Source organism: Melozone crissalis, unplaced genomic scaffold, assembly GCF_028551555.1.
Source record: "Melozone crissalis strain CALT ecotype California unplaced genomic scaffold, PUWL_Pcris_2 ptg000002l_1, whole genome shotgun sequence".
In the NCBI taxonomy this organism is placed as follows: Eukaryota; Metazoa; Chordata; class Aves; order Passeriformes; family Passerellidae; genus Melozone; species Melozone crissalis.
In genome coordinates, this window is record NW_026535780.1 from 7,555,208 (window position 1) to 7,658,724 (window position 103,517).

Below are 103,517 nucleotides of genomic sequence, written 5' to 3' on the forward strand. Positions count from 1 at the left end.
GAAACCCAGACATCAGTTTGTTTATTTTGCCATTTGTTTTTTCTTGTGGGCGATTGGGTTAGGTCATGAAAGAACCACTTTAAATGTCAGATATTGCAATTGTGAGGTGACAGTCAATAGAATAAAACTTTAGTGTTGTTTACCCTTATTATAATAGAGAGGTATATTTAAAATTACTGCTGGTGCTTGTATTCAAATGGTGTCTGCACAGCCTCAGTCTGGCAAATGTGCAGCAGCACCTCTGCCCTGCTCTATCCATCTGCACAGGCAGCTTGCATGTGGCCTGGCTCTGTTCTGTCATCATCTGTCCTTCTCCTGCCACTTCCTTGGTCTATTTTGGCTCCATATCTGACATCAAGCTGTTATGGCCCTCTCTTCAGTTTCTCTGCCCTTCTTCTTTCATCCCAGAAACTCCCTCCTCTCCAGAAATTCCTCCCTCCTTCTGTGAAGATTTCCATTATCTCACCGAACACTTCTCTTTCCCTTTTAAAGTCCTAAATTTTCCAGATGCTGGGAAATACCCTAAAGTGAATGAGTTTTGAAGCATCTGGCCTTGTATGAAAAAAGAAAGTCACTAACAGCCATTGCCATGGACACCATACAAAATAGTAACCCTGTGGGTTTGGGACATCAACCCCATCTTTTTCTAGTTTTGAAAGACAGAGAAACTGGACATTTTTTACTGAGTTGCTCACTGGTTCTTTGCAAAATGCCTTTAATTCTGTCAGTGGTTTCTCTCAGAGAACTGCCTGTTTGCCCACAGGTGCTGTGTTTCACTGCATTGCTGGAGAGGTGGCATGAAGCTGGAAAGCAGAAGTAAGGCTCCCTACTGGATTAAAATTCTGCAGTATTTTAAGAGTGAAGTACAGTAAGGTGAGAGTGCTAAGGAGTGAGACCTGGTAAATCCAGGTGGGGAATGAAATTTGCATTTAGCAGGTGGTTCTGACATTACTGAAAGGGTCCCAAATCCACACAAAGAAAGAGAAGAAAGAGCAAACATTGGCATTTGATGGGGTTAGAGGAAAGCCTTGAGGGAGAAGTTGCTGCCCACCAGAGTGGTACCTCCTGATGCTCTGCACGGCTGGGAGGGAGCAGCTCCCTGTTTTGGATGCAGGCAGCTCTGCTGTGTCATGCTACAGCCTCACTAAACCACTTTCTCAGTATCATTTGATATTTATTGGGGGCACAAGGAACATTCACCACACTATGAATATTGTTTTGCAGTGAATGTTAGACCTCTTGAGATGTAATTGTGCTTTTGTCTCAGAAATAGTCCTGTCCAATGCATCACTTACTTCTACCTTTCATATTGCAGCCATAAGTCTTGGATAGTGTTTTGGTTTTAGATTCTGTAGATTGGACTACATTAGTAAATATATTACTGAATTTTCCTTTCAAGCCTTGATGAGAGTAGTGTTAAACAAAAGCTGTAGTAATGATACCTGCTCTATGCCCTGATTTCCTAGATTATTTCCATATGAGACTGAAATGCAGCATACACTTTCTGGTGGATCAATAGAGCACTTGACTAACAAACATATCCCAGTGGGAAGATTTTCATGGTGTGCATTTCTAAGAGCTGACCTCTGGGTGAACAGAATTTGAAACTTGTGCTGAAGGAAAACAGAATTCCAAACATCACATGTCCAACCTGGTGGAGCCTACGAGTGAGAATGAAAAATACACATCACTTCTGTCAGCAGGCAATACCAATCACTTTGTAAAACTAGTGTGATATTTTCCTGTCCCCAGTTTACATGTGGTCCCATGTAAACTGGGGTGTCCTCAGGAGTTGAAGGATAGTTGTTGATTGTGAGATTAGCCCTTTGTGCCCAGCCCTGCCTGTAAAATGCCTGTAATGCATTTGTTCACAGGAGCACGAGCTCTTGGTAGGAGTCACTTGTTTCTTGGTACTTGGCCATTGGGTCTGTGCTGGTGTCACATGGGCAGTTCCTGGAAGGCTATCAGAGTTCTGCTCTCTGTCCTTAATTGCCTTGTAGGCCACATTCAGATCCTTGATGTTTATGCAATGCTGGGTAATATTCAGGCTGTAAAACCACTCTGCCTCTTGTGTGCATGGTTTTTCACTGGATACTGAGGCTGCCTGTGCTGTTGCCTCTCCCTAGCCATTGAAGTAGTCCAGGACATACTTTGGATCAAGCTGGAAATGTGAGTTGGGCATGGGCAAGGCTGGAAAAATTGCAAACAATACCAGAAAGGCCTGTGGACTCTCAGTATAAGCCTCACAAATTTAGACTTTGCTTAAATACTGGTATACAGGCAGAAAGGGACTCAGTCAGTGTCAGACTACAGAGAGACAAGTGATAAGGTTGCTGTGTAAAGACAAGCATTTTAAAGAACATTATTAGAGTATCACTTCAGTTGTTACTGGTCCTCATTTATCCCTCACTCAGTAATTTATTACAGAAATTAACATGATACCAGAATGATCAGTATTTTCCCCCTACTGTTGTCTCAGGAACCAGTGGGACTAACATCTTTCAGCTACAGATTTTCAGTATATATAAAGCATGTTATGATTCTTTACAATCATTTGTTGGCTAAAAGTCTTCACTGTACATCAGTACAATGTACTGTTGTACTGTTATTCCTGGGTTGGTCACATAGTGATGGGTTTTAACACTTAGAGTGTCCCCACACTGTCCTACCTGCTTTAGTCCCTGTCCTTTCCCTCTCAGTCTGTGTGTCCTAAAATGTAGATGTGTGCTGGAGTGTGATGGCCTGTGAGCTTAGGAACCATGGGTGTACACCACTCCTACATCACCTCAAACCTGTTCCCACTCATGCTCTGCTCAGGCCCATGATCTGTGCATTAATATTTCTATTATCTGCAAATCAGATGCTGCTGGAGCACAACTGGCCAACAGCTGACTCTGCCCTGGCTGCTTGTAGTCACAGCAGACACTGCAGTGTGCTGACTCATGAACTTTTGTCATCCTTTATAAAATCGAGCCAGACAGCTTTTAGCATAGATCTGTGTGTTTGTTGCTTTTTTTTTAGTATTCCTACCTTCTTGTTCAGTAACAGTCAGATCTTCTCATGAGGAAATTTATGGAGGCCTCCAATAAGGACTCACCTATGTTTTATTAGAAACCTTGGCTAAATTCTGCTTTGGATTTTCTAAATTCGGCTGATGGATTTGAATCTCTTCCTTTTGTTTTCTTTTTCTGATAAAATGGGTTTTAAAGCAGTATTTTCAGATGCAGGGTGGGGGAGTTACAGATTCTAATGGAAGCACTTCTTGTATTTTTCCCATGCCTATTTTTACACTGCTCTTGTATCATGATGTGGCATTTTCCCATGTCTACATCAGGTTCTGATACCAAGGAAATTTCTCCATGGTACCATATAATCAAGAAGCAAGGAGATACAACATAGCCTGGTCATGGCTTTGCACAGAGAAATCTCACATTTCACTTTGTGCATCACAGGCTGACTTGATTCAGATCCTTTTTAAACAGTTTTTGTCTATCTGGACTGTGTCTTGTATAATACAGAGGTAGCTGATGTTGCATTATTGGAGGTAAGCTCTTGAGATCTAAGTAGTATGGGTGTATCAGCAAGCTCAGAGCTAATTCCAAATTTTACAGGTCTATTCATTATACTCCACCATGCAAATGCCAAGAAATGCCCTTTTTCAAATTTTACAAAAATTTTTAAAAATGCCTTTTACAAATGCCAAGAAATGCCCTTTTACTCCACCAAGAAATGTCCTTTTTTGCCTGTTTTGCAGAACAACTAAGCTAAAATAATGAATCTGGGGGCAAAAATCAATCCTGAAACTCAGAAAGTCTCTGATAGAGTGTGACGGGATTTCCATGTGATAACATTAAAAATGGATTTGTTTCCACTTCAAGGCAAATTAATCTTTGTTCAGGCTAATTAATCTTTGTTCATACAGCTGACCTGATAAGGTTATTAAAATCATATATGATGTGACAATTCTGTAACCTGCACCAAAATTCTAACTAAATGCAGGATTAGCCTTTTCTTAAAATTGAAATAAAATGTCTAGTTTTGTGAGATTTTTTTTTCTTAATTACTAGAGCCCCTCAAATATTGCTGTGTTTCTGCTGCATAAAGGAATGCACTTAGTTTAAAACATTATCATTCACAAAGGTGAATGAAAATGGGTCCTAGTTTGCCCTGCAGCAAGACTGCAGGCAAGGAGAGTTTCATAGACCTTCATTTTGACCCAGAGATGCTGGGTCCTTCATTTTGCTCAGAGATGCTCATGACCAGCCTTTCCCCTGCTGGATTTTTAAATTTTTTTCAATTATTTTTCAGATATCAAGAATTTTTTTTTTTTTTTTTTACTGTTGAGTACTATATAAACAATATTGACACAGACCTGTGATAGAGGAAAATGGCCTGATTTGATGGTTACTGAAGCTGGTGGACAATTAAAGGTTGTCAGGTTTCCAGGAGGTTCAAAGGGAGTTACAGGAGCATCACATTACTCTCAGTTACATTCAATCAATAAGCAATCCACTCTCTCCACCATGGCCACTCAATTCACTCTACCAGAAAATATCCTTCCTGAAAACTGTGTGTTTAGCAGAACAGTACTCTGCATTGAGTTGCAGTTGGCTGTTGAGATGGCAAAGTTATGGTGCAATATGAGCTAAAAACTCATCTGCACACTCACAGGGGATCTCAGAGTGGGGGGAGTGGGAGCACAGCAGTGGGGGAAGGAGCCCAAAGAATTCCCTGCATTCCAGGAGGCATCAGCCCATCAAAAACCTTTCTGATCAGCCAGAGGAGCCTGGGAGCACAAAGGCAGGTGGGAATATTTCAGAGTAAGGGACACTTTGTCTGCTGGGCCTTTCCCAGGACTATCCCAGAGGAGTCTCAGCCCTCGTGGCCAGGCATGGAACCTACCCAGATGATTTAATCCCAGAGCACCTCAGGATTGCTGCCTGGGGCATGGGACACCCATGGGCTGGGGTGTCTCCCTGTGGGCTGCTGAGGCCCTGGGCAATCCCAGCCAGCTGTACCTGTGTGTGTGATGGTCTGCACCACCAGCTGGGCTGTGGGCTGAGAGCTCAAATGTCCAGGTGGGTGCAACTGGTGAGACTGGGATCCAGGGACAGCTGTTGGGCAGAGTTCCTGAGCCCAGCTGCTGGAGGGGCATGTGCAGATGTGTGTATCCTCACTAGAGGATCCCTGCACTGTTCAGCCAGAGGGGTGAGAAGAATGAGGCTCTTGGTGCTGTGGGAGTGCTCTCTGTGCCTGTTGCCTGTGTTGCCAGCCATGTGTGTAACATGTGGTTATAAATGCACTCTGTGTGTCCCTCCCAGGTGTGAGAGACAACTGCTCACTTGGAAAATTTAAAAAGGTTTATTAAACCTTTACAAAAATATAACAAAGGATTACTAAGGAAAAAACTGCAGCGCTGGGAACTGCCTCTCATGCATACCACGTGGCCAGTTAATCTTCAAGATGGCTGCTCAGTCTTTTATACCCCAGGGAGTTGCATCAACCAGCCCTGGCCCCTCCCAAAGTCTGTCAGTCAGCTCTTCTTTGCCATTTATCAGTGGAAACTCCTTTCTTGTAACTGGATTGGAGGTCAAGTGTTGCCACGCCACCCCCCTAGGCACCAAGCTTTTCCATTCCCAACTGTCCCATGCAAAGGACACCTGTGCAGCTTCTTTGTACCTGTCCTAGACAACCCCGGCTGTCTGATGGCAACAATACGGGGGGGAGAACAGAGGACATCTAAACCACAATAACATAACTATACATCACTAAAGCTTTTATTAATATTCACACAATAGTTATCTTTTAACTGCGAGAGCAATCATCACATTATCCATCTATAACACTGGCTCAATGCTGGTGGGACCTCAGGCATGGAGCTGCCCCAGCCCCACCTCTCTTGGTCTGTCAGGCCCTGCACAATCTGTTGCATCAAAAGCAGAGTGAGCCTGGGAGAAGAGTACAAATATGGGTGGTATTTAGTATCGTAATTTCTAATTTCCTTCCTTTTGTGGGTTGAATGGTAATGTGTGCCACAGGCATAAAACTACTGCCAGTCAGTTGTTGGTGTACTCATTTTGTAAAATTTGAAACCTGCTTATTGTTGAGATAGGGTGTGTTGGTGGAATGGGAAATTTGAGGAGCTACAGAGTGAAGAATAAAAAAGCTGTATATAAACCATTGTGTGTGTGTGTGTGTGTGTATTAACTATAGTCGAGCACTCACCTATAAAATATTCACCAATGCATGAGATTTATGCATCAAAGGCTTGTGGAACAGTGAGTTTCAGATACAAATAGCAGTGATTAAAAAAGAAAACACCTCCAAGCCTGAATATGATGATATAGACACAATATATTTTAACTATATAGACAAACATGAAATGCCAATGTCCTTCAGAAAAGCAGTTCAAGCTTGGAATTAACTTCTTCCTGTTGAGAATAATAAGAAAAGAAACAAAAAATATGCCCAAGGAGTAAATTCCTGTGTGTACAGAAATTCTTCTGTAAGTGACCTAGTTTTAAAGATCATTGGGAATTTATATTCATTGCCTGTAGAAAGGCAGGGTGGCCAGGGAAATGTTGCTGTGATGAAGCCCATGCATCCATGGAAATAGTGCTGGACTAAATTCCCTCATTGACATAATTCCACTAAATTAAAAGAACTGATGTGAAGATGGACTATGTCCCTATTTTCATGTTTGACCAAAAGGATCATAAAATGTTCATTTTAGTTTAACTCACAAACAGAAGATCTTTTGCAACATCCCAATTGCTTAATTCCTATTTTTGTTTCCTTTTCTGGGAGGTGAGCTTTTTACATTCTTTTTATCAGTGGAAGTATTTTTCCTTCTCCAAGGGGAAAGAAACCCACAAACTATCACAAAATTAATCACATTTTACTAGATTTATGGTTTCATTTTTTTGTCAGTGATACATACAGACATCAGGAAAGAAAACTACTAGACCATTTTGTCTATTTGGAGATGAAGTGTTACCCCCTAAGGCTGTACAATTCAGTGTCAAGCAGCTGATTTATATTACTTTTGCATGTAATAGTTCTGTAGCCAAGTCCTTTGATTGCCAGGATATCTTACTCAGGCTCCATTTCTCTTATGTGGATTTGACTTTATTTTTTATACTTTAAAGTATGATGAATAGGTACCTTACAGAGTATGAAACATTTAGCATGCACCCATGACTATGTTTACAAATGGCTTTATTCCTTCCTCCTTTCTATGGAATTTATATTGACATTGCATGGCATATATTTGCAGTAATGTTTTCAGTGTGAAACGTAGCTCTGAACGCTGCCCAAATGTATCTTCTGTACAGTAGTGCTTTTGCAAAATGTATTGTTATAATTTTTTTTTTAACTGGATCATTTTCTTACATCAAAACCTGCCAGGCTCACAAGTACTTCAACAAATGGAATTATTTGTATACACAACTTGAAAGGTTTCTGTGTGAGGTGGAAAAGCAAATCTGAAACAAAATTCAGTGTCACTGATGAGAAAATGTTCTGTCTTTGTTCTCTGCACGGTCATTGGGGCGAGACGTTATTTGTAGTGGTTCTTCTCTTTCGCAACAGCCGGCAGGAGCATTCCTGGGCTAATCTTTATCTTCGCTTTGCTCTTCTGAACAAATGCCTGTGATGTGAGGCGACTTTACAGGAAACGTGACCTCACTGGGGCTCTGTGCCGCTGATTGCACGGGCTGTTTTCGAAAGGAAACAGGGACTTGCTAGAGCTGCCCTTGCAGAGCCGGGGCTGAGCTCTCCCAGGAAGCCGCTCCAGAACAGCCCCCACCAGCCGTCCCACGGGCTCTCCCGCTGATGAAGAGAAAATTTTTGCACGCATGTGTTAATTGTGAAATGGATTTTCCAGGTTTGAAGGATTTTAGACTTATTTATCTGTTAATATATTTGCCAGCTGAGGAATAGCTAAGCTTTGGGTTCATTTCTATGCTGCTCTTCAGGAAGTTTCGCGGTTTTGTGAATGTTGCTACCATTACCTGCAGGGGGAAAAGCCAAAGCTGCTCTTCAAAAACAACTGATATGTGTGAACAAATAAAACTCTTTGTAGACTCTTGTGTTTGGTAGATAAAATAGAATAAAACTGTTTGAATAGTTAGCACAATATTTTGGTAGAAGCTAATGTAAATATTTAGATTGTACGCTGAAGGCATCATTGGCTTAAACACTAATTTGACTTTTGGAGGGAAAGGTAGTTAAAACTGACTGGTTTGCACAATGACTTTTTGTTTATATTACAACATGAACTTTTCTGTGTTTTGAAATCCAAGGGGGGTTGCTGGCTTAATTTTTTATTTGGATGCATGACATAAAATGTTGCCACATTCACCTCAGATTGGCTTTTAGTGCGATTTCATAGAGCTGTTGGCTTTTCCTCATGCCATGGTTTAGATGTGCTGTGTTGATGGCTCGTTTCATGGAGTACAGACACAGCACCACTCTCCATTGTATCGTGGTGGTCAAGAAGCTTTGTTTTGTTATGTCATTACTATGGCTTCTCACGCTATTAATAGTACAGAAATAGGACTGAATATTAAATGAAAGCAGAACACTGTGCAGCATTGTCTACAACATAATATTTCCATGTTTTCTACATCATTGATTGAATTATTTTCAAGAACTCTCTTCATTATGCGTGAGCCAAAAATTTTCCTGATCACAGGCAGCAAAAAAATCTGTTGGACTGCCTGTTCCATGACTGTTGACAGAAGCCAGATATTATCGTTACTTAAAATAGTTTAAAAGCAAGTTACAGCTGCTTATTAACTGTTCTCAAAAAGAGAGAAATGCCTTGCCTCCCCAGTAGTATATCTGCATATGTATATTGCTCACTTTCCTTTATAGAGATAAATATATTTTATCTTAAATTTTATTTCTCTGGAGGGTGGCAAATAAACATCCTGCAGAGACATACCTTGCAAAGTTATGAGAGAATTCAAATGAGGAACAGAAGGACTGTGGTTTGTTCTGCCACTGCGATCAGCATGTGTCAACACTTTCTAGTGAAAGCACCACCCCACAGGAAAGCTGCCACTCCTAAAAGTTATTCTTTTTTAGACATTGCAACTTTTTATTTTCATAACTGAAAGAATTGTGTGCAATACAGCTGTGTTGTGGGTTTCAGTTGCTGGAAAGTTTCACTCTCAGTTTATTAAAGAGTTGTGATAGATATAACTGATCCTGACATCTACTTCTATGTATCCTTTACAAACAAATTTGCCCTAGAATCAGTTACTTTTGCCTAAGTGAGAATACATTATAACTAATATTGTGATCGATATTGCTGATACTATCTTACACATCCTGATTTTTAAACAAGACAAAAAAAAACATGCTTCCAGTTCTTTTAAAACTCTTTTAAAGATAATCTATATTCCCTGTTACCCTAGGGTGTATGAAACAGTCATTTTCAAGATGTATGGAACATCACATATTGCATCAACTCCAGGAGCAAATACATTTGGATACATTTGTCAGAGTTTTAATAAAAATAAATACCTTTTGGAGGGAATCTTTTTGACTGATAAGACTTAGCATTTTGCTGGTTTTGGTTTATATCCAGATCTACAAACTGCTTGTTGAGTCCTTCCTGTATCTTCTTCTAGAGTTTGAATGCATTTCTTGGTTTTGAATATAAGATTTTTTACACATTTAAGAATCATAATTTTGTCTAAAATAAGAGAAATTATTTCAGGAGGTAGTTGTATGTTAAAAATAGCTCTAATACATGTCAAACTATGAAATACACCCCTGGTCCCACTGTTTGTACAACTTGCTCTGTGGTGTTCTGACTGATGCTTCTTGATCTCTCTGTACCTTCCCCCAAATTCTGTCTATCTTCTCCTTCTCAAGTTATTTTTGCAGCCATTACAGCATAATTCATTCATGGTAAAGCGATTTTTTTTTTCCCAAAGGGTAGGAGAAGCAGTATGTATGGGACCAAGGTAATGGGACTGATTTGTGAAAAATATCCTGAAGGTTTTACTTCTTTCATCACCTTGCCTGGTCCCAAGGCTGAGTCAGCCTTCACACCCAGTCTGTGACTGACAACTGAGCTCCCAAGGAAGTTAAACAAGATTACCAAAGTGGAAACCCTGACCTTCATGTCTTTTCTTTGCCTCAGCTCATAACTGAACACAAAACTAAAAAATTCTCCTCTCAGAGGTGAATGATAGGCATGTACTAACAGTGTTGTAAGTCTGAAGCTCTAAAGATTCAGGAGAGACAAGGTAATATAGAGAAAGATCATAAATTTTATCTTTTTATGGAATAATAGACATAAATTCTCCCTATGCATAGGCCTTGCTCATATTTTGTAAGATTGATTCTGTCAGGTGCAGAACATCCAGCAGCACTTTGCACACTTAAGCCATGGTAATCCAGACAAATCCTATTTCCTTAATCTCCTGCCACAATATTACTGTCAAATATTTGTCACTGTAGCAATCCCTGTGCTCATTGTTCTATGTCTGCAATTTTCATCTGAAAAATATAATGTAGTGGTAATGGTGGCCTTTCCATTCTACTCTGTATCTAGTGCCAGTTCAGGTTCTAGTTTTGGCATGAAGAAGATTTCTGGTAAAACATCTTAAAATTACTGCAGTTATTTTATTTGTGTCCATAATTATTTCTCTCAAGTCTGTTATTTGGGCAGAGTACAAATATCTGATTTCGGTTGGCTCTGATTCTGTGTTGTCCTGGTTGAGATGAGTTTCCTATAAACAATAAGTCTTTCCCCAATTCCTTCATATGTTTTGTCTCCTCTCCTCTAATTCTTCCCCTAATTTTCTTTTCATTTTTAGCACTTTTTAAATTATCTTCCTGGTATGCAAAAGCTATCTGACAGTGAATATGATAAAAATTCCTTCTTATTTCACCTTTGCCTCTGCAGGTTCAACACCATTTAATGAAGAGCACAGACACAGCCTCTCAAGACATATTTTTCCAAGGTATTAGGAAAAGTTACACTTGCTTAATTTTTTTTTTTGTGTTTTGACATAGATTTTGTAAAAGTCCTTTTTGGGCCGCTGAGAAATGTAGTGCTGATAATAATTTAATTACTGCCCTAAATGGAAGTTCAGAAGTACTGCTGTGGAGGTTGGAAACACTGGCTTTGCAATTATAGGGTTTTGGAGTATCTCTCTTCCATCTGCTTTTCCCTACACTGAAATTATGGTATCTCTCTGTGACATGCCATATGGGGTAGTTAAACCTCTTACTGAAACACAGGTCAGACACTAAATCAATCTGGTGTCTTCCCTTCTTTCCATGATGTCACTACATGGCAGTTTGGAACTCAGAGGTGTTAAGGGGAAAGGTATAACCATAAATTAAATTTTAGTCTAACTAAGTAAAATGTCTACAACTTTTAGATCCTTTCACCTCTGTCATTACTCCCTTCTACTTTAAACACCAGAGAATATATTTTTCTGTGCTGTATTTAATCCCAAAGTCAATTGTGTTTCAGTGCTGGATGTAGCTGTCACAATGTGTGGGCTTTATCCCATGTTTTTCCAGCTGCATGGCATTCTAGGATTTGTGAGAATTAAAAGTCATGCATCCTCAAATCTTCACCAAGTATGGCTAGTTTATAAAAAAGCACGTAAATCCTGCCTGGCTCGGGGCACCCAGATTGTGCCATGCAGAGGAACTCAGAGAAGCCAAATACTGGGATGCCTCTGATGGCTCAGGTCGGTGTAGGTCCAGCAGGACTCCTTGGCCAAGAGCACTGCCACAGAAACACACTGAGCACTTCTGAGCTCAAGCTGGCTCCATGCTTCAGGAAATGCTCCCCTGGCATGTATCCCTCCTGAAATCTGAAGCTCTGGAACATGTGATGCACACGTCAGCTGGCTGAAACCCCCAGTACAGAGTAATATCATTAGATCTATGTATTTTAAATCTATGTCACTACCAGTCTCCATCAGCTTGAAATGTAAATTCATTACTATTAAATCATGGGTTTGCCCTGTCCAGACCTTCCCTAAATTAGAGGCTTTCATTTCTCCTTTTCAGTTGTGCTTGTGCCTTTTTGGATGATGACCCTGCCTATGAGTGCTCCACAAACCCTCTGACAGGCTCCATTCCTGCGTGCCGCCGCAGCCCTCGACTGCTTTCCAATGGTTATTATGTTTTGACAGAGGACAGTTTTCTGTCTGATGGAGAGGGCAACATAACACTGACACCATCCCACACCAGTGTTACATATAAAGAGAATTTAGTTCGGTAAGTGAATTATGTGCAGATTTTACTCCATGTTGGCGATTGCCTCCACGTCTCTGGCCTTACCTAGAGGTCTATCTGTGCCTGTCTACATTTTGCTCGGCATAAAACCAGCATTACTTCTGATTGGGAACATCCAATTGCTTTAGAGAATGCAGTGAATGAAATGACCTGATTTTCAGTCACATCTTACTACCTAAAAACTCTTTAGTGCAGAGTTGTATAAATATCTTTGTCTAAAACACACACACACACATATATATAAAATAAAAAGGTCTGGTCCTAGAATTCTTACTCAAGGAAAAACATCTCATGATTCAGAAGAGCAACAATTTAGAAAGGTATGTAAAATGTAGTTCAAAAAACCTGGAATTCAATGGATTTAGACTACCCCAAATCAGATACAGCAGTGAAAATCACAGGTAGCACTCACAGTACTATCAGAGAGCAGTAGCTGTGATATCATTTGGTACCACAGTGCCCAGCATCACAAGAGCATGATCAGCCCTGCTGTTAATACATTCCCTGACACATTGTGGTGTGCAGCAGACACTCCTGGTGACGTGCCCAGGGTCAAGATCAGCGCCAGGAGCAGCACCCAGAACTTGGTTCTTTCATGTCATTCCTGCAAGCTTTAGAGCTTTGTCCCTGCTCAACAAGAATAATTAACTCTATTCCTTGGCAACATCTTTTCTTTCTAGGGTATTCAGGCGAAGGAAGAAAATCCGTCGCTCTCTTGACAGCTTGTTCAACCTCAGTGCTTCCAGCTCGTGGCTCAGCTCCACCACTCCCAGCAGGATGGATTTCTCCCATGTAGAGGATCCTTGGCCTGATGGATGCAGTAAACTAGAAGCCAGTCACAGTGATGTTGGTAAGCCCTGATCAGGCACCTGGTAATCAGCGCATACAACATTGCAGTCTGTGTTTAGCATGAATTGGGCATCTCTTTCTGGAAGTTATGCAGGTGCTGTCTGCCAAGGTGTGCAGGTAAAGGACAGAATGAGCTACAGAATTCTAAGGGATAAACAGAGCTCCTGGCATTACAACTGAGTATGAGTCTGCAAAGACCTCTGTGCCAAAAAGTCATTTTTTGACTGAATTTGAATGCAAAGTCATCACCAGAAATGTTTATTCTGGTGTAATTAATACCTGGCACTGTCTGCTTTCACCTGGCTCTTTCAATAACTTCATCTGTTATGCCCTATGCAATTTTTTCTTTACTCTGCATATTTCCTCCTGCATACATTTGAACCCACCAATTCCCTACCCATAACAATTTGCAACCTCTCCTGTGATCCAGTAATTAATTCCTAAATTCATTATTACAAAGTCTCAGTGCTCTTCTTCTGTGCAATCTCAGTTATACATGCATTTCTTGTAGGTGATTCAGACTTTTCTTCTGAATATAATAACCATGTGTCACAAAGGCAAATTCCAGCATCTAATGGAGCATTTCTCACCAAAGATGATGAGTTTCTTCATTTTGAGGAACCATTTTGTGCTTCAAAATCCTGCTCTTCATTTATGATAAATGCAAATGAAGAGAATTGGAGCAATGCAGGTATGTTATGTTCTTATTCTGGCATGCCTCATTTTTAGAGTGAAGTGAAAATACATTAAAAATATGGATCTGGCCCTTTGCAGAATAGAATTTATTTACTAAAACATATATTTTAAATAAATTATTAAAAATAACAAAATCCTAAAAATTATATTCAATTACTACCCCCTATTCACATCTTTCCCTCACCCATTTTTCAGAAAAAAAAAAAAAGAAAAGAGGAGTGAAAAGGAAAATGGAGGAAAGGGCATGGGAGCAAAAACTAAAACAGGCAATTATGCAGAAAGGCTTGTTTTCTGAGAGCATGGAGGGCACAGTGTTTCTGTAGTTGTGGGGGGAAAAGACTCCTGAGAGACACCCAGAGCATGAAAATTAGGTTTCTGCTTTGAATCACTCCAGGCAAGTTCTCTTTAGAAGCAGCTGAAGAGCCTGGTCTCACAGGCTGCAGGTAGCCTTTGCAAACACCTCCTGTAAAATATTTACTTTCATTAAAACCCTTTATTTTCCTGATTTTTATTTTAGAATCCAGGACAGTGCAAAATGTCATTTCTCAGATGGTTGCACTGATCATGTGTTTAATCATTTCAGTATGTACAAGGTAATTTTTATTTCTTTTATTTTCTGTTTCTGACATGAGTGCTTGCTTCATTTCAACTGGTGAATAAAACTTAAATTAAGGGTCACATTTTCAAAGTTATATGTATCTTACTGTGAAAATGTATTTTCACATGATAGTCAATGCAGGCAAATATCTGAGCTATATAGATATGCACAAAAATAAGAAGTATGTATGCAGAAATGAAAGCTACTTTGCCAAGTGTGCTTTGACAGGGGTTTTGGCAGGCTGAGAAGAATCAGAATGGATCCGTGTCTTTCTAAGTGGATTTTTCTCTCAGTCTGAATGCTGAGGTCTTTCTTGCCAGGAGATTATCTTCAATAGTTTACGTAATTTAAAGTTTCAAATTACAGTTCACCTACCAGAGTTCAGAGGGTTCATCTGCAAGAACCCTTCCTCCTCCTCCCACTCAGGTTTCACCTCTTTTAACCCACTATGCATCCCTTGGCTTTTTTTAACCTTTCTGGGTATTGTTATGTTCTCAGATATTTTATGGGAGGACTGTTTGCCACTTTGTTGCTGATGACTTTAGTTTGTAAGTATAGAATTTCTTTATTTCCAACATAATTTTTTTTAAAAAGTCACACCTGAAGAACAAATTCTTTCCTTGAATGTATATCCATGGGTCTTACTGATCCTAATAAGAGTAGTATATGGTCAAATGGGGACAAATGTAGCCTTCAATCCATTACAGCATTTTGCATTTTAATTTCACAGTTCTTTTGTCCCAAGATACTGCTGTGTCCGCTTTCTTCTCAATACATTTTTCAAAACAACTAAATTTTGGTAAGTGGTTCCAGTGCCATGTGATGAATAGAGAAATTTAGAAATTTTATATTAAGAAGAGGAAGGAGATTCCTCCTGTTCTTTTCAAGTCAGAAGACAGAAGGTGGGGTCTGAAGTTACTGATGAGCTTTTGGCTTTTCCAGTTACTGATCTGTATTCATAGAAACTCTCTGTTAATTCAAAAACCTGCCTTTTCATAAAGTGCAATAAATGTTGTAGCAGAAAAGGGAGGTAAACCTAATCTGCCATGACATGATGCAGACACAGTCCAAGCAGTGGAATTTAAGATTCCAGAGATGCACTTTCAAGCCTTGCACTGAAGTCCACTCCAAGGCCACCAGACTTAGCCTTTTTTTTTCAACTTGAAAAAACCCCAAAACCAGCTAATTGTGATGCTTGCCACATCACCAGCTTCCAGGGGCTACAGAATTGATATAATTTGGCCTTTCTAACCCAATGCACCATTAGCTCATGCATTGGCCTTCATGCTGAAAGCAAGTATGGATGTGCTGGATTTGTGAATTACCATTCTTTCACCTTTTTTTGCACCACAAAATTCTAAATGTTTAAAACACAAAATGTTTCTAAGGCTAAAAAGTTTGGGCTCATCTGAATTTTTATGGGCTGAAAGTTAAACTCAAGAGGATCTTTTTTGTTTCTGAAGCTGTCAGGGTTCAGGACATCAGTGTATGCCTAGGGCACCAAGACAATCTGGCAGACCTCAGCCTTTGAATTGGGTACACTGGAAGTCACAAACAGAAGGCACAACCTGGACAGCCCCAGTGCAATGACAGCCCCACTTTCTGACAGATGATGTATCTGTTGTTGCTATGTCTCTAGTCCCTAAAACTTTGGTTCTACCAAAGCCACCAGGTGAGGACCAGTGTGTTGCAAGCACATGCCCCAAAGTGCTGCTTTCCCTCTTCCTGAATAGCTCAGCCCTGAGTCATAACAAAGCTGTTCTTCTCAAGAGAAAAACATACTTCAGCAGCAGGTATACAGAGAATGCCTCTCTTATGCTCATCACAAGTGAGAAGTTATCTGCTCAGACAAGTAGTCCTGCAGCTTAGCTGAATTTGTCAAACAGGACCTACTGATAATATAAAAACTTACAAGACACTGTGATTTAAATCAAGACATTCTTTTTTTTCCTCCACAGACAATAATAAGAAATAAAGAACAATTGGTGAGTACATGTTTAAGTTTAGAAAGAATTCCATATTTTTTTGGGAATGAATCCTATTATGGAACAGGGTCCAAACATATCAGAAAGGTTCCATGGACTTTTCATTAAAAGAAAGTTTCGCTACAGGACCCTTGCCAGTTTTCACTGCAAATTATTCCACTTTGATGTCTACAATTCCTTTTGGATTGTGTATTTTCCTTCTGTTGTCTGGCAGCAGTGTCTAAATAGTATAAGCTGTTAACAATTGCTGTGCTTCAGCCCAGAGAAAACATGTTTCTCAGTAACAGGCAAAACAAGTCTTCCTTTTCCCAAGTGTGAACTGAACAGCAGGACCAGGTGCTGTGCTGCTCTGAGCTGGTTGCATTCCACTGAAGCAGTGAAGCAGCATCAACAGGAATTGGTCCAGAATATCTGAAAAACACTTAGAGATTCTTCTATTCCCTATTCTTTTTCCTCATCCTCACACTCCAGTTTCTGTTTATCAAGCATTTCTAAGCCTCGCTGCAGCTCAAACCCTTAAAAGAAGAGCACTGATTTATTTGTACTTGGAGTTGGTCATCCCAGTCCTGGCTCTGTTATTTCCTTTGTGTCTTTACTTTGTAGTTAAAAGTTTCAGTTAAAAATGAAAAGAAGGAACCAAGTGGAGCTGTGCCCAGTTTGTGTTCCTTATAGTGTGGCTAGAAAAGCCTTCTTCATCAGTTTCCTTGTTGAGTGCAGTTCAGCTTCTGAGATCTAAAGGCATCAGCACAGCTGCAGACACAACCTGGAAAACCTTTCTTTCAGCTCTTAGAAGAAGGGTGTTAATTCTGAGAACAAGGCATTTTAGAAAGGAGTTCAGGCATTTGATCACTTTGCCTATGGTGACAAAATGTCCTACTCGCAGCGTGCCATGCTGGGGATGCCACATGTGGCACTCCTTAAAGGCAGTGGAACTGTTTATGTAAGGCTGAAACACCAGAGCTTGAAAGCTCACTCTGGTTTTGAAAGCCATTTTCAGTGTTAACCAAAGCAGGGGCAACAAGATGGAGCAGAGAACTTGGCACTTGTTGCGTGGCAGGACTAAACTAAACACAGGCTGACACAGGGTACTGCACGACAGGACCTTCCACAGTTCAAAACATGCTTGTCTCTTGCACTCTTTTAATTAAAAACTTAAAAGCAGAGTTGTTACTTCTGTTCATTTTGAAATAAATTCAATAACACTTTTCATTTTTCCTCTTCCTCCAATTTATTTTCATTAGCTCTTCAGCACTGAACTCCTGGATACCTCCTTATGGCCATGGTTACACACTCCTGTGGGGAAAAAATATAACAGATTTGATAGTATTCTTCCTCCAAAATACAGTGAATTTTAGCTTTATTTTTCTTCTTATCAAATGTGAGTGAGGCCTTACTTCTTGGTGACTACTTGAAAGAAATCACACAAAGAAATGCTATATCTGTAGTATCTTATCTCAATAATGAAAAATGTTCTGCAATTCCTGTGAATTTTTTTTATATAAAAATGATGTAATCTCATATTTTATGTATTAATTTCTTCTTACAACATGCTATCAAAGATAATGGATTTGGATAGTGGCTGAGTACCTGTGATAACTGATTTACTATGCAACTAAAACAGTATTTATTATACTCATCCTCATATTTACTTGTAGTTAATGCACTTGAATAGTATTGTAAGTGTCAAATAATTCCTCTTTATTTAAAGTACAGAGACAACTGAGAGTAAATATCAATCTGCAAAACATGTAAATATTTTGTTATCTATTTTTGCCTAATATAAAAGGTCCATTACTAAAATAATGATAAAAGTAAAGGATTATAAAGATTTTTAGTGTTTAAATAATCTCTTAAAATAATAATCTGGAAATTTAAATCCCATCCTGAGAGAAAAGACTAAGAGTGTAATTATCCTGCAGTCATCAAAGCAATTATGCTGAAAACTAGAAAAGAAGAGTTCACTGTAAACTCATTAGTTCACTGTAAACTATCAAAGCAAAATCTGATTGAGATTGAAAGAAAAAAAGGTGTACAATTAATTCCTATAATCTGTCTAGTAATAAATACAAACTATAAATTAGAATTGTTCTGATCTGGAGGGAGGGAACTCCTGGGACAATTTCTCAATTGGAGTTCAAGGACTAAAAATAAAATGCTCGGGATCTATTAAGATCTGATTTCCTTGATATTTGTGGATGTTGAATTAACAAAGTTCTAGTCAATTACCAGAATGGTTGGCTTTGGCAGTTCCCTTCTGTATATTCCTATGGACATAAAAACAGGCCTCATCTTTTTTCTCTGAAAAGAGGAACACTCATATGTTTCTTCCTGTTGGATAAAAAATTGAAGCCAGGATTTTTATGATGAAAAACTGAAAAAAAAATTTCCAACCTAAATGTGTAAATTCAGAGTTTCAGAGGTAATGAGAATTTGCAGCTTCTGGTAACTACAGTGTCAAGGCTAGGATAACTGTGGAATATAATTCTCTCACAGTAAAGGCACTTATTAATTAGTGATTAACTGACACATATACTAACAGAGAAAACAAATAGAATTTTATGGGATTTTTGTCCCCAGTGATTAAACATTTACTCCTCTTTAATATAGCACCTTATATTACCATCTTTTATTTAAGTTATATGGAATAAACCGCACGGTACAGAATACAGGTTATGACCACTTAGTCCAGTTCTGCAAAATCTGCTTTTTGATGTACATTTTTATGTATTGGCTGCACTATTTTGTAAAGCTCTTTGCACAGTTCTATATACACTGAGCAAAACTGGTACTTCATTTATATTGTTTTCTTTTTTATGGATTCTCATGCTGCTTCTTTCCCCCCATCTCTGGCATTTCTGTATCAGTAAAGTGGTTTCTGTTCTCATTTCTTCTTGTATTTGAGAGTGTGCTTCAGTAATGAACATTGTTACTATTAGAAATTGCATATATTTCAGTGAATTTCTTATTTGTGAGTTCATGTCCTGCCCTGCAGATTGTGTGCTCTTTGGGGGAGGGTTTTTTTAGTACTTTAGTGCAAACATAAAGCCTTGTTTTGTACTGATGACTACATTACCTAGCACCACAGAAAAATAAAATAAAAAAGAATATTTGAAAAAACAGTAATTCAATAGGAAATAAATAAAAATACATAGTTTAAATTCTGAGTGGGTATTAATCAGCTGATTTACACCAGCTGAGACTCTAAGCTGCAGCATTTCAACAGCTTTGTCCATGGATATCAATTTTCTGGGATTGGAACACCTTACATGATATGGACAAAGTCAAGAATGTTGAAAAAACTTCTGTATTAGTAATGCTATAAATGCTAGCATTGTAATAATAATGTTATAAAGCTTGTTTTTGTCATTACATAGAAATACATATTGTGTTGTTTTACACATGTAAAAAATAAAGTTGTTATATATTAAAACAGTAAACTGAATTTCTTCAGGACAGGCATGCCAGAGGTGACTTTTTCTTCCTTCTCATCTCCAATGTCCTGTTTGTAATATGGTTCTTTACATTATCTCTGGCATGTACATTGCATCATGCTAGGATTTCAGGCTTGTGCTGCTGAAAACTCTTGGCACATAATTTAAATAAGGAAAAAAAAAAAACAACTGCGTGAAAATAAAGAACTCAACATACTTCAGCACCTAGCTTTGTCCTGTGTGTGCCAGACCACCAGGTGAGGACCAGTGTGTTGCAAACATGCTCCAAAGTGCTGCTTACTGTCTTCTTGAATAATTTAGCCCTGATTCACAAAAAACCCTGTTCTTCACACGAGAAAATCAAACACATTCTGAGAGCTTTTCAGTCACTGGTGTACAGAGAATTCTACTTTTGGGCTCATCACAAGTGAGAAGTTACCTGCTTGAAGAAGAAGTACTGCAGCTGAAATAGATTTGTCAAACAGCACCCATGTATGTACTGATTAAAACAAACTGTGGCTTAACTCAGAACATTGAGGTACAAGGGTTTGGAGTGAAGTTGAGCTGGGGAGAAGGGAAAAATAAAAGGAGGGTGGATTTAGAGTTGTCATTATGTCTCTCTATCTTACTCTGTTTAATTGGCAAAAAGTTAAATTAATTTCCCCAAACTGAATCTGTTTTGCCCATGATGGTAACTGTTGTTTGATGTCCCTGCCCTTATCTCAATCCATGAGCTTCTTATCATATTTTCTCCCCATCTTCTGTTGAGGCTGGGAAGTGAGGAAAAAAAAAAAAACTGGTGGGCACCTGGCATCCTGCCAAGTCAACCCACTCATCAAGTCAACTCACTTATTTGGTAATTTAATTAATTGCAGATTTTTTATTCCTTTCTCCAGAATTATCATCCAGGACACCTGAAAAAAGGAAGAACACTTTCACCCCTTGATTTTAGCTTAACCAAATAACATAGGCATTTCAGTGTAATACAATGTAAACACAGGGTTTAAAATACTGTACACAGTGAAAACAAGATTTTTTTCCTTGTTTGAAATGAATAATTTCATTGTGAATTCTGCTCCCAAGTAAAAAAAAAAATAATATTACTAGCAAATAATTATTATTTGAAGAGGCCTGCAATTTGACATAAATGTGTAGGTAGGAGGATTAGTGGTCTTTCTTTAATGTCTGTGATTCTGTGCAGGGTCCCTGGGCCACATCCAACCATCCGTGTAAACCTCGCTGTCGTCTGAGAGGAGTTATTACTTATCCAGTCAGATAGGCCAGGACAAATACTATGGAAAAAAAAGTGCATAAACTACTCCTGCTCCTTTGTGTCTCATCATCTCCACAAATCTCAGGAGCCTTAACTCAATGGCACCTTCATATTCCTCAATATAAACAGAAACCAGCAGAGTGGCTGTGGGGAGCTGCATTTACATCAGAGGGATATGGCTGAATAAATGAATTTGATCATTGTGAAAATTCCTACAGCCTTATTTAAATTTATAGGTGAATTTCCTGTTAGTAGAGGATGACCCTTCAGTTTGATGAGACCTTTAGGTTAATGAAGAAGGTAGGAAATACAGACTGACTTTCCTGATGTCACCACTTTGATCTGAGGCTGGTTGTGATCCCGAATTGAACAGGCTGGGCAGGGAAGTGGTGGAGTCGCCATCCCTGGAAAAATCTGGAAGAGGTGTAGCCCTGGCACTGGGGGACATGGTTTAGTAGTGTGAAAAATGCATATTTTATGATTGGCTTTTCACAAATATTAAAATTAATATTATATGTGTTGTGTTAGAAAGTAATGCTGTATCAATTCTCTTAAGTAATGTGTTAAATATAGTTTTAAGTTATAAAAAATGTTAAAATGGAAACTATGCTTTGTAGGATACTTTTTTAAAAGAAAGGACTTGCAGCGAAATGGCAGCCACAGGACACCTAAATCTTTCAGAAAAAAATAATTTATTGTCCTCTTATCAGAAGAAATGAACTTCTTCCCGCCTCGAAGGCGCTGGTAGGATTAAGAGGAAGAAGTTGACGATGACCAGACAGAATCCTGGATTTGAATAGAATTTATGCATCATGGATGAAGTGTATGAATATGCAACAAGGTATTATTTTTAAGGGTTAATCCTATGTTAAAGGCGGTCCTTTTTCAGGCTTGTGCTGCCTCGAAAAAGGTACTCGGACATCCGTAACTCTTTGGTTCTATTGTCTCATATTGTCCTAATTCAAATTATTTTTACTCTAATTGTATTACTATTTTTATAACCATTTTATTACTATTAAACTTTTAAAATTTTAAAAAAACAAGTGTTTGGCGTTTTTCACAGTGACTTGGCAGTGTCAGATTAAAGGGTGGACTTGGTGATCTTACAGGTGTTTTCCAACCTAAACTGTTCTACGATGCTAAAATTGTACAGGACCGTGAATCACTGGAACAGGCTGCTTTCACAAACAACGGAAAACAAGCTTTCAGCCCAAAATGTGCGAGGCAAACTAGCTGACGGATACGCAGGAGGAGGACAGAAGTGTCATGCAAAGGACGAGACGCGAGATTTATGCCCGAGGAAAAGAACTCCCTGATCTCGGCCTGCCGAGGGAGGGCAGGGCCGGGATCCGCCTCAGCGCCGCCGCCCGGGGCCGTTGCTGTGGCAGCGCTGAGGCGCGGCCGGGAATGGCGGCGGTGCCTGAGGGCGGCCATGGTGCGCAGTGAGTGTCGGAGAGCGCCGCTTCCCTCCCCTCCCCGGGCCCTGCCCTCCTCCCCAGGACGGGCCCCGCGCCCTGCGCGCCTCTTTCGTGTCCGGAGAAGGGCGACAAAGCTGGGAAGGGGCTGGAGCACAAGTCTGATGAGGAGCGGCTGAGGGAGATGGGGGTGCTCAGCCTGGGGGCTCAGGGGAGACCTCATGGCTCCCTACAACTCCCTGAAGGGAGGCTGTGGCCAGGGGGCTGCCGCCTTCTTCTCCCGTGTGCCAGGGCAAGAGGTGGCCTCAAGCTGTGCCAGAGGAGGTCTAGCTTAGATGTTTGGAAAAAATTGTTCATGGAAGGGGTTTTCAAGCACTGGAAGAGGCTGAGCGGGGAGCTGGTGGAGTCAATACGCCTGGAGTTATTTAAAACTCATGTAGATGTGACATTTAGGGACATGGCTTCGTGGTGGATTTGGCAGTGCTGGGTTGTACTAGATGATCTTAAAGGTGTTTCCCAAACTAAACATTTCTCTGGTTCCCTCTCACCACAGTTGCCTCCCTTCCCCACAGTCCCCTGGCAGCTCCCTGCCCTCCTTGGATAATTGTCAGATTTTCCTCCTCCCTGGCAATAGCTGCCATTTTATCTCAGCATGAGAAGCACAGGGGTTCCTTGCATCCCAAAGCAGCCCTGAGAGAGGGCCAGCAGTGGGGACTGGGGTGGCCCTACTGGGGACCCCTCCTTGGTGGGGCAGCCTCTGCAAGGGGATATGTAAAAATATGTAAAAACCCCAAATGAGGTAAAACACCCTATTCTGTTACTTATGAATTGATCATCTTTTACAGGTACAGCAATATGGCCCAAAAGACTGAGTGCTCACACCTTTTACTCATGAAAAAGGAGTTCCCTTCCTCTGTGATTTTTCTTGTAATCTGTTTTGATGGTATATTATCGCTGGACTGCCAGTCCCATGCTGGGCTGACACAGTGCTTTGGACAGGAGCTCCTTCTCCCTGCAGGAAGCTGGCAGATGCCCTCTTGGAGCAGGCACTGCTTGAAGGAGAATGACTTTATCTCCTGAACAGCACAGCATGAATTTGAATCCAAAAGTAATGGTGGCATACTTCACTTTTCTGAAATGCAGCTTCCCCCACCATCTCCTGCTACACCTGCAGCTGTCCATCTGCTTATTCTTTCAATTTTTTTACTGTTTCCCTTCATTTCTGCTTCTTTTCTTGAGTAAAACATGTCATTTTTGGAAGCCCAGGCATCAGAACTTCAAGATCTGTTCTCTCCAATTGATTGATGCCATCCCAGATGCCAACCTGGGAGTAGCTGTGATCTCTCAGGTCACTGCTCCAGTCTCCTATTACTGCACACACCACCAAAAAATCTGGTTAATGAACGTCTTACTGAGTTCAGTGTGTTTGTCAATGTCCTGGAGATGTTGTTATTTAAAATTTTATGTAATATTTGTTTTCTCTTGCAAGCTTGTTTCCCTCATTCCTTTTCAGAGAGCTAGATCTTACACAAAATGTCAAATATTCAGGCAGTTCCCTACAACAAGATGTCAAATTAGGTTTCTAAATCTTCACTCTAGTTTCTCTTGTGAAAGACTGTCTCTGCTTTGCAACTCATCTGGTAATGAAAGTGGACATTTTTGCAGAATTGCTGCAAAAATAATTTCAATTTTCATCAGCAAATGGAAATTGGGCTGTAATTAAGCTTTCAGGAATAGTTTGTATGACTTTTTTTTCTATAAAGGGTATGGAGCATAATATTGCCACCTGTGAAAAATGCCAATCACTTGTTTTTAAAATTTTTAAGTTTAATAGTAATAAAATGGTTATAAAATTAGTAATATAATTAGAGTAATAATAATTTGGACAGTTTGGATTAGGACATTATGATACAATAGAGACAAAGAGTTACAGATGCATTTTCTGGGCAAAATAAGCCCGAAAAAGGACACACATTAACGGAGGATTAACCCTTAAAAGCAATAGTCTGTTGCATATTCATACACCTCATGCATGGTGCATAAATTCCATTCAAACACAGGATTCTGTCTGGTCAGTGACACCTTCTTCCTCTGAATCCTGACGGCGTCTCCAGGGCTGAGCAAGGCAGGAAGAAGTTAGTTTCTTCTGATAATGGGGCAATAAATTCTTTTTCTCTTAAAGATTAAGGTGTCCTCCTGTGGCTGCTATCTCAGTGCGAGTTTTCTCTTTAGAAAAAGTATCTTACATACATAGTTTCTATTTTAACATTATGTTATAACCTAAACCTATATTTAACACGCTACTTAAGAAAATTAATACAGGATTACTTTCTAACATAACACATATAAAATTCATTTTAATATTTGTGAAAAGCCAATCATAAAATATGCATTTTTCACACCACCAGTGTGTATGTATGCAGACTGGGGAGTATTGTTGTCCTGCTCAAAATGACCTGGTAATAGTGCCACTGAAAAATCTGCAGCCAAACACAGTAGTAAGCAGACTTTTTTTTTCTTTCAATTTCCAGCAGATTTGCCAAGTAGCTTAATAGAAATGTCAGTGTTTTTTCATATTTACTGTGAAGACTGAAGTATTTAGTCATGATTATTGACTTTTTTTTTCTCTTTTCTCTGTTACTTTAATCAAGTTCAAGTGGAAGGGAAGATGATTGTTCAGATGCAATAAACCTGCCCAACGTGGTTAGAAGAGACAAAGACACCTTTCCCAAAATGATTTATGTGCAGATAGGTTCCCCCTTCAACCAATATCTGTATCTCACATTTAATTCTGTAAATTTATTCTGTCAGGTGAAACTCTTTTGAGCAGAAGGGAGATTTAAGCCTGGACATTTATAACTAATATAATATAAATACAACCAGTTTCACCCTTTCCTGAATTCTGCAGATAGAGGAGCTGTACAGACACATGAGAGTCTGGGCTGTACTGGTACACAGTTTGCTGGTCCATGGGAATGTGTGCAGCCATTCCAGGACCTCTAATAAAGCCGGATGATTTCACAAAACCTCCCTGAGACAAAGTAAAGACTACTTTTAATTAATGCATGGTAGGAAGTTTGTTTTCACAGCTCTTTATATATTTTTTCTTTTTACTTGCTGTTCTTCATATCCTTTTTGTAAAGCTTTTTTGTCTTTTTTTTTCAGTATTAAAAATCATGAAAATACCTGTGCTAACTTGATAAAACCTTATGGTTTTCCTCAGTACTTCACTATGGCCCAGTGCTTGTCAAGGAGAGGAAAATGCTGGCACTTTTTGGTGCTGGAAACAAAGTTCTGTTATCTAGCTCAGGAGTGAGCACTGGTTCTTGTAGGATTTCTTTACCTTCATGATACAGAGCCTTTTCACTGTTTGAGAGACTGCCTGGCATTAAATATTACAACATGATAACTGAACCCAGGGCTCTGGTGCTTTTCAGCCACTGAAACTCCTCTGCTGGCTCTGCTGAGCTGGTAGTGCCTAAGAAATACCAGGTATACATTTCATTCTAACATAAACATTCATAAGCATGAGTTAGCTATGGAATAAAAAATATCTGCCCACTTTCAGCATTTATCCTGCTTATTTCTGTGCACCCTGTGCTGCTGGAAGAATGTGATGACACACTGTGGTTTGCTTCCCCCCCACCCCCTGCTGCTGTCTGGGATGTGAACATCTGGCATCTGGAAATAAAACAGCATAAAACACTCCACTGCTTGTCTACATGAATCAATCTGCAACCCAAGCTATGCTGAAAATAGTGGCTGCTGGGTTAATTTCTGCAAGGGTTGTATCACATTCTTATGGAAGACTCAGCAGTTTTCAAATGGATCTTTCCAAATGTTCCAGGTGACGTGATTGTGTTTCACAAAAGATGTTTACTGGGGCAGAGTGGGTCAAAGCTATCTAGTACTTGATATCTTGATATCATTTCTGCCAGATTTTATTTTTGATGTCATTCCTACTGGGCTATTTGGTATGGTGGAACAAAATATTTTAATGATTTTATAATTTGCTCATAAGTCAGATGGCAGAAAATGATTAAAGGGAAATATGACATCCAATGTTTCTTTCAGTCACTGAAGATCTCGTTAGAAGACGTGCAGAGCATAATAACTGTGAAATTTTTTCACTGGAAGAAATCTCTTTACATCAGCAGGAAATAGAAAAGCTAGAGCATCTTGACAAATGGTGTCGAGATTTAAAAATTCTCTATCTTCAGAATAACCTAATTCCAAAAATTGGTAAGTCTGTTGTCAGTATGATTCTTTTAAAATGTATTCACATGTATAATTTTGAAATCAGAAAAAAAAAAGTTATTCTGTTATTCTTAAGGGAATGTGCTCCTAACAAGAGTTCATTTCCTCGTTTCTTTATTAAATTTCTAAGAAGTTTAGAAATTTTCAAGGGAAGTTTAAAATTCAAAATATGCTGCTGAGATACAAGTCACTAGAATATGAGTGTGAAACACCTTTCATGGATTTAAATTTCAAATATCAGGCTATAGTTTAAATATCCCATCTTGTTAGAGCAGAGTCAAAGAGTTTACCATATACCATGGGCTCTGATACCATAGGCTTAGCTCTTTCAGGCTCTTTTCAAAATTTCATTTTCATGCAAATCATATTTTTTGTTAACATTGAAATAATTTTTATTCAGATAAAATACTTTCTTGTGTGCTTGAACCAAACTTTCTGCAACAAAGCCTTAATGGTCTTTCTGCACCACAGAACAAGATATAATTTCATACCTTGGTTTTTTTCCATATTGGAAGATGTGACATCAAGCCTTGGGCTGGAAAAGCTTAGATTCTACACATATTGTCTAGATGAACAATGACAGGTTGGAAGTGGTCAGAAATTATGTTAGAATATCTCTTAGAAGTTCCTCAAGAGGAAAACAAAAATCCTAAGGTTTTAGGAGGAAGTTCTGTGCTCAGAAATTGTAGGCAAATCCTTTAAGTTTTCTCAAGGGACTCATCAGGAAACTCTATCTCTAAAGTGAGAGATTTAGAATTTTCTAAAGTGGAGGAATCTTTTCCCAGAGAAAACCAGTTTTTTAAACTGCTTTGTGCTTCTTTGCCCCATCTAAAGAAGGACTAAAATAAGTTGGTTTTCTCTCTGTTACTGAGTTCTTAATAAGGCACAAGATTTCATCTTGTGGTTTTTCTGTCAACACTCAGGCCTCCTTCAGGTTAGCACAGGATACCACATTCAGACTGTTGCTTTTTGAACCCAAAATTTTTTCAGCAGTTTCATTTTTGAGACTAGCAGTTTTTATGTTACCATTATCTAACTGTAGGAGTTTAAAGAGTATGCAACTTGCTGATTCATATATTCTTGTATAACATGACAGCTTTCTGAGGTAATACTTTAATAACAAATGAAAAAAAAAAAAAACCCGAATCAAAAAACAACCAAAACAAGCAGAACCAACCCCTCCCCACACTATAGTGGTGACCAAAAACATTGTCAATAGGGGCTGTGTTGCAAAGTATTGAAGTTGAGAAGTTTTTCTTCCCACTGGATACCAGCAACTCCTTTCAAAGGACACAGCAGTTCCAAGCACTCTTCTGAATATCACAGAGAAATGGTTTATATTGGCTCTGTTGGGCTTTGTCTTTTCTCTTCTTAAAGCAAACCTTGATGCAGCTCTCATGAGCAGGCAGGGGCTTCTCAGGCATCCCCTGTGAGTGTGAGTGGTGCCACTGCCTTCAACACAGCTCTCCCATCATACAGAAATACAGAAATGTTCATTTCATTACAGAAATATTGCAAAAACAAACATCCAAACTAAGCTGCACAAGTTCTTGCTGAGAAATCGATGTCATCGTTTGTTTGTGAATTCTGTAGAAAATACCTCTTCAAGTTCTTTGTAAACTGTGGTAGGATTCATGTCACTGAATTTGTAGATATCTCACATTTCCCAAGATGGAATGTCTCACTATGCTTTTTCAGCCATTCCTCTTGAATTAGATATGTGTTTTATGGATTTGTGATTAAAATGTGTTTATAACTTTCCTTGTTTCTTTTTGCTTTTTTATTTTGTGTTTTCAGAAAACTTTTTTGTTTTGTCTTTTTATTAACATTAAAATATTAATGTCCAGTAATGTGGTACATATTCTGATTTGTCCTTTGCTGTTTTTCTGCTTCATTGTTGCTTTAAGGTAAGCAGGTGAAATCATCATACTTTCCAATGCTGGAAACTGAAGTAATCCATCTATGTTTTGTTACAGAAAATGTGAGCAAACTAAAGAAGCTGGAATATTTGAATGTAGCTTTGAACAACATTGAAAGAATTGAAAATCTGGAAGGTCAGATTTTGAAAAAAGCCATTTTGCCTTTTCATATTAGAACACTGAAATTGTGACTTGGTGTAAAAGAGGGTGGAAGCCATTAAGGATGCCCACCTGTGGGGGTATTTTGTGGATGTGTAAATGATCCTTGGGTGCAGGGTTTCAGTAGGTTCTTCTTTGTGGCAAGCACTTCCTACTGCTGAATTTTTCTCTTTGAACTTTCCTAAATGTCTCTGGGTCATGTTTCATCTTCAGGAATCAAATGTCACACACAAGAAGGTTCTGTGCTCAGCACAGGTTGCATTGAGGGTCTGAGTTTTTTAAAAGAGGTTTTCAGAGGATTTTTTTTCTCTTCATTGCTTGAAATCCTGTCTGTTTTATGTGTGTTTAATCCTTTATCCTGTCACTTTTGCACATTTCATGTGCAAAATATGGTGCTTTCCAAGATTAAAATCTAAGACTTGGAGCAAGCCATAAACACATTCCATATTACTTGAATAATTTATGACTTGATTGTTTTCAGTTTCTTAGTTCGGATGAGGCCAGCTGCTGAACCTTTATATCCAACTTGACAAAGGAACAGTTAAAAAAAACCAAAACAAACAAACTGATTGGTTGGTTGGTTATTTGTATGTGTGTTTTGGTTTCATTTTGTTTTTCTTTTGTTGGTTTAGTTGAGTGCTTGGTTGGTTTACTTTGTGTTTTTAAGTCTGCAAGCTGATTCAAGGGGATGGCTTAAATAAGAAAACAAGCAAATAGACTAAACACAAATTTGAAAATAGTGACGAAGTAGGTAGTGTAGTACATATTTGGGAATTTGCTGAGAAAGTTGCATTTATTTTCATGCCACTAAATTTTAAGCTCAGCTATCAGGCTGTATTATTTATTACTGTGATTTGTCATTTACTTAGGAGTTACAACCTTTGGGATTGGCCCTTGCATAAATTTGGGTTCTTTAAATCCCCTAATAAATTGTTCTATGTTGTTTACTCTCTTACAGCCCAACTGTGCATAAAACTTAGCAGATAGACCAGGAAAGGAACGTGATTACAGTGATGTGAATCAAAATAGAGCTTGCTCTCAGCTAAAGTTTTTACTCTTAGAGTCAAGTTTATGATTCATGGACACATTATGATAACAGGAAAAGCTAATAAATTTAAAAATCAGACTTTCCAGAGCATCTTGTTATCGAATTTATAGTTTCTGTTTGTAATGAATTGTTTTAGTACAAACACTTTCTCACCAGTTTTTGCAATTTAACCAATGATAAAGTGTTTACAATGACAGCTGAGTCCACAGAATGGAAAATATAACTTGCAGTGAGTTTTTGGGAAGTCTTATCTTTGTACTTGAATAATATTACCAGAGATTAACCATACTCAGAACTGAAACTCATAATTGATTCTGCTGTCTTTAAACAATTGGATTGGATTTTAGCCATATGATTGAGACTTAGCTGAGAAAGGGTATCATGGCAATCAGACTGTTAAAAAGGAAATCCAGCTTATCTGAAAATTAAATATTTAATAGCTCATCCATGAATGTCCACAAAGTTTTGATACTGATAAAGCCAATAATGTTATGGTATTTTGTATTTTATTGAGTTTGTTTTATTCCTGTAAATATTGTAAGCTCATAAACTTTAGCTGTGAGTCACTCTCACTCAGAAAGAGTCTTGGAAAAGATGAGTTCTGATAGAATGAAATCAGTTTACAGAACACAAATGGAGACAGTTTTATATCCAGTTCTGTACATGTGTGTGTATGTATATCGTGTACAGTTATGTTATGGACAAATTGAATTAAGGCTTCTTTCAAACAGGCTGTGAAGAATTGAAGAAACTTGACCTGACAGCAAATTTCATTGGTGAACTCTCCAGCATTGAATCCCTAAAATGCAATATTCATCTGAAGGAGTTGTTTCTAATGGGTAACCCATGTACTGAATTTGAAGGTTATAGACAATTTGTAGTGGCAACTCTTCAGCAATTAAAAGTAAGATTTTAAAACTTAAATCCAAATAAAACATGAGTACTACTGTTGACTGAACATACTTAGCCTAAACAAAAAAACCCTGTACTTGGAAAACTAATAGACTTTTTCTTAATGTTCACAGGAAATTAAATTCTATTCCAAAGAAGAAATTACTACAATAAATAATATGATAATAATTGGTTCCATTCTGATGGAACTGCAATTATTCATTAACTTTTCTGTCATCTTTATTGGAGATTCTTAAACAAAAGTTTTTCAGGTTTTTTTTTTTTTTTTTCAAATAAATGTGTTTTACAGTTCTGGCAGTTTTTTCCTCATGGTTGTTATATACAATGTATTTTTAAATTATTAGCATGATTGCAGAGAGTTAGTGGGTTGTTGGTACCATTCCAGCAATATGTACTAAACCTGCAGTGTGAGACAGAAAAAAATACAAGTTGGTGTAAAATTGCATTACATTGCCTTGGCTGGAAATAGACACTCTGAGATTGTGGTTTTGTGCTGTGACTGAGCTGATGTAATGATTTCCTGCCAATGAAGCAGTCTCAGGCCTGAAAGATGTTCTCACAATTTTCCTCAGAGAAGCACAGGCACTGCTTAACTTACTAAGAGTAGATTCAACTTACTCAGTTGGCAATAAGCTTAGACATCAAAAGAAATCATTTTGGGTTGAATCAAAATCAGACAAAGACCAGAAATGGCTGAAGGGACTGTCTCTACTGTATAGTCTAGTAAGACTAATTAAAATTTCTGGAAAATGCGAAAAGCAGATCTTAGAAACACAAAACCATTTTCAGATCTGAATAGCAAGTAATTGTTAATTCTTTGTAATAAAGTATAATCACATAGTGCTTTTGATATGTGAAAGATGCATTTCTAATTATAGACAGAACTTCATTATCCAAATAAAACTACAATTGAATAGATTTATTGATTTGAATATATTTATACTTTCTCACATATTTATATTGACTTTTTCCCCTTTGGGAAGTATTTGGATAGTAAAGAAATAGAACGTTCAGAGAGGATTAAAGCTCTTCAAGACTATCCAGAAGTGCAGTGGAAAATCAGAGAACAGGAAGCAGCTTACCTTCTCAAAAGGGCCAGAGAAAAGGAAGAGGCTCAAAGAAGGATGCAAGAAAAAAAGGATGAGAAACAGAAACAGATGGACTCTAAGCTTGGATGTGACAGGTAACAGTGAACAACAGTTTGTGAGTAAACATTATTCTTTCTTTATTCACAAGTTTGGCTTTTTCCATTAAAGAGTTTATATAATTCCACTTAAATATTTTTGTTCATCATTATTGTTGATTCAAGCAGAGTTATTTCTCCTCATGCATGTTACCTCTAATGAAAAATATAATTAGTTACAAACATAATTTATTATTGACCTGCAGACACAGTTCAATAGAATTTTTTCTCTCAAAACTCCAAGCTAAGTTGTCTGGGTGTCGAAATTGTGTAATTATTAGTTTCTTTCAGGAGAACAGCTGGAAATTGTTGTTTAAGGTAAAGCAGGGGTTCCAGAGAAAGCAGCTGTTCATCTATAATTGCTTTTGCCTTAGCATCATCTTCAGCATCTGAAGACTGAAATGGAATATTGCAGGCCTTTGGTGTTGATTTTCCCACTTCTGCCACTTCATGTCACTGACATTACCTGGGCAGCAGCAGGATTTTTGTCTGGTGTCATCCTCTATTGCACTTGCTGCCTATTTTATTTTTAATCCCATAGAAACTGTTCCATGAAGCTGCCTGCAGAACTTGTCCTCATAATCACACCTGTATCATAAATTTAGTTGTCTCTCTCTATTGATAGAGATTTATAGAAGCTTACAGCTAGGGAGAAAAAAAGTTATTCAGGTGTTAAGATTGCATTTGAGGAGATGCTCATTACTACCATATAAATTTCTAATCTAATGTTGGGAATTCTTAAACAACACATGGACTGAAGTTTTGTTCTCACCTGAAAGTTGTGAGGGTATATGAAAATTATTTTCTGAAATTATATCTGTTGAACTATCTCTCAGGGTTTTCAGGGGATTATGTATTACCATACTATCACTTCATAGTAAAGTAAATGAAAAAACGTTATGTCAAAAAGTGCTTTATTGATTGGCAAAAGAAGCGGAGCAGAGAATGTTCTCCAAATATATAAGATACCAATCTTGATAGGAATTGTGCAGTTATTATTGGGTTAAAAAATATTATCGAAGTAATTTATTAGCAAGTTACTTTTCCTTCACTTCATTGGGGTAATATTTCAGTGATCTTGTGTAGCCCAGACTCCCCACGGGAAAAACCCAATCGGGCAGAAGCAGATGGAAAAGAAGAAAGATGCAGAACTGCTGAAAATGATGATGATGATGAAGACAGAAAATTTTGGGAGGAGCCTACACCATACACTCCAGAATCTAGATTAGAAATTCACAGATACATGGAGGAAAAACGGAGAGCTAAAGACAATGTAAGGTACTTCTTTGTTTTAATATCTTGATGAATTGGAGGAGAAATTTTCAAAGGTACAGAAAGCAGGCAGATGATTGCCTGACATTAAATATTACGGAGAACTGACAACTTAAATGCCTGTTGATTGTTAAAATAGGCTTATACAGTCTAAACTAAATATTCAGATTGTTGATTTTGTTTTCTTTCATTTTCTAAACTTCATTTTAGTACTCCTTATTTTATTTTTCCTTGGAGTTTTTAAATATATTTTTTTCAACTTCTTTTTATGGAGTTTAGAAGCTCCACTTTTCTGTCAGTTAACTGTTTTGTGTAGTTCAACATTCAACTTTCTACTAAAAACATTTATCCATACTGCAGATTGCATTATGTAATGCAGGCCATGCTACAAGTTTTTTGCCCAAGTGGCATTTCAGGCACTTTTTCCATGTAACTGAGACATTTTTTTTCTCATACTTTATCAAAGATGTTTGTCACAAGTCATAAGATTCTTTTATCTATGCTATTTGGCATGGTGAATCTGAAGAAGTCTGGTCCCTGAAAAGCCTTTAAAACTTTGTAAATTTGTTATTTGTTTTGCTGAACATACAAAATATATGCAGATACTAGCAAAACCCCCAGTATTTTATTGCTTCTGGCTTATCAGTTCCACAGACATTGTAAACAGTGTCTTGTTGTTTACAGTGTCTTTTTCTTTTTTTTTCCTCTCTCTCTTCTACTTATATAACATACTTTGTGCTGGAGATTTTTTTAGCTATTATTTTTAAGGGCCTGCTTTTTAAAATTTTTGTCAAGGCTAAGTATTGAAAAAGTCAGTCCTAGGGAATTCTCCAGGAAATCTGGAAATGTGCATAACTAATTGCTGTTATTAATTCAAGTTCTAGCACTTTCCTGGAAGAACTTCTGTGAAACTCAGTTTCTAACCAGTTTGAGTTTTGCTGTGTTTGGAAATGCCTTGCTCTAGTCAAAAGCAAATGCGTTCCAAATGCTTCCCTCTAAAAATTCAAGGACAGTCCAAACAGTGTTATAATAAAGATAGAATAATTAATTTCTGAATTTTTCTAAATTCCCAAGGCATTGAAAGAGTTAAAAAATCGTTTTATGGGTAATTTGATTTGGTGTTGAGAAAGTTTCACAGCATCGCCGTAAAATGGTTCACATGAATAGACAATTTCATCTGGGAACAGATTGTTAAAAGCTAAGAGGTGGTAGGCTCTAATTTGTGAGGTGTTTCTGAGAACATCCTTTGAACAGAGTGGTGGTTCGTTCACTTTGCATTTTTGTGTCAAGTCTAGGAATTCAGGTGTGGAGACTGGCAGCCCACAAATCCCACACAAAAGCTGATTTATGTTATAAATAGTGTTTAACACTTGGATAGTTGCCTTTCTTAAACAGAAATTGGTTTTATGTAGTTGTTCCAGTAGGTTTATATAAGTGTTTTTATTTCTTCTTCAAATCTGTTGTATTTATAGACCAAGTCTATTTTTTTTTGGCTTTTTCCCCCAAGGTGTTCTAAATCTATAATATTTTATATCTATCATTAGTGATTTACCTTTAACATGCTCTTAATCTTGAACTTATCATAAGAAATAGGTTCAGGAACAGAAAAGAAGCAATGTATTGTTGTTGATTTTTTTTTTGAGGAATGTTTTCCCTTTTAATATTGTGACTAATGTGGTCATACCCGTTATATTGACCAGCTGAAGAGTGGATGAATGCAATGTGACAGTGCTATATTTTTAAAGAAAACTCCATATTTTTACTTAGGTGTGATCAGAATTTTCTTTTTCATGTTGCTAAGATTCTTTGCTCTTCCTTCCCTTGCTCATAATCTAAACATTTATACAGGAAACTACCAGTATTACAAGTATTAATGTATGAACACCAGTATTACCAGTATTACAAGTCTTAATGATCTTACTGTGATCTACTTTGTTTGGGCAGATACATTCATCATAGCTGGTTTATTGTACTAAATGAAAGTCAGTTTAGTTTAATTGCTCATAGCTGGAAATGGGTAGTAAATGTTAAAGTAATATATCAGTACATCATGAGTAAATCTGGAATATGTATTGCATTTTTTGAACAAAGAACACAACAAAAAATGTAATATATGCATAAACAAATAATCTATATGTCTGCTCTTTGGTCCTACTGTATCCTATTTAATGCTGCTTTTAATCTTTTGACCATTAAAATTCCTTTAGCTAGAGCAAAATTAGTGATTGAGAGACAGATGCTGTTTGAAGGCAGGCCAGGCATTTGTTCAGTAGGAGTAATCAAGTGAGCATGAATAAAAACTCTTTAGAAATGCTTGCCCATACATCAAACCAGTTATCAGTGGCAACACCTCATGATGAGTTTCACCATTCCTATCTAGAAAAATGAAATAGAAAAATGTCCCATTTCATACATTTAAGCCATCCATGGTTTTCTTGTGGTATACCAGATTATTTGATATATTTCTGTTGGATAATGGACATGATGACATGCAGAAGAAGTCACTGTCCATGTAAGTCATGACATTATAAATTATTTGCTCATCTTTAGACATCCTCTTTATTTTTGCTACTTTACATAATAATGCAACTTTTGAATGATCAACCATAAACAATTTTTCTTTCTGCTTTTTTAAGGGAATCAAAAAAGAGAGAGAAGACTGCTTGGACATTGGTCACTGCAGAAGGAAAAGTTCTGAATGTGAATGTGCCTAAGTATGTAAGGTTAAGAGGTTAAGCAGTCTAATCTCTCTGTAGTTGATTTGGGCAGCTATTTCAATATATGTGACAGTCCAAAAATAAGAGGGCTGAGAAATTCTTGTTGCAGTATTATATTCCTTGTGGGAAAAATGGATTCTAAATTTATATTCTGATGCTGGAAGAAGAATCAGTTGTCATTGCGTTAAGTGTTGAGGATTGTTTAATTTAACAACTTCCTCTTTAAAGATTGAAGAACTTGTTTTTCTGTAAAATATATAAGATATTTTAGTCTTTTCCCTTCTATAGTAAGGCTCTTTCTTGGAGCATCTTGCTAATAGTGTAAAAAGTTTAACTGTTGAAGATAAATGTGTATGGCAAGCCACTTTAAATGTGAAAAGATACATCCTGTAATATTTCTGGGCAGAATCATCCTGTCCTCTGATGGCAGGTGTAAGGATAATCAGCTTCTGGCAAGGGGCCCTGTGGCCCTGAGTGAGGTCTCCAGCAACAGAGGATGGAGATACGGAGGAGTGTCTTGTGTTTTACCATTGACAAAGGCACTTGGATTTTCAGGTGTTTTGGAATGAGTTTCCAGGGATATCAGCCATTGATTTTACTTGAACCAAACCTTCATTTTCTAAGGGAAATCTGGGGACTGAGTGCAAATATTATTCCTTATAAACAGCTTCCCATAGGGTCTCCTGCAGCAGAGTGGGATGAGAAAGTGGCCACTGACTTCTGCAAAACCAAATCTATGAACATGCCTATCATTAGCATGAAGACTGCTTTCTAAATCTTGGAAATCTAGAAATCCTTGCAAATTCAAGGAATTATACGCAGTGCAGACTTTTCAGCAGAACAGAGAGAATTAAAGGCAGTGCAGGAGTTGTGTCATGTAGAGCCATGTTTAGTCTGTCTGTACCAGGAGATACTTTCCATTGTATTGATGTACTTTTTCCAGTAAAAATGTGTTGATTAAAAAAAATAATTGTGTCATTTTCTAATCCAAAAAGACAAACTTAAAATAATTTAAATCTTGTGTTAATAGAAGTTGCTTGTGCCTCTAAAAAGCAGGGACATTTAGACTAAATCTCTAGCTATCTTTTTTAGAAGAAACAGAGTTCACTGTTAGTAGCATCCTTGTTTTTGTCACCTGAGTTTTCTGAATTTAGTCTGTGGATGTGCCCACGTAAAGCCAGACCAATGAGCATTTTTTGTCATGACTTCAACAAGAATGTCACAGCTGTTCAGTGCAATCTGGCAGGGTATTGGAGAGACATAAAGAAAGAGATACAAATAAGCAGATGGTGTTCTCCAAAGTTTTTGCTTCAACGTGGAAGTCTCATGTCCATAAAAATGTCCAAACTCCTCTGATGTTCTTTTGGAAAGTTAGCAAGAGGAATGGCTGCTTGCTGCTGAGGACAGACTGTTTCTGTACTTCAGTTCTAATTAAGATTCCTCCTGGAAAATTTTATAATTCTGTCCTCTTGTTCACCCTTCATGTTTTAGTGGATTCTCAAGATCAGTGATGCAGTAAGACAGGAAATAAAACTGTTCTGTATTCTTTGCACTTTTCCAATAAAAAAGTACTCGTAAACTACAACCTGTAAACTTTCTTGCAAATTGACTGTCCCAGAATATAGGAGATCCAGGAGTGAAAAGCATATCTGGGAAATATTTTTATTGCTGAAAAAATTTATCTTCTAATCTGTTAACATTCGAGCATCTTTCTATTACCAGAACCCATCTTTTTTTAAGTATTTTAATGTCACTGAAATAGCCCAGATAAATTATATTAAGCAAAATCCCTTCATATAATACTAATAACTAATTTATCAAAAGCTTCTCTTTTGTAGGTAATTTCATTCTTTTCCCCCCCTGCTTTCATGCATGGGAAATGTTTGAGCATATGAGCAGAACTTGTAAGTCTAGACTAGATCTCCTTACAGTTGTAGTAATAGATGGCATCAATTTATAACTGATAAGATTCATTCCCAATTTTAAGAACACAGCCAACAAATCACAAAAATACAGCTAATACAATCTACAGGCTCATTTTCAGCAAATATAAAGCTTATAGAATCAAGGATATTATGCAGATCATGTTTTACTTGGAAATACACAGACAGATTTTTATACTTGGGACAAATTAATTACTATGAAAAAAGTGCATGTCTTTTGAACATACAATAAGGTTAGAATTACAAAGATCTGTGTTTTTCATGCATTTTGGAACTGTTTTTTTCTGTGAAGATGTAATAGAGCAGACAGGTTTCACCAGCAGATGTCTCTCGTTCTGCATTGTCAAAATAAGCTTAATTTTAACCGACCTTCAGCAGGGGATTTTTTTCTCTTTCTTGTGGTTTGAGCAGGGAGAACAGAAAATAAATATCAGAATGACCTTGGCTGAAATGCCAGTACTGGAGCAAATGGCAACTGTTTCTAAATTATCACATGACATATTGTCTAAATGGTGTTTGTATTCATCTAAAATTGCTGACATTTGAACTATGCTGTAATGTTTGCTTATTCACTCCAGCAGTATTTATCCTGGAGCTGTTTCTTGTCATTGTGTTTAGGCTTCATTTCTCTCTGAAAGATGATGAAGAAAACAACCAGATCATCTTGGATCTTGCTGTTTACAGGTCAGATCTTTTTTCCCAATAATTTTTGCCACTCATAAAATGTAATACACAGTTTTTCAATTATACTGCTCTCTGTAATGGGGACTTTTCAAGAAGAAAACAAATAACGTAGTTGATAGTGGAACCAATCTCAAAACCTGGAAGGAAGTAAAGCTGAATAAGCCAAAGGCCCTTCACACTGTTCCGTTAATCCTGAATGGACACTGTGTCTAATAATCCTTTTGGGAGCTGATGTTTTTCTGCCCACAGGCAGGTGTCTTCCACACCTGTTCTCTTATACATATGTAAAATCTTTTCCATTCTTCCTTTGCAGATAAGGGCTGTAGGGAGTGGGGTTTTTGCTCATGCTTTGTCCCTAGAAGTGCTTCATTACTGTTCATGTGCTTCTAGTTAAATTCTTCTTCTCCCTGAGACAGACAGAGTAGGGTGGACTTGTCTTATTTTCCTTGATTAGTGAGAAGAGTCCATGGCTCATGCCTATTCTTGAAATGTACTAGAGCATTACTTGGAAGAAATTTGGTTGAGTCAGGCAAAATCTGACGAGGAGGTAGTACATACACTGCTAAGCATTTCAATGACCTTTTCCATTCTTCAGGAAGGGGCTGGAAACCCAAAAGTTTATCTGTCCATAATAGAAACTTGTTACATAAAACTTGTACTAGTTTTATAGCACAAAAATATTATTCATGCCAGGTGTGCTTCCCTTGAAAGTCATTAATTTCCCTCAAAAGAGGTTTGCTCCGTGTTTCTGACAAGATACAGATCTCTTTCTGGAACCTCAGAAAATCTATTCAGGTTCAATAAACTGCTGGATGTACTACAGAATCACAGAATCATTTAGGTTGGAAAATACCTTCAAGGTCATTAAGTCCAGCCTTTGACTCATCATGACTTAGCCAACTACCCCACAGCACTAAGTGCCATGTGCAGTCATTTCTTGAACACTTTGGAACCCTGGGTAGTCCAGATTTTAATAATCTGTGCTCACCTGTAAGAAATGCAGACTAAAACATTTGAAAAATTCACCTGTTAAGTAATGTTGTAAAAGAAAAGAAATAGGAAATACATGCTTGTGCATTCCCATGAGTCACATCAGGTGTCACATAGGGAAGAGCAGATATAAAACTGGAGCTTTTACAGGCCACAAATTTTGTTTCAAAGATTTAAAATGACTGTGTTTTCTGGGAATAGAAAGTATATCTGTTCATTGTTTTCCAGCAAGTTCTGTACATAAAAGGGGAATTTTGGGGGGAATCTGTTATAATTTTAGTAGTAAAACCTTCAGAAGGAAAAGTAGCAAATAATTTTCACAATTTAAAATAGTATGTAGATTAATTTTCATATAATGTAAAGAACTGAACTAACAGATGAAAGACCTTTTTTGTTTTCATCAAGGATTTTGAATTCTTGCAGTTATACAATAGCAAATGTCATGGACTTGATAGAATTTAGACATTATTATAAGTGACATTCACAAGAAGATTATGGGGTGTTTTTCCCAAAAACTTTAAACCCTAGTAGTATTTTGGAAAATCTAATAACTGAAATTTAAGCTTGTGCTTTATAAATTGTGAAACTTTGAAAGAGCTATATGCTCTGATGTAGATTGATTCATTTATTTCTATTTCATTCTGAAGACATTTGGACACTTCTTTACTTGATGTTGATGTGCAGCCAACTTACGTACGAGTACTGGTGAAGGGAAAGGTTTGTGATTTCTTATACATTCATTTTTAAATCAAGAGTTAATGTTTGCCATAGTTATTCAGTGGACTCTGGATCTGACTTCTCTAAGTTCCCAATCATTTGCATCTATGCAGAGAGAATGTTCTTTCAATACCAGCATTATTTTGAAACACACATAAACTGTGGAAGTCCTAACCAGAAGATGTACAAAGCCTGAAATAAAATTTCACTTTCCTTCTCTCCTCTCTTCTTATTCTCCCCACACAGTGTACCATAATTCACTTTAGAAGAGAGCTTCCTAGTTGCCCTAGGCTAGAACTTAGCAATTTCACAATCTGGAATTTATAGCTGACAGAAACCAATGGATGTATATTCTTTTGGAAGGGCATTTAAAATGTCATTCCAGTTTTCTCTCTTCTTGGTGGTTTTAATTTTATCATCATTTTAGAAAAAAAAATTCCAAGTACTTCCACAGTAAACCAAAATCCCTATTTTTAACTGAGCCAACTGCGTAAACAAAACTTGAGAATTGATTTATGTTGAAATAGACTGGATAATCTTTCTCATTTAATTGCTAATATAAGTCAAGCATCATTTGTAACCTTCTTTAGAAATGCCACTTCAGGAATGGCAGCAGTTCAGGAACATACATCTGACTCTACTTGTAAGCAAAAGCGATTTAGCCTAATTTATTAGGTTTAGTAATACCATACATAAAGTGAAAGCATTTACACCTGCAGTGTCCTTACAACCAAAGGATGTGATAGTGGTGGCCTTGTATTTGTTTTGTCCATGTAAAAGAAAGAAAAAAATATTTTAGCATGATATACTTGAATTCCATTTTGTTTGGTAGCCTTTTCAGCTTGTGCTCCCTGAGGAAGTGAAGCCAGACAGCAGCTGTGCTAAAAGATCACAAACAACTGGCCATTTAGTTGTCACCATGCCAAAGGTATGTAAAACAGGAGGCATCACACAAAGGTCCTTAAATGTTTGAGTACTTTGGGAATGTCTCTGAGTTACAGGTAACATCTGGCTTGCTAAAGATATGCAGTCTTGCCTTTCCCATCAGGGCATATTTCCCAAGAAAAGGAACATTGCATAAAGACAATTTAATTGCAGAGCCAAGCCTTAGTATTTAAAAACCCTCTAAAGGAACATAATGAAAGTCAGTATTAATAGAAATTTGTATTTCCTTTACTTTAAACAGGATCAGCTTTTTATGTGCTAAAAGAGACTATGCAATACATGCAGTATTATGCAAATATCTAAGAAGATAGGATTTTTTAAATAAGGAAAATAAACACATACCTACTTCCTTTTTCCACTTGTGAAATAATAAGAACAAATCATTTTATCACAACTTGTGTGGCACACATATATATGAAGGTTACATATTTGTCCAAATAAAGGGATGATGCACTACTCTCATTTCTCATGTGTTTGGAAAAAGAGTTGCTTTATGAATGAAGAGATCATTTTCCATTCATGCTCTGCCTGGCTGGAAAGGATTCCCTGACCAGCTGTACAAACTACTGTGACCATTGAGCAGGAAGGTTGTGGCATTATGGTGTTTCAACTGAAACTGCTTGGATCCGGCAAGGAGCTGGAAGTTCTGGGGAGGTGGAGTTCCAGAGATGAGAATGGGTTGTATGGTGGGGTTCTGGATGCTGAGGGAGAAGTTAATCAACTGCAGCATCTTCTGCTGTTGCCTTGGGAGCATTGGGTTGCTTTTAAGGCCTCTGTAGGACATCTTATACTTCTGGCTTTTGGAATATGGTAATCCTGCCCAGGGATAGTTACAGTGAAAAAACAATCTCTTGGTGCTCTAGCTCTTCTGGACTTTAGGAAATTTCTCTGTTGTGTAAGGGCAGGGGATATGTGTGGGTCCACCGGAGTATATCAAATGCATTTCCTTCTGAAGGAGGAAGCTATTTAGCTGAAATAGCTTCCCCTGCTATATGGGGTTATTTTTTTTCTCTTTGTGCTCTGATTTAATTCTAAGACTATGCATCTAGTAGCTCTAACTTTTGTGGGTATTGCCTTTTATGTTCCCTTCTATAATCCAATCCCATACCATCTGTCTGTCCCTATGAGGACAGCCCCTCATGGAATCACAAACTGTCACTCTAGAGTCAAACACGCATTTTTGCCAAAAACTGTAAGAATACTGAAAATTGTACTTATTTAGTTAAGGTTTTCTGTATGTTCAAAATTCACTCAAATGAGAATTTATGTTTCCATAAATTTGTTTGAAAATGAGGCCTTGAAATTTGTCATTTTGAGTAGTGTAATTTTCAAATGTATATGATTTATTTTTGCTTAATAGTTACTTGTCTTTGCAGTTTTCTGTCCCATACCCTGCTTTTATTACTCATACATCTTGCTAGTCCCTTTGTGGATGATCAATGCCTTAGAAAATGTAAATATTTCCAAGTGTTTCTGGGTATCTATTAACTCTGCTGCTTACCCATAAAATCCTACCTAAATCAGCAAAATGAATATTCTCTCTTCATACTGTGATTGAGAACTGTCTTTATTCCATTATTAACTTTATATTTAACCTACCTTGATATTTTAGCTACACCTACGTATTTTGCCTAGCCTGAGGCTCTGGAGCATACTTCCTCTCAGAATATGTGATTCTCAGATATTTGTAAAACATGAGGAGAGAGAAGCACTATGGAATAACTGGGTAGATGTCCTCAGCTTGGCCTTGGTTTGGTTAAAACTGCTTGAGTAGCTTGGGGATGCATGAATGGAATGCTGCATGTTGTCAGTGGATTCTGGGAAGCAGCTTTGCAGAAAAGCAAAGTCTTGGTTGCCACATAGCTGAACGTGAGTCAGCAATATCCTCTTCTGTCAAAGAACACCAGCTGTGTCCTGAGCAGCTTAGGAGCATGGCCAGCAGGTGGAGGGAGGCCATCCTCCCCCTTGTTCAGCCTTGGTGGGAGACACATGGAGTGGTGGGCTCCCCAGTGCAAGAGAGACATGGACCTGCTGGAGAGAACCCAGCAAAGGGCCACAAGGATGATCAAGGAATTGGGGCACCTCTCCTGTGAGGAAAGGCTGAGAGAGCTGGGACTGTCCAGCCTGAGAGGAGAGAAGGCTCGAGGGGATCTCATCAATACACAGAAATACCCTAAAGGAAAGGTGCAAAGAGTCAGAGCCAGGCTCTTCTCAGTGGTGCCCAGTGACAGCCCCAGAGACAGTGGGCACAGACTCTAATGCAGGAGTTCCCCCTGAAGACCAGGAGACTCTGACTGTGAGGGTGACCAGGTGTCTGCACAGGTCATCCAGGGAGGCTGTGAATCCTCCATCCCTGGAGATGTTCTAAAGCCATCTGGACGTGGTCCTGAGCAACTGGCTCAAGTGGCTTGACCAGGGGGCTTGGATTAGATGATCTCCACAGGTCCTTGCCAATATCCAGCATTCTGTGGTCCTGTGAACTTCATGGATTTACTGACCAAAGATGAATCTGTGTTACTTCACTGCAATTGCATGTAAAGGATACTAATCTATTGTTCACTTTTTAATTGACTTTTTACATTCACAGAATCTGTTCTCTTCTCCTAGGACTGAAATAGAGTGCTCATTTGAAATTTTTGGGGCGTAGTTCCTCTTCAGATGATCTCAAACCATACAAATTTTATCATTATGATTAATGGGATGTAATATAGGAAGAAAGGTAAATGAATAATGATTGACAACAGGAAAGCCAATAGATATTTTTCTTGCAGAATATTGTGGCTGATTTTATCAATGCTTGAGAATACTGGTTCAAGATCAGCAACTTAATGGGAATTCCTCTTAGTAAAGTTAATAGGAAGACCAGAATACATTCCATTTATTTCAGGCTGTGTCAGTGACAAGACAAGCTTAATGACTATATTACACTGTATTTTATCCTTTTTGTTTCTAAAAAACAGTTATCAAAATATTTTTTTTTTTGCAGCTAGATAAATGGCCTAACACATTCCTTACATAAGTGAAATGTCCACTAATCTAAAAATAGTCTCCTATAATAAGCTTCATGCAATAGTGTCCTAAAAATATCTCTCTCTTCTCAGTAATACAATAGAAATCTATCTGAATTCTAAGTGTTTTTCACTTGTTTTACTGAGATCCTGATCAGGTTAATAAACCTTTCACCATTCATCTTCTAGCCTGTTTATAGTTCCCTAGTCTTTAAAAGCAAAACCAAAACTTCTCTCCTTGCCTCTCTGATGATCTTGTCACATCACAGATGTTGGAGATAGTAAATTCCACATGAAGTAAAAGAAAGGAATAATTTTCACACTCATTTCTGGGAACATATTTTTAACCATATTACATGCTACACAACAAATCACCACAGAATGGGTGCCTTTCTAAGGCAGTGTTTACCAACATTTTTTGGAAGGTCATCAAAAGAAACTGAAGGACACAATGTTCAGTGAAATAATATAGTGATACCTTTAAAGTGTAGTGTTTATACTTCAATAATCCTTTGTATGGAGATTTTACATGAGCAAGGTGTGGACAGTGACTACATTGTACATGCCTTGTGTTCTGGGAAAAATATTTGTGACATGAAACTTCTCCAATTTTGAACCTCTGTGCTTTGGCAGCATCATATTTGCAGATGATGCAGGCAAATAAAAAAATGGAAGATTCTTTAATAGAATTTGACTAAAATTGGCATATTAAATAAATTATTTCATAAAATGTCATCAGTAGATTACACCAGCATTTTAATTGCTGCCTCAGTAAAAGCATCAAACCCCAGTGTTATTAACAAGCAGGTTTTATTTAGGGTTTTGAGACATTCTCTGTCATGTTTGAAAACTTTCTTAGTTTAGTGAGTCAGAGAGTAAAATTTGGACTTTTGATCAATTCTTTATTATATTACCAGCCTCAAATGAATGCTGACAGCTTTTTATTGCCTGGGATTTCAAAAGAGATTAGAAATTTAAAGATCAATGAGAGTTAGATTGCTTAATTAATCTAAAAATAGGAGTAGTGTGTATTATGCATGTCAGTTTTATTTGATAGAATTACTTCATATAATTCTTACTTATCTAGGTATGGTAAATGTGGTAATATTTCATTACCATCAAAGGCATGTGGAGACACAGCTCTGGAACCCTAGAAATCTAATAATCTTTCAGCATAAATGTGTTTCAGGGAAAATCTGTTTCCTCAAATTCCCATTGTAGAATAAGAAAGCCATTGTAGGAAAAAAAAAGATGGACTGAAGCTATGAATAAAAATATGGCTTTTGCATATTCCTTCTGTTTTCTCAAATATACTCCGGAGTTTTTTTAAAACATCTCTATCTAGAATCCTTTGATAATGATCTCAAAAGGGGTCATTTTCTGTTTTCTAATTAATCATAGAATCATAGGATATGCTGGGTTGGATGGAACCCATCAGGATCATCAAATCCAACTCTTGGCCCTGCACAGGACACCCCAAGAGTCATACCATGTGCCTGAGAGCATTAGTAAAGTGCTTCTTGAACTCTTTCAGGTGTGGTGCCGTGACCACTTCCCTGGGGAGCCTGTTCCAGGGCCCAAACACCTTCTAGGTAAAGAACCTTTTCCTAATATCCAATCTTAACCTCCTCTGGCACAACTCCAGGCATTCCCTTGGGTCCTGTCACTGGTCACCTGAGAGAAGAGATCAGTGCCTGCCTGTCCTCTTCCTCTCATGAGGATGCTGAAGACCTCAATGAAGCCTCCCCTCCATCTCCTCCAGGCTGAAGAGACCAAATGACCTCAGCCACTCCTCATACAGCTTCTCCTCCACACCCTTCACCATCCTCATGGCCTCCTTTGGATGCTCTCTCATATCTTCATGTCTTTTTTATATTGTGCTGCCCAAAACTGTACACTAAAATGTAAATATGAGAAATCATAGTATTAGTATCATAAATATTAGTATCATAGAATAACTTTCAGAAAGCTTCATTATATTAATTTAGTCCATTTTTTTATATACCACAGGCTTCAAATTTCACATTGTTATCTTACTACTGAGGCCAAAGTAGGCAAATCCTAACCCTTCCATAAGTTCCAAGGTCAGTTCTTGTCAGGGATATATTTTCTTAGGAGTGCAGAACCAGCATGTTTCTCCACCATCCTTGATGGTGTGCTCTAAGGACAAAGGAAGAAGCACAAGTCTCAAGGGGATCAGCAGAATGAATTTCTGTTAAAAAAAAAAGAATATTTGAAAAGCGGGAAGGTAGAAAGAAACAAGGCTTTCTTTCTGTCATCAAAGCATATACAGAACCGGAGGGATTCAGCCTCTTCACACTGATTCCCAGAAACAGATGACTGAAGCTACAGATTGTCTTTATATAATTTGGGGTTCAGAGTGGAGACTAAATTCACAGTGAAGGGCTTCTGGAACAGACTGCTCTCAAATCAGTTGGACTAGGAAACAGTGAATAACATGAACTGCTTGATGTAGTTCCTGTTCTTCTTCCTTTCAGATGTTTCAGGGATGTCTGTCCCATGCTGTTGTTATGAAGGGAAAGAGATCCTTTTACAATGAGATACCCTTTTGTCAATAACACATCTTTCAAAAAATCATGGTGGATGTGTTTTCTTTGAGAAGGGGAATTCCTCTGGACTTTGAACCTAAGTTTCTGTTTTAGCAAAGGAGCTGAAGGAGTTTGTGGTCACTTGTCATTTGAGTGAGGAGAAGTCCAGATTGCAGCTGATTTTAAAAAAAAAATTTCAGAACAAGTACTTGGGCACCAGAACCAAAATGAAATCAGTAATGTGCATTATTAACATGGTGCTAAACAAGATGGTATATATTTAAACACAAGTAGATGGATATATTTAAAGACTCTTTTATGTATAATTATATAAATGTTTGACTATATTTCCATTCAGATAATTTGGTTTAACTTGCCTTATGTCTATGTTTCATGCTAAATGAAGAGTGGTAAAATGTAACAGAAAGAGTAAATGTCACAAGAGAAAATTTATGCAGACACTCACAATTTTCTATTTTTGAAAGATTATTTAAATGCTTGCAAGCAAAAGTGTCAACTTTTATGAGAATTATGTTTTGTCTATTTTTATTTTAGGCTAAAGAAATAATCCTGGCTAAGCAAAAAGTTTCATCTTCAATTAAACATTCTGACTGCAATACACAGCAAAAAGCCACAAGAAGGTAATTCCTTTTTATCTTCTATGTCAGTTTTTTTTTTATCAGTGTGTTATTCTCATGCCAGAATATGTACTTCTTTTATGTTATTGTTGAAAATATGAAAATATTGATTAGTGTAGAGTAAAAGGATGTCTAAAAGTTTTAGATTAATAACCTGTCTGGTGCTCTTTATTAAAAAGTGATCTCCTTCAATAGCAGAGCCAAACATCCACTTATTTTTGCCTATCAGTTTTTTTCCATCACCTCATTCAGGTTGTTAACTAGTATATGCTAAAACAAAATCACCTACTGAGAATGGCCTCTTCAGAGCTCCTTGCTATGGAACTCAACTCTGGAAACCTTGTAGAAAACAATTATTTTGAATATGTCTCATGAATGTACTTTTTTACTGTTATACAGGTTAATCTACTGCTTTTGTAAATAGCTTCTAAAAACAATTCTGTAAGGTATTGTAACCCAGATCCATCCTATTAAATGTGATGTCAACTTGAAATCTTGTAATTGATGACTCCCCAAAGCAAGTGAATATCAGTGATGCACTATTTTCTGTTTTTACCCTTAGCAAATGATACTGTAGATAGACAGTGGGTTCATGAACACTTGGCCTAAGTACAAACACCATGATATATGTTTTAATCTTTCCTTTTCCTTTTGCTATAGCCAATGGTATTCATACCAGAATAAGATATTGTAACAACAAAGTCCCTTAAGCTGTTTATCCATTTATATTTGAAGTGTTGCACTTGTTTCCTTGTTTGATTTCATTGCGTTGAATCTTGTTAAAAAGGCTAAGCAGTTAGTTAAAAATGGCATTTTGGATCTTGGCTGTTCTTGGTTTCAATATTTAGGACACTAGCAAAATGGTTCTGCAAGAGTCAGTTGTTATTAATTCTACTTTTAGTTTTTTATTTCTAGGAAAAATCAGTCCTTAACTTCTTTTCTTGATGATCTGCCTTATGAGAAGATGAGAGGGCACCTGCAAGAATTTGTTGAGGTGTCTGGTGAGCCCCAAGGACTGTACCCTTTCCTTGGGCAGCAGTCATTACAATAGTGCATTACTCTGATTACAGAGTATTTAAAATATTTTAGAAGGTCTAGGTCAAGTGGAGGATACTGACTCTCCATTATACTTGCAAAGTCATGGAAGGACTCAGGTGAAGTCCCTGGTGAGTGGAAAAATGGAAATATTGTACCCATTTTTAAAAAGAGTAGAAAGAAGGATGCTAGGAATTTGTTAGCTGACAGAATATCATCCTCACCTTTGGGGTTTCTACTCTGCCTGGGAATCATGGAACAGATCCCCCTAGAAGCTATGTTGAGGCACACAGAGGACTGAGGGGAGGTTCAGGACAGCAAGCACAGCTCCACCAAGGGAAAGGCCAGCTTAGTGACCTTCTGTGGTCAAATGGCTGTGTCAGTGAACAAGAAAACAGCTACAGCTGTCATCTGTCTGGACTTCTGTAAGGCCTTGGTCATGGTCCCCCTCAACATCCTTCCCTCAAACTTGGTAAGATGTGGATGTGGTGGGTGGATGGTTCAGTGGATCAGGAATTGGTGGGATGGTTGTGTCCAGAGGGGAGCAGACAATGTCTCAGTCTCTGGATGGAGATCACTGACAAGTGGTGTCCCTCAGGACACCACTTACTCAATGTCAAAGCCATGTAAAGGCATGGCATGCCATCTAGTGCAGGGACATGCACCAAAGATTCCTCTATTGGTCCCCATTGAAACCGCAAGATTCCATTTCATTTCCTTTCAGGAAGGGAAATGGAATCTTGCGAACCCGAAAAGAAAGGCTAACAAACACTCTGGAAAGGAGATAGGAGCAAATGAAATGTAATTGAAAAAAACCCAGAAAATCGGGAGATTTAGTGTCTTCAAAAAATCGTTTGTGAGGAAGTGAGCTGCAGTGCAAAGGACCAAAACATGCCCAAACTATGCTCACAGATGTTGCAAAAACAAGGGAAAAAGTCAAACAGGAAGACACAACTTGGAGGGGAAGATATGAGGGACATGCCATGGATACTTTGGGGGGAAAAAAAAATCAAAAAAATCTTGCCCAAAGTCAAAGCCATCAAAAGCATATGCGATCAAGTGCAGGCGCATGGAGCAAAGCCTGCCAAAATCGATCCCCTGCTGAAGGCCAAAGCAAATAAGAATGATATACAAACACTCTGGAATGGAGATTCCATCCAAGCAATTGCAATTGGAGGAGAAAAAAAAACAAATGTGGGAAATTTGGGGTATTTAGTGACTACAAGAAAATGGACCGGGATTCTATCAGGTGCAGTGCAAAGGACCAAAACATGCCCAAACTATGCTCACAGAAGTTTCAAAAGCAGGGGAAAAATGAAGGAGGAAGACACAACTTGGAGGGGAAGATATTATGGACATGCCATGGATATTTTGGGAAAAAAAATAAATCAAAAAAATCTTGGTTAAAATCAAAGCCATCAAAACAATATGCGATCAAGTGCAGGCACATGCAGCAAAGCCTGCCTAAATCGATCCCCGCTGAAGGCCAAAGCAAATAAGAAGGACTTACAAACACTCTGGAATGGAGATTCCATCCAAGCAATTGCAATTGGAGGAGAAAAAGAAACAAATGTGGGAAATTTGGGAAATTTAGTGACTACAAGAAAATGGACCGGGATTCTATCAGGTGCAGTGCAAAGGCCCAAAACATGCCAAAATTAGGCTCACAGATGTAGCGAAAGCAGGGGAAATAGTCAAGAAGGAAGACACAACTTGGAGGGGATGATATGAGGGACATGCCATGGCTACATAGGAAAAAAAGAAAAAATCATAATATCTTGCTCAAAGTCAAAGCCATGAAAAGGCATGGCATGCCATCTAGGGCAGGGACATGCATCAAAGATTCCTCTATTGGTCCCCATTGAAACCGCAGGTTTCCATTTCCCTTCCCGAAAGGAAATGAAATTTTCTTTCCATGTCAAGCACACTCTCAGCATGTTTGTGGGTGCCTCCAGGTTGGGTGGTGCAGTTCACATTCCATAAGGGGGGATGCCATCCAAAGGGATGTGGACGAGCTTGAGGAGTAGGCTCATGTGAATGTCATGGGGTTTAACAAGGTCAAATATTGTTAATCAGCTCTGCTCTGGTTAATGGAGTATAAAAACATAAACTGCTTTTGCAATATGTCCCAATGCACGATAAATGCAAGGTGGTGTATATGGGCTAGGACAGCTCCTGGTATAAATAAAGGCTGAGAACAGAAGGGATTGAGAAGAACTTGAGGATACTGGTGAGTGAAAACCTGGACATGAGCAGGCAGTGTGCCTTTGCAGGCCAGAAATCCAGCCATGTCCTGGGTGGCATCAAAAGCAGCATGGATAGCAGGCTGAGGGAGGGGATTCTCCCTCTCTGTTCTGCTTTCCCAGACCCCACCTGGAGTTCTGCATCCAGCTCTGGGATCCTTGGTAAAGACATGGTTCTGCTGGAGCCAGTCTAGGGAAGGCCACAAAAATTATCAGAGGACTGGAGCACCTCTCATATGAGGAAAGGCTGAGAGTCTGTGTTCTTCAGTCTGGAAGATAAGGCTTCAGGGAGACCTTCTAGGAGCCTTTCACACTAAAAAGAATCTTATGGAGAATATGGGGACAGATTTCAAGGCATAATTGTCTTAAAGTAAAAGAGGGAAAATGTATAAGAAATAATTATGTTATGAGGGGGGTGAAACATTGGCACCAGCTGTTCAGAGAGGTGATGGAGGCCCTATAAACATTCAAGGTCAGGTTGAATGGGATTTACTTGAGGATGTGCCTTGCTCATTGCAGAGGGGTTGGACTGGATAACCTGTGAATTTCCCTTCAAACCCAAACCATTCTGTGAGTCTATTTTATGATTCTTCTTTGCAAAAAGAATGGTGTTTTTCTACAGAAATGCAGCTAAATCTTTAAATGCATTACAAGAAAATAAGTTAAAGAAGCAATTTGTGGACTAGGAAATTGGTTCTAGGGTTGTAGGTTCCTTAGAACTCTCTGCCTTTAGTTTTGGCTGCATAGTAAACATTTCAATAATAATGGGAGCATGGAGGTAATTATGTGAAATGGTGCCCTTTCCTGCCAGCTGATGAACTAGAGATATTCTGTGGCATAGTGAAATTCCAGAAATTTGTGTTTGATTTCTGTGCAGTTTTAATAATATCCTTTCTGCAGATTTTGAGGGCTAAAATATTACAGGAATATATACCACAAAAGTAGAAGTAGGAAAAGAGTCTTTGAATTAGAGTTCTTTCTAAAAATAGCATGTTTTGACCTCTTTAGCTGAAAAGTTGCTGACTAGCCAGATGTTAAAAATTTGCTGAATTGTTGTCTCTTAGATTACAGAAGAACATTCATTGCAGTGATTATACTTGACAGCTACAGATGTCTTAGCTAAATGCTGTCAGACATATAATCTGCCAAACTGTAATGCAGTGCTTTAAATCTCTTTAACTCTTGTTAGCTAGATTACATGATGATACTGTCATTACTTCTGCAGTGTATGAGAGATTTCTTCTGTGACTGTGTACAAAACTGTGTGTGGAACCTTCAAAGAGGCAAGTTTCTGTAAAAGGAATTATGCTGATCTATAATATTCAGACTAATATAAAAATAATAGACTGATCTGCTCTATTTACAAAGCCTCCATTAATGCAGTAGCTGGGTGTGCCATTCCTTACTGGAACTGGCCTCCCAGTTCACCTGTATGATACCAAAGCTGAGATCTCCATAGCTGCATAGAGGAAATTCAGAGTTAGGTAGAAACTGACTTTTCTGAAATTGTACTGGAAATCTTAAGAGTAACAGTTACATAAAGTCAACAATCCTTGTCTCATACCTTCAGCTTTAGACTATTCTTCCTTTAGCATGTTGGAGAAGAAAAAAATTAAACACAAAATGTCTCTAAATGTAAATATACACACATTTGAGTTCCTCCAGTAATTAAATATTCTTAGGAATACAACTTTTTTTCTTTAATTTTTTGAGTTTTCTTCTTTTGCTTTTATTTTGTTTTTTATTACTGTAGATCTTTATATACAGAAAGGTTGAGAAATGTAGCCAGAGAATGGTTTAATTTGGAGAGGCAGAGGAATGGAGTGGCAACTTCTGCAGAGTTAAAAACCAATCAGCAAGTTCTGATCTATACACATCTTTTTTACTGAAATAAGGAATATAAGGTAGAGGTGATTCCTATCTTAGTAGTTCAGGCATTGCAAATCTGACTGCCCTAAGTGTCTTTTCCCCTCTTAGCTATGCAGGAGTGCACTGGGTGACCAAGCCAGCACATGCTCTAGAGAATACCATGTAATATATTAGGCTGGAAATCTGACTTACATTCTACTGGAATTAGTTCTTAGTGGCAGTTAATAATGTTTGGCTTTTGGCAATTTTTTGTTAGTTTAGTTTTGTTTTGTTTAGTTGGGTTTGGGTTTTTTTTAATCTGAATTCTTAAGGAGGAAAAAAAAGAAAAATATGCTGCTGGGTTGTCCACCTCTGTCTGCTGGTGAGCCCATAAATGCCTCTGAACAGTTTCAGACGAATTTCACTAATTGTGAGAGACGTAAAATATATAAAATTACCTGTCATTTGTATTGAACTTGAGACTGAGAAAACTTGAATGGTTTTAATTACTATATTGGATTTTAATTCCAATCTTTTTCTAGCAAACATGCCATGGTAAGACTCATTAACAGAACTTCTTTTATGGTTTGCAGTTTCAGTGATAAACAAGCATTACTTTACTTTTCTTGGAGAAGTAAAGTCTTGGAGAAGGTTTTAGTTGAGCTTTCTTTGCTTATTACCAAATAAAGAATAAAAGACTGATTATTTCAAAAATTCTCTACAGCCATCTCACTTAAAATATAAGTGTTGGTGAGTATGAAACATACTGCAAAGCTCTGTCTTACTGGATGACCCTGATTTAGCTTGGTTCATTTTGGTGGAGAAGAGGTAAAGAAAAAATTTGTGGGAAAAAATTGTAGATTGAAGAGTAAGAATCTTTCTTTGGGAGTGAGAAGTTTGAATTCTTGAAGCAGTCCTTGTGAAGTGTCAGAATAATGCCTTTCCACAGAATAAATGGCTGAAAATCTCTCCCAGTCTTAAATTCCTACAGCTTACACAGAGGGATGGGATGGGTTGGAAGGGAGAGAACTCTGTGTTGTGAAGAGAAATACAGTAGAACAAAATTAGTCATTTCCTCAGGATTGGGAAGGGAGGTAAGATGAGGTCAGAAACTGATTGGTGTTGCAAACTGATGTGAAAGAGCTGCAAGAGGACTTATGGGATCTTTCAGAACCCAAATTCTCAGTGTCTATATCAAACACAAACATTTCAATGTGAAGAAAGACAAGTGCATCTCAAGAGTGGCCTGAATGACAGATAAGTAAATGTGTACAAAGATCACAAATGGCAAGTCAATTATCAGTTCTATTGAGATATAATGCCTTTGATAAATATCTGGGATTAGATCACAAATCTTGAGAGCAGAACAGTTTGCAGAATTAATATTTTCAGGTAATGAAATTTGCTATCTGTCGTGAAGACATTGAGAACTTTTAGAATGCAAGTAATATTGTATGAGAAAGAGGAATCATAGGAACTGTAATTCATTTGGCTTCTTAACCAGAAACTGTAGTCAGATATGACTAAGCAACATGTTAAAATGTTTTTTACTCAAATTAATCTCGAAGGATGGAGTCATTTGCATTCTCATAGAGGCCTGGAGCTAATCAAAGTAGAGGGTGTACATCTCTATCATTTGACTAATTAGGAGAACAAAAGGTGGGGTTCCTCAAAAGTGATTTGAAAAATAATTTGCACACTGGCATCTGACAATCCTTAACTATAATAAAGGTGAGAAGGCTTCAGAAATGTGCCCTTCTGGAGGGAGCATTCTCGAGAGAACACTTCTGTTAGTTCCTGATCACTGCACTCTGAAGTTATCTTTGGTTGTGCAGATTGGACAAGGACAAAAGTCTGAGGACAGAGATGGATAAAGTGTGATTTCAGTATATGTTTCCCAAATGTTTAAGGATTTCAAGTTTGTCTGACAAATATAACAATGAAAGGAGAGAAAATAAAATGATATTATAGTCACATATAGAAATTCAGAGTCAATTTGCATATTGCAGCTATTGGAGCATTTTTCTTGCTTGCAGACAAGAGCAGTTTAAAATTTAATATCTTGAAGTGATTATTCAAAAGAAGGAAAGGGATGGAACAGTAAAGTTGAAAATGTCACAACGGCTATAATTTTCTGTCTAACTTTCAAAAACATGGACATTAGTAATATACATATTCTCATATGTAAACAATATTCTGGGTAAACGATATTCTCAGTCTGATGAATCCTATTCATGAAATATATTTGTCTTTTAGAACAGAATGGTCTAGATATCATCAGCCTTTTCTTTATCAGAACATTTACCACTGTTTTATTAGTTATTCTTCACTGTTGTTTTGTCCCTGAGAAATGCATTTGATTCTACCAGTATTCATGTCTTCTCACTGATTCTGAAGGCTCCAGTGACAGCTTCATTTCAGATTACACACATATACAGAGATTTAAAAGGTCTCTTAAACAATGAAAGAGGAATTGATTTTTCAGTTACTTAAAAAACTATAATTATTTGCTTTGATTACCTAGTAGATTTTTTCTAAGCTTATAATTTCAAAAATTAAGAGCAGAGTATGACAAGTGTCCTATGTTCACCATCAGTTTTTAACACACCTAAATAAAGAATTGTCTTTCTCTAAGCTCTCAAATAAGATGTCATTCCATATACTGGAATCACTCTATTTTTTTATTCAAGAAAAGCATTTATTTGTACTTTGTCTAGGATGATAATGATTTTTTGTCCTGTTTCATTCACAGTGTTAAAAGATTTGAAAAAGTGCCTCTTCAAAGCAGTTGGTTGTGACTCCTAAATATCTTTATATTTATGTCCTGATACCAGAAAGGAAACTTTCAGTCACATGTCACTAACCATATATTCTGGATCAAAGATATGAGAAATCTCTAGCAATCTAAATTTTATTGAAATTCAGAAGTTGACACAGGGAAATATAACTGTCAAGTAATTTAAATATCAAGTATGGGGATTAAAGACTGTGTAAATAAAAGTGTAAATTATCAAGAAATACCAAATTATCAGATATGCCGTATGTCACACACCAGATTGTTCAGCAGGCTGCTATAGATGCAAAACTTTCTTTTTTGTGGAGTCTTCTAATTTTAATTTATTAAAAGCCTAATCAAACTGTATGGAGGTAGAAGTAGCCTTTCAAAGGGAAAAAATATCAGGAGGAAATAAAGGATTTAATTTATTTTTGTGTGGAGCTCTAGTGTTTGAACATAATTTTTTAGGTAGAGAACACTCAGCAGCAGGTAGCAGTGCCAAAAACTGTGAACTTCATCTATTTTTAGACCTGAAATTGAAATAGTTTGAAAACACTGAGATTTTCAGGTATGTTCTCTAGCTGGTCCTTCAAGGAGTATTTTTGTTTCCATAACAGCTGTTTTACCATTGCTCATGGAAGAGCTTCAGCAACAAGATTATTTTTATTCTGTTAATTACATGGAAAAACTTGTTCTTCAAAAAATGTTCAGGTGGTTACCCTTGACCTCCTCAATCCCCAGCCTCTTTTGCATGATTGCATGATGAGAGCAGCAGATCTGTGCTGTAGCTGCACTGGTTTCAGCCTGGCAGAGTCTTGCTGTCAGCCAATTGTTGTATTGTGGTAGCTGGGATAGCACTGGAGAGCTTTACTAAACACGTATAGAGTGTTTGATCATGTTCATGTAAGTACATGAAAACCACCTCCTTTCTGGAAAAATTCACTGTTCTTGATTCTCAGTCTTACCTGTTGCTGACATACTTTAAGATTACATGTGTTGCTGCAATTTTGAGAATGGCTGATGCCACCTTGTCATAGCTTATTGATGTGGATTGTTACTTATGACACTCACTGTGAATTCAATTCTGGAATGCTGAAGTTTATTCTGCTACTAAGCAATAAGATATTCAAACTCCATTATTGTGTTTTCATGAATGACAATTTGTACAATTTTAGAGTTGTTGAACAAATGTGAGCTACCACTGCTAATTGAAATACTTCAATTTAAGGAAGTTCTTTTCTAGCATGTGATGGAGGCACAAGCTGAGCCTAATTTATTCTCATGTTTATGCTTTTTAGCTTTTTCTGAGGTGCCTCAGATTAGTGGAAAATGATTAGTTTAAGGGTCTGCTCTCTTTGTGATCTCACCAACAGCTAATGATAAAGTGATTCCAGGTCACAGCACATTTTGTAAATTACACAGGAAACTAAAATGCCCTTTACTTTTGGGAAGATGAACATTTTTCAGCATGTTGCCACAAATGAACACTTTTTTGTTTCATTTAATAGTATAGTGCAATATCAGAAAAAAAAATCTAGCTTTTTAAATTGAAGAATTTTTAGGGTAAAGAAATAAAACTTTTCTTGTATTTGTTTTCATTACCCATAAAATTCTACTTGGAGTAATTTTTGCTTATGCTGCTATTTGGAAAAGATTTATGCAGGTTATTAAAGCATCTAGCTTCTCTGGCTGTTTTCTGCTCAGAAAAAGTGATCAAATTATTCTTTTAGTACAAGAAAAACCTAGTGGCATAGAGCTGAAGGAGATGGTTGGGCTGGTGACTGCCTCTTGTGGAGCTCCTGCTTTCCTCAGCATGGCACAGAGGAGGAGGAGCCCTCCCGTGAGCCCCTCTGCATCTCTGCTTCAGTGGGACAGTGGGACAGAGACCCTGCCCTAGTGAGGGCTGGGATGTCTGCTCACATCTCCCACAGCCTTGATGGAGAAGCACTGGCACAATCTGGAAGCTGCCCTGCAAAACTCTCCCTGTTTTAACAACTAAAGATGGTGTATTTTCAGTTTAAAATCTTTTACTGTGCTTTATATTCGAATTTTCATTTTCTGTGTTGTCATCCATAAAATGCATTCTGTCACGCAGTGACTTTGCCTCCCCCTTGTTTGTTCTATTTCTAAGGAGCCTTTCTGATCTCCTGGGTAAACAATTTTCTCACATCTCTGAAGGATGAGGCACTGTCTTTTCTAATGCTGAGCTGGGAGCTGTGATTCAGTATAAAATGGAGTACAAAGATGTACAAATCATGTTCTAATTTGAAGAAATTAAGCATAATTGTACAATTAAATTTCCATTTTGCCATTTTTTCATGTAAACAGTTACAAATTGCATGAAAGCAGGTTAGATTTTTTCCATTTAATGACTGAGCTCCTCTCTTAGAAATAAACAGTGAGATTAAATGCTGCAAGACTGAGAATATGTTTCAAATCTTTGATCATCTTGTGATGTGGATAGGTTGCCTTAATGAGTGGCCAGTACACATTTCTAAGTGTCATCTGAAAGAGTATCCTTAATAGGAATCGAATATGAAAATTGTGTTAAAACTCTGACTTTTCTTATAATTTAATTTATTTTTTAATAATAAAAACATGGTGAGGAGTCATGTTGCCAAAATACAAAAATTAGCTGATCAAGGCAGATAAGTTCCTAAAATTGTATTTTCTCTATAAATGCAAGTATTTCTGTTTTCCAAAGATGGACCTGTCACCTGGAAATTAATAGACAGTAAGTGGGAAGGAACTGTGCAAAAAGGAACAGAAAAAAAAAAAAGAATAAAAAAACCAGTTGGATTTTAAAAAATCTTACATCAAAAGCCAGCGATTTGTACTGTGATACCAGCAGTCACCATGTTCTGATATAAAGGGAATTACAGCTATCTAAAATTAACTTTTGAAGTTGGAGACTAGAGATTCTTCTGTACAAAATCTTAGAGATTTTGTATTACTTTCATGTGTTTGCACTTAGGGTTTTTATTTAGCAATTAATTCTCAAGTTAGAAGAACTCTTAACCCTGGTTTAATTGGACTCAGTAACAACCCTCATACCATGTGTTTATAGGCAGGCACCCAAAATAGCACCATAGAATCACATAATAAATTCAAACAGTTCTCCTATATTTGACACTCAAATTATGTTTTTTCCATTTATTTCCCTCTTGTCTCAGGAGTGGACAAGTTGAGAAGTTGGAAGTGGATCCTAGTAAATATTCATTCCCTGATGTGACAAAGATAGTCCAAGAAAAGGAACGAACTGGACAGGGACCTATAAAGCTCCAACCACAGAAGGTTACTGAGGCTAAGAGCTCCTATGATTTTGAAAATAATGAAGATGTTCCTCCCTTAATTTGAAACATTGTAAAATATCCCCTCTATAAGTAATGTGAATGCTTGTGTTGAATTCATGACCCCATGTATAAATAAAATAGAGCAGAAGTTGGGAATAACATTACATTTCAGTAACATTTTATGCTGGTGTTTTCTGTTAGTTAGTTTTCTGTTAGTATATTGCTATATAAATTGTTTTTTCTAGATTGTTTACTTAGTAGCTCTGAAATTAGAATTGGGGCCTTATATCAGAGATTGTCATTTCTTCAAGCAATTTACTGTCTGTGTTGAGAGATGACCCAATACTGTAGAAAAAGAGAAAAGGAAGGAATAAAGCACTTGTATCAAGAGTTATCATTTTTCTCATTAAACTAAGATGGGAAAAATCTCTGTGTACTCCTTCAGTGTTTTCATTTTCATAACAGACAACAGTAGAAGAAAAGGGTATGGTTGGAGTGAGAGATATTGCTGTAATCTACCATTCATGACTCAATCTTCAGCATAATGCACAGCTCCTGGATTCTGGAGCTTTCCTAATAATCCCACTTCTTGAAGATTTTGGGAAAAAATAAAGAGAAACTTCAAGAAAAAAAGTAAGTTGAGCGACCTACATTACCTTGCTTATGCATTTGTAATTGTTTATAATGGAAGACTTCATTTGCAAGAAAAAACACTTCAGATTAAAATCAGCTTTTGCTTTTAGTCAAGAGCAAGCAAGGTCAGGAAGAATCAAACAATATTTTCTGGTTAAAACTTGTTTTCATCCTCAAGATAGAAGATTAATGAGTTGCAGTATAACTGAACACTGTTTAAGCTCAGATAGTGCCCACAGTATCCTCAGCACAGTCACATTGATAACACAGCCTTTGGAAGTGCTGTGTCCCTAATTGTGAAAAACATCGTGCAAAAACCTCCACAGTTTGAATGAAAATATTCCCATTGAATTCTGGGAATTTTTAGCCACTCTAAAGTGTTTTATAGTTCTTCACAGATGTTTAATGTAAGATAAAGATAAATAGTCTGTCTTAAAGTGCACTGAAGAGAAGCAGAAAATATCCATCAGCTTAGGCTGATGGCTTGAACCGATGCATTTTCTTCGGTTGCAATTTGAAATGGATATAGGGTAAAAAATGAAGTTTCACACTAATGCTGGATATACTAAAAGCTGAAAAGAAAATTTATATATCTCAAAGACATAAGCCAAAGTTGAATTTGGGCATTATCTGATGGACATCATATCATCTTGGATTTTTCTTTTGCACTGACTCAACTTTTCCAACCCCAGAATAAATTCTTCAACGATACAAGCTTCTGAGCCCTGGAACATATTTAATCAGCTCTGCTCTGGTTAATGGAGTATAAAAACATCAACTGCTTTTGCAATATGCCCGATTCACTAGAAATGCCTAACTTTGCTGGCTAATATGGACAAGACATATTGAATTTTATCTCTTGATCTCACTGAGTAGTAATATGCCCATAGGGTGAGCATGGATCATTTCCAGATTGCACATCAAGGTTCTGTATTTGAGGTGGCACAGGGTGTCCCTGCCCTGGGGGTGGCAGTGGGGCTGCAGGATCCTGGGGACAAACAGGTTCCAGGGAGGGCCAAAGGTGACAGCGGTACAGGAGGAGGAGCTGAGGAGGGACCCCAAGGGGAGCTGGAGGAGGAGGAGGGCAGAAGGGCTGCGGGCTCAGAAAGGGATTTCCCTGGTGGCCCCAGAGAAATCCCTGTGGAACAGAGACCCCCTTGCAGCCCAGGGAGAGCCTGGGAGTCCTAAAAGTTGGTGCTGTTTCAAAAAACAGTGCAGCCCAAATGGGAAAACAGGCAACAGGTAATTTTTACCAATCAGATGGACAATTTATGTTTTTATTCCTTTCATGCCTACTTCCTTTTGTTTCAGGAGTATGAGTTTTGCTGACCTTGGGATAGATGAAGATAAAAGGCTCCACCACTTTTGTGAAGAGAAAAATCAGTAAATTTTGGCAGCAGATCCAAATTTTTTTAATTTCCTGTAATTTTATTAATTTTATTGATAGCTGTGAGGATTTCCTGATGCTTCTAAGTGAATCTTTTACAGGATTTCCTCTTTTTCTTCACTGCTTATTTCTATAAATCTTGTAGGGACAACCAACCTTTGAAACCTTCAGCCAATATGGATGAACCTTTCAAGAGTTTCACACAGTTGTGGAAAACAGAGGCATTCATGCAGCCTGGTCACGTATGGTTATTTTATTTTTTCCTAAAGAGAGCTCTAAAAAATAATCTCTAATGTCAAACCAAAGGATAATATGATTGTATCTTTCCCCATTACAACTCAGTTCTCTTTTTCATCTGGTTTCATTGTGAATAGATTTTGCTCTGATTTTGGGGGAAAAAAATGTATGGAGCTACAATTGCACCTCATAGGAAAATTAATAGCAGGTACCAAAACGTGCTTGGAGCCACTGAAGAAAGAGTTGTTTCAAGCAGAGGTTGATCACAGAGGGACAAAGTGCACAAGCACACGATGACACCTCAAGAGCATAAACACAAAATTTCTGATTACTGTAATGCAATTTTGAGAAAAGACAAAAGAGGACAAAGGACATGATAAAAAATCATGTCAGATAAAAAATCACACAACACAGCCAGATAAAAAATCACACAACACAGATAAAATATATACAGTATCCCCTGTATACTGAAAATTGGAAGAAAACAAAAGGAATGAAAGGCAGTCAGAGCCCCCACCAGAGAAAGGAAGACTGAGGAAGGAAACTCCAGCATTGTCCCCCACAGTTAAGGACATGGCAGCTGATCAAAGCCATTGTGCATCTGGAGCACAATTCTCATACTTAGAGGAGACAAAAAAATGCTGCTTTTTGATTTGCCACTTGCTGCATTCTACCCCTGCAGACTCAGCAGTTGTACATACAGCATTATCTCTTACTATGTAATTGGGTTAAGCAGATTAAAATTTCAGAAAGCACTGAGTGTGTGTTGTGATATTTCACCTCTAACTAGAATGACTGGAGGAATTTTAGCAGCATGCAGTTGATGGATTTACTCATCATCCAGTAGACAGGAGATGGATGGGGTTAATGACAAATTCTAGCAGTACTGAGAGGAAAGATGTGTAACACTTCAGAAATGCTCTTGGATTTACCACAAAATCTTCCTCTTGTTCTAAAATTGGGATGGGATGTAAGTTTTAGATTTGCCATCAAAATGAGATTTTGTTGATGCACAAAACAGAAAGTGTCCAGTTCGCTCTAAATTGATTCATCTTGGTCAAAAAAAGCAACAGGAGAAGGGAATCTGTTACACTATGACAGGATAAAGCTATCTTGCCCTTCCAGTTACAGTTGTTGTGCAGAACAATGTGCAATAAAATAGCAAACTTGGTTCAAAACTACCAAAAAGTCTTTTAGTCTTAGATTTCTGAATATACTCAATAAGAGTATATTATATATGAATAACAGTACTGGACATGCAAAATATGCTTTCCCACTGCATATTTCACATGATAATTCCCATAAAGGGGAACTGGAAGCAAATACATTTTTTACTGATTAATGTATATGAAAGAAAGATGTAGGGAGCCTGAGCATTAGTGTTTTTCTGAGCAGTTGCTAAAGACCAGGTGTTTGCTGTCAGTGCTGGGCTGAGTGACTTTACCCAACCTAAATCAAATCACAGCCTCACAGGATGTTCAGGGTTGGAAGAGCCTGTGATGGTCATCTGGTCCAACTTCCCTGTTTAAACTGGAGTATGTTGTCCAGGACCACATACAGATGGCTTTACAATATCTGCAGGGAGGGAGAATTCACAGCCTCCCTGGGTGACCTGTGCAGGCACCTGGTCACCCTCACAGTAAAAAAAATGTTTCCTGATGTTCAGAGGGATCTCCTGTGCCCAGCCTGTGCCCACTGTCTCTGGTGCTGTCACTGGGCATCGCCTATTCAAAGTTTAATTGCAAATTATTTGTGAATAAATGTGTTTCTTCTGTTGCAGAGTCATCTGTAGCATGCTGAAGTTTATTGTTCTCATTTGCAGCACCTGAGCAATACTGACAGAACCAATTTTCTCCTTCCACCTCTGATACACCCAGGCAGAGTGAAAGCTCAATGAAGCTGAAATCTAAGAAAACAGCATATGAATTAACAGGGACAAAAGATATGACAATTTAGAAAACACAGCTTACTCAGAGTGACAGTTCATGTTTTACTTTTTAAAAAGCAGAAATTATAAAAGATATTATTAGTGCCAGAAGTGCTGCTCTTGGTTGCACTGTTGTGCACTGGAGCTATCTAATAATCAGGTGGGATCTCTCTGAGGCAGGTTTTGTACAAATTGTTCCTTCATCAAACATGTCACAGTCAAAACACTGTGAGCGCCATAGAGTACATCAGTTCTGGAGACTGTTTACTGTGTTGGTTTCACAATCACCATGGGTTATCTGAGCTAATTATAAAACAGACATTAGAAAGAGCAGGGAAACAAGGAAATCATGTTAGACAGACTGGGCATAGGTTCTTCTGCCTTACAAACCCTACAAAAAACAGCAACCATTCCTTTACACAGAGCACAGAAATGTGAGCCACAGATCCATTTAAAGAAACTCCACAGCTCTTCATAGAGAAGCCCTGATGTGGTGGGAATTGGCCAGGGATCAGGAGTCAAAGCCCATTCCCTTAAGGAGATGGGATAGCACAGAACCAGCCCTCTGCTTTGCCTAGGTTTCAGCATAATAGTTTGCTCTTGGATGAGTTCAGATCTGCACAAAGTGTCAGTTTTCCCCTACAGGGCACTATATGGAGGTGGTTCAACTTATAAATCACTTTTCTGATATTTGACAACAGCTTTTCTAGCATGATGCATAGGAAAATCATAAGAACCAGGTCCACACTGGGGGTTTTACTTCTGTTCCTGGAAATACAACCCTCATGTAGTACAGCCTGAATGTCTGGGCAAAAAAAGATCTCAGAAGTTATAGCATGTATCATATAAACAGAAGCATTTAAAAACCCCACAGCTCTAAACAATAAACACCTTCCTCCTCAGAAACTTCATAGGAAATATGTGTATAGAAGAGCTGACTGGTGAACATTTGGCTAGAAAGATGTGACCTGTGGTTATGTTTTGACCCTTGTTTTTGTGCTCTTGCTGCTAACCATCTGCAAGTCTACCAGCAGCATAATTATGCCTGTTTGACAGTGTACATAAATTAGTGTTGGCTCCTCTGGTTTTACAACAAGGCAGGCAGCCATCTGACTTTTTAATTAAGGATTTCACTGAGATTGATAATAAAGTTCCAATATGCTTCCATATTTAAAATGAAAGTGCATCATCAGTATAAAAATTTTCAAAGGGAAAGTACCCATGGAGATTTATCAGGCACCTATAAAGGGTAGCTGAAGTGAAACATGACATCAGCTACAGAAGAAATCCAAGCTGTCTGCTTTTCCTGCACCGAACTCCATTCTGCAGTGGAAATCCTCTAAGGGAATCAAGTCCATTTTTTTTCACTCTTTTTTTTTTTAAATTTCCATGAACCTAAGACTCTGTACTGTGTTTCTGAATATTTAAAGATGCTGATATGCTGCACCATTTCCAGAACTTCCTTATGTGTGCTTCTGCTCAGTATCTAGTTACAGCTTCAGCTATTTAAATGCTTTAAAGTGTCACCCTTCCTTCTGTCTGTAGTAAAAGCTATATTCATCTCACTAAAATTATTTTTCAATATGCTAAATAAAAATGCTTGCCTTTTTAAATTTATGCTTACACTTTAGCTCAATCTGGGAATTCATGTGTGAAACTAAGTCACTGTCAAACATTCTTAAAACTTTTCCAAGTGTGCCTCCAGTATAGCTCTAGAGTATCTTGGATAAATTAATTAAACTTTTTCAGTTTCTATCATACAAAACTTGAGTTTCAGTCTGAACATTCTCAAAAGTATCAAAGGCTCCTGTGACATGTTGTTATGCACCTATTGTTGTGAAGGTGTCACAGATTACTTGGTGCTAATGTGCTGGTTGGGGGGGGTTCAGGTAATTTCTCACACTTTATCAGCTGTGTTGAGATACATAATTACATATCTGTGATCTGTAAAGCAAATTCTCCCTCTTTATCAGTGTTTGACACTGGATGCTTAACAACCTAGTTAATCAAAAACAGATTATACTGCTAGAATTAATGAGGCAATGAAAGGGTTTAATCACTGAGGGAAGCTTTTTAATGGCTGTTTCAAAGGGATTACTCAGTCTAATATTTGCTCATAAGTAGTAGAGAAATGTGTGGCATGGAAGTCACAGTTATCCAGACAAATGAATTTCTCTGGGTCAGCTCAAACCTGCTATCTCATCACTGAAAACCTCAAATCTAGTTCATGTTCTTTTGATAGACAAAGAAGTTCTTTTTTCTTTCCTCTTGTATTAATTCAGGATTCAGTGTAGAAGATTCAAGGACAGCTGGCAAAAATGACCATTTAAATCAGCTCAGGACTCAAGTAGGAGGAATTTTATTACTGGATATATCTGAACCACAGGAGTAAAGAAAATTACCACATGTGGTCAGAGACAGAGAATTCTGCCTATTAAATGAGCTGTGAAATTAGTTTAAGCAACTATTAGCGCTTGAAATACCAGATCTTGAATTTATCACTGGGATCTTGAAAAGAAAGATGCATAGTTTGGTCAGACAGACTGAGGTTTCAGGTTCCATTTGGCTGTAAAGACTTTATGTAGTATTCTTTGGCCTGGACCTTTACTCAGATTGGGAAAGAAAACCCCAGGTATTGCTCAGTCTGTCTGAGGAAGGAACAGCTGTGTGTGAACACAAGCGTGAATGTTCTCCCCATTTCTTGTCCTGCATAGTGTTCTCACTGCTTTTGCACCATGACACAGTGGGTCTGCTCAGGTGGTTCTAAAAATCTGTTCCCTGACATTGCAGAGAGGGGAACAACAAATGGAGACCTACTTCAAAACTGCCATCCAGTCTTGAACTAAACCAGACTCCACCTGTCCATTTCCAGGCCATGAGAATGTGGGGCTGGTTTGTGTCTTTCATGCTCATTTTAGAGTTCTTGGTTTGAGTTCATAGGAGCTCTTATCATTTTTGCTAAAGGAATTGGAGTGAACAGCTTGATGTACAAACTAACTCTTAAATTCTGCATCTAGCATGGTTTATTGTCAAGATGATCCACAGGTGCCTTACTTCAGGACCTCATATATCATATCCTGCAGTTTCCCAGGAAGGGCTGAGCTCTACTGTTTTATCTCTACTCACTTTCTGAGGAGCCCTGAAAGCTTCCCAACTTCAGCTTAATTGGTGCTGAAATTATTGGTGAACTATGAGTCAAAACTGGGAAAATATATGCTCATCTTATGAGTGATCATATGAAGAATTTTGGATAAAGTGATAAGCCTCAATCACTCAATCCAGCAGTGGCAGAGATGAGAATATAATTTAGAAGCCTATCACTTGAGGGCAGGAGGCACAAATTCACCAATGCATTTCTTATGCCATTGCCCACAGCAGTAGGTGCAAGGGAGACCAGATGAAGCCAAGCCAGAAGCCCAATTGGCCCAAGATGTACCTCAGTTCAAGCAGGACATTTCTGGGCCAGCAAATACAGGGAGTAACAATCTCCCACTGCTCTAGAGGGCTGTGTGTGGCTGCCCCATCACACCTGCTAACCCTTGAGGCAGGCAGGTTCTCTTCCACACTCCAACCCAGTCCAGCCCCTTCCCCTCATTCTGGGAGAGGCAACATTCAATTTTGCACACCCTGCTGGGAAGACTTCACCATGATCTGTACAAGAAATTTTGAAAAGAGAGATCCTTCCCTGACACAATCTCAGACAGCAGCTAGAGGAAAGTCTGACCTAGGGGGCTGCCATGCAATTATCTTTGATGGAACACTCCTCTGGGAACCTCTGTTGCTGTTATTTCACACTAACTATGCTTATAAACCTCCATCCTTTATCCTGTGGCTACAAGCTTTAATTATGCATCCTGTAAATATTGGCCTTAGTTTATTTTAAGCCTATCAACATATCCTTGGGGATTCTCAGTTCCTTTGATTCAGCCTGTTGTTTTCCTCAGAACCTTTTCTACTTCTGTCACATCCAGGACAGAGTGGGGCAGAATCAAAGTGCTTGCCCTGTGGTTTTACACAGCACCATGTTATCTCTCACTTTCCTACAGATTCCTAATGGTCTCTTATCTTTTGAATGCTGCCAAGCACTGTGCCCACATATTTATGAAACTGCCTGCAGGGAGCTCAGGTTTTATTTCCTGAGTTTCAACAGCTAGACAAGAACCTGCCACTATGTACTGACAGATCAAGCAGGTTTAGGTAGAGTTATCTTCCACTTTGTATTAGGAGATATTGAGCTATTGTTTCCTTCAGTCACTCAACTCCTTGGGATTTTCAGACATTTTTGTGCTCTTCTCAGGCAGTCTGAGATATGATTCCTGCAAGCCATTTTATCACCTCAACATTTATTTTAGCAAATACTATCATCTCATTGTTCATCTCTTTTTCTGGACTGTTTGAGAAGGTGTTGAGCAGCTCAACTTTGAGCCTAGGTCTCTCTAGGGATCCACAGATAATCCTCCATTGTGAAAACTCTTTATTTTTACTCTGTTGCCTGTCTTTAAGAAATTCTTTATCCTTGAGCTGACCTTTCTTTTTATGCCATGACAGCTTAATTCCTTTTCCTAATCTTTCAACCTTGTCAGAAGCTTTCTGAAAAAATGAAGGCCTTCTATCTACTAGAACACCCTTTTCCATAGGCTCAGTAAAAGTATTTCTATTTGAGTTGAAATATTGACAGTAAAACTTTCAAATGACTGGCTATTTCAATTGCTTTTGTATTTAGTATCTAGTCTGAGATGCCTTTGGAGGGCAATGATTTTCCACTTTTTCAGTAAGTGATCAGACCCTGTCTTTCATCATTTCCTTGGAGAAGTTTGAACTTGAACTCACCAGTTCTTGCTTAAAAACTTGGTTTGGATATGTGGAAATATATAAACAGAAAGTAGAATACAGCAGAATTTCTGATTTATGCTGGACAGGGACTGGTCACAAAACACAAAAGCAAGAATTTCGAGAACATGTCTTCAAAAAACACAAAATACTTTCTTACTTCCCATGCAGTATTTATTGAGTCAGATGAGGTAAATGCACAAGATTTATTTCCCAGAAGGCAGATGAGATGAAAAAAGACACCACCACTTGCAGATAAAGCAGAGGAGAGAGTGTGTTTCCTTCTTCTGGACTGGAGGTGAGGAGAAAGGAGAACATGCTGAGATGCCAAAGGCACTAAGTGCAAAAATCCCTTCAAGGATTTTTGTCTATGTAGCCTCTTGAGAGTAAATTGTTGGGACTTCCTCATTTCCACTGCAATCTGGCTGTACAATGTATTTCAAAAATGTCATTTTCAATTGAAAGGTCACTCCAGCAGAGAAGTTCTCCAATAATTACAAGTACACATTTTTACTTTTACCTTTAGGAGCCCATATTCAAATTATTTTAAAATTATTTTTTAAAGCGAATAAACTCTTATTTTACACTGGAACTGGAAAGAGCTGAATGTTCTTGTTCCCTTTAGACTTGAAAGAACTTAAAATTTGCATGTCAATACTCTTTGGTAGATGCACCTTTACATAATTTGCATGCCTTTGACTGCATGACAATTAACAGATTAGTATCTGCATATAATATATCTTTCTGGGAAATGGTAAGAGGGCAGTGAGAAGCTCTACAATATTCAACATATTCATTGGCATTTCAGGGTGAAGCAATTACAGTGTCTCCAATAAATTTATTACTGCACTCTGTCAGAAGATTCAGACCTTGGCAGTTTAACCTTGATTATTCTGATAGTGTGGTATAGAAATATGGCAGACAATAAAAAATGCAGGAGTTGTTTAGATCTTAGTCAAGAAACTCATTGTGAATTCCATTGTAAAGAATTTTGGAGTGAAGCATGACTTGGGAGTTTAAAAATAGCTTTTTAAATGGCAAATACATCAGTGAACCTGAGAACATCAGTCAGGAGAAAGAGTTGTGGTCTGAATAGAGGAGATGAAAAATTCTTTCACTAAATCCTTGTGAACTTGAGTGATTCTTATTGGTCTCCTCCTTTGTTCTGGCATTTCAACACCAGACAGACAGAGAAATTCAGCTGCACTCCTTGCATAGATGTTGAATCCTTGGAAACAAGGTCTGACATGAATTTTGGCAGAACTTATGCATATAAATCCATTGATGCACCCCTAAGGTTGTATGTGTCAAACCCCACACAAGTGGGATGAGAAGAATAGAATAGGATAGGATAGAGTAGAACAGAAATGAATAGAACAGAACAGAGCAGACTGGTTCGGCTGGAAGAACCATTTAGTCCAACTGCCCAATGAATTCAGGGCTCACCAAAATTTAAAGCATGTTGTGAAGGGCATTGTCCAAATGCCTCTTAAACAGTGACAGGCCTAAGATATTGATCACCTCTCTAGAAAGCCTGTTCAAGTCTTTGATCCTCTCAGTAAAGAAATCCATCTTCTCAATGTCCTTTCTGACCTCCTTGACACAACTTGAACCCTTCCCATGCATCCTGTCACTTGGATCCCAGGGAGAAGAGCTCATCCCTCCCCCTTGCCTTCACCCCATCCAGAAGCTGCTGGAGAGCAATGAGGTTTCCCCTCAGCCTTCTCCAAACCAGACAAGCCCAGAGCCCTCAGCCTCTCCTCACAGGATGTGCCTTGCAGCCCTTCACCAGCTTTCTCTGTGTGCAAGAGACTCTTCATTCTATTTCACAAATTTGCTTGAATTGAGGACAGCAGCTCTACTCTGTGACAGTGCAGATAAACAAAGTCCATCCTGATGGACTTTGGTTGGAAGAATATCCAACCCTTGTAGGAGCCTGATGGGGCCCTGCCTCTCACCCGTGTTTGCAGCCATATCTCAGGAGCTGCAGAATCCAACAGAAGTGATGCCAGCTGGTGCTGCTCCCCCCATGCCATCCATGACTTAGTGACAAATGCATTCTCCCCCACCATGCTTCAAACCAGTAACATCCTAATGACTGCGGTTGCTGTGGGTCTCTGCTGTGTCAGTTCTGCTGCCTTCATCCTCACATTGCCCATCAAGTGAATAATTTAACCCTCAATGTGGCCTGGGAAGGAGAGGACTGTTGATCTTTCTTTCTCCTGCTTTTTCCTTCACTGTCTCTTACTCCTACCATGTCTACCCAGTCAGTAGTGCTGCTGGAGGTCCTGGTTCCTTCATCACCACCCTGTAGGCATCTTCCAGGCTGTGCAGTGTTGGAAAATGCCCTTTTCCTGACCCAGGGATGGGGCAACTGAGAGGCATTCTAAAAACTTTTATTCCATTTTCAGTCTCATGAGAAGGGTGAGACAATAGAGATGTTATAGTTCACACCATCACAATCAGAAGCCAACTATCTCCTAATTACATGACACTGTAAGTGTATCTTGGCCTATCAGCTTTTTGCCACACCATCCTGTAGATGTCTTAAAGCCAATCATCCAAAACTACCCCTCGTGGGTCCCAGTACAATGCATCTTTCAAAGTTCTATTTCTCCAAAGTATCCAGTCTTATTTGCAAGGAAATCCTTCAAAACTTTTTTTCTAGCTCCATTTCTCTCTCAACAATATCTGTCCTATTCCATGGCATTTCTGAGTCAGCATTTCTTATCTCAAAGTTTGCATACAGATGCATCCTGTGGGGGCCTTCTGTCAGGCCCTGACAGCTCTCTACAAATCCATTTCCCACAGTGCAGAGCTCCCCATGTTGCACAGAAAGGCACCCGTGCAGAGCTGACAGCAGTGTGGGGGCTCAACCTTCAGCCTTACTGCTGCTCTAGCCTGGTTCCTGGTGCTATATTCAGATTCAAACAAAGGCCTTGCTAAAAGTTTTGTCCTTATTGCCCCTATTTATTTTTATTTTATTTTTCTTTTTGTTTTAGCTTGGCATATACCCTGCAGCTTCCTGAGGTCACTTATGCCTGCTTCTTCCTTATAAAGTGATTCTATAATCCTCACAGGGTTGGTGTAGTTACCTGGTCATGGTCCTCCCTTGTCTGCTTCCTGTTTTGAAGTGGGAGCATTTGAGTTTTAAGGCAACAAAATTTCTCCTGCAGTGGTGATAATAGAGAGACCTGTACTGTCCCTACTATGGCAGTCTGAAAAAAATCCACATTTTCCACACTCTTCAGACATGCACAGGATGAGGATGCACAGAAAGGGTGAAGGTGAGTGGGAGGAGGGGACATGTGGAGAGCTGGGTGTGCTGGCTCATGAGTAGGATGCTCTTTAGATCAAACATCCATGGCTTTCCAGAAGCTTCCAGTGCAATATCCATAGCCCCTTATTCTTGTGATGACAGCCAGCCCTCTGGCTTGGATGTCCATACAGGAGATGTGAAAAAAGCCTGCAGCATCCTAGGCACTTGTTTGAAGAATTTCAGCTGGTTGTAATGGATGGAATCTGACAGTGGTTGCCTCATCTTGAGCTCTTCAGGAGGTGGGGGTCAGCTGGGGAGGGACACCAGAAGGCTGAAGGCAGGTGATCCATGGTACTCAGCCATCCTTAACATCCCTTCCCGTGGATAGGACAGGAGAATCTGAATGAATTTTTGGGGAAATTAGCTCACAGAAAACAAGCCTTTGCTTGTTAAAGGCATGACACATCAGTTGTTTGCACATGCATCTAATTAGTATGGGATTTGAAAAAGTCTTTGGAGGGAGCCAGAGGGCAGGGGAGGCATCACATTCTGCTTGTTTGTCACTTTTCCTTTGTCAAAACCATGTCATTTATGTTAAATGCCTTATTAATCAGAGCCTGACTTTCTGACATACAGAAATACATCCCTTTGAAAACTGAGCTGTCCAGATTATGTAAGACCCAAGATATTTTTTTCCAGCTTTGCAGTGGATTAGTCTCTGTTACCAGCTCAGTGAACACTGACATCTTTTCTGTTTGATAACTCTACATATTAAGTTGCTGAGCAAATCAAGATCCCTTTTTTTTTCCCTCTGGGTGCATTGCCAAGGTGCAGTCAAGCAGCAAAACATTTCAGTTAGGTATTTTGTGAAAGAAATTGAATTTTGTTATGTCTTCCATGTATTCAGGTCAAGTCACCCTTTTTGGTTTAAAATCCTAAGCAGTCTTTAGGTTGAACATATGCAAACACTCCATTTTAATTGAGGGTTTGTTTAATTCAGCAGCAGAATGGGTTGCCCAGAGAAGTTGTGGATGCCCTGTCACTGAAAGTGTTCAAGGACAGATTGGATGGGGTCCTGAGCATCCTGATCTAGTGGATGGCAGCCCTGCTGTCGGGATCTCTAGCTGGTCAGAGTGACCCTGAGAAAAGTTAGAAAGTCTCCTTTCCCAGCCCAGCACTTGAAGAAGGAATCAGAGCTCTTCAGTTCTTGGTCTCAAGGTTGTTTATTGTATCTTATCTATAAAAAATTTTCTCCTGCCCTGCCGAAGTCCATACAGCAGGACAGTCCCAGGCAGTCTGCCTGCCCCCAGGGCGGTGTTTTGTCTTTATACTAAAAACTACGTGTACAATATTTACAATTACTTTCCAATACCTATCACCTATGTTAGACAGTGAGCTTCTACTCTAAACCAATCCAAAAGTGCCAACATCACAGCAGAAGATGGAGGCCAAGAAGAAGAGGGAGAAAGGCTGGACATGCCCAATTCTCTCCATCTTGCCTCCTGAACCCCCATACCAGAAACCCCAAAATCCACTTTTCCACCCCATGATAACTTCACTAATATTCTACTTAAACTATTGTGGCTTGCTGATTTTCATATAAGGTTGGTCATTTGCTCCACAGGTCAAAATCAAATCCACAGGTGTTTTGGGCTCTGTGCCAGGGTCTCTGAGCACCCTGGCAGGGGTCCTGGCCATCCTGGACTGCCAGAGGAATGTCCTGCGTTCCCACACCCTGCCATGAAGAGGATTTGGAACTGGATGATTCTTAAGGGCCTCCAACCCCAGCAATTCTGCGAGTCTGTGATTTTTCAAGTGTCTTTTCCTACCTCAGTCAAACTTTACCTCCATGAAACTTAGTCAGGTCTTTGCATGAATTGCAGCACATCCTAAGAACTCTCCTGCAATGCACAGAGCAGCCTCATGCCTATGCATGGCCTACACAAGGTTGCTTCACCAGTTTGTCCCCACTGTGCCACTGTATCTTCTAACAATGTACTGTCCAATATGTGCAGAATCACAGACTATCCTGAGCTGGAGGGGACCCACCAGGATCACTGAGTCCAGCTCCTGACAGTCTTACAGAAGTAAAATAGCTTTCAATATTTTTTTTCTGATGGGAAACAGTAAAGGGGGTTCACTGCCATTGAGAGCAGCTCTTGCAAGTCCCACTGGCTGCTGCTTTTGCACAGGAGCCAGAAGATGAATGTGTGGAAGAGCCAGACAAGAAGTGTGGGAAAAAGCCCTTCAAAGTACCTGTCACTTTTGAGAACACAGGCCCACGGAGCCAAGGGTGGTCCAGCAAACAGAGGTGAAGATGTGCTGTGGAAAATTCATCAAAAAGATCCAGACATCCTTACAGAAGCTGTTCACAGAGCTGTTGCAGTCAGAGAGGGCCTCTTTGCATAGGAGATCCCTAGTCAATGCATCACTGGTAATGCAGCTTCCAGCAGGTTCCATCTGGGAGTCAGACATTCCTTTACCCTCAGCCTGTCCAGGAGTGAGGCTGATTTACCTCATTCCTGTCTGCAGGCTTGTTCCAGTGCAATATGGGGAGTATCACCATGGCTGTGAGGTTTTGTGTCCTTTGCACTTGGCTCAGATGATGGTGGGCAGTAAAACAGGACCAGCCAGCCTGGAGGAGCTGATGCAGTTATGGCTTGTACCATGGGTGATGTGAAAAGTAATGATATCAGTAAAAATTTTCAATGCTTCCAATGATCTTCAAGCTGATTGAAAACACTGTGCTAGCTCCAGATGTCTGGTTAAGAACAAATTGCTGAGCAAATTAAAAGCCATAAAATGAAAAGAGAAATGAATGGGACATTAAGCACTCCGGAGACAAGGAATACCAAAAGACATGGTGGCCCTCAGAAAATCAGCTCTTCTCTAGTGCACACACCTGGCATCTTTATATAGAAAGAGAGAGAATGAATATATGTATAATTAAAAGATAGGGCTGGATTTGCACTGAAATGAACCACATAATTGTAGGAATTCCTGACTTTCTATGTGCCTAAAATATCTTCTTTGAATACTATTTGTGTTAATCTTATTTTTTTAAATATTTATTTAATTCTGAAAAATGATTTAAACTCTGGAGATGCATTGAAGGAAGTCACAAGCAATTATATGCTCCTGCTTAATATTCAGAAGAAGCAGAAAAGAAGCTGTTAAACTATCCATGGTCTGTGCCAGATCTGCAAATGTCTTCTCTGAAAGCTAATTACATCTTGGCATATGGAGTCTTGGCAAAAGTGTTGCAATAAAAATAGAGAACAAGAAAAGAACTAATTCTCTGCATTTAAAAAAAAATAATTCATAGAGCAAAACTCTTTGGTCTCCTGCTGCTTGCAAGCTGTTAATATAGAGCAGAAAGGAATGCTTCCTAATTTAGCATGGACTTTCTTCTAAGAACTGCCAATTCTTCTGATGCTGGGGGAGAGCTAGAGTAGCAGAGCTGTCCAGAATATCAGAGTTATAATTGTTTTTCTCAGTCTCTGCTGCCTATCAGCAGAGACACTGGTGAGTAATCCAATTAAAAGGAGCATCTCTCATTTGGAGACTTGAACCTTAACAAGGAAATCCAGGGGCCAATGAAGAAATGGGAATTTGCCCTTAGCTTCACTGAAAACAGGATTAAAAGAGCTGGCCTTGATTTTAGAAATCACTGATGGACATGAAGGACATTTGAAGTGCATGTGTAAAACTAAGCTATAAATTAAGTTCCACTGACCTTAATATGGGACATTATGGTACAAGTGTAGCTGTGAGGTCAGAAACATTCATCCCATCTACCTTTGGATTTCTACCATGTAGATGTCTGTCTCTGTTCTACTCACTCCTCAAACTTTCAAAGTCTCTTTAATAAGAGAAATAAGCAGCTAAAGATGTGAATTATCTACTTTTGATGTTCATGACAAAGCACCCATTTCTCCTGTTTAACTGGAGACTCTCAGGCTCCATCTGTACCATTAAGTTAACAGTGCTAACTATCCATAGTTTCTGGAAATTATTCCTGCGGCATTTTCTGCCTGGGACCAGCCCACATGCTCCCACACATTCCCCAGACAGAGCAGAGGAGCTAACAGGGGTCATTCCCTGTGGGATTCAGGATGCAGCAGTTCCATTTCACAGGGAAAGGCATTTGTTCCTGCAGGAGCAGGCAGCTGTCCTTGGTGTCAGGCTGTGGGGATGTAGACACAACCTAAGGGACTTAGTCCAGTGTACAGATCAGCTCTGGAGCTCTCTGCATTTATGACTTTTGTGCATCTGAGTAGATGAAAAGGGTTTTTTCCTTCCTCATATAAAAATTATTCTATGGCACAAAATTTCTATGAAGGCAAGGGCAAACATGGCAATCAAGCAAATAGCATCATGTATTGTAAAGCAAGATTAACAAGAAAGTGCTGTCAGCAGCAGCAGCAGAACTGAGTTCCCTTGCAATTTTGATGCAGCTTGGCCTGGCAGGAAGAAATCTAGAAAGAGTAGAAAACAAGTTCAATATGTTGGAGCTACAGTGCAACTCTTGGTCTGCATTACTGAGAGCAAATGGAAACCCAATCTCATGCTCATTTAATGCCTGTATTAGTAATCCCAGTGCTTATCTTAATACACCTGGCTTTTATACACATACATAGCAATATAATAACTATTTTGACATTCATAGAGAAGGAAAGAGATTTAAACCTAAACAAATACTGACCTGTGACATGGTGACAGCACATTGCTGGATATTTCTCTCTATCTGCAAGATATCTTGCACTTTGTGCCTTTTAGTGCTCAAATATTTTTCTTCTAAGGTTTATTAAATGAAAGCTGATTTTGAAACACTTGTGACTTTGAGTATGTGTTTGTGAAATTAAATTTGACATAGAATAGAGATAATATTGGTTTACCTAAGGCCATGGAGAAAATCAGCTTCAGTAAGGCTAATCCCAGATCAGTTTAGAAGTGTGTGATTGTTGAGTCTGAGAAGATATGCTGTAAAAATATAAGGAGAACATTTTAACCATCCAAACAAAACTTTTATGGGGGATCAGAATCAGCCAAGAGATTGTAACCCAAGTGCCAGTGAAATAAAAAATGACAGGGCTTAAAATCACCAGTATTATTTGAGAATTTTAATTAGCTTTCAGGTTAATATTTAACACCCACATCATTTTCACCAGGAGTTAGTTGGAAAAGATACTCTTGCATCTTTAAAATATTTGCATAAAATATAATGAAAGTATATAAGCCAAGTATGTTATTGCTCATTTTAAAGCAAAACAAAACACTAATTTCAGTAAACAATTATTGACTGTGCTCTTGGTGGTTAGAATCAGGAGCAAATCATCAGAACCATGGAATCATGGAAAGTCACTAGCTGGAAACAACCCTCAAAGATCATGGAGTCCAACTCCTGGCCCTGCACAGGACATCTCAAGAACCCCACCATGTGCTCTGAGAGTGTTGTGCAAACATTTATTGAGCTCTGTCAGGCTGGTGCTGTGACCACTTCCCTGGGGAGCTGTTCCAGTGCCCAGCCACCCTCTGGGGGCAGAACCTTTTCCTGATATCCAACCCAAACCTCCCCTGGCACAGCTCCAGGCCGTTCCCTTGGCTCCTCTCACTGGTCACGAGAGAGGCCAGAGGTTACACAAATCTCTGTTGGTGGTTGCTCCGTTTGCTGGTTTAGCTTTCTGTAACACAGAAATGTTGCATGAAGTTCTGGATTCAGCTAGCCTGAAATGAAGAGGTATAGTCATACCTGCTATGCTTGAAATTAAGGAGGTGTGTACTTTATTTAAGCTAACATCTTCTGCATTAATAAGGATGTCATGATCTGCAGCAACACTGCCATGGGGAAAACACCAAGAAACCAGTCCCTTGTATAGAATACCTCCCCCACACAGAGATTATTCAAATATATAAAAATTTTCAAGTTCACATAATTTCTGCAGCTTCACCTTGTATTTCATTACCAAGGACAACTATAGCAAACAATCAAAACATTCTCATTTATGCTAATATTTTCTTTTTATTATGCTTTCCATTCAGCAGAGTTGTACTAATCTTCCTCAGCAACAGGAACACTTCAGTCTATTAATAGAACTACGTGTTCAATGTTCAGCTAACAAATGATTTAAGCATATTTCTTATTCTAAAAATAAACAGTAATAAAAAGGAACAGAGGGCAAAACCTAATTTTAAAAAGGCCCTAAATTTGCCCTAAAACAGTGACTGAAAATCATGAGATTTATGAAGAATTGATGAGTAACTAGTGGTTTGTACCATGTTTGCAAATCATAGATAACAGGGCACGGATCAGAGGAAGAAGTGCCAGTGTTAGAATCATGAGTCTAAAAATTGGTGACAGCTGGCTTGGCTCTGAAAACCACACCCCAGTGAGAGCCCCAGACCCTGCTCCATGTGGGAGCCCACAGGCATTGCTGGAACACTCCACAAAGAGCTGACAGGGAACCACAGGCCCTCCTCTCCAGGGGATAAAGGTACACCAAGACCCAGGAGCTATAAACTATAAAACCAGGGAGCCGCATTGCCAGGAACGGAAAAATGAAGCTAATGTTTAACTGAGAGGGCAATTAACAAAATTCATGATAAATCAAGTAAAGTCTTCATCATTACAGACTTTTAAACCATGGCTTTCCCTCCACTATAAAAATTTTAGGTCAACTCCAAGTTATTGCCCCTGCTGTCCCTTGTGATATGATATTAACAACAGCATCATTGACCCCTTACCTCCCTACACATTGATTTACTTGCTTCTGTTTTTGAGGGAAGTGATTTAAGGTTCCCAATGATCTAAATTTAATCCTTTGCCCTGCTTTCCTACTTCCTACTAACGATTTTTCTTGAAGACCACCATGAACTTCCCAGGCTGGCAGTGCAGACCAGCCCCACTGCTCCTCTACAGGAGGAGCATCGATCCATCCATCCATCCATCCATCCATCCATCCATCCATCCATCCATCCATCCATCCATCCATCCTCTGTGATGGATGTCCCTTCCATGGGTAGAGCAGGAGAGGAAATCACCTCCATTTAAATAGGGAGAGTTTGGGTGGAGGTCTCTGGATGGGTCGGTCATGTTGCAATTCTCTGACAGCCATAGAGCCCTCCCACAGGAACCATCTTGGATTATTGAATCTAAAGAACAGACAGATCCGATATGGAAAGGAAATGGAACCAGTACTGAGGGCCATGATCAAAAGCCAGGACTATGAGTCACTTGTGAGTTAAAACTTAGATTTTTCAGCAACTCAGGCTGTCAGTGAAGTCACAGACGTCACATCTTGTTGAGAGCAAAATCAGTGTTCTTGCTCAGGGCGTTCGGAAATAGCACAGTATGCAAATGCAATTAAACCACTAGCACTGATGACTCTGAGAGACTCTGCCAGCAGAATCAGCCTTGGCAAAGCTGTGACTGCCTTTGAGATCCCTCTTTCACTTCCCTTGTGGAACAGCTACTCCCTTGGGAATGGGGTGTGAAGAGCCATAGAGACAGCCTGTGGCCTGTCACAGCTGCTGTGGTTTTAAGCTCCATCCCAGGGGGGTTCTGCTGTCAGGACCTTCCTGTGCCCACCCACAGCCCTGGATGAGCCCAGCACCAGTTCCCAGAACTGCTGGGGGATGCCCTAGAGCCAGAGGAATTAGAACCCTGAGGACACATAGGGGCTGTTTCAGTTCCTCGAGATCAGAAGAGCTACCCCCAGACTTTGCTCAGCTGTTTGCCCAATGTGCCTCTAAAAGCAGCATCTATTGCCACATTGTTCTCACGCTGTAGACTAAAGCAGCACCATTCTGCCCTCCCTGAGCAGAAAACATTGCTTATCTCTTCCACAGCCACCTTGCCTATATGCCATGACTCCTAAAAGGCTCACTCACACTTTCCAGCTACTTCCCAGCTGATCCTTCTAGGAAACACTGCTCTTCTTTGGACATCTTGATCTAGGCTAATATCTTTCTAAAAGCTTCTGTTAGAACTAAACCTGAATTAAATTTGAATTTGAGATATTATTTTTCCTTAGGGCTGTGCAAATGTTTGTGGAAGGTAGTTCCACTCACTCCAGCAACTAAATTCAGCTACATGCACCCATCTGCAATTTCCTTCTGCCTAGCACTAAGCACACTTTTGAAAAAAGGTACCAGGAAGATGAATAAAAGGTTTGTTCTGCTAAACCAAATGAAACCAAGGAGTGGAGTGGTTTAGTGTCATTGCTAGTGTTCAGTCATTTTGTGGGAAATAGATTTCCCAAACCACAGTTTTAAGGAAGATTCTGTAGAGGTCCCAAGTTCTTTACAGCCAATACAGAGAAGACCAAACCTTTGGCAAGGCACGCTATTTTAATAGCCAACCTTGCCAAAGATAGAGATCCAGACTGAAAAGAACTGTCCTGCTTTAGAAGTGCCTTTTTAGGATGCAGACAGAATATAAGACAAAGTGTTTCAGTTTGGATATTCTACTCTTGCTGCACTCAGTTTGGGAAATGCAGTGCCAGTAATTGCAGGTGCTGATGAGGTACAGAGAAAGCTGGAGAACACTGAGGCATTTAGGGCTTTGTGAATCCCAGTAATGACAGCTGGTGGGCTACAAGAGGCACAAAGTACAGCCCCTCTGATGGGTAAAGACTTCTTAGAAGTTTATAATAAGAGCAGGAAATTAAATGGGATTCATGTGAGAGCACATAGGTGGGAAGAAAGAAATCAGGTGAAACACTGAATAGGAGAAAGACACTGGGAAAAGCAAAAACAATGAGGGAGGCAGAAGGAAACCACAAACGGTGAATTAGCTATGAGCCTGAAAGGCAGTAAGGAAGGTATAGTATTTAAAGCAGTCAGTCTAATTCTGGACAGGCCTGGGGTTCACGTACTCCAGATTTCATGGGAAGCAGTTGTGAGGCAGCAGCTCCTGACTTTACTGCTTGCAAACATTACTCTCTGTAATTACTCTCTGTAATGTGTTCCTCCTTCCATTTTCCCACTTCTGAGCTTGTGAGCCTATTTGCACAATCAAATATAAATTTGTGTCCCTCTGTCTGATATATTGATTGCACTTTTGTTCCACTATTCTTTAGGCACTTTTATTCTAGTTTTTTCAAGTATAAGGACAAATGGTCTTTTTGAGTGTTCTGGTAGCATGCAAGCCAAATTCTTATGAAGCCTACAGAAGTCCTGTTCACAACTTTTAGATGAAGTCTGAAGAACTTTTATGTTCACTAACCATGTTCAAAAGACTCAGAAAGTTTCTGGTCTTTGGTGCCAGCCCTAATTGAGTTCTCATGGGTGTACTGAAAGGAATATCTGTAACTGGACTGACATTGGTCTAGTTTGACTTTTGCAGCATACAACACACTGAGAAAGGATAATGTTGCTTTTTATTGCTCATTGGTTATGCTCTTGTATTGCATTAATTCTCAAACTGAACCACATCCAGTTAAACTCCAGAAATTTTAGGCAAGTTGGAGACAAGTTATAACATAATGCTAGAGAGATTTTGGCAGGGAGAAGTGAGTTTTAAAGGACAAAGCAATCACAGTGGGACTAGTTTGAAATTGCTGACTTAAAGGCAAACAATGAGAAAAACAAGGCAAATCCTAAACCAGCCTGTTCAGTCCTTATCCCTAAAGAAAACCCTCCAGTGATGTCCCAGGCAGCTGTTTCAACAATTGATAGGATAGGATAACAATAAAACATTTTAACAATTGGTTTGTTTGGACTTCAGTAGTGTCAGACACCTGAACTGCTTTTAGGAAGTTTAACAAAAATATGATGTAAGAAAACATGTCAGTATTTGGTTCCATATTGGTTTACCTGGGAGATGATTATTTGCACAAAGCCTTTACTGTGAGGAGCTGTCCCAGATGGATGTAAAGGGATAGAGTTCAGGAGCATCCCCTTACTGCAATCTGCTTTGAAGGGATGAGAAGAATGTGTCAGATCTGTTTTGATACAAGGTTGAGCAGTAAAAACAATGAAATTCAGTGATATGGCAAATTCAAACCTAAGCCTGGCCACAGGACTTGTCCAGATTGAGGTGCTCATTGTTCCTGTGTGTTTGACAGTTATTCTGCATAGTCTGGGAGATCAAGTATCCATAAGCTTATATACATCTATAAGCATATAAATACGTAAATCCCTCTGTATTTTAAGTCACCAACACATCTGCTGACAAAATTTCCCAAATACATTGCTGCAGCACCAGCTATTTCTTCTGCAGGCAGCCTAAACCCCCTCCTCTGGACGATGCCTGTACCTGCCACTCACTCAGGCCCTGTCAGCAGCAGCTGCACGATTTTCTCCACCCTGGTAGCTCCAGTGTGACTCGTTATCACTTTCTGTGCCTCACAGATACAGGGTGAAAACATGGTCCCTGTGCTGAAGAGCATGCCAGGAGTATAAATGTAATCAGACCTATTTCCTTTTTAAGGCCTGGAGATGACTAATAATTGCCAAATCCAGAAGATGCTGCTAATAAAAGCTCTGCTAGTGACTGTGTTGCCAGGTGGGGCAGCCAGGGAGACTGCAAGTGAGGCAAAAAAAGGAAGAGGTAAGGAAATCCAAGCCAGATGCCAAAGGAGGATAAAGCAGGATGATGTGCTGCAGAGGATGTTGTTGACTATAGTCAGTGCAGTACGTTAGAAGTAATAAAGATTTTTTCAGAGTTTACTCACTACAGGAATGCTTTATTCTACCTTTGATCTCTGCAAATTTCTGCTTGATATCAGTGGGAAATCCCCTTGCTGTCTTCATCAGCCTGAAGATGTCAAAAAGACTTTGCCAGTCACTTCCCAGTGTCAGTCACATCCAAATGAGCACCACTCTAGTTAGAAATTGCACTCCTTCTCTCCACCCACCCTTCCCCTTTATTGATACATCAGCTTAATTGCAGCAAATGTTGCCAGACAAACCTTGAAGTTTCCAATTTTTCCTTTCTTTAAGCCAGATAACCATAGGCAGCAGTGGTGCAATTTTCCTCTGCTCATCTGCTAATATTCTTTATTCCCCAATGCCAGGAACCTGTAGGGAGCAGAATAAATTGAATTCCTGACTTCCCTGTATTTATGTTGATAATGAAAGGAGCCCATGGATACATTCATTCTGGAACCCATATATTATTTACTTTTTGAGGAATGGGCACTGCTCATTTTGTCTGGGTAACTCAGCAGTGAATTCAACCACAGTTGTGGTCAATCCTCCGGGCTTTCTCTGGGAGTCACAGGGATGCAGGGAAAGCTGTGTGACAACACTCACCAAAGCAAGAGTCTGTGCATTGCTCCCTGTCAAGGAAGGGGACCCTGTGCAAGGAAGATGCAGAGGCAGATAAGCAGGCACTGCAGAGATAACAATAAACACACACTGTGAGCAGCCAACAGCACGTGGCTGGGGGATTTTTATCAAGGTCTTTTGCTTGCAAAGTGGTTGTTAGGTATTTCCTACTCTCACACCACTGTGCTGCCTCAGCCATGACAGTGAGAGGGCCCTGGGGCACAGGCTGAACCCCTCAAAACTCAGTTCTGCTCCATACTGGGGAAATGCTTGCCTGGATCCTTTCAGCCCAAAAACATTACCTTTGCCTTGCTGCATCACTCTGGCCCTGATCTGTCTCCATTGAGTGCCTACAGTGCTCAAGAGGCCCCTGGGTTTATGGGAAGTTGTGGCTGTGAATACTAAAAGCAGGTAATCATATTTTATAAAAAGAGGAAAAATCCCATTGAGACACTCTCAAATCTTTTTCCTCCCATCTCCCAGAAATGACAAGAAATTCTGCTAAGAAATGCATTTGTCAAAAATGTAATTGAAAAATAGATGCCTGCCTTAGTCACTGTCTGTGACTGCAGAGGGGAGTTCTGCCCTTCTCTGGAATTCTGGAGCTGGTGTTGTACCCAGCATGGCACTGTGTGCTTCTGTGAGCAGCCTCTGCCAGCAGCTCCCAGGAGTAATTCCTTTGGAAAACTGCTGGAACACATACCTGTGATAACCTAAGCAGCCACTGAGTGTCCTCTTTGATCCACAAACCCGGATGGAAAGCACTCGGATGACAGAAAGGAGAAGGGATGGTTGATCCTCAAGGAGAGCTCAGATGCAGCAACCATGAGGAGCTGGACCCTGGCACAAACCCTGAGGAGAACTTTAATTAACTAACCTGCTGGAATAACACAGTGTTCAGCCTCTTTGATTTCTTTCTGATGTAAGCGTTCGAGATCAAAGATTGTTTCTAGAGAATGAAATGAATAAATTTATTTTTGTTTTTTTTCAGCCTTTAAAAACCAGGGATGGATTTGGCACAGTGACTCATAGGTTGAGCTAGTGTGCACCAAAGATTGCTTTTACACCTCTTTCTGCATACCAAGGGGCTGGGTCTCACAATACAGTACTGGGTCTCACAATACAGTACTTTTTCCTTCCCCATTAATTAATTGAATTCTGAAATGGCCTCTGTGTCTCTTGCATTGCAGTAGATGGCCTGACTCTTGTAATTTCCAGTGAACATTGGCTGAGGTTTTCTGTCCAGGGAGCAATTACTACATCATTTGAAGCAAGGCTCTGCTCAATGGCCATAGTTTTTGTGGTGAATTCAGTCTCCTTCTCAGCTCTGGTTGCTCTGGCTTTTGGAGGGCTGCAGGTCTGTTCCCTGTGAGACCTCAGAGACCTGCAACCTCCAGCAGGTTCACTTCACTTATGGTCCTACATGGTCATGAGCATGCACAAAGCCATTTCCAGCTGTTCTGAGATGTTCAGAGTAATTTTCATCTACTATTAATGTGCTGAGTGCAAACACCTTTGCCTTTACTCAGCCATGGGACTCTCAGTATCTTGGTTCTCACTTTCTACTCCCCCTCCTTTACCATCTCCAGATGACTCCAGACAGCCCCTCCTCTGTGCTGCATCAAGAGGCACAGCTGAGCCCCACTGCAGTAATCAAAATGCATTTATTGGTTTCTTGCTATATATAAGATGTTAGGAAGTTTAAGTTTGAACCCCTGCTGGGGCTGATCAGGAAATCATTAGGTTGAAGTAGAAGAAAATTAAATTCTAGAGAATATTGTACTTCCTAAACTGTACCATTAGGATGCAAAAACATATGGAGAGTCTTGCGAAAAGAAGGTCCTGGATGCCAAAGGAAGTTGTCCCCCAAGAATTCCTGATGGAAGGACAAGCATGTCAGTGTCCATGAGTATATTTGCCACCTTGATTCAATCTGTATCTTCTATGCTGACTGCTAAAGAGTTACTCTGTCTTGAGACACCAAATGAACAATATTCAGTCCCCCCAATAATTTATCCTTGTCTAACTATGACTGTAAACTCAGAACCTCCTCCTGCTGCTCTGAAAGAGGGCAGATCCTGCTCAAATCTGAACAAGAGCACCCAAAGATACCCGAAATTGTGGAATTTTTGTTTTGGCCAACTGGCAACAGTCTAATCCCTAGAGCATATCCCAGTGTCAGATACACTGTCCCAGTCTCATAGGTGGAGGTCTGACCTTAAACTCAGAGGCTGGCTCTGATTCCTAGGGCAGCTATTGGCCTCTCTAGTCTTGCCCACCACTCCAGTAAAACTCATGAACAATCTCATGTTTAAGAATAAAGTAACACTATTGTGTGTGCTAGAGATTTGAGCATGTTAGGCCTGTAGAACAAGCCCCCAGGTCTTAGCTTGGATGGAGGCAGTGGCCTTGAAGTGTTACTCCAGAGAATTTGTTCCATTGAAGAACCAAGCAAAGCCCTCCTGTCACTCCTTGTTTTATACATCTTCAGAATGTGAGCTATACAGCGCCAGATTTCCAACTAAAGAATATTTGTGAATGCTTTTTTGTATCCAGGCACTGGGCAGTTGGGCTGAATGCATTTCACAAAATCACAGAGCAGCTGAGCTTGGGAGCCACATCTGGAGCTCATCCAGTCCAATGCCCTGCTCAAGGCAGGGTCACCTACAGCAGGTTGCCAAGAGCTATGTGCTGTGGAATTTTTATTATCTCCAAGGATGGACACCACACATCCCTAGAGCCTCTAGGGGAACACATTCCATTTTCAAATACCCTTACAATACAAAGGCATTTTCTTACTTTAAATGAAATTTCCTGTCTTTCAATTTATGCCTATTACCTCCTTTATTGTCACTGAAAGCCAGTGAGAGGAATTTCTATCACCTTCACTCCCTCAAAACTGGCATTTATACACAAAGATAAGATCCCCCTGATCCTTTTCTTCTGCTGGATTAGTAGCCTGAGCTCTCTCAGCTTCTCTTGTACAACAGATGCTCCTCATCATTCTCACAGCCCTCAATGGACTTGCTCCAGTGTGTCCATGTCTCTCCCCTACTGGAGAGCCCAGCCCTGGACAGAACCTGCAGATGTGTGTCACCAGTGGTGAGCAGAGAGGAAGGATCAACTCCCCCAGCCTGCTGCACTACTCCAAATATCACAGTCCAGGAGCCACTGGCCCTCTTTGCTGCAATGACAAATTTCTGTGTCATGGTCACTTGGTGTCCACCATGGTCCTGTGGTGCCAAGCTGTTTTGCAGCTGGTTGGGACCTAGTCTATCCTGGTGCAGGGGGTTCTTCCTTGGCAGATGCAGGGCTTTCTACTTCTGTGTATTGAATTTAATGAGATTCCTGTCAATGAGATTCCTGTCAATCCATTTTTCCATACTGTTGAGGTCCCTCTGAATGGCAGCACGACCCTTACATGCATCAATCACCTCTTCCAGTTTTGTGTCACTTGGAAACCTCCAGAGGGTATACAGCCAAGTCATCTCTGTCAGTACAGCAGGTGTTAAACAAACACTTGTGCCAATGTCAACCCCATGTCACAGCCTCTGTGACTGACCTCTGGCCAGGCTGCTGCTCACCTGTCTGAGCGTGGAAATGAGGGTGTGTGTTCTATTCCTGTCTGTTAAAGGTGGGGCAGTTATCTTCTGTTAATCAGGCAGTTCTTCTTTATCTCTTCCACAATCAATCTTCCTTCCAGGGGATGTCTGCTGTTGATGTCCATTGAGTGTCACTGCAGGACTGATAAAATTCCATCATCCCATTGGGAGATGCTCTGCCCAGGGGGAGGAGCCAAGCATTCCAACCTGGATAGAATCTGGGGTTTGGAACACCACAGGCAGCCTTTCCCACTGGATTCCCAGAGGATCAGCTTTCTTCTCCACTGGGTTCCCAGAGGAAGACCAGGCCCATCTACATCACCACTGGGCCTTTGGAGGAAAACTCCACCTTTCTACAGGATCACTGCTAAAAAGGAGCCACACCTGGCACTGCAGGAGGGCTGCAGCCACCATTAATGGGACTGCTACCAACACGCTGACCCACAGGGTGTCAGCTCCTATTCTGACTCTGTCAGTGTTTGGGTTTTTTGTTTGTTTTGTTTGTTTGGTTTTTTTTTTGTACTATTGCATTTGTATTTTTCTTTAGTTTTCCTAGTAAAGAACTGTTATTCCTATTCCCACATCTTTGCGTAAGAGCCTTTTAATTTCAAAATTATAATAATTCAGAGGGAGGGGATTTACATTTTCCATTTCAAGGGAGGGTCCTGCCTTCCTTAAGCAGACACCTGTCTTTCAAACCAAGACATGACCACAGAACTTTGAGCCTGGCAGTGGGTTGTTCGTGTCCTGCTGTTTTCCCCCTTCAGAAGACACCAGAGTGATTCAAGCCCCTGCTGGAGACCAGAGTCTGTGAACATGAGGCTTCTGGAAGTTTTTTTAGCTTTTTTCAGTAGCTGAAGCTACTGCTTTTTCAGCTCCAGTGGCCTTTAGCCATATCAGCCATGTTTGTCTGACCACTGCTCTTGACCTCTCAGCTGGCTCATCACCCATCCCTAGGCAGAGCTCCTTTCTGCAGCTTTTCATGCCTTTCTGCAGCTCACACAGGGCAATTTGTTTGACTTTCCAGCCCGTCCTTCCTGAAAAACCTTTATCGTTCCACTGTAGCACTCCAGCCGTCTTCCTTATATTACCACAGCTCTGTAATCCCAATGAGACTGCTTGACAAGGTTTCTGCTACAAATAGGCTTTTTGGTTTTTTTGCATTAAACATAAGTGGTCAGGGTTAGCAGCTTTCAAATTCATATCAAACCTTAAGGAATAACCCTCAACAAAAAAAAAAAAAAAAAAAACAAAAAACAAAAGATGAACTATATTGATGAAACTGAGCAATGTGGGAAAGATGAAGAGACAGCAGCTCAGAAAACAAATACTCTCCAATAAAACATTAATAGAGTGGGGAAGAAATTTAGACCTCATGGAAGCCAGTAGGATCTCAAAATCCCCTTCAGAGAAGAGTAGTAGGAAACAAAAGCAAAGAAAGATTGTTGGCACATGAGGAGACAGTCCTTACCTTAGGACTTGGAAACAGAAATGTGTGTCCCCTGTAGTGTTTTCCTCCAGATGTAAAGGTTTGCCTTGCCAGGACAGCTGCTTTTGTGCCAGGACTGACTTGCAAAAGCTGTGCCAGATGGAGATATGTGATTGTTACTATTTTTTCATGTTCTTGGTCAATGCAGCCAATTGGTAAAACTTAGTGAGGTTGTCTCCTTGGTATGGTTCTCACCTGTAGGCCTTGAATCAATGATTTCTTTTGAAAATACAGAGATGCTAGAAAGGAACTAACAAGTCCTGCTGTTTTGAAATTTTTTCATGTTTTTTTTCTTTCTGCTTCATAGCCATGCATGTGTTCTTATTCAAATCATAATGCATTTCTTTCCCCTTTCGTCTTCTCTTAATTATTTTCATGTTTTCCCCATTCAGCTTGATGATTTTTTTAAACAGTGGTAATTTTTGGAGGTTTGTATTAATTATATTTGTGTCAGTTTGTACCCAGGAGTTCAAGAAGAATGAGCCCTTTTAGTATACAGGCAAAACAGTTCCTTTAATAAAAATTGCCAACAGAAGAGATCCCCCAGACAAACAGAGAATATTGTATTATAAAATGCACTGCCCACACAGGGTGCGTTAAAATTCTCTCTGCTTTCCTTTCTCTGCAAGAATTGTGCTCCAGGTCCAGACATGCAGTTCAGAGATGATCAGCTAGAAAGAGAAGGGGACACCTTCAAAAAAAAACAAACGAAGGGTACCAAAAAAGTGCTGAAAATGTGGGAGCAGAGAGGAAAGATTAAATCTGAAGTGAAAAGGAGGAGAAGGTTGAAGTGCAAAGAAGGACAAGGTTAAAGTGAATCCTTGTGAGAGGAAAATGGTGTCACACCAAATGTCATGGGCTGAGTGGAAGCTCTGGCTTATCAGGGTTTATCAGGGAGACACTTCCATTCCAGTCCCAAGGAGCAGAAGAAAGGACTCCCTTGCTGTCTAAACTCCTCAGAAAGGAGGCTGGGTGGGGCTGGATCATCTTCTAGCCCCAGACTGGTTAATGACTTGTGTCTAAAGGATTATATAGGTATAATTGAACCTTCACATGACTGTCCCACAGGATTAAGGATGTTAAGCCAAACATATGAATAAAATAAATGATTTCTTTAAATTTATGATGATAATGATAATGAATAGATCAAGAGACTTTAATCAGTATTATTTACTACACACTATAGACAGTTATAACTACTAATATAGTGCATTATTTATCAAATTAACAATTCCAAAGCTTAATAATTATTAAGTAGAGATTGCTGCTACTTATCCATATCAATGACTTTGGGCAATTCTCTTTTGCTCAGCCTGGAGGAGTGACCTTGAGGGACATTCCCACTCCAGGGAGGAATCTCCATACAATCCTAGGAGTATGTTAGGAGTCCCTGCCATTAAAAAGTGGGACTGGACTTCTGTAGTATGCAGTGACTGACTCATCAGCCAGATGTTTCTGGGTGAGCTGCAAGGGCCACACCCTCACCAGTGCCAGTTTCAGATAGAAAACATCCTCTGAATGTTTCACTCAGGGATTGATGGCTCAGGCTGATCTCAGCACTCTCCAATACCAAAAGCAGTGTGACCCCACTTCTCCCTCCACTGGCAACTTCTGTAAATTGGGCAAAGTTTGAGTTGATTTACCCCCACTTAGGCAGAACATCCTGCTACACCAGAGCATTCCAAAAAACCAGACATATCTACTGTGCAAGTGCTCCTATCAGAGGGGCCTCCAGACCTTCATGGGAAGGATTTAAGGTGCAGGTATTATCTGGGATGAGGAAGCACAAAATGTTCCCCTGAACTGGGAATCCTTGGAAGAATTCATTGTCACTGATCCAACAGCTACAGGACAAAATCCAGTGTGGAGTTAAAAACCACTTAACTTTCCTCCCAAGCCTCTTCCCCTGGAGCAATTTTTTCATTATCTCTGTTTACTAGGAAAGACTTAAGGAATAAGTACAAGAATCCTGTCTTCTTGATAAGCCTTAAAATTGGTACAGAGCTTGCAGTGCTGATATTAATAAAGGATCGCAACAGTTCAGCTATTAATACATTTTCTCTGGCAGAGCTTAGCAGAATATGATGAATTCTGGGTAGACTATGTTATGCTAATTAACATAAATATAGGAAAGCCCTTTTCCCTTCTGAATATCAGAATACTCCAAATGAATACTGCAGTTAACATATGCACACAGGAACACAAGATTATACGTATCACTGACAACATCATCCTATTAGCTATGAGCATATGTTTTGTTCAAGGAGAGGCTCTGATTGTTAGAGGAAGGGCAGGATACTGGCAGATGAGTTGAAGAAAAGAAGGAGGCAGCGGAGCTCTTTGGATACAGCTCATAGATACAACCTTGGAGACTTAGAGTGAAAACTGCCAGTATCTACAAACACACTTGTGTAGATCAGCTCTTCAGGGCCTTTTGGGGGGGAAAAATGACCCAAACCCTTCTCCCTATCACATAAATATCAGTTAATTAATGTGAACTATTTTTTCCCTTTTAATAAGAGCTATCATGTAAAGAAAAAGGAAAAAAAAAACCCCAAGTCCCCAAAATTTATCTTTCCCTTCAATAGTTCAAGTATTCAGTTCCATGGACATAAACTCCCTTGTCTGAAATGCTTCCTTATATCATTCCCAAATATAAGGACTTCAAAAGAAGAAATGGCTGGTGGGGGGGAGGGGAAAATATTGTTTCCTTTTCATTTAAATACTGTTTTGAAGTAAGAAATTGAGAAACATCCAGTGCTTTTGTACTCAGTTGACAGAACTGGATGCTGGTATAAAATACTCCTTTTACAAAGATAACCAGAACTGTGTCACAGTGGGAGCTACAGTGGGATAATGAAGCACAATCCTTCTAATTACAAGACTGAAATAAAACAAAATGCTAATGCTTCTCAAATCACACAAAGTGCACTGACACAGTGGATGTTGCTGAAGGGGAGGTCTCTATATATTTTCCTTTTGTTTTAAAAACCTTTTGAGCCTACAAGAAGTTCTCTGTTATTGTGGTTGCTCACATAAAGCAAAGTTTGGCTCATGTCAATTGATGGTACTGATGGAATCATTTAAACCTCTGAACCAAAAGTAGAGATTTAATGAGCAGCAGGAGGTTTGGATTTGAAGGCATGTGGGATAGAAAGTTGGGTCAAGGGTATCTGACAAAAGGCCAAGGATCTCTACCATGCACTGCTGAAATGAGCTCCTGTTGGCACAACACTGAATTTATTTAGGTTCCAGTCAAACTTTTGTCAGGCATCTGATGGAAAAGTCCATCAGGAATGGTGGAATTATTGGGTGGCCTTGAGGAACCTGGCCTAGTGGAAGGCGTCCCTGCCCATAGCAGGGGGACTGGAGCTGGATGATCTTTAAGGTCCCTTCCCACCGTAACCATTCTGTGAATCTGTATTTCTACTTGAGGCTGAATTGCATTTTCTCAGTGAATGCTTATGAGCAATTTTATATATGAGAGTGGCAAGAGGAGATGTAAAGAAATGGGCAGCAGAAGTTCCTTTCAATTTTTATTCATAAGCTGCTTAAAGAGCCTTCTTCATGAAGAATTTCCTTCATCTCAAGTTTAGGAGATGACATCAGATGCCATATTTGAAAGACTCTGAGAAAATAAGGATATGAGCAGCCTGATCTAGCACAGAAGTCAAAGCAAAGTTTCCCATTTTCTAGAGTCTTTCTTCTAGAGTCTCACTTTCTGTATTTCTAGAGGTTTACATGTTTAAGCTTGTTTTCTGGTTTTTTGGGTTTTTTTTTGTAGGAAAGAAAATTTCTATTTGACCTGTATTGTGTACTGCATCATAAAAAATTAAGATGATACACAGTATCTTCTATTATTCAGTATTACTCCAAAGATGCATCAAATGGAGTATGTTTTTCATACATGAGATGGTCTGTCTGCTGTTACTTGTGCTGCAATAAATTCTCTGAGGGTTTCATTATACAGCTCAGAATCAGTTTGAAATTACACAGTCCCACTTGGCTCCTGGTAATCACATTGGAGGTGCACTTTGCACCATCCTATGCACAGAAATTCTTGTATTATTCAGAGACATCTTTTTAGTCTCTGTTTTCTTTCAAGTGCACAAAACACAGGAATAGGTTGTGAAAAGTTCAGGTTTTGATGAGCCAGCATTTGTGATTATGGTTTTAGCCTATGTGTTTGCTCATAGTAAAAGGAATATATGTATATATACTTAAACCATAGGCCTGACTGCACCAGATCTATCCTTTTTTTCCAGGTTGGAGGAAGGAAATGAGAAGCAGAACAGAACCCAGCCTTCAGACATAAAATCCTAGAAGATTTTGTTTGGTCTTTTTCATGAGTCCTAGACACCTTTATGTAAAATTGCCTCTATCACCTATTCTCAATCCAAACAGACTTTTACATTTGAATACCATGTAAGTGTGATAAAGGCAAAAATATTCTCCAAAACCATCTATGGGTTAAAGACAAGCTGGTTAGCACAAGTGTAACACCAATAATTTGCTTTGGCCTTAGAGGCAGATGCTTCAGAGAACAAGTATGACTCCTTCTGCCCCAGCAATAATTTATTGAAGATCTCTATTTAGAACCACAGATAGTAAATGTCTGGGAGAGGGCTGCAGAAGTGCAGCTGCTCCAATCACAGTCTGTATAATTTTTATCACCAGGATCCAAGGGTAAGACCTGCCCTGCATGGCTGCAGTTCTTTGAGCTTCAGGGTGGATTCCTGCAGTCCAAAAACTGAGTGATCTAGGCTGCCTAACAGTTCTTGGGATTTAATTGCTCAGAAACACATGGGGATTTTTTATATATGAGGTCTTGAATATTTAAATTTTTTTTCCTTTACATGTATTCTCTGTCAACCAGGTAATGTTAAGATTTCCTCTATCTCAGTGCTGCACAGTAAACATTAGTTAAGTGGAGAGCTGGAAGTATTTAATTATTGTGATAATATGAGGCCATTATATCCCATTGATTGTAGGTAACTGGCTCTAGGGAATGTATAAACATCTGAAATGCTTTCCAGATACTAATTATTGCCACATCATTTCCATCTGAAGGTAGAGAAATTAAGGCATGAAACAGGGAGCACTGGGACTTTCAAACGCCACAAATCCCAGTCTAGGCACTGAAATCCTCGCTGAAATTTTCCAACTAATTGCAAAGGTTTTCTCTTTCCAAGCTTGCTGGAAATCTGTTGGGGAAATACAAAGGCTTAAGAAGAACTGAATGAGGCTTTTTGGTTTGGCCAAGTTATCCTTGCCTTCAGCTTTCCACCAGTTCTGTTAGTGCAGGGCTTCTGCTGGTTAATACAGCTTGTGCTGGGTGATCTAAGGGCAAATTTTAGAAACTGGAGACCAAAAGTCTTGCTCCCTGTTGTGCTGTGAGCTGCTACAGTGAGACCTGGAAATACCCAATTCATCTTCCCACACTTCCTACCCTTCCCAGTGGGACATCTTTCAGTGTCCAGTAGCACCAAATCCCTGTTCTGGTCCAGCACAGGCCTGTCACAGGCAGAAATGCTGAAAGGCAGCTGAGGGAGTGGGGAGGAAGATGGGCTTCCCTCCAACATCCACAAACTGCAGCATCGTGTTAATGCATTTAAATTAATGCTCTTGTAGCTTCCTGGTGAGGACAAAAATATCTTGTGGTACAGGCACTTTCCTTTTTAGTGATGCCTCCAAAGAACAAGTTCTTGACAGTCTGTAAGTATTAATTCTCTTTTTGAGCAGAAAGGTCAGCTACAGGTGAAGGAGCTGTGCTGAGAATGCCTTTACACTGCTCTGTCTCTGGCCTCCATGATGCATTGCGGGGAGCCCTTTCTCCAAGCCTGGATATATTTCTTCCTTTGGATATATAATCTTTCCTGGATATATAATCTTTCTTTGATAGATCATTCTTCTAAGGGCAGACTGATTGAACCAAGATGGGATCAGCTCAGTTGTAATTCAGCCTGGAAGTTGATAGTGATCTGGCCAAATGGATCCTCATCTGCATCTCTTCCTCTGAGCTCCTCTTTTTATTCACTTGCTGCCTTCTGTGCTGAATTCTGAGAAATCCACATGACTCAAAGGAACAAGAAAGTGCCCAGGAAGACATTTAAATGCATTTAAATCACTTGAATTGGTGGGATTCAAACTTCAAGAAGCTGCTGAACTGGAAGCTGCTGCAAGCAGCAGCAAAGTCTTGGGATGAGCTCTGGGCCTTGCACTGCCCAAAACCTCTGCCATGCAAGGGAAAATAATTTCCAAGACCTGAAATTATGGCGTTAAGAGAAAGTGAAAACATTTTGTTTGAACCTGTTTTTTTCCCCCCATGAAATTGCAAAAGTAGGTTTGCAGAATTCTTCTGAAGCTACAGAAAGGTGCCTGAGCATTGCTCCAGGAAAGTCCCCACTAGGATCAAACATCAGGAATGGGAAGTTCCTATGGCAGAAAAGAGTGACCATCAGAACCCCCAGGATCTGAACTTGTCTTGTATGTTCTGCAAGTAGAAAAATGATGTATTTTTACCTTAATAGAGCAACAGCCAGCTTAGGTAACCCAAATCTATGGTTGCAGCAGAATTAAATGTGATTTCTCAGTAGCCAATCTAAATTGCTTGTGCCCTAGGAAGGAAGGCAGAGCACCCTGAACTTCCTCTGCTTGAGAAACACCCCTCAGCCATCATCAGCCTTTGCTGGGTGGAGTTTGGGGCGTCTGAGGCTGTTGATGGTACAACCACACACACAACACACAAACATGTGGAGAAAAAGAGATGCTGCACTGGAAAGGAATAAAAATTGGGTTCTGGCTGCTTTCAGGTTGCTGAATTCAGAGAAATGCCATGAAAACAGTCATTGCAAATTCAGTTGCATTAAAGGATCTCATGCAACTTCAGCAGTACTGCAAGCAACCTCAAGGCTCAGAAAGAACCATGGGAGCAATCTGTTTCAACTGTTCAAAATGCTGCATTTTGGCTTTGGCCACTTTTCTAGTTTTATTACTACTGGTTTGAACTGCTAAAAGAGAGCTTTGAACTGGTAAAACACAGACCTCAAACCAATCTTCAAAAGAAATTTTTCAACCCTGGCTAAGCTTCTGCGAAATAGGTAAAAACCCTCCACTCAATATTTTCTTTGTTATCATTTTCCTATTAATATGTTTTGAATTTGACAAAAAAATAAAATAAAATTCCCCTTGGCTCAGCTAAACTCTCACTATGAATTCAAGAGTTTGAAACCATTCATCTCACAATGCTTTTATTCTCATAACTTGCTAGAAACACCTACCAAAGACTTCAAGACCCCAGTGTACCTGGCTATCACAAATGATCTTCTGCCCAACAAAGATCAAGCTGTAATTAAGATTGAGTGCTCCTCAGTTTGATTTCTCCAAAAAAACAATCACAGAATCATAGAATCATAGAATGGTTTGTGCTGGAAAGGACCTTAAAATCATCCAGTTCCAAACTGGTGCCATAGGCAGGGACACTTCCACCAGCCCAGGTTGCTCAGAGCCCCATCCAGGCTCCATCTGTGGCCACAGCCCAGCATTTGCTGCTGTGAAAGTGGGATGGGACAGCAAGATGAACATTCAGCTGTGCATGGAAGAAATATTTTCTCCTTTCATCAAAAAGGGAGAGAATAGAAGTGATGTTTATCTTGGGAGCCCAGGAGGTTTTGACCCTCTTTAAAAAGGTGAAATTTGCACCACTGAGTGTAAGCTCAGGCTGCCTGAAGATTCAGACAAATATGTGGCCTTGTTACTGAACCTCAGTGAAAAATGTTCCAAATATTCCCAGTTTACAGGGTAACAGATCAGCAAACAGACATTGACTGACTGGAAACAGCCTGTTCAGTCCCAGCTGCTCCTGCTGCTGCCCTGGCTGCCCCCACATGTCCTCATTGTCCACCTCAAGGAGAAAGTACTGCCCTGGTTTAAACCTTCTTGAAGCTCTGAGCATGAGGAATTGCTCAATGCTGAAACCTCGAATAATTGTTTGCTCAGACTTTTAACAACTTCTTGCCAAACTTTTCCATTTTGTTTTTATTTTGTTAAATTGAAATAGAATCAGCTTTCAAACTGTTTTTAGTGAGCAAAAAGCTTGATTCCCAAGCAAAAAAACTTTTCCAAAAATTTGTTTCCAAGAAAGAATAATAATAAAAGAGCTTAGCTTAGCACATATTAATAAAAAAATAAAATCTCTTTTTCATTTAGGTCATTCCATTCAAAAGAAAACTCTGAGTTTCTTTTTGCTGGAGAATTTCCATGGGTTAATGCTCCTGTCAAAGTTTTCAGGTGTCAGACTACTATTCCCCTACCTGGGATGTGTCAATTCCTCAGTTAGCCCTGAACTACATTACTGATGAAATAAATGACAGCAGGTTTGGGCACAGAAAGGAACCATCTGGTGGGGATGGGGCTAACAGATGTGCTCTCACTGTTGGTGCCTCAGTGCACACAGCTCAGAACTGCACTGCCATACCCCTCCTTGCTCACCTGCTCATTAATAATGCAGCATTGCTCTTGAGGTGCTGAGGGATCCCATCCATCATGCCAGGCCCTGCTCAGTACCAGAAGTTGCAGTCCCAAAGTAGAAAAGCCCTAATGCTCCAGTGAACTGTTGTTCCAGACTGCAATGCAAGATATTTGCTATTACCATCTGTATGGCAGATTACCTTTGTCAAGTGGGCAGTTTGCTTTATCTCTCTTTTTCAGTGACCACGTTCACTCCTCCCTCGGGAGAGGACATTACTGATAACAGCTATTGAATATCACTGCATGGCTGATAAGAACTATAACATCCCATTGTGAGATGCTCCGCCCAGAGGGAGGAGCCAAGCATTGCTACCCAGATATAATCCAGAGGTTTTTGAGACACCAGCACGGCTTTCTCCATGGGATTCCCCAGAGGAACAGCAGCTGCCTCTTCTTCCACTGGATCTTTGGAGGAAGAATACATCCTTCTCTACAGGATCCCTGCTCCAACAGAACCACCCCTGACACTGCAGGAGGGCTGAGCCACAATTCCAATGGGACTGCCACCAACACCCTGAGCCACAGGGTGTCAGGTTGGGTTCTGACTCTGTCAGTGTTGTTCTAGTGAACTGCATTGTTTATTTTATCCTTTTATTTTTTCCTTCCCTATTAAAGAACTGTTATTTCCTGCTCCCATATTTTTGCCTGAGAGCCCCTTAATTTAAAATTTATAGCAATTCGGAGGGGTGGGGAGGGTTTACATTTTCCATTTCAGGGGAGGCTCCTGCCTTCCTTAGTAGACTCCTGTCCTTTCAAACCAAGACAACTGTGTGCACCGGCCTTGGAAGAAAGTGAAGCACAGGACCAAATACTCAGGAACTGAGACAAAAAATCTGCTCCCTGAATGGTACCTAGAGTGATATTGATCACAGCTACACAGGGAAGAGGTCATAGCAGGAAGAGAAAGCAAGAGCTTTTAAGTGCTACACCTACAAATTAATTTCCAATTCAGGTCTCCTCCTGAACAGATGAGAGCAATTCCCCACTCTGTCTTCTAGACACACAATCTCTGTTCATAGTTTCTTTGGGTTTTTCACTATGAAATCAAGCTAAGCAATAATATAATTTAAGGAGCACATCCATGCTGTCAGGCACCCTGGACTCACCCAGACCCACATTTGCAATAGTCCAGCAAGGCTGACTTGATGGGCAGGCAGAGGGTTATTCCAAAGCAGAGCCTTGTTCTCATGGCTAATTCCTTGTTCTCATGGCTAATTCCTAACCAGACCTTTGGAGCAACAGGAAAGATTATGGTAGCAGAAAAACACTGCTCTGAAAGTGCAGGGTCCCACATCATTCAAGGTGGGAGGTGTGGACATTTGTTCTCCAGAAAAGGGGAAAAATATTTAATTTGGCAGATCCGCAGTGCATCCCTTGTTCACTGAGCTGCAGGAATTATGAGATACCTGGGAGCTGCAACAAGGTGACAGCCACACCATATTTTCTTCCTGAAGTCAACTTTGGTGTTGTGCAGGCTGATCAACATTCATCTTTGTGCAATGAAATACAGTTTTCTGCAATTGATTATGGATCTTTCCCCTTCTGAACACAGAAGGTGCAATTATGAAATACAGAGACAGCATTTGGGAATGTGCTGGTTCTACTGAAGCTGTAGATTTGACAGCATCAGTCAAAGGGAACCTGTGTATTAGGGTGGGCCTGTTCAGCTGCAAACCAAGAGGGAAAAATGTTGTGAGCTCCTGGTACTGTGCAGGTCACTGCTGCTTTCAGCATGGAGAAACTGCATGGGCTGGGGAGCTGTGCCTGCCTGTGCAGGACAATGTCCATCTAGAGACAAGCCACCTTAAAACTAGGATATGTGTGGTGTGGACTTGGGGATTCAGAGCTGCAGTGTTCAGAAAGCCCTGGAGGAGCTGCTTGTCAGAGACTGCTTCCCATGGGAGAGGGAAGTGTCATCTTGGAAATGAGTGGGCAAGGAAAAGGAGGTTGGAAATAGATTTTCAGTTTTATATTTGTGAAGACAGAAGTTGTCCTAAGACAGGGCAATTTCTTCCTTTGTTTGGGAATGTGATAAGTGGCATCCTTGGAATGACTGGAGGGAAATTTTGCAGTAACCAAAGGCAAGGTAAAGAAACTTGCCTTTAGGATCATTGCCAGCCCATGGGATGTTCTTTTCCCAAGGGCTGAATTTGAAATAGGGGTGGGATCCCTGTACAAACAAGAGTTGGGTTCCATATGAGAAGGACTGACAACTGTAAATCATAGTGTAGTTCTGGGCTAAATTCCTTGGAATTAAAATTTGTGTCAGGTACTTCAATCAATCTTTTGTGAAACTGGGTGTTCAGAAGCAAGAAATGAGGTAATATTTAACTGGGGGGGTCTCCTGCCTTGGAGAGACTCAAAAGCCATCTGGAGATGATCCTGAGGTTTTGGCGGCCCTGCAGGAGGAGGAGGAGTGGACTGTGTGACCTCCAGTGTCCTTTCCAACCTCAATCAAGCTTTGATTTGTGACTATCTGAAGACTTCTTCCACTGAGGTTATCAGGATTCCCCCAGACTAAGACTTGAATACAACACTTGTTGTACTCCTACAACACTTGAGTGTTGCAAAGCAGATTGTACCGTGAGGGCTTGCCAGACAACATCCCTATTTCAGTGTGTGATGCTTTACACAACCACTCACAGCCCCACCACCAGCTGGTGGTGAAGTTGTACCAGTTATTCAATCACCCTCATATTTCACCATCAGTGATGGAGTCCAAGTCATGAAGAAACACAATTCTGGCTCACAAGACACTCCAAGCAAAGGTCTTTTCTGTCTTGCTCCACCAAAAGGGACTGAGGATTTTGTAGTGGGTCTGTTTAGCAATTTAAAACTGATATTCAGAGGTTTCTGCTGTATGTAGCCATCACTCCTTCATCTTTTCTACTTCCAATTGTGCCATATGGGCATTCCTATCCTGCAGAAAATTGGAAGCATTGGATAAATATTTCTAGGAAATACTTAAAAGGTACTGGTTTGTTGAGCCTGGCTGCTTCTTCGTATGAAAACAGGCAGCATAAAGGAAACCAGGGGGTAAATTTCTTGCAAGACACATTTTTGCAAGTATGACTTCTGCAGATCTGAAGGCAAAGAAGGAATTTGATGGGTGCCTTTTGTAAAAAGCAGTCACAGGCTGCACCTCCTGGTAACTCTATAGTGACTGATGTTGAATCCAAAGCATAATCAGATTTCCACTGATGGCATTCCAACTGATTATTTTAATGCTAAGGGAAAATATCCAATTGAGAGACCCACTTTGACAGGGAGATACAATACTATCTTAGGCAAAATATGGAACCTTAAAAATTATCTGAAATGAAATGGAGAAATCATTTGAGTCAGTAATGATTTCAATATATATTCCTCAGAGTTGCCAGCTGTAGTAATAGGAGTTCAAATGTCTGGATTTGGGGTTGATTGTGTAATGTCCCAGCACCTGGAAGGGAGATTCTCACTTACCTTCATTCACTCACAGTCAGGAGGGGAAGTGAGAAATTCCAATAGGCTCAGAAAAAGTCATAAAACATGAGACTGAGTGAGAGAAAATGAAAGACTCATGATGATCCATCTTTATCTGCTTGCTCTCCTTCCCTGAAGAATTTTTTCAGACAGCCCTTTGACTTTTAATGATTTAGTGTTGTCCTGCCCTGTGTGCCAAAGGGCCATGCCTGAAAATGAATCATGATAACGTGGATTCAACAATGTGAAAGGGTTGAGCTCACTCGGTTGAGAAATGAAAAAGTTTTGGATGAGTAGTTTTTTCAAGAAAGTCAAGGACTGGGATGGTCAGAGCTGAGCACAGATGGAAACCCAAGGTTTGAAGGTACTGATGCAATGTAAGAACCTTGCTGGCTGAAATCCTGCTTTCTGTCTCAAAAACAAGGACTGTGCAAAATGATGGGACAAGATTATGGATGCCCACACACATTGTGACTGTGACAGGGATTCAGCAAGGGGACTATGAGTGAATTATGGATGCTCTTTTGATTGGTTCTCAACGATCTTTTAATGGCATTAAGGCAGTGTGAAGTTACAATGTATTGATTTTCTTCTGCCCATGCAGTAATTTGCAGTGGTGGTGATTTATTTTCCACTTCATGTTTTCCATGAGGCTGGCAGGCAGCAAGGGCAATGGCAGCTGGCAGCTGGTCTCCCATTCCTATGGATGCTCTGAGGAGGGGAGTGCCAGGGAACTCAATGCCTGGGGACAGCAAAGTGGGCATGGGGGTTTCTGTGGCCTCATTTCCACACTGCCATACAGGGATGTTCTCTGCTAGGCCAAAGATGCTGCAGCTGCAAACCAGGGAACACTTTTTGTGCTAGCTCTTGGACCAGGGGACCTGTTCTGGCAAGTCTTTCCCTCAAGTGAGCACTGTGAAAGTATTTTAGAGCTGCTGTTTTATTTTGTTCGTTGTTCTTTTTGCTTTTAATGAATTTTATCCACTTTGGGACCAGCAGCATCAGCCCTAGAGTTATTTTGATTCTGAACATACAGCTAATATAGGCTCTGGCTTCCACTGCACAGAAAACAGCTTGGAGCAGCAGCTACTCCTCATTAGGTTCATCTGCAGTCTGGGGAAGGAAGAGCTGCCTGTATTATTACTATATTTTATTTTTCTGCACAGATTTGAGTTTTTATGGACATCTCAACCACCCTTCCACCACCAGATTTAAGATCAGACACTGATCTCAGTCTCCCCAACATGACTGTTGTGTGCCTGACCTGGTTTCATGAAGCTCATGCAATGATCTGGATGCCAGTGTGACATTTTTATCAGTTTGACCACCTGCTGATCACAGAACATAGTTTCAAGTTAAACTAATCTATAGGTTTTAAAAACACAGATCAAGCCTGCAACTCTGACTTAAGACCAAATCCAAGAATGCTTCATGCTTGGGTAGTTTATTCTGTCTTGTTCCAACCAGTTATTTTTGGGCTACACTTTTTGTTGGTTTAAGCCACATCTTAGATTCCTTCAATGGTAATCCTTAAGAAACAAGCCCTTAAGAAACAAGCCCTTAAAAAAAGTTTGACAAGGAGCTGTAAGGAAGGGGGATGTGGATGCACAAAGAGGGGAGAGGAAATGTTGCTGAACACAGAAGTCACAGGACAAGATTGAGGCTGGGTGTTTGAACAATGCAGCTGAGAGAGCACAGTCTGTGTCTGGGCTAGCAACCCCCAAAGTCAGCTCCCATGGGCTTCAGGTCTCTTTCAAAGCCAGGCTGCTCCTGCTGCCTGAATAATCTGGGCTCTCAGGGCTGTACTTGCAGTGTCTCACTTGGCATTCATCAGTAGGGGCTTCCAGACCATGCTCAGTCACACTGGTAGATTTTGTGGCACCCAAGTACTGAGTTTTAACAAAATGATTAAAAGCAAGGTAGGTTTGTGTGTGAATGGAGTCCTCCTTAAAGCTTTTGGAGCTTCCAAGGAAAGAGCACGAGGATGCTTGATGGAGCTTACACCAAAGGTTGAGTGGAAGCTGGTGTTAGAGACAGCTAAAAATGGGATTAGTTCTTGTCACCCTAAATGAGAAACTAGAAGCCTTGAAGTACTGCAAAAATTTTGCTTGATAAGATAGAGGAGGCAGAAGAAGGATAGAAAAGGGCAATACAATTCAACATCAGTGCTTACGCTGAAATTGAGATCCCACTTACTTATATGGTTATACAGCTTCACCCTCCATGCACTGGGTCTTGCTCCATATATAAGACTCCCAAGTCAAGAGGTCCCCAAGCTTCAAATCTCTCATCCCAGGAAATGATCCCTGTGGTTCTGCTCTTCACCTTTCTCAAAGCATGCCCTACTAGAGCAGGACATGGCATTTCATGAGTTTCACTCACAGTATAGACAGTGCTGCTTTCTGCTCCTGGTTCCTAGATAGCCTGACCACTTTTTCAAGTAACAAATCTCTGTTGCTCTGACACTGGAGCTCATGAGCAGATGTTTGCCCATGTTGCTCCTAAAGTCTTTTGCACAGTAACTGATTTTCCACTTGCACTTTCCTTCTGGATGGTCCAGCTGAGTGTTTATGTGGCTCTACCAGAATACACTCTGTGTGTTAATGTGATGTTTACCAAGCACTCCTGTGTTTGTCATTCACAAGAATCCAGATGACCTATGAAAAAGCCAAGATAAAGCCATATTATCTTGACCAACAGATACAATCCTATTTTCCTCTGATTTTAGGCTATAAGCTCTTTGAGTGAACCAGTTTTCTGTTTGATGAGGGCCAGCATAACCTACTGGGAGATGCTTATCTGGAGTCCCTCTGCAGGTTCCTGTCAGAGCCTGTTCCAGCCTCCTGGCTGCCAGCTCCAGCTCAGTAGAAGCACTTGCTTTTGATTACAGACATCTCCAGTGTCAGCCAAGGAGGTGGATATCAAACCTGAGCACGCTGGGTGCTGCCAGCAACACTTCATAAATAACAGTAATGGAGTGTAATTGCTCATTAAGCCAAACCACAGCCCTGAGCCCTCCCTCTGGCCAAACTCCCTCCAACATCAGCGGGAGCTTTGCCAGCAGGTGTGCAATAGGGATGTGGTCCCCAGCAGTGGTACCATCAATGGGGTACTGCAAAACCACTGCTGGGTGCTGATTCAGATCCCCTTGAAACTGTTGTGTGTCTTTGGATTGATTTAGAAGACTTTAGCCAACCTCCCTTGCTTTACACTGCTCAGCCAGCACGGCTATATCTGCGCAGCAGTTATCCCAGATGGAATATGGAGGAGGAGAATTCCTGACACTGAGCTGTGGGATTTTAATTTTAGAGAGGCGATGGAAGCTCTTTCCTGTTGGGTCTCAAGTGGTGGCTTGTATGGGCGTGATTTGAGGCTTGAAGATGTCTCAGAAGCCTGCCACTGAAAAACCCCTACATGTAACTGATATTGAAAAGTGTTGTGTCTCTGGTGTAAGTGTTATAAAAGCCAAACAAGCTGGTGTTCCTTCGTATCAATCACCTATTGCTATCTGACATTGGTGCAACCCTTTGCAAGTGAAAATAATTTACTGTCTCCCCCCTCATGAAAATTATTTACCATCCCCATTTCGGTTTGAACATTACTGTTGTGGTTCAAAGCTGTGATGAATTGCTTAGCTATAAATTGTCTTTCCTCTCCCCTTCTCCTCCCACCTCTTCCTAATGCAGCACTGGGATGAAGGTTAAGGCATAGGGTGTTATCTGCAGCAAGAGCTCATTCTCAGCGCCCCATACATCCTCGCTAATGCTTATGGCTCCCCTGTGGCATTGGCAGGTGTAATCGCTATTGTACTGAGCTAGAACAGGAGCTGGAGAGAGATAAATGGCCTAGTTATCAAAACTTCCTAGCCTCCCACAGCCCTCCTTGGGAATTCAGCTATAAATGACATTCAAATGATGCTGATAGATGTTAGCAGAGCAGGCAGCAGAACGTGAGCTGCGCCCAGGCCAGCTCCTTCCTGCTGATAATGCCAGGAGAGCTCAGCATCCCAACCCTGGCTGCTGACACTGGAGGCATTGCATGAGGTACCACTCTGCTCTCATCGCCTTCCAGACAAATCCCTGGGGTGACAAAGGTTCAAAATCAGATGGTGACTGAGACACATTACTACTGGAGCTTGCAGAGCAGAAGGAAGAAGTGTTTTTGTCTTCTTTGGCACAGAATTTGTTCAATTTACACCCTCAGAGGATGAAATATGGGAGAGAAAACAGCCC

The 103,517-nt window shown here is 39.6% G+C and overlaps 1 protein-coding gene across 2 annotated transcripts; it reads left to right on the top strand.

Annotated features, from left to right (window-relative positions):
* The first annotated feature begins 7,644 nt into the window (after positions 1-7,644).
* Positions 7,645-59,042, top strand: LOC128950927 (dynein axonemal assembly factor 11-like). Of its 2 annotated transcripts, XM_054295991.1 has the most exons (15): positions 7,645-7,885; positions 10,925-10,982; positions 12,049-12,258; positions 12,957-13,126; positions 26,598-26,765; positions 28,757-28,834; positions 30,638-30,810; positions 31,802-32,001; positions 33,088-33,279; positions 35,910-35,987; positions 38,552-38,617; positions 40,255-40,324; positions 41,157-41,252; positions 47,382-47,467; positions 58,540-59,042. In XM_054295991.1, exons 1-15 carry the CDS (start codon positions 7,834-7,836, stop codon positions 58,721-58,723), a joined length of 1,881 nt encoding a protein of 626 aa, XP_054151966.1. In that variant the 5' UTR covers positions 7,645-7,833; the 3' UTR covers positions 58,724-59,042. The 2 variants fall into 2 exon arrangements, with proteins under 2 accessions (XP_054151966.1, XP_054151956.1); XM_054295981.1 differs by lacking the exons at positions 7,645-7,885; positions 10,925-10,982; positions 12,049-12,258; positions 12,957-13,126 and adding an exon at positions 22,505-22,550.
* Positions 59,043-103,517: the final 44,475 nt, after the last annotated feature.

What these genes read in the sequence shown, in the direction of transcription:
- LOC128950927 (XM_054295991.1), top strand. Translation starts at nt 7,834, where the DNA reads ATGAAGAGAAAATTTTTGCACGCATGTGTTAATTGTGAAATGGATTTT. An exon ending in TTGTGAAATGGATTTTCCAG is followed by an intron (nt 7,886 to 10,924) that starts GTTTGAAGGATT and finishes TTGCCTCTGCAG; the next exon opens with GTTCAACACCATTTAATGAA. An exon ending in AGCCAGTCACAGTGATGTTG is followed by an intron (nt 13,127 to 26,597) that starts GTAAGCCCTGAT and finishes TGTTTCTTTCAG; the next exon opens with TCACTGAAGATCTCGTTAGA.